The 101,825-nt window shown below is 36.3% G+C and overlaps 1 protein-coding gene across 1 annotated transcript; it reads right to left on the bottom strand.

Annotated features, from left to right (window-relative positions):
• Window positions 1-7,240: 7,240 nt before the first annotated feature.
• On the bottom strand, window positions 7,241-97,342 carry HSPC300 (hematopoietic stem/progenitor cell protein 300). Its single transcript, XM_090374768.1, has 4 exons — window positions 97,001-97,342; window positions 73,874-73,956; window positions 35,747-35,812; window positions 7,241-7,306 (listed from the first exon to the last, which is right to left on the bottom strand). The coding sequence occupies exons 1-4, from the start codon at window positions 97,119-97,121 to the stop codon at window positions 7,280-7,282; spliced, it is 297 nt and encodes a 98-aa protein (XP_090230894.1). The 5' UTR covers window positions 97,122-97,342; the 3' UTR covers window positions 7,241-7,279.
• Window positions 97,343-101,825: the final 4,483 nt, after the last annotated feature.

The following is a 101,825-nucleotide window of genomic DNA, read 5'->3' as shown; positions in this document are numbered from 1 at the left end:
GAATTTCCTTTTCCAAAACCAATTTTGCATGCATTGCATGTGTGGAATACACGTATTCAATGAAACTACATCAAAAGCCACTAAATATGTCCTCTTCACAACTGTCTAGGTTTTCATAAGTTGTTTGATTTCTGTATCCAAACTAATAAGTTTGGATATATTTTGTCTAATTTCTACATATGTGATCCAATGTATGCTATAATCGGATATAATGGAATGTTTGGTTTGTATACTATTGGTAACCTAAAAAATTTAGATAACTGGCATCCTAAAGCATGTAGCTTTCACTAAGTGTCCTTTGCAATGTTGCGTACAAAGAAAATTATTTAACACATCATGCCGTGCAATTTCCCAGCTGTAAGTGGAGGACATTAAAAATGTTAACTGCAATATAAAGAAAACTTCTTTAATCCTTTCTGAAAATATGGTAAATCCCTTAGGCCACACACCATGATGTGTGGTCTAAGGGATTTACCTTAGAACTGTAGAGTAAGCACCACACAAGCTCCAAATAAGTTTTTGTCATATACTGGGAGCGAGTCAGCTAGGACAATCACAGGTTAGTGATGATGCCTTGGAATGGTGGGATTTCAGGATGTTATTATAGGATTCTTAAGGTAAAAAACTGACAAATCTTTTGTTAATTACACTAAATTCAAACACTTTTAGTATTTTATGTCAAGAGATGGGTAATCTGTGATGCTCCTTGAGGATCACTTGGTTGAAATGTTCCTTAGTCTCATGTTAAAATTAACTGTCATGGCCTATAAAAAATACCAATTTTGCAAGCAACTTGCTTGTAGGCTACTCCTGAACAGATCATGAATGCAAGCAACTGAATCACTATTTTTTGAAGGGGTGGCTAGATTGAGGATCACCTTTAATGGATGAAAGGCTCTCCCTGAACTCTGCAAACCACAAAAAAGTTTTTGAATGACAGCACCTTCTTAAAAGCTGTCTTTAACATTTTGTGGGCTTCTTTGGTTGCAGTTTTCCCTAATTTGAAAAAATAATGGATCTAAATTCAATGCTTGGTAAAATCACTGATTTTAAAATGACTAAACAAATAAAACACATTCTATTCAATATGCTAATTCAGACTGATTGCAGATCTATCAGAAACAAGTTATTCATGTGTTCCTGCATCTAGAGAAGTCACTGAACATGTGACAGCAGGTTGCAACTTGCTATGCCACTACAATTTCAAAATACAGAGTCAATCCCTGAACCTTTTGATCAAACCTCAAATTACAACCCACAATTTTAAATTTTCACTAATTTGCAATACCCCTTCCCCCAACTCTATAAATTAACGATTTAAATCTGACTGAAAGCTGCTGGAGTGTTATGGGGCAGAAAAGTGCTGCTAAAAAGCCATCAAGCAAGATAACACTGCAAGAAACCATTATTCACGTCTACCGTGAACTAAGCAGTAGGGCTTACAATACCGAGATTCCAGGATCCTGGTCATTTTATTTAGGATTTGAAATTCCGGTATTGATATAAAAATACTGGTTTTTCGGTACTAATTTAAAAAAATAATTATCCCTGATTTATTCATATAAAGGTTATAAAATTGACAACAATAAATCATTAATACTGCTGAATTTGCAAATGAGGGATTGTTATAGGGGTTTGCACATAAGCTTGCGTATAAAAAAATAGTACATTGCAATTGTAACTTGCAATCAACTGAATAAATAAATAAACAAGAAGGAAATAAATAAGGTGCTCTTGCCAAAAGAGGGGTTTGTGGTTGTTGTTCAGAGGGGTTGCAGACTTGCAGTGGTAGTTTTGGGTTCAGCTTGGGTCATTCTGGGAGTGTCCAGCTATATAGTGAAGAGTTCCACTGGGCACGTTCTTGTGCTAGAAGTTAATCCGGAAGTTGAATAACAAGCCAGCCAGATAGTGCCCTGGCTTCTAATACTGCTGTGGTAATTTCCTTCAGTATTAACAAGGAACTGTTCCTGAAATAAGACAGTAATGGAAGAGCTATACAGCAGAGATGCAGAGTTCAACAAAGAAGAGAGAGAGACATCATCGTGGAAGGAATCCCACCATGAAAGAGAAGGAAGGTAAGTCCTCTGAACTGTGTTGTATTGGAAATGGTACTTAGATAAAGTGATAGATTGTTTTAGAGTAAAGCTGAAGTTGAAGAAATAAGGAAATGTTTAGTACTGAGTTGGTTTATTGGATGAAGTTGTAAAGAAAATTTATATTGCTAAGTTAAGAGAGATTACATGGAATTGTTAGTTGTTAAGTTGGCAACTTATGGATTGCTGTTGTGAAGAGAATTGATATTGCTGATGAAGAGAAAATGAGGAAGTGATTAAGATTGAATTAGTTTAGTGTTTGCAGCTGTAAAGAGTTGTTAATTGAGAAATTTTATGGAAATGATAGAATGTATTAACAGATTAAATGAGAAAAGTGAATAGATTAGATGTAAATAAATACGTTATGTATATACGTGTAAGTTGTTTTGTATGATAAATGACTTGTTTTATATTTGTGATTGCTCTTGAGAAACTGACAGCTCACATATAATGTATATACTTGCGTATGTGTTATTTATATGGGAGCATTAGTAAAGGCATATGATGCAAGAAAGCAAGCTTATGCAGCATCAACCAAAAAAAAAAAAAAAGAAATTCTCTTTTTTTAATGCAGTCAGGTAGCTTGTGGGCCTTAGTGCTTGAGGGGAGCTGCTGTATGAAAATCATAATGACCACTGATGGTAATACTAAGATACAGGGAAATAAAAATTAATAAATAAATAAATCCACCCCCCCCCCCCCCAACAACTCAGATTTGGTTTACTCACCAAGCTAAACATCAGTCCCTTTCTTTCGTTAATACAGATATAGTGCCATAAAATGCCAAAAAGAAATATTTTATTTTTGACAAAAAGGAAATAAGATTTTCTGGGTTTGTTTGTTATTTGGTTTTTAGGAGCATTAGCAACTAAGGCCACATTGCTCTGGGGATATGTGGTGGTCATTCCCTGACCTTTCCGCATCCTCCGTATTTGGTGGTCACGGGCTCGAACCCCGGTCTGATCAAGAAGCATGTGCTACACACTGCTGCTCCTGCCCACGGAGGCACCCTTTTTTTTTTTTTTTTTCCGGGTAAACTGCAATTCGTCTACAACTATCAGTACAAAGTACCAACCAGCACAGAATCAAAAGGATGTTTTTTGCCGCTAATTAAATATGTACCAAAATTAGATCCAGTTTAAATGATAATACTATTGATTGCTTATGTTTCTTAAGAGCTCACTTTATTCGGACAGGTAATGTGGATGCTTAGACATAACTGAATTTGCGGTTTCAATATGTATATTTTTTTGTTTTTATAATAATTGTATGTTTAATAATTTTTTGTTAGAATATTTATAATAAATTTATTATAAATATTAAATTAGGTTAGAATATTAAAAAACTATAAATAATATTTATTTATAGTTTTTTATAACTGTATGTTTAATAATTTTTGTTAGAATATTTATTATTGTAATAAAAGTTTGATTTAAAACATGAATTCGAGTAATTACTTGTTTTTTCCTTACTTTATTGCACCTAATTGTCGTAAAAATTTATTGCAAAAAATGTTTTTTTTTGGAATACTGGTATCCTGGTTTCATAAATTAAAAATACCGAAATACCGGTATTAAGATTTTAACACTGGTATTGTGAGCCCTACTAAGCAGTGATAATATCAAGAATTTGATACACTTCATGCTAGATAGGTGCAAGGCAGTAATTAAAGCTCATGGTGTGCCATAAAGATACTAATATCTCTTATAGAAGACAATGATAGCACAATCATATTTGTTTGTTGCTGGTATATTTTTTACATCTTATTACATAATGTTCAGAATGCTTTTTCATTGGTCACAATGAAAAGGCAGTCATATGGCCTGTAGTGTACTTATTTCTGTGATTATTTGTAAATCAATTGTCTAAATAGTTTTTTGTTTAATTTATTTTCTTATCAATTAAAATGCATAATCATTTTACATCAGTGAATAACAAATTTGTAACTACAGGAGCAATTATTTCAATTGAGGGAAAATTTACAGTGATGGAATTTATACAGCTGCCACTATATATATATTTTTTACTACATATAATAGGAGGTAGTAGTACAAGGGGAAAAAAAATTTCAAATAGCTAATGATTTCAAATTACCCATGCTATAGGTGAACAACAGAACACGTGTAAAAACATCTATACAACCCACACCATCGTATAAAAAGTGACGGGATACCCCAAATTAAAAGAAAATTGTGTGAAACTGCAAAATGTGCAAATATTTTGGCATAAAGGTGACCTTACCGATTGCAAAAAATTATGCACGACCACAGGACAAAATATTAGCATATTTATGATAACATTTTAGCCTATAAAGGTGATCTGTGATCCAAGGTTCATTGCAAATGTGTATGCTGAATAATGAGCATATGGAAAAAGCAAACAGTTTCAGAGGATGATAGATGCCACTTCAGGAAAGCTTCTGTGCATGCTCAGGAATCAAACTTTCCCATATCAACCATTGAAAATACTGAATAAATGTAAGTCCAGAGGTTATATCAGGTTCAAGACACATCAGGGAGGCAAACCTCGGTGAGAGGAGCTAATGTATCTTGAAACACTAAGTTACTTCATTCTGCCATAATACGCCTCAGATAACTTTTTTTTTTTGTAGAAGACCTGCTGTTGACTGGCGTCACATAAGGCACTCTGAATGTGGACTTTGGATCACAGAAATTAGTTCCATGGAGTGACAAGCCATGCTACATACTCCTCTAGTGTGGCGGACACATTTGAGTATAGAGCATCCAAGAAGAACACAGTGTGAAGATGGAAAAAGCCAGGTATAGGAGTGTTTCTCTGACAACAGAAATCATATTGGGTCCACTGGTTGCAGTGCATGGAACCACAAACAGTTCTGGACAAATAAATGTGTGCATCCTTACATTGTGACAATTTTATGAAGGCAACCCTTTACATTCCAACACAATGCAAGGACTGTTGTACAAACAACAAATGTCTCAACTTTTGTAGCTGAGACATAGTGATCCAGCTGTGCCACAAATTTCACTAAACTGTCAACCTCAACAAATAATGGTAAATACAAAATCTTTGTATTTACCATTAATTTACACCATTGTTTTTGTTCCTTTTTAAAAGGTTCAAACGATCTAACAACAAACAAAAATTCCGGGATCAAAATGATCCTCAATACAAGTGAAAATGGACAGAGGGTCAGTGTAAGTAAAAATTTACATTTTATATGGTTCAAAGATTTGCATTTCTTAATGTCTTACTTATAGACTAAAAAGCTTTGAAAGGCAAGAGCCACAAGCTATGTGGTTATGACTAACATATAGGTTACTGCAAATGCATCAGTTTTATTCGTAACCATCTACCAAAGTAGTTAAATTGGCATTGTTTTAATTATAATATATCGTGAATACCTTCACAATGAGTTGTCACGATATTGCATAACCTGAAATAAGTAATATTTCACCAATGGAGAAGACTAATGTTACTTATTCATCGTGGATACTATCACCCACACGGCACCGTTTTGAGGCTATTGCAACACCAGTGTACCTGTTGACTCACAGAAGAGTGATCAATAAGCCTCGAAATGGTGCCGTATGGGTAGTGGTATCTGCCGAGAATAAGTCTTTTCCATTGGTGAAGTGTTACTTATTTCAGTTAATGCAATATCATGACAACTTGTGAAGGTATTCACAATATGAGATATAATTAAAACGATGCCAATTTAACTACTTTGGTAGATGGCTACGAATAAATCTGATGCATTTGCACTGACCTATATGTTGTCTTACTTACTTCACTTTATGTTTAGTGCACTTTGCTCCTCAGGGTTCACTTTGATTTCATGGGAATCATTATTTCTTAGCTTATTTAACTAAACATTAAGAATGAAATAACAAGTACACTATGTTTCAATGCACCTAAATTCCAATATTAAATAACAGTGAAAGTTGTAGTATAGTACATTTCTCTAGCATAGTTGAACCTTTAAAATCCAGCAATCCATCATCTGCTACCAGCACCACCCATTTATTGGATATTTTCAGGAAAATGGGTAATTCCAATAAACCATTCTAGAATTATCAATTTAGTTCTTGGGTTGGGCCATTAATGCAATAAAAATGTTCAGAGCTGATTAAGCAGGGTGGAGATTTTTGAAAGCCACAAAAATTTTTACTGTCTTCCAACAACACAGGAAAATCTGTTAGAAGGAAATTTAAAGCTAAATTTATAATTGGCAACAGATTACCCAGAACTTCTGAGTATTATGATTTGTACATTTAACATTAGGCTGACTAAATGCATTCATCGAATACTAAATGGACAACTTTTTAGATTGTAGTCTTTGTAAACATTGACATAGCAACTTTCAATTATTATCCTTAAAAATGCTACCTAGAAGAAAAGTGGCTCAATGATGTAGTATTTTGAAATGCAAACACAGATAATCTATTGTGAAAAGATATTCTTAAAAAAAAAAAAACCTCTACACTGGGACTTCAGTGGAGCAATTGTGCAACTTTTTTTTTGCATTGCTTCATTAATCATGTATGGTATATTTTGAAAAGGAAATAATTTATTTTGTATTCTGTCGTATTGTAAATCATAATACGTTTCTATATACTATATGTTAACTTCTCTCTCTTTCTCCCTTTCAACATACAATTAAGTTGCATCACAAAAGAAGCAGCATCTCTCTCTCTCTCTCGATACAATCATATGACCACTTGAAATTCAGCAAGAATCAGGTCCTACTGTTGCCATATTAGGAAGTTTGACTATAATGCACAATTCAAACAGTGACAATTTGTCAGTGCATACTTCAGTAAGACAGAGGTATAACAACCAGTTTGCATGACCATTTTCATATAAATTCCACAGAAATGATTTTCTAAATATCCTGTATAATTTCTATCATTCTTCTGAACTGTTAACTGTACACTTTGCATAACAAAATTGCAAACCTTGATATTGTTAACGAAAATGACATGAAATGGTTATAAAAGAATGAGTTGCACAAAATATGCAAAACAAGTGGTATTATTAGTATTACATCTGTTAAGCAGTTCAACAAATGTATATTTTTATAGAAAAAATCAATGATATTGCTTTACAAATAAAACCTATCATAGTAACAAATATGCTTGACAGATATTAGAAATAAATAATGCTTCATGATATCTAGTCCATTAAATGAACTTTCCATATTACTGCTATGTCAGAGTTTCTCCTTTTGTTACCTATAAACAAAAAAGTTGAAATTATTAGTTTATGACATATAATTTGAAATAAAGAAAAAATAAACTATCATTTTTAAAATTAGATAAAAAAAAAATCTGTTAACGATTATAAATGATACTTTAATGTACGTTTGTTTCTCTATCTTGTGAAAGTTTAAAAAAAATTTCATGAGCAAGTTCCTATTTAGAAAAGTTCTAAAACTCAATCAGTAACTATATCTCTCAAAAATGCAGACCCTCTCAATCCTTGGGGATTGAGAGGGTCTGCATTTTTTGAGAATTTAATGAGTTTACTGTATACAGACTGTGTTAGGATCACTAACGGCCCACATACAATACATATTAAAATTTTTATTGGTTAAGGCTTGAATTTAATTCTGTGAGTATAGTAAATAAATCTGATGAATTTAAAGTACTGGTTGTTATCAAATGCAGACATTGTGAAGAATATCAGAAAATAGGTGAAATAGTAGATATAGAATTTAAATAATATAGAAATGACACGTATATATATATATATATATATATATTTTTTTTTTTTTTTTTTAATGAAAACAGCAAACACAAGAGGTACTAAGAACCTATAATACTTTGTACCGTGCTTGGATTGGAGGTTGCGAAGACGAAAGAAGATATCTGTTAACATTAGACTTGAACTTCTGTAGATTGCAATTTCAGAAAATACGTATGAAGGAAGGTTATTCCAGAAAATGGCAGTTGAATGAATAAACGAGGAAGATGAAAAGTTGAACAGTAAATGGCTGTTAGCAGCACATGTTCGGACTGTTTTGAAAGAGAGAGCGGGGAATTATAGAAGCCAATTCAGAAGAACATGGAAGTATCTGTAGAAAAGGCATGCAGCAGAAACAGTATGTCTATGACACTGCGAGTGAAGAGACTGTTAAAGATGAGTCATTAATTAGCCTAATTGCCCTATTCTGAATGGAATCTAGAAGCCTGAGAGAGGTTTTGGGGGGCACCACCGCAGATGTGGGAACAATATTCCATGGCAGGGCGGATTTGCAATTTGTACAGAGTGAACAGCTGTTTGAAAGAAAAGGAACGCTGAGAGCGAAAGACAAAACCAAGTTTTTTTAGATGCAGAGGAAGCAATATTTGTAATATGCTTGTGCCAAGAGAGATTAGAAGTCAGGGTAAACCCCAAAAGAGATATATCATTTTGCCTAGAAATCTTAGTGTCACCAAAGATAAGCATATGAGTAGAAGAATCCTTTTTGCGAGATATAAGACAAAACTCAGTTTTAGAAGGATTAAAATCAAGTAAGTTGTCTTTGCCCCAATAGAGAATTACCTAGAGATTGGCATTTAAGGAATTGGTAGCGGATATTTGAGAATTTGAAGCTGATTGAGCAGGGCAAGGTTTCTCAAAATGGAAAGTGGAATGCAATGTGCTATCATCGGCAAAACTATGGATAGGATTTCCAGTCAATGGAAGGTCATTAATATACAAGGGGAAAAGAACTGAACCTTGGGGTACACCAGCATTAGTGGAGAAGTTAGAAGACAGAGAGCCATGTGCCAACACCTTCAGTGAGTGATCAGAGAGAAAACTGGATAACCAATTACAAAAAACAGTTAGCAAACCATAAGATGGAAGCTTGTTTAGAAGACCTTTATGCCAAACACGATCAAAAGCCTTTGAGATGTCAAGAGCAACTGCTTGTTTCACCAAATTTTCCATTGAATTTGTCCATAAATGGGTAACATAAGCAGGAATGTCACACCAGTGGATCGACACTGACAGAATCCATACTGGCGATCGTTGATCAGACAGAAGGTTGTTTCTAGGTAGTTTAAGATTTGGGAGTTAATTGATTTCTCCACTACTTTAGAAAGAGTAGAAGTAATTGCAATGGGACGATAATTTGATGGGAGGGATTTGTCACCCTTAAAGGAACTGGCTGGATATGAGCAAATTTCCAAACAGAAGGAAAAACACCTTTAGAATAAGAAAGTGAAAAAGGCGGCAAAGAACAGGAGCACAGGTTTTCAGAACAAGTGGAGAATATCAGGACATGGAGCTTTCGTAGCATCAAGATTCGTCAAAATCCTTCTGACATCCTTTTGACGGAAGACCACAGGAGGCATTGAATGGAGCTTGCTAGGAATGGTGGGAGGAGTTTTAACATCTGGTTTTGACAGAGGTGGGAGCAGAGATGGGCAAAAATTGCATCCAATAGCTATGGCAAGAGACCAGAATGCTCGGCTACTATTAGGGCAAGAAGCAAGTTTTCTACTCTTAGCCTGTTCAAAATCTAGTTTGGACTGATTAATAACTGCTTTACAATTGTTGCTAACTTTGGTGTAGGCAGAAAATGAAACCGAAGAATTGGAAACAAGCCAATTAAGATATGTAACATTCTTCTCTTGAACAGCCTTTACACTGACTTCTAATCTCTGTTGGCATAAGCAAATTACAAACATTGCTTTCTCTGCATCCAAAAAACTTGGTTTTCTCTTTCGCTCTCAGCATTACTTTGTACAAATCACTCTGTACGCTGTTCACTCTGTACATATCACAAATCTGCCAAACCATGGAATATTTTTCTAATATCTGGGCAGTGCCCCCAAAACCTCTCTCAGACTTCTAGATTCCATTCAAAACAGGGCAGTTAGGTTAATTAATGACTCATCTCTAACAAAGTCTCTCCACTCTGTCTCATAGATGTTTTGTTTCTGCTGCATGCCTTTTCTATAGATACATCCATGGGCACTGTCTTCTGAATTGGCTTCTTTAATTCCTGCTTTCTCTTCCAAAGCATTCCGAACACATCCCATAACCAGTCAACATCCTTTTACTAATCAACTTCAACCTCACAGAACCAACTTTTTTTCTCCCTCATTTAATCATTCAACTTCTGTTTCCTTGAGCAACCTTCCTTCATATGTATTTCCTGAAAATTATAAGCTACAGAAATTTAAGTCTAATGTCAATAAGTATCTTCTTTCATGTTCCCAACCTTCAGCCTATGCACGGTTTTAAGTACTATAGGTTCTAATACCTGTCATGTTTGGTGTTTTCATTAAAAAAAAAAAAAAAACCATATACCTTTTTCCAGAAATTAAAAAGAAAGTTTACACCTGGCAGGTGCAAACTTTTTTTTTTTTGATATACACCTTATACATCAACAAGTTTGTAAATTAGGAGGTAATGCAGGTTTCTTGAGGAAGTGAATAATTTATACTATCTATATTTAAAAGAAAAAAAATTAGGTACGTTTTCCTAACTGAAATTAAATAAGGAAAAAGACTGGCTGGATAATAAGTTAACATATCATAACATTAATTTTCCTAACTAAAAGGTGGTAAACTTTCCATAGACTGTTCAGATAGGTTTTACGAAGGTTGAATGTTAGATGCAGCAACTTTAATTATTAATGTTTAGTATCATTAAGTACGTTAAAAAACACCACTGATGAGCAGAATAAAAAAGTAATGAAATGCCTGGTCAAACTTTTCTTATTTTATTTTTTCTAGGTGGAGTCAACAGTTTATGAGGTAAATTTCATAATAATACTTTTCTTCTGAATGCAGAAAAATATTGAAAATATTCTTATGTCAGTACTGAAGAGACTAGTTTATGCTGTGTGGCTTCTCAAGCTGGGTTCAATGTGATATGGATTGAAATTAACGAGTCCACATTAAATGTCGAAGATAAACATCTATGATTTTCTGTATTTTGCCTAAATACATACAGATTTGAACTTGTTATAGTTTTTGAATTTTTTTAGCATTAGCATTAGCATTAGTAGAGGCATATGATGCAAGAAAGCAAGCTTATTCAGCATCAGCCAAAAAAAAAGAAAAAAAAAAAAAAAAAAACAACCACTACTCCCATTTCACCCCTCAATTCGTTCGAAATACCTGTCTAGCTGAGCCTTAAATTTGTTTAGGCTATCAACTTCAACAACAAGCGATGGAAGTCTATTCCACAAACCAACTGCCCGCTGGCTAAAGGCGAATTTCCGCACATCTATCCGACATCCGTCCTTCCTCAATTTGAATTTATGCCCTCTCAGGTGATTATTCTGAGCAAGAGGAAGAATTCCATCGGCATTGAGCATGCTCAAGCCATTCAAAGCCTTGTACACCTCTATCAGATCACCTCGGCGATGCCTAGTCTCCAGGCTCTGTAATTTGCAAAACTTAAGCCTTTCTTCGTAAGAGCAACCCTTTGTTTCATTCACTAATCTTGTTGCCCTTCTCTGTACTCGTTCCAGCAGCTCTACATCCTTCTTGAAATGAGGCCTCCAGACCTGTATACAGTACTTAAGGTGTGGCCTGACCAATGCCTTATACAAGGGAATAATCACATCCCTGTCCCTGCTAGAAAAATTCCTGTATATCATTGACAAGACACCATGAGCTACTCTTGCAGCTCGTCTGCACTGCTCAGAGAACTTCATATCTGCCTGCACAATTACCCCCAGGTCCTTTTCATTCTCTACCACTGTCAGCGTAGTACCACAGAGTTGATACGTTGATCTGGGGTTACTGTTTCCCATATGTAATACTTTACATTTGTCAATGTTAAACTTCATTTGCCACCTCTCAGCCCATCTGCTCAACCTTTCCAGATCCTGTTGCAGCAGCATAGTATCAGTAGTGTCCTTAACAACCCTGCCAACCTTTGTATCGTCTGCAAACTTGGACATTAAGCCTGATACACCATCATCAATATCATTTATAAATACAGAAAACAACAATGGACCCAACACTGAACCCTGAGGAACTCCACTAATAACATTAGTCCACGTTGAGCAGTGTCCATTGATTACCACTCTCTGTCTTCTGCCACTCAACCATCCCTTTATCCATAGCAGCAATTTGCCTCGAATGCCACACTTCTCCAATTTGTGCAGCAGTCTTCCATGCACAACAGTATCAAAAGCCTTTCTAAGATCCAAGTATATAATATCAAAGTTATTCCCTGCATCCAGTTCTTTTGTGACTGCATCATAGTATCCAATCAAGTTGGTCAGGCAAGACTTCCCCTTAACAAAACCATGCTGTGTCTGAGCTATAACTGAATTCTTGTCCAGATGATCCTGCAGTGCTTCTTTAACCAGTGCCTCCATTAATTTTCCTGGAACCGAAGTTAAACTAACAGGTCTATAATTACTTGTGTCAGCCTTTGATCCTCCTTTGTGAATTGGGGTTACATTTGCACATCTCCAGTCCATGGGTACCTCCCCTGAGTCCAAAGAAGCTCTCATAATTATGGCTAGGGGTTTGCTTACTTCCTTTGCTGCCTCCTTTAATATAACTGGATAGATCCCATCCACCCCGGGTGCCTTTTTTATGTTTATCCTCAACAATTTCTCCTCCACTTTCCTCTCAGTTATTAGAAAATCATCTAGCTCACTGCCAATGTTTACTTCACCTACGACATTCCCCTTCCTGAATAACTCCTCATGTGTGAATGTAGATGCAAAATACTCGTTTAGATTGTTAGCCACCTGAGCTGGATCCTCAACTGTTGAACCATCAACATCCAGTGGACCAATCTGATTCATCCCTTTCCTTCTTGAGTTTAAATAGGTAAAGAACTCTTTTCTGTTTTTCTTTGCATCCTTTGCCAAGGATTTCTCATAATCTGCCTTTGCCTGCCTAATCTCCTTTGTGACTTGGTTACAGACCAACTTATATCTATCATAGGCTTCCACGTCACCCATTAATTTGTATGTATCCCATGCATTTTTCTTCTCTGCCATATGTCTCATTAGTTCATCTGACAACCATTTAGGCCTGAACCTTGAACAATATTTCTTGGTTGGTATGTAAAGCCTGGTAGCTTCCAAGATTAGTTCCTTGAATGCTTCCCATTTTGAATTTGCTGTTGGTAACATCATCAGTTGGTCCCACTGTATAGAATTTAAATACTGTCTCAGACCAGCATAGTCTCCTTTACGAAAGCAAAAACCCTTCCCTTTACCTCTGATGGTAGTTACCTCCTTGAGTAAATCCCACTTCAGCACACTGTGATCACTGCCACCCAGTGGTTCATTTATCTGCAGATTCCTAATGCATGAAGAATCACTACTGATAATCAGATCAAGAGTATTACTCCCTCTAGTTGCCTCCCGAACATGCTGGTGTAGAAAACAGTCATCCAATAAATCCACAAAAGTCTTGCTAGTGTGTGAGTGACCAACCCACAAATTCCAGTCAATATCTGGGAAATTAAAATCCCCCATTATAAGACTCTCTGATTTACTGGCCCACTCTATTTCCCTGTACAGTATCTTATTATACTCATCAGAGTCATTAGGCCTATAGCACACTCCTACTCTCAATTTTGATTTACCTATGCTTATGTCACACCAAACTGACTCAACACTGCACTGTCCAGCGATGTCAACTGGCTTCACTTCCTTGGATTTTATGTGTTTTTTAACTAATAGCATAACCCCTCCTCCCTTCCTATCCTGTCTATCCTTTCTGTAGACGTTGTACTCCCCAAATTCCAGTTCTGCATTCCTTATATCTGTGTGACACCACGTCTCTGATATCCCAACAATATCTGCCTTTGATGTTTTGAGTAATACCTCAAATTCATCAAATTTATTTACTAAACTCCTAGCATTAGTGTACACGCAAGTATACATGCACCTGTTTCTATTCTTAGCTACCCTAACACAACCCATGTGTTTACTTGTACCGCAATGACTTCCAGCAGTCTCTGAAATATCCTGCATCTTGTTTTTCAGGCTTCTGCTCATTCCAATAGAAGCAGTGCAAGAATCTCTTTCACCTCTGCCCGTGGCTACTGTTAATCCATTAGTCTTTGTCTCCCCCCAAGCTAGCAGTTTTCCGACCCACCTAACACTGCCTCGATAGCATCAGCAAATATTCTTGCACCCTTTCTATTTAAGTGTATCCCATCCCTGTAGAAGCAATCTCTCCTGTTAACAAGTACAGTCCAGGCTGAAAAAAATTCTACCCCTTCAGCCTTGCACAATCTTTCCAGGGCCGAATTGATCGACAAGGCTCTCATCATATACTCCCTCCTATCGTGTCTGGGCAGAATTGCAGACACTTTCAAATTCAACCCTACTTCACGGCTTTTTTTCAACAGTGACCTGTACTTGTTAAGTAATTCCGCTGGTCTCCTACTCTTAATATCATTAGTGCCAACGTGTACAACTATATCACCTTTTGTGCCCTTAAAAGATGATATCTGCTCTACAACGTCATCAACCTTTGCCCCTGGCAGACATACCCTGGTCCTGTTCCACCTATCCTTTTTACAAAGCATGTTCCCCGTTTCCCTGACAATTGAGTCACCAACAACTACTAGTTCCTGTTGGACCAGCGCATTCTGCCTTGGGGGCTGCCTCTGTGTTGCAAGATGACCAAGTCCAAGCTCTGGTGTTGATGTGGGCAGCTGAGAGCTTGATGGGCCCCTCAATTTATTTCCTTCGAGGGCATCCACCCTGTCCTTCAAGGTCTCATATAGGCCCATAACAACGCCGAGTTGTCGCCTAATTTCCTTGCACTCCTTGCATCGTGCACACACAAAGATATCCCCCATGGCAGTATCATGTCCCGTACCCGATTGCTCCGCAAACATCAAGCAAACAGTGCATCTTAAAAGGCCGTGATTCAGGGGGCAACCGCCCCCCTCAGTTCTCCCCTGAGTCACAGCACTCCCATTAGCTTGAGCCTTTTGCTTTGCTGCTCTGGTCAGAGTCATGATTTCGATTTAAATGTCAATAAAATTACAATTTCAGAACAAAATTAAAACCTTAAACTTGTATCTTAACACAGTTATAACGCTATATTTATTTTTCGGTATCGAGTGTTATCTACGAGTTCCCTTTATATAACTTCCGTATCAAGTATGTATTAATTATTTGCTACGTTTGTACTCTAAGTCGTTATATATATATAGTTAAAAGTACAATTTAATTGACAATGAAGTTTAACAAGATTAATAGATGTACTGATTAATTGACAATATTATATTATGCACTATACTATACAAAGCTAATGCTATCGAATTCCGGATATGCTGTATCGCGCTTCAGTAACGAATTTACTGAATTTTTATTGCTTTCCCTCATTTATAGCCCGAGTATGCCGAGAAGGTACACACACTCGCTATCATATCCAGGTATCATTGTAAGGGGGCATGCCTCTGTACACACCAATGGGGTTGTTATATTTTTAACGCATAGAATGGAAAACTGTCTGGTACTAATTCTGTGATTCTTGGGGTTAGGCATTTCTTTTCTATCACAATTATTTATAAAACTCTCATGTAACTATAGATATCAACAGTTTTAATCATCATAAATTATTTATTTTTGAATCATTCTTTTGATAATAATGATTTTTTTTTTTTTTTTTAATAATAAACCAAACACAGAAATTGATATTCACTTAGGACTAAAAATTAGCACAATGCATAATATTCAAACTGCATTGCCAAATTTGAAATAAATTTTTAAAGAATTTGAAAATATAAGTGTGTGTGTATATATATATATATATATATATATATATATATATATATATATATATATATATATGTTCTTAAATTTGTTTAAAACTATATGCATAACAAACAAAAATATATAAACATGCACATTCTAAATTTCAAAAGTTTGTTTTTTTAAACTGGAAAATGGAAGAGGCTAACAGCTTCATATTTATATTTTGTGTGTTTTTAATTTTCAGCAGAATTAATAAGTTGTTTTCTTTTTAAAGTGAAAGCCAAAAAACCATAGAATTTTTTAAAATAATTAATATTTTTAATAAAACTAAAAAAATACATAAAATATATTATTTTTGCAATGCATTAATTAATAGAAGTTCAAATATCAGTATATTCCAAGATGAATACAAGAAAAATTTTTTCCCCAAAATTTTGTTACCCCTAGGGGTTACACACACCTTGGGTGTTGCTTCGAAAATGGAAGATTTTCGTTTGCTTAGTTTCTAGTAAAATATTTATCAGCTAATTGCGAAATGTTACTGATTTTACCATGTGTATTTCTAATGCCCTAGAATTTATTGTGTTTTGAGAAAACTAAATCAAAACCAAACTTTCTGGCCTATCATAGTACCGAAGTGAAGTAATTCCTTCATAAATCACTTTTCGCTTAGTGTATATTTTGAATAGTTTAGCCCTTAATTGTTTTTGCTATCCTAAGTGTAACTTGTAGTCAATGAAAGGATGTCATGAGATGTTGTTTACAAAAATTTACTGCACTTAATGCAGCGTTTTCCAAACTGTGTTCAGCGAAACACTGGTGTTCTGTGAGATGTGACAAAACAAGTGTTTTGCAAAAAATCGTAATTAATAATTAAAAAATAATATGAAATAAATTTTGCATATTTGTAGTGTGCACCACTTTTGTATGATTATAATTTTTAACTTTTTTTTTTTTTCAGTTATTAATATATTGGCATACGCTAATAATCAAAAAGACCACGGAACACTTTATTTTGGCAGGCTTTTGCATAGAGAATAGTATGCGTGGAGGTAATGACATCTACGAAAAAGTAGCAATGTAGTGATCTAATATGCCATTCGTATGTGATTTAGCCTAGAGTACACAAGTTGAAGGAGAGGGAGAAGCGAACCTATCATAACTAAACTCACTTCCTTGTATAAATTTTTTTCGATAGTTATCAGTATTACCAGGGTTAAAATAAATGACCATGGATTTGTGGCTGAAAAAAAGAACTTTAAAATGAGAAGCAAGTACTCCTAATAGTGCAAACAAACACAATATTATCATACTTCAAAGTGAGGATGAACAATTGCAGCCTTTTGTTCCCCAAAAAATTCAAAGTGAAAAAACAGGAACAACTAATAAAAGACCAAAACGAAAGTATGATGACAGTTATTTGAATTTCAGCTTTCTGTTGGAAATAAAGATGCTCCTGATGCACACAGTGTGTCGTATGTAATAAAATATTATCAAACAGTTCTTTGGCTCCCGCTAAACTTTTGTTTCATAAGTGTTCCATAAATAAATTGTGAGATGAAATGTGTTCTGTGACTAAAAAAGTTTGGGAAATGCTGACTTAAAGAATGGTAGCAGTATTTCCCTTCAGAGGTAGCTGTTTGTAATTAGTGTTCCAATAAAATACTCTTTTTATCTCCAGCTGAAGGAAGAAATTGGGTGTTTACAGCAATTATTCACTCTTGAGTCCTGTTGTTTAAAAATTACTAGGCATCTGAATAGTGAATATATCGAAGCAAACATACAGCCAATTTTTAGCTATTTTCCCCCTCTTAGAAACACTGATGCACAGTAGATAGTATTTCCAGAAATGCTTTGTGTTGTGAGTTTGTGCTGGAGCGACCTGGTCGTTTTTCTGCATAACTATTTTTAATTTTTATTTCACATCATCCAATCATGGATAAATTGTTTAGTAACAGGAACAAAGAGAAAGTTAGATTCTATGGAGAGAGAACACCTCAATATGATAGACCAAGTGGCGAGTGTAATCATGACCATGCGAGAAGTCTGTCTGAGCTCCAGATAAAAAAAAAAAAAAAAAAAAAAAAAATCAAAATGAATATTTGAAATATGGCTTCTTTTATTGTGGTGATCAGCAGAATCAAATCCCTCTATGTTTAATATGTGAACAGAAACAAAGCAATAACTGTATGAAACCCTCTCTGTTGATGAGACATTTTAAAAGAAATTAGACTTGAAAAGGTGTTTATTTCGAAGAGAAAAGTAAGCTATCGCATTGCTTGTCAAGGAGATACCCACACTATAAGGACCAAACGAATCTGCAAAAATAAAAGGTGCTGTTCTGTACTGACACTGTAAAAAGAATAATTATACTTTGCCTGGCTGATCTTAATTAACTCACTTCCAGACTTAAGTTGTCACCTTATTTTACCTTGCAACTCAATGAGAGCACAGTCAGTAGCCTAGCTGTGCTGTTAGTATTTGTTCATTACCTGTATAATGGGGAGCTGTGTGAAGACATTTTTATCTGCAACAATTTGAAAACCATAACAATAGGAGCTGATATTTTCGAAAAATTGACAGCTTTTTTGGTGCTCATGAACTCGACTGGAAGTGTACTAACATCTGTATTGATAGTGCTAAGGCTATGCAGAGTCCCATTTCAGGTGTGTAATATGAGAATCAAGGCAGTAGCACACCTTGTTCAAGTAGTCACTACGTATCCGGCTTAAAAAACCTTCCTAAAAACTGAAAGATATTTTCAATATACTAATAGAAATCATCAATTATGTGAAATTAAGTGGCCTTAATTAAATACATGGCTTTTCTAGCAGATTTACGACAAAATGGGCAGCATGACTACGACTGTTTACTTTTTTATACTAAAGCACATTGGTTGAGTCGAGGTCAAGTGCTGATGAGATTCTCTGAATTATGCTCTGATCTTACTTTGTTACTGATCATAAAGCTGAAGACACAAGGAAAAACAACTCAAGATAAACTGAAGAGATTCACTGACTATGTATAATGATTATAATTCAAAAGGGGTTGCATACCTTGTCGATATATTTGATAAACTGATCGCACTGAATCTCTCACGGCAAGGTAAAAACACTTTTCATGGCTAGTGATAAAATCTCTGTATTCAAAGATAAAATTATTTTTTGGAGAAAGAGAGATGAAGCAAGATGACAAACCTTCAATACTTTTACTATGTCTTGTTGAAAAAAATATCTCTGCAGAGTCAGAAAATAATTGAAAAATATTTTACTTTCGATACAGACACTGAAAAATTACAGGTGGATAGCAAACCCTTTCTTGAAAAACCAAAACTCTTCTGTCCTATCCACAAAAGAAGAATTGATTTATATCTCTTGTGACATGCCAAGAAATGTTTTTTAGTGTTCCACTATCTTAGTTCTGGGGTAGTTTGTTGGATTCTGTCCCTAATATAGCAGACAAAGCAGTTGGTAAAATTTACCATTTGTAATGAATGAAGGTGGGTTTGCCAAATACTGTGACAGGAAATCAAAAAAAAAAAAAAAAAAAAAAAGAAGAAACTTGATGCTTCAGCAGACATTCACTGTCGCTTATCAGCTTTAACACCTAATTTCAGCAAGACTGCTGAAAATCTGTCACAGCAGGTCTCTCATTAGATTGAGATGAGTATGTCTATTGAACATACTCATGTATATTGAACTGAGTATGTCTATTTTTTTTTTAATTTGGAGTCTTGGCTACCTGAGGACCTTCCTGAACTTTCGGGGAGTATCTCAGCCAAGAAGATTAAGAACCACTGTCTTAGTTGATATAAAAAGCTTAGCAGCTTCTGCAATAACACCCCTGAATGCTTCCCATTCAGAATTTGCTGTTGGTAACTACATCAGTTAGTCTCACTGTAGTTACCTTTTTTAAATCAAAACTTTTCTTTTCCCCTTGACAGTAGATACATCTTTAAGTAAATTTCACATCAATACACTGTGATCACTGCCACCTATTGGTCCTTTTATCTACATGAAGGGTCAATGCTGATAATCAGATCAAAATACTGCTTTCTTTTGTTGCCTCTCTAACATGCTGGTATAGGAAACAATCATCCAATAAATCCACAAAAATCTTGCTACTGTGTGTGGCCAACCCACAAGGTCCAGTCAATATCTGGAAAGTTAAAATCCCTCATTATAAGACATTCTGATTTATTGGCCCACTCTGTATGTCTGTAAAGCTGTTCATCATACTCAACAGTCATTAAGTCTAAGACACTCCTACCTTAATTTTTGTTTTATGGTAGGACTTTTCTTATAAGCACTTTTCCCAATGCCTATGTCATAAAACTGACTTAATATTGCAGTGACATTCCATGCCCATGTTCACTGCCTTAGATTTTATGTGCTTCTTAACTAAGAGCATAATCCCTCCCACCTCCTGTCCTGTCTGTCCTTGTGTGTATGACAATGAATAAAAGATGATCAAAACTCACTTCAGCTGGCCTGGCAAATTTGAGATTTGTAACAAAGTATTGTGTGCCAACAGTGATATTTCCCTGTCCCATATTGGGCATTCTGACCCTATGACTTTACTCCCCTTAATACCCATATCTTTTCTCCACCTCCCCACCCAAACTTCTCACCTAGTGGACTTGAACCACCCTGAACCTTTTTCTGCTTTTAACAGACCCCCCCCCCTGCAGGTTAGGTTCCTCCCACAGGGGGGGGTCTCTCTCTCTCTCTCTCTCTCTCTCTCTCTCTCTCCCTTCAACTTCCAATTTTCAGGTGGAAAGACTTCCTATTATCACCTTCCTTGTCTTCACTCACCATTTTCCCCAACACTCAACTAGCTCCTTATCCAATAAAAGCTTGCAGTTTTTAGATAGGCTCTCCCCCTTGGGAGCGTATCTGGAAAGGTAAGGCAACATCCAGAGTTCGCCCCAGCCAATAACTTTACTTACCCTATACCCAGCCTGCCTCCTCATGGTGATGGATGAGCAACAGGGGTCCCACTAGAGGGCCCACGGCTAAATAGCCAGAGAAACAAAATGCCAACACTACACAACATAGACTATACTAACACTACCTCTAACCTTCTATTGAGAGCTTGTATTGCAACAGAAAGTACACTATGCAGTTGGGGAGGGGCCTCTGATGCTGCTTGGCAAGAAACACTCTACACTATCCTTTCTGTATGCATTTTACATTCCATATTCAAATTCTAGAATCCCTTATATCTGAGTGATACCATGTTTCTGACATCCCCCACAATGTCTGAATTTGATGAGTTAATCAGCACTTCAAATTTATCTACTATACTCCTGGCAGTAGAGTTCACACATATATACCAGCAACAGTTTTCACTCTTGGTAATCTGAACACAGCCCACATATTTGCTTGTTTTACAGGGACTTCCAGCCAGTGTTGCCAACTCTTAATAATATTTCCCGCTAGCCGCATACTCAAAATCCGCTATTTTTAGCACTTGACCCGCCAAATTTTTAAAATTTTCATTTGTTTTGAGCTTTGAGCGAAATGAAAGACCACGTGATATTGCACGTGCTACAGACCTAAATGAGGCAACGCCGAGAATTACAAAGAATGCGGAGAAAATAAAAACAACTTTCATAGCGGGAACAACTAAAAGTGTAATTTAATCCATTAGATTAAGACACAAAGAATTGGAAGAGATGGAACGGCTGTCATCTGTTTGGATATAAAATCAAACAAAAAACAAGTTTGCTTACGATAGAAGCAAAACTATTAGCAACATTTTATTACGACCTTTACGTAATAAAAAAATACGTAATAAACGTAATAAAATACTTACGTATTTTATTACGATTATTTATTGTGTTTGGTAATGTTTTGGTTACAAATGTGTGTTCAATCTTGGGTGGTCGGCACCTAACCCTATTTTTCCCATACGGCCTGTTGTTTATATTGCACGATTTTGCATTGCACGAGAGTTTCTAGGAATACAACTATCGTGCTATACGAGGACAGACTGTATTGAGGAAGTTGCTGTTCTAGAGCTGGGGTGGCTAACTTTTTCTTGCCGCGTGCCACGTATGATGCTGAAAATGCATAACAGGCCACTTAGGAAAGGTTCCAGAGGCTATACGAGGACTGACTATACTAAGATATTATTACACTGTGGTTATTAGAAATAATTATTACTTATTGCTCTGTGGTTATTAGAAATAATTATTACTTATTACTCTTATTACTTATTGCTCTGTGGTTATTAGAAACGTTGAAAGAGATGTCGGTAATTCGGATCGCATTTCTTGGAAGCCAAACAAATTCGAAGAAGAAAAATTATCCAATGCCATTCCTTCGCGGTTTCAAAAAAAAGGCGTCATTAGAATTTTTTCCACATTTTTAGATTCGATTCAACAATTTAAAGCTATGACCCAACGATCAGGTCGTTTGACCGCGAGCGTAACTACGTAAAATTGTTGGAGTTCTCCTCAGGGAAATCCAGAATAATATAGAACCGATTCTTCACTTTATAAAAAAAAACTATGAAATATGATATCCCTGCTATTTCAATTATGAATTATTTTTAGTGTTAATTAAATAATTGATTGAACAATTAATTTAATATTTCTTAAATTAATATTTCTCAATTTAAATGTTACATTGCCAAAATACATAAAATGCTAAACATTTATACTCTTCCCGCTAAAAAATCCGCTATCCGCTATTTCATATTTTTATCCGCTAAACCTGAAGCAATTCCGCTAAATCTAGCGGGAAAACCGCTAAAATGGCAACACTGCTTCCAGCAGGTCTTGAAATCCCCAAAACCTTGCTGCTTGTTCCAACAGAAGAAGTGCAAGAATCACTTTTGCCTATTTTAATCTATTAGTCTACATATCCCCAAGCTAGCATTTTCAACCTCTTCTATTTAAGTGTATCCCACTACTGAAAAAAGTAGTAGTAGTGGCATGTGATGCAAGAAAGCAATTGTATGAGCTTATGCAGCATCAGCCAAAAAAAAAAAAAAAAAAAAAAAACACACCATTCCCTCCAAATGCCTGTTCAGTTACTCCTTAAATTTATTCAACCTATCAACAGATGGAAGTTTGTTCCAGCAATTAACCACCCGCTGGCTAAAGGCAAATTTCCACACATCTATTCTACATATGTCTTTTCTTAATTTAAATTTATGCCCCCTTAGGTCCGTAATCTGAACAAGTGGAAGGATCCCATCAGAATTCAGCGTGCTCAACCCATTCAAGGCCTTATACACCTCAATCAGATCACTGCGCAGGTGCCTAGTCTCCAGCCACTGCAATTTGCAGAACTTAAGCCTCTCTTGGTAAGAAGATCCCTTCATTCCCCTCACCAATCTTGTTGCCCTTCTCTCTACACACTCAAGCAAATCAACATCCTTCCTAAAATGAGGGCTCCAGACCTGTATGCAGTACTCAAGGCGTGGCCTGACCATTGCCTTATACAGAGGGACAACCACCTCCTTTTCCCTGCTAGCAAAATTCCTATATATCACTGACAAAACCCCGTGACCTGCCTGGCAGCCTGTCTGCATTTCTCAGAAAACTTCATATCTGACTCCACAATTACTCCCAGGTCTTTTTCATTTTCTACCACCTTAAGTGTAGTACCACACAGTTGGTACTTTTCTCTCGGGTTACTTCTACCCATATGCAGTACTTTGCATTTGTCAAGGTTAAACTTAAGTTGCCACTTCTTAGCCCATCTGCCCAAATTATCTAGATCCTGTTGCAGTAGCACACTGCCATTACTGTCATTAACAACCCTGCCAACCTTTGTATCATCTGCAAACTTCGACACTAAGCCTTAAATACCTTCATCAATATCATTGATAAATATACAAAACAACAGTGGACCCAACACCGAACCCTGTGGGACTCCACTAATAACATTAGTCCACAAAGAGCAGCACCCATTGATTACCACCCTCTGTCTTCACCCACTTAACCATCCTTTTATCCATTGTAGCAACTTACCCTTAATACCATTCTGCTCCAATTTGTACAATAGTCTTCCATGCGCAACAGTGTAAAAAGCCTTCCTGAAATCCAAATATATGATATCAAAATTATTTTTTGCATCCAGTTCCTTTGTAACCACATCATAATAACCAATCAAATTTGTCAGACAAGACATTCCCTTAACAAACCCATGCTGTGTCTGAATTATTGCTGCAGCCTTGTCTAGATGATCCAGCAATGCATCTTTAACCAGTGACTCCATTATTTTACCCGGAACAGAAGTTTAACTGGTCCGTAATTACTCGTGTCACCCTTCGATCCCCCTTTGTGAATTGGGGATACATTTGCACATCTCCAGTCCGTGGGGACCTCCCCTGAGTCCAAGGATGCTCTCATAATTATGGTTAAGGATTTGCTTAGTTGCTTTGCTGCCTTCTTTAATATAACTGGATAGATCCCATCCACCCCAGGTGCTTTTCTTATGTTTAACTCCAACAATTTCTCCTCCACTTTGCTCTCAGTTATTACAAAATCATTAAGCACCCTACTACAACTTGATACCTTCTGCCATTTTCAAACCTTAATAATTCCTCACATGTGAATGTAGATGCAAAATACTCATTCGTTTGTTATCTGAGCAGGATCATCAACAGTTGAACCATCAATGTCAAGTGGACCAATCAGATTCATCCCTCTCCTTTTAGTTTATATAAGTAAAGAAATCCTTGATGTTTTTCTAAGCATCTTTTGCCAAAGATTTCTCGTAATCTGCCTTCGCCTGCCTAACCTCCTTTGTGACCTGATTACAGACTAGCTTATCTGCCATAGGCTTATGAGTCGCTTGATAATTTATATGCATGACATGCATTTTTCTTCTCTGTTACGAGTCTCATTAGTTCATTTGATAACCATTTAGGCCTAATCCTTGAACAATATTTCTTAATAGGTATGAAACTTTTAGTAGCATCCATGATTAATTCCTTGAATGCTTCCCACTTAGAATTTACTGTTGGTAACATTGTCAGTTGATCCCACTGTACAGAATTTAAAAACTGTCTGAGACCATTGTACTCACCTTTAGCAAAAACCCTTTCCTTTACCCCTGATGGTAATTAAATCTTTAAGTAAATCCCACATCAGCACACTGTGATCACTGCCACCTAGTGGTTCCTTTATCTGCAAATTCTTAATACACAAATGATCACTGCTGATAACCAGATCAAGAGTATTACTCTTTCTGGTTGCCTCTTGAACATGCTGCTGCAGAAAACAATCATCTAATAAATCCACAAAAGTCTGACCAGTGTGTGAGTGACCAACCCACAAGTTCCAGTTAATATCTGGGAAGTTAAAATCGCCCATTATAAGACATTCTGATTTACTAGCCCACTCTATTTCTTTGTAATTGTTCATTGTACTCATTCGAGTCATTAGGCTATAACACACTCCTACTCTTATTTTTGCTTTCGCAGTGCTTATGTCACACCAAACTGACTCAACAGTGCACTGTTCATCTATATCAACTGGGTGCACTTCTTTCGATTTTATGTTTTTCTTAATTAACAGCCTAACACCTCCTCCCTTCCTATCCTTTCTGTACACATTGTACTCTCCAAATTCCAGTTCTGCATTCCTTATATCTGGGTGACACCACGTCTCTGCTATCCCAACAATATCCGCCTTTGATGTCTTGACCAACACTTCAAATTCATCAAATTTATTTACTATACTTCTAGCATTGGTATACATGGAAGCATACATGCACTTATTCCTATTCTTAGTTACCCTAACACATCCCATATACTCACCTTTACGATGACTGCCATCCGTCCCTGAAACCCCCAACACCTCTCTCCCCAGATCGCTACTTATTCCAATAGAAGTTGTGCAAGAATCACTGTCACCTCTGCCTGCGGCTACTGTTAAATTATTAGTCTTTGTATCCCCCCCTCAAGCTAGCAGTTTTCCGACACACCTAACACTGCCTCGATAGCATCAGCAAATATTCTTGCACCCTTTCTATTTAAGCATATCCCATCCCTGTAGAAGCAGTCTCTCCTATTAACAAACACAGACCATGCTGTAAAAAATTCTACCCCATGAACCGTGTCTAGTCTCTCCAGGACTGCATTGATTGACAAGGCTCTCACATCGTGTATTCCCTCCTATCGTGTCTGTGCAGGATTGAAGAACTTTCAATTTCAATCCTAACTTGTGACTTATTCTCAACATTACTCTGTACCTTTGAATTAATTACCCAGACCTTCTACCCTTAAAGTTATTAGTACCAAAAGTGTACAACAATATCACTTTTTGTGCCTTTAAAATATGACAGATGCTCTACAACGTCATCTACTTTAGCCCTGGCAAGCATACCCAGCCTTATTTCATGTTTCCTCTTTGCAAAATATAATTCCTGTTTCCCTGACAATCAAGTCACCAACTATAGCTGCTTCCTGTGGTTTCAAGGATCTCTGGTGTGAAGGATGTCATTGTATTGTCTAAAGGAGGACAGTACAAACTATCCTCCTTTAGGTTACGCTGTATACTATGTGACAAATACACACTATAGTGTGCATATTACATGATAATTCAGACATTTTTATTGCTATAAATTTATAATTTATAGGGCTCCTCTGTTACTAATTGTTCTGTTACAAAACTACAAAGAAAAAACCTCTATGCCTATATCAATACTACAAAATGGCAACAGAATTTGAATATTATTATCGATACACTGCCTCGTTCAACGTTCAGATAATTCAGCAAAATCAACGTTCAGATAATTCTTATCAATACAACATAATGGCAGAAATTTATTTGGATTCTTAAGCAATTACAAAGACCAAGTAATGAACAAATTCACCAACTTAACAAGAGAATCACAAATAAGTACAGCACTAATTAAAATCAAAAGTTACAAAAAAAAAAAAAATTATTTTTAAGCGATGAAAAAAGTTCCACTTAGCGGCTCCCAAAAAAGCTGTGCATCCAGATAGCCTCATCAGCATGAGAATCAAATGGATGCAAGTTCTAATAATATGCTAAATATCCCCTTGTCATTTTATGTCTTATATTGGCGGTGGTAAAATACCTCGCAAGTTTTTAGGCTAGATTTGTTGAGGTTCTACGCCAAAACAGATGAACTAGGTGGAGATGGTCTTTTGCCTAGGAGCCACCCTTGACTCTGGGATACACGTATGAAGTGCACCAGGAGGTATAATGTCTTATATATGTGTAACGAGAATGTTAATGTATATAAAATTGTATATATATATATATATATATATTATATATATATCTCTTTTTGTAAATATTGTATATATATATATATATATATATATGTATGTAATAATTGTGTGTACAAATAAATGGGGAAAAAAAAAAAAAAAAAAAAAATGGAAAATGTCATTTTATGTAATATTACTTTATATAATATTACATACAGTAAAACAACTACAGATCTAACCACTTTGTGCTTAGGTTTCTTAAAACATTTACTTTTGGAAGAAAAAAAAAAAAAAAAAAAAAAAAGGGTAAACACGTGGAAAAATCAACTTCATCACAAATATTCTGTAACTGTTCAAGCAAACTGAATTTATAAGAAACCACAAACTCAGATTTAAAGCTAACCATATTAATACAAGTTTTAATTTATTATTTGCTTTTCTGTCAATGTCTTGCTATGAATTGTTTTTAAATCATTTTACTTCCAAATCTGACTTCTGTGAGCAATTTCAAAACACATGCAAGATACAGTTAGTTCTGCTATAATGCGGAACGTGTTCCTAAAAATCTCCGCACTATGGTATTTTGCACATTAAAAATAACAGGGCTTATGGGAAAAATAAGGATAGGGGCAGAGCACTCAAAAAAAAAAATGTACAGTCTGGTATGTAAAACACCAAAAAAAAAGTTAGAAACCCAATAAAACTGCTAACATGTGTTTAAACATCTTAATTTCTAATAAATATTACAGTCAATACAGCACTTTACTTTGACAAGATACGAAGTTTGCTTGATTGATATTTCTGTTCACTGACATTCTCTTTTTTTTTTGGATTGTAAAATTTTTAACAGTAAAAATGATAAGCAATCACTAACGACGAACATGGGATGCACAAGTGAGACAAGTTTATGAAGTTTAAAAAATAGGAATGAAGAGAAGATTCTGAAAATTTATTTTATGTTTTTTATATGATTGAAGATTTCGTGGAAGAGAAAACATATTTCACCATAATAATGTAAAAACTCAGAGAATTCCAGATTGGTATTATCGCAAATGCAGCAAGGTCAAGTTTACTATCCATTTATAATTAGATTGCACTAACAGAAAAGCCCAATAAACCAGGAACTGCAGATTGTTTTATGGTAGTGACCTCCACAAATGTACTCCTCTGCTCATGATATCATGCTTCACGAAATTTCTGTTTGAACAAAAAAATGTGAGCTGAAAACATGAATTTTCAGGAGCTCACAATATGCCTACAATATCATGTGTTATCTTGTGAATACAGAAAAATGACAACAGTGTGTCTCTGACCAATAAAACTACAGTAAATGGGAAATATAGCTCTCACACATTTGACATTTTTTAAGCTTCGTAAACTTGTATGTATGTGTTGCTGTGTAGGATGCTATGTTCAGCTTGGTACTGAGTTTTTTGTTCACTTGGCATTACTCGCAGATGAAATTGCGCATGAGCCAATGCAAAAATCACATTATACTTGCATTGTTCCCTAATATATCAGTCGCGTTGGAGCAACTTTGTGTTGCAAAAATGCACATTATAGCAAAACTGACTGTACAATGAAAGTCAATTACAGGCGACCCCCGTATAACACGGCACTTCTACAACACGGTTTTGCTCTAACATGATTGATAAATTGCTGCAAATCCTTGCACAATACGGTACTCATATAACACTGTTTCGCTCTAACACAGTTAGAGAATTGTGGAAAACCTCACATAATGCAGTATTTTTGAGCTTTTGTGTGGTAAAACCCAGCTTCTATTATGGATGTAATTTTTTAAAGTTACGTTCTTTTTTTGTGAATCCCCGCTGTTAACTCGCTAGTCATTATGCAAAAATATTGGGAAATCCCTGTATTTTATTTTGTTTCTGTGCTACTGAACTTGTGCTTGTTTGAGACCATAAAAAATTGTGACTTCAAAGCTTGCAGTTCGTGACTTTTACGGTTTCTGTAAGGTTATTTTGGTTTTTATTTGACTGTTTATAAATTTTTTCGAGTATGTATTTCTAAACTTTGTTCTTAAGAACCATACTGAAATAATTTCTTTGTTGTGAATTAAATTCCAGCCCTAAATTATGACTAAAGAAAGTAAAAGAGCACCACTCAAAAGAAACTTTTATTTTTCTAGAATCAAAGATACAAACTTTAGATCATTTTAAAAAAGGAGAAAAGATATCATACATTGCAAATTTAAATGAAGCAACAATCCGGATCATAAAGAAAAATTAACAGAAAATTAGAACTGCTTTTGCTGCAGGAGCTTTCATTTCTGCAAATATGACACGGAAATATTTGCTGAAATGAAAAGTTCCACAAATATTTCCATGTCTTCCCCGAGCATCCCCAATAATTTATAAAATGGAAAAAGCACTCGGAATTTGGACTGATGATAGCAGTAAAGAACGGATCACATTAGATGACAATGTAATTAAACAAAAGGCACTAAAAATTTAAGACTGTTTAAAAGAAAATGGAGAATCTACTGTTATTCCAGAGTTTGTTGCCAGTAAAGGTTGGTCTGAGTGATTTAAAAACCACTTCTCATTACAAACATAAGAATTCAAGGGGAAAGTGTATCGACTGATAATGAAGCTGCCAAAGTATGCAGAGGAATTTCAAAAAATTACTGAAGAGCATGGATACATACTACATCAAGTTTTCAATGCCAACGAGACAGATCTTTGGTGGAAAAAAATGCCAAACAAAATGTTTATTTCAAAAAAAGAGAACAATATCGTAAATGTTACTTATGTGCAGTAACGCATCAGGTGATAAAAGCTATGCTAGTTTATACATCCTCTAATGCTCATGCAATAAAAGGTGTAAATAAAAATGCATTGCCGGTATATTGAAAATAAAATAAAAAAGCTTGGGTAAATGCCGATTTGTTTAAAGAATGGTTTCTAAATATTTTTGTGCCAGCTGTGGAAAACTATTTTAAGTGGACAAATCTAGATTTCAAAGTTTTATTACTACTGGATAATGCGCAGGCCATCCAAACGTTGAAGTAATATTCCTATCACCTAATACAGCTTCTTTAATTCAGTCACAGGATCAAGGCATTATATCTACCTTTAAAACTCATTACATCAGAAAATCATTACAATGGATTTTGGAAAAAATTGATTCTGAACCTATTGAAGTGATGATGGAGGCATGGAAACATTTTTCAATTGTGGACTGTATCGCAATCATAGCTTTATTGCTCAAAGAAGTAAAACTGTCAACATTAAATGTGTTGGAAAAATGTATGTATGGCCAGAGTCACTTCATTCAGAAAATATAGTCGAACCAGCAGAAAAAGGAATCGGTGTGATAGAACTTGCTAAGTCGGTAGGTTTTGATGATATGACTACTGAAGATGTTCAAGGATTACTGGTAGGAAAATAGGCTGGCAAAGCGGATTTGGTGGAAATTGCATCGGAGACAAACCAAATCAATTCAGACTATGATAGTGCAGATGAAAATTCTGAAGTTACAAATTTTACACTAAAAAGCATGTGGGAAGGCATAAACTTAGCCTAGCAATTAGAATCTTACTTTTTTAATGCAGATCCTTTGACTGAAAGGAGCAACAAAGTTCAAAAATGTTTAGCTCCATACCATGAAATTTAAAAAGATCTATCAAGCAAAAGCAAACAAACCCAGATTACTGATTTTTTAAAGAGAGCAAAAGATACATAAAATCTAGATGCTACAGAAGAAAGTTCAGAAGGCAGAAGGAGAAGATATTCTGCAACAGAGAAAACTGTTCTCGTTTGATTATGCTTAGCAGCGGTCAAAAGGAAGAAAATTAAAGGAACGTACATTATCTGAAATATATGTATCATAGTTTGTAAGCCATTCATTCCGTTATTACTATTTTTAATAAAAATTAAGTTTACGATAGTTATATAAAAAAATGGTGTTATTTTTGTTAGCTTTTGGAACATACCCCCCCCCCCCCCACTTTATGTACTGGTTCTTAGTCCCACATAACACAGTTGACACTACGCAAGATTTTGTAGGAACCTAACTACCATGTTATAGGTTGTGTATTATGAATATGGCCTACAACATTCAGTTTGCTACAACAAATATTATTAAGGTACCAATGATTTAAATGTGTTAAATATAGAAATTTCATAGTAATAACAAGTGATACATGTAAAATAGAAACTTCTGCTGTAACTAAAACTTTAAATGACATCAATAATCTTAATTTTTTCTCACATGTTTCTGCATATACACATCTGTTGTTCACTGATATTACTTTCATAATACAATGTGTCAGTTTCTTCAATAGTTTGCTGCAAAGTGAACTATTCCAGTTAAAAGCACAGTACTGCTTAAAATTTTGTTGAAGTTACTTTCTATATTTTGCCCATGTAAGGTAAATTTTAAGACAGAATTTAGTGGTATTGGAAAAATAAATGGAAAGGTGTGCACTTTAAATTTAAAATATAACTGCACCAGAATACAGCGTTCGCAAAAATGAAACTGCCAAGAAATATGAGTAATCTTCATCATCAATTTTCACTATTTTTCGAGTATATTAAGAATATTAAGATACAATTAGATTCCATTCTCTAATGTAATACTTCAGTACAATCAATTAAGGTACCACATCAACTGTATTTCTTTATCCTATTATTCAACTGCAGTAACAATTACACTGGGTAACAAAATGAAACTTTTTTTTTTTTTTTTTTTTTTTTTTTTCATCAAAGATGTAAATAGACTTTACTATAAGCCAGTTTTGCATACTGATTCCAAATACATTCTCAATTTTTTTTCTAGCACATGTAGCTTTTGCAATACAACTGCTGATAATATCACGAGCAAGTTAATGAAGATGATTTCATTACAAAACACGAGACTGGTTGCAATTACATTTTTATCATTTTTAGAGTTTAAACCCAAGACACCAAAACACAGTTAAAATAATAAACTACCGTAAAATTGATATGCACAATTTAAAAATGTTGTGCAATTGATTTACTTTGGTATATTTTCTCCAGAATGTCACAGTACAAAATCCAAAAATTGGCCATACATTTCATTCAAGAAACCTTGGTGGCAATTTTCTACTGACCTTTCTAATGCCTTGATGTTATCATCCCCAACCACACATTTTTGAGAAAGTAGCCTAAATGCAAGGAATGAAGTTTCTTGTGACATAGAACATACAGGGGACCTGGGATTACCTAAATAGTTTCCGCAAAGCCATTTTAAAGCCTGCCATGCTTTTAGTTCTAATACATTGAGGCATATTTCAAAGCTTTCATCCTGCAGAAGCTCTTTAATTTAAGACCCACAAAGATTCCGTCTTTCAATTTCAAAGTGATCTCTGTAAATTTCTCACTGAAGTAATGAAATCCACTTTAATTCATCTTAACCACAAAACTCTTCATTAGGCCAAGTTTAGTATAGAAAGAAAATCTTCAACGGATCCATTATTGGAGCATACCGGATCCACTGAATATTTTCTCATTACTACTTGTTTCTGGCTCATATGCACTTCATTGAGGCTCATCATATTTGCTGTAATGTTCCATGATGGAATGGTTGTCCCACAGGCGTAAGGAACAGCAATATTTTGTGAACATTTCTTGCACATTCATTAACATATCAATAACTCTGAGATCACCAGAGATATTCCATTGATGAGTGTTGTAATTGAATTGCTTCAAGTAGTGTGTTCATATTACAGTATGTCTTCTTTACGTAAATAGAGTGGGCTATAGGGATGGATGGCTTTAAGTTACCATTATGCAAGAGAATGGCTTTCAAACTTTCTGTTAGTCGATGAAGAGGTGTCATTCGGATGTAATGCGGGCGCCTCTGTAGCCAGGTGGGAAGGAGCAGCAGTGCATGGCATGCGCTTCTTGATTAGACCAGTTCGAGCCCGTCACCACCAAATACGGAGGATGCAGAAAGGTCAGGGAATGACCACTGCGTATCACGGAGCAATATGGCCTTAGTTGCTAATGCTCCTAAAAAAACCAAATAACAAATAAATAACAAATCAGATGTAATGCATACTTGCAACAATTCCGAAAAATTGCAATGGTTATGATGGCAGCAGAAGAGTAGACCGTTTAATTGTAAATAATGTCACCAAAACTTGGTTTCTTTTTCAATGGTCAGACATTTTGACATTCTTCTTAAGTAATTCTGCTTTAGTCTTCAGCTTTATCTTTGGAGAGGTTTAGAGATATAATGAGGTCATTGAACTCATCTTGAATAAACAGCTCAGGCTCTGCAGTCTCTTCACCGGGCACATACTCATAATCAGTTGAAGTTCAAGTTTTTGCCAACTGCACCTTCACTGCATAATTGATAGCAGAATTGATATATTGTCATTGTGAGAGATTGGTCTCATCACTGAATCCATATTCAGACAAACAATCTTGTGCTTATTCTACACTGAGAATCCAGTTACATTCACATTATAAAAGTAACAATCGCTACTGTGGTTTTCTGTTCCTCTACATCACGGGTATTGCAAACTGCATCAACTTTTTCCTTTTGTTCAACCAGTCATAATCCATTCGAACGAGCAATACAAATAACATGGTGCCCAAGCTTACTGTTTCAAAACTTCTGATGTCAACATCTGCTCAGATCGTGTCAGTGAAATTATTCTTGTAGGAATGGAATCCTTTATTCCACACTCCACTTTAAAATCTCGTCCTTTATCTAAACCCTGGTTTTCCACTAAATGTGCTAAGGATTTTCAAGAGAAGAACGTTGCATATCATAATTGGCTTGTTTCCAATTCTTCAGTTTAATTTTCTGCCTACTCCAAAGCTCGCAATAATTGTAAAGCATTTATTAACCAGTTATTAACAAACTAGATTTTGAATAGGCTAATAGTAGAAAACTTGCTTTTGCCCTAATGGCAGCCAAGCATTCTGTTCTTTTGCCAAAGCTATTGGCCGCAACTTCTGCCCATCTCTGCTCCCACCTCTGTCAAAATCAGATGCTTCTGTTGTCACTTCAGCCAAGGATGAAGCTGACCTGCTAGCATCCCAATTTTCTTCCAACATGCTCCATTCAATGCCTCCTGTGGTCTTCTGTCAAAAGGATGTCAGAACGATACCGACAAATCTTGATGCTAAGAAAGCTCCAGGTCCTGATGGTATTTCTCCACTTGTTCTCAAAATCTGTGGTCCTGAATTTACTCCTGTTCTTTGCAGCCTTTTCCTTCTGCTTGGAAATTTGCTCATATCCAGCCAGTTCCCAAAAAGGGTTACAAATCTCTCCCATCCAATTGTTGTTCCATTGCAATTACTGCGACTCTTTCTAAAGTAATGGAGAAATCAATTAACTGCCAACTCTTAAACTACCTAGAAACCTTCCGTCTGATCAACGATCGCCAGTATGGATTCCATCAGTGTAGATCCACCGGTGATATTCTGGCTTATGTTACCCATTTACGGACAAATTCAATGGAAAAGTTCGATGAAACACAAGCAGTTTCTCTTGACATCTCAAAGATTTTCAATCGTGCTTGGCATAAAGGTCTTCTAAACTAGCTTCCATCTTATGGTTTACCAACTGTTTTTTGTAATTGGTTATCCAGTTTTCTCTCTGATCGCTCACTGAGGGTGATGGTAGATGGCTCTGTCTTCTAACTTCTCCACAAATGTTGGTGTCCCCCAAGGTTCAGTACTTCCCCCCCATTCTTTTCCTCTTGTATATTAATGACCTTCTTCCATTGACTGGAAATGCTATCCATAGTTTTGCCGATGATAGCACATTGCATTCCACTTTCCAATTTGAGAAACCTTGCCCTGCTCAATCAGCTTCAACTTCTCGAATATCTGCTACCAGTTCCTTAAATGCCAATCTCCAGGTAATTCTCCAGTGGGTCAAAGACAACTTAGTTGATTTCAATCCTTCTAAAATTCAGTCTTGTCTTATATCTCGCAAAAAGGATTCTTCTGCTCCTATGCTTATCTTTGGTGGTACTCTGATTTCTAGGCAAAATGATATCTATTTTGGGGATTACCCTGACTTCTAATCTCTCTTGGCACAAGCACATTACAAATATTGCTTCCTCTGCATCTAAAAAACTTGGTTTTCTCTTTCACTCTCGGCGTTACTTTTCTTCCAAACAGCTGTTCACTCTGTACAAATTGCAAATCTGCCCTACTATGGAATATTGTTCCCACATTTGGAGGTGGTGCCCCCAAAACCCCTCTGGCTTCTATATTTCATTCAGAAGAGGGCAATTAGCTAATTAATGACTTATCTCTAACAGAGTCTCCCCACTCGCTGTCTCATAGACGTACTGTTTCTGATGCATGCCGTTTCTACAGATACTTCCATGGGCACTGTTCTTCTGAATTGGCGTCTATAATTCCTGCTCTCTCTTTAAAAACAGTCCGACCGCATGCAGCCACCAACCAACATCCATTTACTGTCCAACTTCAAACTCACAGAACCAACTTTTCATCTTCCTCATTTATTTATTCAACTGCTGTTTTCTGGAACAACCTTCCTTCGTACATATTTCCTGAAAATTACAGTCTACAGAAGTTCAAGTCTAATGTCAACAAATATATTCTTTCGTCTTCTCAACTTCCAACCCAAGCACAGTACTAAGTACTATAGGTTCTAATATCTCTCGTGTTTGGGGTTTTCATAAAAAAGAAGGAAAAAAAAAAAGCTTCATGTGATCACCTAGAGGACAGCCAAAGTATAACTGTTAAATTTTCTGAATATTGTGATTGTATGCCATTGTGATTAATTAGGAAGGAGCAGCACATACAGCAAAATTTGTTGGGGTGCTTTTTACACTTTCAAGGCATGACAATGGATGTGTTGCAGATCTCACCTGAAATTATAAAATAACAAGGATATAAACATATTCAAACAATTACATAAATATGAATATTATATATTTATGAAAACATAAATATGAATATTATGTATTTATGAAAACATAAATATGAATATTATTTATTTATGAATTAGATAAATATAAACAATTTTATATTTATCTAATTCATAATTATAATTTAAATATTATACTATATTAGGGATGTAACCAGTCTCATTATGTTCAGATAAGTAGTCTTGTCACAAAAACTAGAAGTGCTGAAGGAAACCGAAAATAGATTTGAAATCAGTGTTCAGAGATAATTGACATTCAAAGATCTAGCTAGTCCACATTTTTTTCTGATGAAAAATTGCTTGTTGACCAATATTATTATTAAAATAGCTGAAGATAAAAAGTGAGTATGTGAAATTCTTAATTTCTTGAGTTTTCTTAGTATTAAACATCTTTTCTTCCATATAACATGAATCAATTATGAGTATTTTTGTTTTTTTCTCAGCTCTCATTATAGCTTTCACACTAATATTATGTCCTTCTGTTTTGTACAATAGCAGCTTTTTTAAAACTAGCTGTATTTTAAAATCTTGATATACATCTATCATAGGAAATGCATAGCTTTGAATTAATTTGAATTAATAATCTCTACAATACAGTTAAACTCAGTAAGTGTCATCAAGAAGGCCACAATAACCTTGATTCTGAGATTATTTTTAGTTTAATAGAAAAAGTAGTGTAATGGTGTCCTGTTATTACTCAAGAAAAACATGCCTGGGAAACAACTACTTAGTCTGAAGAAAACTAATGAATATTTAGCATAAATTGGTGGAACAGTATCCTGAGAAGCAAATTCATAAAATCATTAAATTAATGGCCAAATTTATCAGCTTTTCAAAAACGACAGTGTATAGCATGAGAAAAGAACTCAAGAGCAGGTGAATTGTCAATAATGCCTAGAAAGCTGCCAAAACAAAGAGGCATTACCAATCAGCTAACAAGGTAATCTTACATTACCTTGTTATTTCAAAAAATTAAGTGAAATTGTAAAGTAGTCATGCCTACTTTTTACATAATCAATACTCATAAGCTTGTTGATGACAATCTCAGTTTTGTAGGGTAGCATTAGTAGAGGTATATGATGCAAGAAAGCAAGCTTATATAGCATCAGCCAAAAAAAAAAAAAAAAAAAAACCCCTTCCCATTTCACCTATCCATTGACTCCAAATGCTTGTCTAGTTCTGCCTTGAACTTATTTAAGTTAAGTTGTCGACCTCCAATACAACAGATGGAAGTTTGTTCCAACTATCAACCACCTGGTTGCTAAACCCATATTTCCACCACACATCTATTCTACAATTGTCTCTACTCAATTTGAATTTATGTCCCCTCAGCTGAGAAAGAGGAAGAATCATATCAGCATTGAGCTTGCTCAAACAATCAAAGGCCTTATGCAATTTGCAGAACTTAAGCCTTTCTTGGTAACAGTAATCCTTTGTTCCATTCACCAATCTCACTGCTCTTCTCTGTACTCGTTCCAGCAGCTCTACATCCTTCCTAAAATGAGGTCTGACCATTGCCTTATACAAGGGGACAATCACCTCCTTATCCCTGCCAGAAAAGTTCCTGTGTATCATTAACAAGACCACATGGGCTACTCTTGCACCCTGTCGGCAATGCTCAGAAAACTTCATATCTGACTGCACAATTACCCGCAGGTGCTTTTCACTCTCCAATATCCAGGGCGTAGTACCACACAGTTCGTACATTACTCTGAAGGTTACTGCTACCCATATGCAATACTTTACATTTGTTAATAAGGCTTCAGCTGACACCTCTCAGCCCATCTGCCCAACTGTTCAAGATTCTGTTGCAGTAGCGTACCTACTAACGTACCTTCATATCACTGCAAACTTGGACATTAAGCCTGATATACCTTCATTAAAATCATTGATAAATATACAAAACAATAATGGTCCCAACACCAAACGCTGGGGACTCCACTAACATTAGTCCATAAAGAGCAGTGTCCATTGGTTACCACACTCTGCCTTCTCCCACTGAACCATCCATTTATATATAGCAGTAACTTGCCTCTATTGACATACTGCTCCAATTTGTACAGTAGTCTTCCATGTGCAACAGTATCAAAAGATTTCCTGAAATCAAGTATATCATATCAAAATTATTTTTTGCATCCAGTTCCTTTATGACCACATCATAGTATCCAAATAAATTTGTCAAACAAGAATTCCCCTTAACAAAACCCACACTGTGCCTGAACTATTACTGCAGTCTTGTCTAGATGATCCTGCAGTGCTGCTTTAACCAGTGACTCCATTATTTGAGTATCTGAGTACTCTATTCAAATAGTAAACTACCGTACACTGTACAATAGATTACTATTTAAAATGTAGCACTAATGGACAATGAATGAAATTAATGTTTTTCACTGCTAGACAGTTCACAGGAAGGTTTGATGTTATAGCTGAGATATTCAATTCCAAAATTAAAAAAAAAAAAAAAAAAAAAACCCTCAATCTATGGAAGTTTTTTTTTTTTTTTTTGTGGTGTAATTGCCAAGCTCTTGTTATTTCCAAGGTCACTTTAACTGAGTTAGCATTAGCATTAGTAGAGGCACATGATTCAAGAAAGGAAGCATCTGATCCTTGAGGTTGTCACAGACATTCTCTCAGATATGCCAGACAAGCTGTACTTGCTACCTGGGAGTCTAAAACACTGATGGAACTGTCATTCGGGTGACATTCAAGTGAAGAGGACCCAATTTTGGTGAAGTCTGGACAGTCTGTGACAGCCAAATCCTCTGCTTGTACCTTCACGATGGTGCGACTGTTAATAACCCTGGGTATAACCTCCATGCACATGCACACTGTGGGTGACCACCCAGATGTGAACCAATGTAAGCAGGGGTCGAGGTATGGTGCCCACACCACATGGAGGAATCTGTGTTACCAGGCAATACTAGGTGGTAGATGACTCTCATCAACCGGTGAAATACCACCACTTTGCTTATTGGAGGCTTGAAGTGGTGGAACCCATGTTTAGTCTCCAGAGCTAAGTTCCGGTCAACCCTTCACCATCTCTTCCATTATGCAGTATGACTGATGACTTTTGAGGTTATGATGAACATCATGGCAAGATCCAATCTTCTTTACATTTCGAGGGTACAGCTCTAAAACGGTATTTGCAGGCTGGCTGCTAGTTAGTACACCAGACCGAAGCTATTGGTAACTCTTTAGATTGTTTGTTGTTTGTTTATTTGGTTTTTAGGAGCATTAGCAACTAAGGCCATATTGCTCCGGGATATGTGGTGATCATTACCTGACCTTTTCGCATCCTCCGTATTTGGTGGTGACGGGCTCGAACCCCAGTCTAATCAAGAAGCGTGTGCTACACTGCTGCTCCTTCCCACCTGGCTATGGAGGCGCCTCAAAAAACTCTTTAGAAGGCTTCCGGATCAGCTACTGTATAATCTTGATACCTCTACTCTGCCAGATAGCGACTGGAGGGAGTCTGAGTAGTGTGTATGCAGGGGGGCATTGTCGAGGCCACGTTAAGTCAAGGATCTGGGTATATTCTTACCATGTGTATGCCATATCCAAAACTTTCATTACTCCATACAGCATGCCCCCCCCCACCTTTTCTTACTATCGAATACACCATGAATTGTCAAACTAATAGAGTAAGCTTACTTATCTGCGAAAAGATCTAAACCTTCCAAACACCTAATTCTTTTCACAAATATGTGGTCTCAATTCTATTCTCAACAATTTCCATTTCTACTTGCAGTCTGCCAAACCCCATGTACTTTTTCTGACAGAATCTCAGTTATCAGCTGATTTGACCCCTGCTCATCTCAGTTGCCCAAATTATTGGCAGTATAATTCCTTTTGCCTCAAAGGTGGTAATTGTGCATATGTTGGTTCCAACATTTCCTGTCAGAGACTTGGTAATTTGGAATCTCCTCATTCCGATCTTTTCTGGCTTAAAATCTCTCTACCTCATTGTGTCAAATTCATCTGTTGTCTCTACTGTTCTCCCAACTCCACTAATCACTTGGAGCTGTTTGAGCTCCTCTCTTTGCAAGTTGACTTTCTCAAGTCCAACTTTCCTAACAGTGAGGTAATTTTCCTTGGTGATTTTAATGTTCACAACTCCAGCTGGCTTCCATTTTCTATCCACACCGACCCAGCTGGTCGAGATTAGCTATATGGCATAAGGAAGCCTGAGGCTTATACTGTGCCAGCCAAAAAGAAAAATCCCAATTACAGAGAGAGAGAGAGAGAGAGAGAGAGAGAGAGAGAGAGAGAGAGAGAGAGAGAGAGAGAGAGAGAGAGAGAGAGAGAGAAGTAGAAGGGAATCACAAAGAAAGAGAAGAATGATGATATCCAGCTCATACTCACCAGATGTGAGCCCCCTGGGGTTATGCTGAGGCTTTTCCAATTACTAATGACCTTGCACAGATTGTTCATTTACCTACAAGAATACTGGACAATCCTAACCATGCAGCCAACATGCTTGATCTTTTTCTCACAAACAACTCTTCTAATTACACAGTCCTAGTGATTGCTCCTTTAAGACACCTCAGATCACAACTTGGTGATTGTCTCTTCTCCAATTGAGCCATTATTTCATGGCTAGTCACAACCTCATATTGTTTGGCATTACAAGTAATGCAAAATGGGATGACCTGTGAGATTTTTTTCCTTGGTCAGAATTACTGTTTCAAAACTTCTGATGTCAATGTTTGCTCAGATCGAGTAAGTGAAATTATTCTTGTAGGAATGGAATTCTTTATTCCACACTCCACTTTAAAATCTCGTCCTCTATCTTAATTGACTTGTTTCCAAATCTTCAGATTCATTTTCTGCCTACACCAAAGATCACAACAATTGTAAAGCAGTTATTATTCAGTCCAAATTAGATTTTGGACAGGCTAAGAGTAGAAAACTTGCTTCTTGCCCTAATGGTAGCCGAGCATTCTGGTCTCTTGCCAAAGCTACTGGCCGCAACTTTTGCCCTTTTCTCATCCCACCTCTGTCAAAACCAGATGGTTCTGTTGTCACTTCAGCCAAGGATAAAGCTGACCTGCTAGCATCCCATTTTTTCTTCCAACTCTTATATTAATGATCTTGGTAAAACACCTCCCACCATTTCCAACACTCTCCATTCAATGCCTCCTGTGGTCTTCCGTCAAAAGGATTTTGACGAATCTTGATGCTAAGAAAGGTCCAGGTATTTCTCCACTTGTTCTCAAAACCTGTTCTCTGCTGCCTTTTTTCACTTTCTTATTCCAAAGGTGTTTTTCCTTCTGCTTGGAAATTTCATATCCAGCCAGTTCCTAAAAAGGGTGCAAATCCCTCCCATCAAATTATCGTCCCATTGCAATTACTTCTACTCTCTCTAAAGTAATGGAGAAATCAATTAACCGCCAACTCTTCAACAACCTAGAAACCTTCCGTCTGATCAATGATCGTCAATATGGATTCTGTCAGGGTTGATCCACCGGTGATATTCTGGCTTATGTTACCCATTTATGGACAAATTCAATGGAAAAGTTCAGTGAAACACAAGCAGTTGCTCTTGACACATAAAAGGCTTGATCGTGTTTTGGCATAAAGGTCTCCTAAACAAGCTTCCATCTTATGGTTTGCCAACTGTTTTTTACAATTGATAGTAGGAGAAGTGGCATGTGATGCAAGAAAGCAAGTGTATGAGCTTATGCAGCTTCAGCAAAAAAAAAAAAATTCCAAAACAATCCCCTCTAAATGTTTGTCCAGTTCCTCCTTAAATTTATTTAACCTATCAACTTCCACAACAACAGATGGAAGCTTGTTCCAGCAATTAACCACCTGCTGGGTAAAGCGAAATTTCCACACATCTATTCTACATCTGTCTTTCAATTTCAATTTATGCCCCCTTAGGTTCGCAATCTGAACAAGTGGAAGAATCCCATCAGAATTCAGTGTGCTCAACCCATTCGAGGTATTATCCACCTCAATCAGATCACCTAGCAGGTGCCTAGTCTCCAGCTGCTACAATTTGCAGAACTGAAGCCTCTCCTGGTAAGAGAATCCCTTCACTCTCCTCACCAATCTTGTTGCCCTTCTCTCTCTCTACACGCTCAAGAAAATCTATATCCTTCCTAAAATGAGGCTTCCAGACCTGCACACAGCACTCAAGGCGTGGCCTGACCATTGCCTTACACAGAGGGACAATCACTTCCTTTTCCCTGCTAGCAAAATTCCTGTATATCATTGACAGCACCCCATGACCTGCCCTGGCAGCCTGTCCGCATTGCTCAGAAAACTTCACATCTGAATGCACAATTACTCCCAGGTCTTTTTCATTTTCTACCACCTTAAGCGTAGTACCACACAGTTGGTACGTTTCTCGGGGATTACTTCCCATATGCAGTACTTTGCATTTTTCAATGTTAAACTTCAGTTGCCACTTCTCAGCTCATCTGCCCAAATTTTCCAGATCCTGTTGCAGTAACACACTGGCATTACTATCATTAACAACCCTGCCAACCTTTGTATCATCTACAAACTTCGATACTAAGCCTGATATAACTTCATTAATATCATTGATAAATATACAAAACAACAGTGGACCCAACACCGAACGCTGTGGGACTTCACTAATAACATTAGTCCACGAAGACCAGCACCCATTAATTACCACCCTCTGTCTTCTCCCACTCAACCATCCTTTTATCCATTGTAGCAACTTACCCTTAATACCATTCTGCTCCAATTTGTACAGTAGTCTTCCATGCGCAACAGTGTCAAAAGCTTTCCTGAAATCCAAGTATATGATATCAAAATCATTTTTTGTATTCAGTTCCTTTGTAACCACAGGAACAAGACTTCCTCTTAACAAACCCGTGCTGTGTCTGAATTATTTCTGCAAACTTGTCTAGATGATCCTGCAATCCATCTTTAACCAGTGACTCCATTATTTTACATGGAACAGAAGTTAAACTAACTGGTCTGTAATTACTCGTGTCACCCTTCGATCCCCCTTTGTGAATTGCGGACACATTTTCATTACAGTTTCCCAAGTTTGGGAAACTGTAAGCCCCTGGCTTTATGGCCGTGAAGGGTAATAAAAGATTATCTCTCTCATTTGCACATCTCCAGTCCGTGGGGACCTCCCCTGAGTCCAATGATTCTCTCATAATTATGGCTAAGGGTTTGCTTACTTTCTTTTCTGCCTCATTTAATATAACTGGATAGATCCCATCCACCCCAGGTGCTTTTCTTATGTTTAACTTCAACAATTTCTCCTCCACTTTGCTCTCAGTTATTACAACATCATTAAGTACCGTACTACAATTTGATAACCTTCTGCCATTTTCAAACCTTAATAATTCCTCACGTGTGAATGTAGATGCAAAATACTCATTCAGTTTGTTTGCTATCTGAGCAGGATCATCAACAGTCAAACCATCGATATAAATTGGACCAATCAGACTCATCGCCTTCCTTTTAGAGTTTATATAAGTAAAGAAATCCTTGCTGTTTTTCTAAGCATCCTTTGCCAAAGATTTCTCTTAATCTGCCTTCGCCTGCCTAACCTCCTTTGTGACTTGATTACAGACTAGATTATATATATCATAGGCTTCTGTGTCGCCTGATAATTTATATGCATCCAATGCATATTTCTTCTCTGCCAAGAGTCTCATTAGTTCATTTGACAACCGTTTAGACCTGAACCTTGAACAATATTTCTTAATAGGTATGAAACGTTTAGTATCTTCCACTATTAATTCTTTGAATGCTTCCCACTTAGAATTTGCTGTTGGTAACATCATCAGTTGGTCCCACTATACAGAATTTAAAAACTATCTGAGACCACTGTAGTCACTTTTATGGAAGCAAAAATCCCTTCCTTTACCCCCAATGGTAATTATATCTTTAATGGTTCCTTTATCAGCAAATTCTTAATACATGAATGATTACTGCTGATAACCAGATCAAGAGTATTACCCTCTCTGATTGCCTCTCAAACATGCTGCTGCAGAAAAAAATAAATCCACAAAAGCCTTATTAGTGTGTGAGTGACCAACCCATAAGTTCCAGTCTATATCCGGGAAGTTAAAATCCCCCATTATAAGACATTCTGATTTACTAGCCAACTCTATTTCTCTGTACAATTGTTCACTGTACTCATTTGAGTCATTAGGCCTTTAACACACTCCTACTCTTATTTTTGCTTTCGCAGTGCTTATGTCACACCAAACTGACTCAACACTGCACTGTTCATCTATATCAACTGGATGCACTTCATTTGATTTTGTTTTTCTTAATTAACAGCATAACACCTCCTCCCTTCCTATCCTGTCTATCCTTTCTGTACACATTGTACTCCCCAAATTCCAGTTCTGTATTCCTTATATCTGTGTGACACCATGTCTCTGCTATCACAACAATATTCGCCTTTGATGTCTTGACTAACACTTGAGGAAAAACTGGTTATCCAGTTTTCTCTCTGTTCGCTCACTAAGGGTGATGGCAGATGGCTCTCTGTCTTCTAACTTTTCCACTAATGCTGGTGTCCCCAAAGGTTCAGTTCTTTCCCCCACTCTTTTGCTCTTGTATATTAATGACCTTCTTCCATTGACTAGAAATCCTATCCACAGTTTTGCCGATGATAGCACATTGCATTCCAGTTTCCATTTTGAGAAACCTGGCCTTGCTCAATCAGCTTCAACTTCTCGAATATCCGTACCAATTCCTTAATTTCCGATCTCCAGGTAATTCTTCACTGGGCAAAGACAACTTAGTTGATTTCAATCCTTCTAAAACTAAGTCTTGTCTTATATCTCACAATAAAGGATTCTTCTGCCTCTATGCTTATCTTTGGTGACACTCCGATTTCTAGGCAAAATGATATAGCTATTTTAGGGATTACCATGTCTTGTAATCTCTCTTGGCACAAGCGCATTACAAATATTGCTTCCTCTGCATCTAAATGACTTGGTTTTCTCTTTCGCTCTCAGCGTTACTTATCTTCCAAACAGCTGTTCAACTCTGAACAAATTGCAAATCCGCCCTACCATGGAATATTGTTGTTACCACATTTGGGGCGGCGCCCCCAAAACCTCTCTCAGGTTTCTAGATTCCATTGAGAAGAGGGCAGTTAGGTTAATCAATGACTCCTCTCTAACAGAGTATCTCCACTCGCTGTCTCAGACTACTATAATTCCAGCTTTCTTTCAAAACAGTCCGAACATGTGCCACCACCAGCCAACATCCATTTATTGTCCAACTTCAAAACTTACAGAACGAACTTTTCATTTTCCTAGTTTATTCATTCAACTGTTGTTTTCTGGAAAAACCTTCCTTCGTATGTATTTCCTGAAAGCTATAGTCTACAGAAGTTCAAGTCTAACGTCAACAAATATCTTCTTTCGTCTTCTGAACCTCCAACCCAAGCACGGTACTAAGCAGTACAGGTTATAATACCTCTCGTGTTTGGGGTTTTTATAAAAAAAAAAAAAAAAAAAAACCTTCCCATTTCACTGATCCATTCATTCCAGGCATTTCTCTAGTTCTGCCTTGAACTTATTTGAGCTATCAACTTCCACAACAACAGATGGAAATTTGTACCAGCAATCAACTATCCACTGGTTAAAGACAAAGTTCTGCACATCTATTCTACAACTGTCTTTTTTCAGTTCGAATCTATGCCCCGTCAGGTTTGTAATCGGGGCAAGAGAAAGAATCCTGTCAGCATTAAGCCTGCTCAATCCATTCAAGGCCTTATACACCTGAATCAGATTGCCCCGCAGGTGCCTAGTCTCCAGAAGCTGCAATCTGTAGAACTTAAGCCTTTCTTCCTACCAGCACGCCTTTGTTCCCTTCACCAGTCTTGTTCCCCTTCTCTGTACTCATTATAGCAACTCTACATCCTTCCTGAAATGAGGCTTCCAGACTTGTACGCAGTACTCAAGATATGGCCCGACCATTGCCTTATACAAGGGGATAATCACCTCCTTATCCCTGCTTGCAAAATTCCTGTATATCATTGACAATACCCCCATGACCTACTCTGGCAGCCTGTCTGCACTGCTCAGAAAACTTCATATCTGACTGCACAATCACCCCCAGGTCTCTTTCATTCTACACTATCCTGAGTGTAACGCCACCCAGTTCGTACATTTCTCTGGGGTTACTGCTACCCATATGCAGTACTTTGCATTTGTCAATGCTAAACTTCAGTTGCTACTTCTCAGCCCATCTACCCAACTTTTCCAGATCCTATTGCAGCAGCATACTGTCATTACTCTTATCAACAACCCTGCCAACCTTTGCATCATCTGCAAACTTTGACATTAAGCTTGATATACCTTAATCAATATCATTGAAAAATATACAAAACAATGGGTCCGACACCAAACCCCAAGGGACACTAATAACATTAGTCCACATAAAGCAGTATCCACTGATTGCCATTCTCTGTCTTCTCCCACTCAACCATCCTTTTATACATTGTAGCAACTTGCCCTTAACGCCATACTGCTCCAATTTGTACAGTAGTCTTGTACATGTAGAACAGTATCAAAAGCTTTCCTGAAATCCTAGTATATGAAATCAAAATTATTTTTTTTGCATCCAGGTCGTTTGTAACCACATCATAATAACCAATCAAATTTGTCAGACAAGCCTTTCCCTTAACAAACCCATGCTGTGTCTAAATTATTGCTGCAGTCTTGTCTAGATGATCCTGCAATCCATCTTTAACCAGTGACTCCATTATTTTCTCTGGAACAGAAGTCAAACTGACAGGTCTGTAATTACTCTTGTCGCCCTTTGACCCCCATGTGAACTTGAGATACATTTGCACATCTCCAATCCATGGAGACTTCCCTTGAGTCCAAGGATGCTCTCATAATTATGGCTAAGGGTTTGCTTACTTCCTTTGTCACCTCCTTTAATATAACTGGATAGATCCCATCTACCCCAGTGCCTTTCTTATGTTTAAATTCATCAATTTCTCCTCCACTTTGCTCTCAGTAATTACAAAATCATTTTTTTCCGTGTTAGATAAACATCTGGCCCTCTCCTCCTTGAATAACTCTTCGTGTGCAAATGTAGATGCAAAATACTCATTTAGTTCGACAGCTATCTGAGAATGATCATCAACAGTTAACCCACTGATCAAGTGGCCTAATGTGATTCAACCCTTTCCCTCTACTGAGATTATAAGCATAGAAATCTGTGCTGTTTTTATTTGCATTATTTGCCAAAGATTTCTCGTAATCTACCTTCGCTTGCCTAACCTCCTTTGTGACTTGATTACAGACTAGCTTGTATCTACCCTAGGCTTCTGTGTCACCTGACAATTTAAGTGCACCCCATGCCTTTTTCTTCTCTGCCATGAGTCTCATTAGTTCATTTGACATCCATTTGGGCCTAAACCTAGAACAGTATTTCTTAGTTAGAACAAAAAGTCTAGTAGAATTCAAAATTACTTCCTTGAATGCTTCCCATTTAGAATTTGCTGTTTGTAACATCATCAGTTGGTCCCACTGTATAGAACCTAAACAAACTCTGAGACCACTGTAGTCGCCTTTACGAAAGCAATAACCCTTCCCTTTATCCCTGACGGTAGTTACATTTTTAAGTAAATCCCACATCAGTAAATTGTTAATGCATGAATAATCACTGCTGATAATCAGATCAAGAGTGTTACTCCCTCTTGTTGCCTCTCTATTATGCTGCTGTAGAAAACAATCATCAAATAAATCCACAAAAGCCTTGCTAGTGTGCGGATGACCAACCCACAAGTTCCTGTCTATATCTGGGAAGTTAAAATCCCCCATTATAAGACACTCTGATTTATTGGCCCACTCTATTTCTCTGTATAATTGCTCATTACACTCATCAGAGTCATTAGGCCTATAATCAACCCCAGGGGATCACATCTGGTGAGTATGGGCTTAGTACACCCAGGATCCTGAGATGGATATCATCATTCTTCTCTTCCTTGGTGATTCAATTCCTTTCTCTCTCTCTGGGTAATTCAGGATTTTTTTTTTTTTTTTTTTTTTGGCTGGTGCAGCAAAAGCCTCAGGCTTCCTTATACCACACAGCTAATGATAATAATAAACTCCTACCCTCAATTTTGCTTTCCCAGTGCTTATGTCACACCAAACTGACTCAACATTGCACTGTCCATCTCTGTCAACTGGATGCACTTTCTCAGATTTTATGTGTTTCTTAACTAACAGCATAACCCCTCCTCCCTTTCTATTCTGTCTGTACAAATGTACTCCCCAAATTACAATTCTGCATCCTTATATCTGAGTGGCACCATGTCTCTGATATTCCAACAATATCTGCCTTGAATGTCTTAACCAGCACTTCAAATTTATTAAATTTATTTACTAAACTCCTAACATTTGTGTACATGCAAGTATACATGCACCTGTTCTTACTCTTAGTTACTCTAACACAGCCCATGCATTTACTTGTTTCATGACTCCCAGCAGTTCCTGAAATCCCCAGCAACTGGCTTTCTGGGCTGCTGCTCATTCCAACAGAAGTAGAGCAGGAATCATTTTCCATCTCTGCCTGCAGCTACTGTTAATCTATTAGTCTGTGAATTCCCCCAAGGTAGCAGTTTTCCTACACACCTAATATTGCCTTGATAGCATCAGCAAATATTCTTGCACCTCTTCTATTTAAGTGTATCCCATCCCTGTAAAAGCAATCTCTCCTGTTAACAAGCACAGACCACGCTGAGAAAAATTCTACCACATGAGCCCTGCACAATCTCTCCAGGGCCGAATTATCAACAGTTTTACTGTATATACAAAAATAATGAGAAAAACATATTACTAAAAGAACTTTCCAGATACAGAAACTTCTCTGAATTAAAACTGTTAGTGATCAATTTTAACTTGGAGAGTATTAGTTATTTCAAGTTATAGACTATAACACAAAACCTTTTACATATATAATAAACTGAAATGAAACTGTCTAAAAGGTTCTGTAATGTATATTTTACTATTATCTTTTATAAATCATTCTTTTGTGAAAATTTTTAATGGAGAGTATAAGTAGCATGGGCACAAACTGGTTATATATAACTATTAATTTCAGAAAAGAATGACAAATTTATTTATAATGATACAAGAAAAGTGGCAAAATAAAACATCCAAACAAAACAATTCCTTTGATTTGTAAAAGTTGAATTACAAGTTATTTGCATGGAATTCTTGTCAATTTGTGCAGTCATTCACATATAAAGTTAATAAAAAGAGTTTGGTGAATGATCTTATAATTCTTAAATGCAAAATGGCAGCTAAAATACTGTAAGTTGGTACATGTTTTGAGCATGCACACATCAAATTAATTTATTGTTATGCATCAGTCAAACAGAAAGGTGCTATGAGTAAACATTTGTTTTCCTCATTTGTCACATGTCGTGAAAATGACACTTGAAGAATGTGTTAACATTAAATTTTGTCGCAAACTTGAAAATTCAGCCCGGAAACATGAAATATACATATTAAAGCATGAAGAGATGATGCTATGATGAAAAAAAAAAAAAAAAAAAAAACTAAGTAGTTAGTGCTGACAATGATGCATGCTTATACGTCAGCTACCCCCACCAAAAAAAAAAACACCTGTCCATCCGCTCTAATAGTTTTTCTAGGTCCTCCTTGAATTAATTTAAACTACCCACTTCAATAACAGCAGATGGAAGTTTGTTCCAATAATCAACCACTTGCAGGCTAAAGGAAAATTTTCACACAAAATTTTCCTGCAACTATCCTTACTCAATTTGAATTTATGTGACCTCATCTGCATAGTCTGACCAAAAGGAAGGATTCTATTAGCACTGATGGAATCCTTCTTCATTGAGCTCACTCAATCCATTTAAACTTTAAACACCTCAATCAGATCTCCTTACAGGTGCTGCAGTTTGCAGAACTGAAGCCTTTCCTGGTAAGAGCATCCTTTTGTTCCTCTCACTAATCTTGCTGCTCTTCTCTGCACCCATTCCAACAGATCCACATTGTTCTGCAAATCAGGCTTCCAGACATGGCAAAGGTGAATATGCACGATATTTTTAAGTAGTGGTGCTAGTGGTCAAACTGGTATAAAAGCTTACTTAAAATAAAGAAAAACTGCACAGGAAAAACAACAAATTCTTCCCCCCAACACAAGATATTGAACAGGGTCCACCCTATGTTATGTTCTTTAACAATTTTGCTGAACCAAACATCCTCTGATTTTTGGGTGTGGTGACAGATTTGGTGGTATTGTAGTTTCATCACTGCAAAACTGCTACTTCAAACAGGACAATGCCAAGCCATAGCAATACCTGAATACAATCAGAAAATGCTGCTACTCACGATATGCAAAGTAACAGTAATATTTTGCTGCCCTAAGAAATGATGCCTAGAAGCAGTGTCCTGTATGTTAACATAGAGTGTGATTACATGGCCCTGTGTTCTGATTCTTCAAACCAATCACTTTATTCATTTATTTTATTTTTTTTTACCGAACAATGTTCCAATGAAGAATTAAAATTAAGTACTGCTGAGCTTTTCTCACCCATTTTCTTAACATTGCTGACAAGAAGAATGAGGTGGTGATGGCAGCAGCATAAGCAATAGTATATTGTCTGTAATAGCATGTATCCTTCAGTCAGTTTGCTGTCAGCTGGATGAAAAACCTGTTTCCAGGAGATAAAATCATTCAATCCTCACCCAAGAACTGACCAACTAACTTGGCCATGTTGTGGAAAAAGTTGATAAATTTCTTCAGTCAAGAGGGTATTGAAAACCAGGCTTTTTCCATGCCATGCTTTTTGACTTGAAGCTGAGCTTTTTTCTATTTTTAATTCCTTAACATCACACACATTAGAAATAATATTTTCTTTGAACATACAGTGGACAGAAGAGAAAAACTGAATGCAAATTTTTTTAGTGAAAGCAACTCTGCAAATAGTGATTAATTGCAAATCAATTTGTTTGCAATAATATTAGGGTGTTCTAGAAAATGTAGGAGGAAAAAAAAAAAAAAAAAATTTCATCATCCTGGCTTTTCCAGAATATATCTATGGGTCTTGGAAATGTCCTGATTTTTCTTCTTCAGAATTCATTTTGTCCTGATTTTCATTCCTGAAAATCTGATCATCCAAATCAAATGTCAAGGTATGCTAATTTCATTTTCTGGCAATGAGGATGGGTCTTATGTGACCCATCAAACCAGAAAACCAGAATTCACTCTGGGAGGTGTTATTGTAGTCTACTGTCAAGTTTTAAAATGGTTGCAAGATGTAATCCATTGTAAATCCCGGGGGGCCACATCTGGTGAGTATGGGCTTGGCACACCCAGGGTCCTGAGCTGGATATCATCATTCTTCCCTCTCTTGGTGATTCCTTTTTACTGCTGACTTGTTCTCTCTCTCAGGGTAAGTCAGAATTTTTTTTATTTTGGCTGGTGCAGCATAAGCCTCAGGCTTCCTTGCACAACCTGAAAAAATGATGAAATGATTGGCTTCTTCACTAAATCAATGAACTGCCATACATCACTCACCATGCAAGCATTTATCATTATATAAAATAAATTTTTTGCAACATTCACCAAACTTTTTGATCAAACCTGTTATTTTATATATTACAGTTTAGCTTGTGATGTGGACAAACTTCAAATCCCATACAAATTTAGCTTGTTTCACAATCATTTCAACACACTAAATACCCATTTTTATGTTTAAATAATAAACCAAATGTTTTTTAATTGCTCTCTCTCTCTCTCTCTCTCTCTCTCTCTCTCTCTCTCTCTCTCTCACTCACTCACACAGACAATCCATTTTGAATATTAACTTTTTTCCCCATGGATATGTTCCAATTATCATTCTTTAAGACATATTGAACATTAGTTAATGTAATATATAACAACAAATCTACCAGGCTACTGTAAAGTAAGGATTTTGCTAAGAAATGTGACAGCCCAAATTAAAGAAGAAATATATAAAAAGCATTAGGTACCTAATAAAAAAGTGATTTATTACCACATATGTCCTAATCATGTAGCGTCTGCACAGGACACCAATGGGAAAAAAAATGAAAATTTATTTAGAAAAATGTACTAAATATGAAATATATAGGTTACAAATTTTCAGATGAAACATATAAAGAGTAGCATGAAGTCATTTAAAGTGTAAACTTTAAATGTTAACAATAGTCTTATTCTATTAAACCATGCAAAATTATTCCTGTATGTGTGTGCATCTTACATGGAAAGTTTTACAAAGTTGAGGGAATTTGTTATGAATTGAATGAACAATTACAATCACTAAAAATTTTTGAAACAATAAAATATACACTGCTACGATCTGTTTCCTTAAATTGGAATATATGTAAGCTGAAATTTTACATTCTATCTGTTATTTAAAAAGTTAAATAGATATTTTAGAGTTTTAACTTGACACATTCCATTGATACACAGTAAAATCCCATTACAATGGACTACTCAGATATACACAAATCATTTCACAGCAATTTCATTCCAACAAATTTTGCCAGAAATTATTTCAAAAGAATCATTATTTCTTCAAATAAATTCTGTTGCATTTTTCTAATACAAAGAAGTAGTAAGTTGTAGTTTATTTTATTTAAATATTGACTTTAAAATCAATAACAAATAATTAAATAAAATGGTTAAATAAGTATACTATAAGAGCAAAGATATTTACAATAAGAGCAAAGATACAGGGAGTATCATTTTGAAATCATATTTTGTTCATAAAAAACACTATACATTCAAAAATACCATTCATTATACAACTTATTGTTAATGTTCATATATTAATAGGTTGATTTGTTTTTAATGTTTATCTTTCTTTCCCCACTGCATATTAACCCCTAACTACAGACCACTCATGTGTGAGACAAGTGTGATTTTTTTAATGCTTTCGCTCTTTACTGGCTAGTTTTTGAGCTAAATCCTTCTTAGTACCTTCAAATAGTATTGGGCTATCATTTCCAGTCACTTGTGAAGTAAGCAATGCAGGTTATATGAATGTCAGCTATAAAGTTCATTTAGCCTTTTGTATGAAGAGTTGTCTGTGTTTACATTAAGATTTATGTCTATTTTGAATCTCTATTTTTATGTTTTCATTGTTTTTTTTTTTTTTTTTTTTTAAGGAATAGATTCTCAACCAAGAGCACTGAACTGAAACACAATGCACCCAGTAATCCTGACTGCAATCAAAACATCTGCAGTGACTTATGCGCTAGCCCTAATAAGGACAAAACTGTAGAATAATTCAAAACAGCATATGTAGCACATATGTGCTGCACAAACATTGTGTGAATCTAGACTGATGGGCCTGAGATGCAGCATGTAACATGACATAATTAACTACGGGCATTTTTGTTGGGTCTGAGATGGATTTTATTCAGATCAGTTGTGTTTCAGAACTAGAAAATAAAAAATAAACTGCAAAAGAGAAATCATCACTGGTAGTCAAATCCAATACTTAGCAGCATTTTATATAAAATTCAAAAATATCCAGAAAAGATTATTTTCGTATGTCAAAACTTAGTTTTGATGTGTTTTTTGCATTTTTGGATGAGACAAATGTGAAAACAGATACATCATTGTTTTGTTTACTGTCTGCTGTAAGCATAATTCATTTTCACCCAATAAATCAATTCAAAAGCAATGATATTTACTGTGCAATTGTGTACTATGTCTGTACAAGTGCAACCTGAAAAACTCAAAACAACTCTGAGGGAAACCTTCCCCCCCCACCACCCACAGCAGAAATTGGTTAACAACAGCCTCAGTTGAAGAAGCCTTTAGAACCTCCTCCACTCCATGATGAAATTTGAACAGGACACCAAATGAGTGACAAGTGGCAAAACAACTACAGTAGAGCGTCGATAATCTAAACTCATTGGAACCAGGGGTAGTTTGAACTTCCGATTTGTTCAGATTTTTGAACTTATCAAAAATTCTAATCTGGAGACTAAAAAAAAAAAAAAAAAAAAGGTTTAGTAAGTTTAGAAATAAAAACAGTAAGTTGTACTTATGTATTTTCATTCATAGGTACAAATGGAACTTTTCAGATACAATAACATATGTGTATAGGCCAATAACAAAAATACTTTTAATTACTTATTTTTTTGCTGTACCATTTTCGTACTTAATTTCTTTGCTGCCAGATCTCTCAGTTTTCAGCAAGAGTAGATGTGTTGGATAGCATTCAGTTTATTGATCATTTTTCGATTCAGCATTGCTTGTTTGTCAATTTTCCAGTATAATTTAATTTTGTTAATTGGTAAGGTAATAAAAGTGTAAATTTGTGCTTTATATCTTCATTTTTATAGTCTGTGGATAATATTCCTCCAATTTCACTTATTAGAATCAAAATTCAATTCATGCAAAAGTGATCACAATAAACGGCACTTACTGTAATTATTTTATGGCACCAGCATGGAAAAAAAAAAAAAAAAAAATGCTAGCTCGTTTGGATTTTCGACGCTCTACTGTATTCTGTTATGAACAACAATGATTTTGTACTAATGCCTACTGCAAGTTCAACAAATACACATGTACTGCATTGTGATCATTGCAAAGGCAAAGTTTGTTGGTTCTCAACAGTTTAATATGTTCTAGGAAGGTCAGTTTATAACAATTATTAGTCTTAAAAAATAAATGCTCTGTAGTTGTCCATGTACTGGTATTAGTTGGCTATCCAGTTTCAGTTCGGGATCTGGCTATTGTGGGTGAAAAAACCACTGAATCAACTAAGCAGTTCAAATCCTCCTGGCCAAAAATATGAAAGGGAAAAGCACTTCTCACAACTTAATATAATTTCAGTAAGACAAAATATAATTAGCTATTTTATAATTCTGAAGCACTCAATTTTATATAGCTAATTCAAAAAAAAAAAATAAAATAAAGTAACTATACTTTATACCTTTATACTTTATATATTTTTATTTTATTGAATAAAATATCTTAAATAAATAATTAAATACAATTATTAAATAAATAGCATACAGAAAAGCAAAAAAAAAAAGTGTTGACGAAGCACCACTACTACTTAGTTAAGTAAGCATGATAAGCACTCATCTAGTTTCAAAAATATAAGTTTAAGTTTAAGTTTATAATATAAATAAGTTCTAAATAAGTTTAAGGCTCAGCTGGACAGGTATTTCGAACGAACAGAGGGGTGAAGTGGAAGTGGTTATTTTTTATTTATTTGTTTTTTTTTTTTTTTTTTTTTTGGCTGATACTGCATAAGCTTGCTTTCTTGCATCAAATGCCTCTACTAATGCTAATGCTAATATAATTAGCACATCCAAGCAGAATAACATGCAGTATTCTATCGGCACACGTTGCAATGAATGCTCCACCGCAATGTTTTCAATGTTCGTTTAGACTGCTACATAGAAATATATGTTGCACTCCAGCATGTAAAACTGTTACACACAGCATTTTGAACGCCTGTGTAGTACTGCACTAAATTGTCATTTTACGTATTTCATTTTACAAAAAAAATTAAATTTTTAAAAAAATAATCACAGTACTGGAGGTAATCAAATCTGTTAATATAATTTTGTGGTTGATATTTGATATTTTATTTAATAAAAATCTTATTTAAATCAAAGTTGCAGACTTTTGGTAATGATGCCATATTAACACTGGTTAATTAATTTTCTATTCCAAAAACCGTATTCTATTCAAAAGGTAGGTAGTAAACACAAATCACTAGTAAGACTCTCAATGTGTAAATAATAAAATATTAAAGCAAAAAATTCAGATAGTCTATGAGAGGAGTTGGTGTGCTAGTGTCACAAATCAGCAGTTAAGGGTTAACATGAAATTTCAACTTTAGTACAATCGAAAACAAAGATTCAGACTAAAGAAACTGAATTTGTTACTTATTGTTGAGTCAGTCTAGTGTGACATAAGTAATGGGAAAACAAAAATCAGAGTGACAGTGCATTATAGACTGAATAACTGTGACGAGTACAATGAACAAATGTACAGAGAAATAGAGTGGACCAGTACATCTGAATGTCTTATAATGGAGATTTTAAATTTCCAGATATTGACTGGAAGTTATGGGTTAGTCACTCACACACTAGCTTTTCTGGATTTATTGGATTACTGTTTTCTACAGCAGCATGTTAGAAAGGCAACAAGAGAAAGCAGTACTCTTGATCTTATTATCAGCATTGACCTTTCATGCATTAAGAATATGCAGATAAAAGGACCAATAAGTGGCAGTGATTAGTGTGCTGATGTGGAATTTCTTAAAGATGTAACTACTGTCAAGGGGAGAGGGACAGTCTTTTGATTTCAAAAAGGTGACTACAGCAGTCTCACACAGTTTTTAAATTATGTACAGTGAGATCAAATGATGAAGTTACCAAGAGCAAATTCTAAATGGGAAGCATTAGTGATGTAAAAGCTACTAGGCTTTTTTTTATCAAATAAGAAATACAGTTCAATGCTTACAGCTAAATGGATACTAGATGAACTGATGAGACACATGAAAATACTGCTGATAATCAATACTCTTGATCCGATTATCAGCAGCGATACTTAATGATTAAAAATCTGCACAGATTTTGTGCAGATTGATATACTATGATCACTGTGACAGTGATCACAGTGTATCAATGTGGAATTTACTTTTTTTTTTATGAAAACCCAAAACACGAGAGGTATTAGAACCTACAGTACTTAATACCGTGCATGGGTTGGAGGTTGAGAAGACAAAATGAGATATTTGTTGACATTAGACTTGAATTTCTGTAGACTGTAATTTTCAGAAAATACGTACGAAGGAAGATTGTTCCAGAAAACGGAAGTTGAATGAATAAACAAGGAAGATGAAAAGTTGGTTCTGTGAGTTTGAAGTTGGACAGTAAATGGATGTTGGCTGGTGGCGGCATGTGTTCAGACTGTTTTGAAAGAGAGAGCTGGAATTATAGAAGCCAATTCAGAAGAACAGTGCCCGTGGAAGTATCTGTAGAAAAGGCATGGAGCAGAAACAGTATGTCTATGAGACAGACAGTGGAGAGACTCTGTTAGAGATGAGTCATTAATTAACCTAACTGTCCTCTTCTGAATGGAATCTAGAAGCCTGAGAGAGGTTTTGGGAGCACCGTCCCAGATGCGGGAACAATATTCCATGGTAGGGCAGATTTGCAATTTGTACAAAGTGAACAGCTGTTTTGAAGAAAAGTAATGCTGAGAGCGAAAGAGAAAACCAAGTTTTTTTAGATACAGCGGAAGCAATATTTGTAATGTGCTTGTGCCAAGAGAGATTATAAGACAGGGTCATCCTCAAAAGAGATATATCATCTTGCCTAGAAATCGGAGTGTCACCAAAGATAAGCATAGGAGCAGAAGAATCCTTTTTGAGAGATATAAGACAAGACTGAGTTTTAGAAGGATTGAAATCAACGAAGTTGTTTTCAATCCTTCTAAAATGAGCAACTGAAATGAGCAGTGGTTGAATCAACTGATAACTGAGATTCAGTCAGAAAAAGTACACGGGGTTTGGCAGACTGTAAGCGGAAATGGACATCATTGAAATTAGGCAGCAGTGCGTAGCACAAGCTTCTTGATTAGACCGGGGTTCGAGCCCGTCACCACCAAATATGGAGGATGAGGAAAGGTCAGGGAGTGACCACCACATATCCCGTAGCAATATGGCCTTAGTTGCTAATGCTCCTAAAAACCAAATAACAAACATTGAGATTAGAACTGAGACCACATATATTTGTGAAATGAACTAGGAAGTGTTTGGGAGGTTTAGATCTTTTTGCAGATAAGTTTGCTCTATTAGTTTGACGATTCATGGTGTATTCAATAGTAAGAAAAAGTTGGGGGGGGGGTGACATGCTGTAAGAAGTAATGAAATTTTTGGATATGATGTACACACGTGCAGATTCTTGACGTAACATGGCCTCGACAATGCCCCCCCCCCAGGAATACACTACTCCGACTCCCTCCAGTCACTATCTAGCAGTGTAGAGTAGCAAGATTATACACTAGCTGATCCGGAAGCTTCCTAGAGAGTTACCAATAGGTTTGGCCTGGTGTACTTAAAGATGTAACTACTATAAAGGATACAGGAAAAGGTTTTGCTTTTGTAAAGGAGACTAGTGTTCTCAGACAGTTTTCAAATTATGTACAGTGGGACTAACCAATGACATTACCAACAACAAATTCTAAATGATAAGCATTCAGGGAAAAAAATTATAGAAGCTACTAGGTTTTTCATACAAAATAAGAAATAGAGTTCAAGTCTTAGAGCTAAATGGATATTAGATGAACTATTCAGACACACAGTAGAGAAGAAAATGCATGGGATGCATATAAATTATAATGTACCACAGAAGCCAAAGGTAGATATAAACTAGTTGGCAATCAAGTCACAAAGGAGGTTAGGAAAGTCAAATCATATTACAAGAAGGCTCTGGCAAAGAAAGCCAAGAAAAGCAGTAAAGGCTTCTTTACTTATATTAGCAGTATAAGGAAGGAGTAGAATCATGCTGGTCCACTTGATGTCTATGGTTTAACTGTTGATGAAACTGCTCAGATTGCTCACAGGCTCATGGACTGGAGGTGTGTGAATGTATCCACAATTCACAAAAGGTGGCATGAGTAATTGCAGACCCATCAGGTAAACTTCTGTTCCAGTGAAAATAATGGAGTTGCTGGTTAAACAGTTAAAGAAGTAATGTAGGACCATCTAGACAGGACTGTAATTATACTTCAGTGACAGAATGGGTGTGTTAAGGGGAAACCTTGCATGACCATTATGACTGGATATTATGATGCAGCAACAAAGGAACTAGATGCAAAAAATAATTCTAATATTATATACTTGGATTTCAGGAAAGTTTTTGATACTGTTGCAAATACTAGACTGCTGTACAAATTGGAGCAGTGTGACATTAAGAGTAAGTTACTGTTATGGATAAAGGGATGGTTAAGTGAGAGAAGACAGAGTCAGGGGTGGGCCATCCCAATGGAGAACTGCTTGTTTGTTTGTTATTTGGTTTTTAGGAGCATTAGCAACTAAGGCCATATTACTCAGGGAATATGCGGTGGTCATTACCTGACCGTTCCGCATCCTCCGTATTTGGTGGTCACGGGAAGGGTGCACTGCACCCGGGCACCAACGTTCATAGATCGCCAGAAAACCTGAAACTTATATACACATATGAAGAAAATTTTAAAGGGGTCATCAAATGTCAATTGTCACCCAGGTTCCAGATTGTGATTGGCACCCGGGTGCCACAAATCCTAGGAATGCGCCTGAACAGAGTTATCAATGGAATCTCCCCAGGATTGAGTGCAGGGTCACTGCTGTTTTTCTGTATTTATTAATGATACTGATTAAGGTATATATCAGGCTCAATATCTAGGTTTGCAGATAATACAAAGGTTGGCAGGGTGGTTAATATCAGTAATGAGTAATAATAGTATGCAACAAGATCTAGACAAATTAGTTGGTTGGGCTGAGAAATGGCAATTAGGTTTAACATTGACAAAGTACTGCACATGGGTAGCAGTAATCCCAGATTAATGTACCAACTCCATGGTACTACACTGAGGATAGTGGAAAACAAAAAAGACCTGGGGTAATTGTGTAGTCAGATATGCAATTCTCTGAACAATGCAGAAAGACTGTCAGGCTAGCACATGGGGTTTTGTCAATGATATAAAGGAACTTTGCTAGCAAGGATAAGGAGGTAATTATCTCTTTGTATAAGGCAATGGTCAAGCCACATCTTTAGTACTGTATACAGGTCTGGAGGCCTCAGTTTAGGAAGGATGAAGAGCTGCTGGAGCAGATACAGAGAAGGGCAATAAGAGGTGAGGGGAAAAAGAGATGATCCTACCAAAAAAAGGCTTCAGTTCTGCAAACTGCAGTCTGGAGACTAGTCAACTACAAGGCAATCTGACTGAGGTGTTTAATGCTTTGAATGGATTGTGCAAGCTCTATTCTGATGAGATCCTTCCTCTTGCTCAGAGTATGCACACACAACATAAAGTCAAATTGAGGAAGGATGGTTGCAGAATAGATGTGTGGAAGTTCGTTCTAGCAACCAACCACCCCTTTAGACAACAGGTGGTTGATTGCTGGAACAAATTTCTATCTGATGTGATGGAAGTGGACAGCTTGAATAAATTCAAAGAAGACCTAGACAAATTATTGGAAGAGATGGATAGGTGATATGGATTTTATTTTTTTTTTGGTTGATTCTATAAGCCTGCTAATACTTCTGCCAAATGAGTAAAAGGCTTACAGGAACATTTCTTGCTTTTTATTTCTTTTACAAAAAAAAAAAAAAAAAAAAAATGACTGGTACCAGATTTGTCATTATTCCACCTCCTTTTTTTGAACTGTGCCATATTAATATTAGCAATATGGCCAAATGGTACCAGGAAGCGTAGATTTTGTGAATCAATCATCCAAAAATAAATAAAGTAACAATAATAAAAATTCAAATAAGACAGAACATTCACACTATTCTCATTCTTGCAAGAAAATGAACCAATTCTGCTTCAAACTTAGATTATCTGCCTCTGCAATATTGGGAGGTAACTTATTCCAATGTCCAACAACCCACTACCCATAGATGAACTTCTGAACTTCCTGAGATCCAATCTTCTGTTATTCCCTAAGATTTTATATTTGTGTCCTCTGGTTTGTGTCTCATCCATAATGAAGAACAGACCATCCTCACTCATTTTACTCAACTCAATGCCTTCAGTGCTTTATCATTAGATTTACTCTTAGATATCTAGCTGACAAATTTTGCAGTATACCTTTAAACTGTTCTTCATATGCACATTGCTTTGCACTTGTCACCAATCTGGTTGTCTTTTTTTGCCTTCAACCTAAGTCTACTTTTAGCTCCTCTGCACCTAGCTTATACATGACTCCAAGATTTCAGCTCCCCAAATCACATTACATTTAAAAGCATTACACTCCATCTGCCATTTTTCAGACCATATATGCAAATTCCCCAAGGCTTTTTTTTTTGAAGCATTCTAGCCTGACTTGAATTCATGACAAACCTTCACACCCTGAAATCACCAAACTTCAACAGCTTCCTTTGGATACCACCATCAATATCATTTATGAAAATTAGAAACAGGAGGAGACCTAATAGTGATGCCACTTGTTATACTGGTCCAACTCTGAAGATTAACCATTTATGAGAACCCTCTGTGAATTATCTTTTAAGTAAGCATGTCACCCAGTGTAGGATCTTAACAGTAACTCCAAATTGTTCCACTTAATATAGCAGCCTTTCATGAGGTACTCTATAAAAAACTCTACTAAAGTCTAGATAAATAATGTCAAAATTGTAACTTGCACCCAATTATTTAATGAGTACATCATGGTAATTTACGATCAGCCTATGGCAGATATAAGCTAGTCTGTAATCAGGTCACACAGGAGGTTCGGCAAGCGAAAGCAGATTACGAGAAATCTTTGGCAAAAGATGCTAAGAAAAACAGCAAGGATTTCTTTACTTATATAAACTCTAAAAGGAAGGGGATGAATCTGATTGGTCCACTTGATATCAATGGTCCAACTGTTGATGATCCTGCTCAGATAGCAAACAAACTGAATGAGTATTTTGCATCTACATTCACACATGAGGAGTTATTAAGGTTGGAAAATGGCAGAAGGTTATCAAATTGTAGCCGGGTGCTTAATGATTTTGTAATAACTGAGAGCAAAGTGGAGGAGAAATTGTTGAAGTTAAACATAAGAAAGGCACCTGGGGTGGATGGGATCTATCCAGTTATATTAAAGGAGGCAGCAAAGCAACTAAGCAAACCTTAGCCATAATTATGAGAGCATCCTTGGACTTAGGGGAGGTCCCAGGACTGGAAATGTGCAAATGTATCCCCAAATCACAAAGGGGATCGAAGGGTGACACGAGTAATTACAGACCAATTAGTTTAACTTCTGTTCTAGGTAAAATAATGGAGTCACTGGTTAAAGATGCATTGCAGGATCATCTAGACAAGACTGCAGCAATAATTCAGACACAGCATGGGTTTGTTAAGGGAAAGTCTTGTCTGACAAATTTGATAGGATATTATGATGTGGTTACAAAGGAACTGGATGCAAAAAATAATTTTGATATCATATATTTGGATTTCAGGAAAGCTTTTGACACTGTTGTGCATGGAAGACTATTGTATAAATTGGAGCAGAATGGTATTAAGGGTAAGTTGCTACAACGGATAAAAGGATGGTTGAGTGGGAGAAGACAGAGGGTGGTAATTAATGGGTACTGCTCTTCGTGGACTAATGTTATTAGTGGAGTCCCACAGGGTTCAGTGTTGGGTCCTCTGTTGTTTTGTAGGTATATCAGGCTTAGTGTCGAAGTTTGCAGATGATACAAAGGTTAGCAGGGTTGTTAATGACAGTAATGGCAGTGTGCTACTGCAACAGGATCTAGATAATTTGGGCAGATGGGCTAAGAAGTGGCAACTGAAGTTTAACCTTGACAAATGCAAAGTACAGTCAGTCCTCGTATAACACGTGTTTACATTACACGAATTCGATCATACACGATTTATAAATAGGGGAACGATATCTTATATAACACAAACCGAATTCGCTTATGCACGATTCGCATTTGTGTTTACAAGAAATGGCAGTCGAACGCGGAATCACCCCAACCGAATGCAACACGATAGGAATGAAGAGAAGATTCCGAAAATGTATTTATGTGTTTTATATCAGTGAAGGGGAAACACATTTCACCATAATAATGTAAAAACCAACACAATTCCAATTATTGGTATAATCGCAAATGCAATTAGATCGAGTTTACTACCAGTTTATAACAGATTCCACTAGCAGAAACGCAACTGGAAATTGTTTTTATTGTTTTATGGTAGAAAAGAAAAAAATTAAGAAAAGACAGGTGTAGAATAGATGTGCGGAAATTTGCCTTTAGCCAGCGGGTTGTTAATTACTGGAACAAACTTCCATCTGCTGGAAGTTGATAGGTTAAATAAATTTAAGGAGGAACTGGACAGGCATTTGGAGGGAATGGTGTGATTTTTTTTTTTGGCTGATGCTGCATAAGCTCATACACCGACTTTCTTGCATCACATGCCACTACTACTACTACTACTACTACATCGTTTCCGTAGAAATGTGCTTTAGTAAAATGTGGGGTGTTAATAGTGGCCTTTACGGTGTTGTTTATTCAGTTGCTACACGTGCGCAGCTTTGTTTATGTGTATCAAGCGTGCCTCCTCGTTTTGTAATTGTGCTTTATTCCATAAAAATGAATAAAATACTTAAAAGGTGTGAAAAGGAAGCGTCCTGGTGAAGACACTGCAGATTCAGAGAGAAAAAGAAAAGCAATATCGATAAACAGAGGGGGACTGGATCAAAAATTCTTACCCAGGAAAATTTGTAGTGGCCTCATACTAGTGTTTATGGCCAAAATCATACCGGTCACCGGGGTTTCCTCGGTAAGGCTTATGGCCAGTCCGCCACTGTCGATAGTGAAAAAATATATACTTGTGAAACGCTTTGAGCGAAATGAAAGACCATGATATTGCACGTGCTACGGACCTAAATGAGGCAACGCCGAGAATTACAAAGAATGCAGAGAAAATAAAAACAAACTCTCATAGCAGTAACAACTCAAAATGTAATTAAAATTCATTAGATTAAGACACAAAGAATTGGAAGAGATGCAACGGCTGTCAACTGTTTGGATAGAAAATCAAACAAAAAACAAGTTTGCTTAAGATAGAAGCAAAAGCATTAGCAATATTTTATTACGATTATTTATTGTGTTTGGTAATGTTTTGGTTACAAATGTGTGTTCATTCGTGGGTGGTCGGCACCTAACCCCATTTTTCCCATAGGGCCTGTGGTTCATATTGCACAATTTTGCATTGCACGAGGGTTTCTAGGAACACAACTATCGTGCTATACGAGGACTGACTGTACTGCATATGGGTAGAAGTAACCCCAGAGAAACATACCAACTATGTGGAACTACACTTAAGGTTGTAGAAAAATGAAAAAGACCTGGGAGTAATTGTGCAGTCAGATATGAAGTTTTCTGAGCAATGCAGACAGGCGGCAAGGGCAGGTCATGGGGTTTTGTCAATGATATATACGAATTTTGCTAGCAGGGAAAAGGAGGTGATTGTCCCTCTGTATAAGGCAATGGTCAGGCCACGCCTTGAGTACTGTGTACAGGTCTGGAGGCCTCATTTTAGGAAGGATGTAGATTTGCTTGAGCGTGTACAGAGAAGGACAAGATTGGTGAGGGGAATGAAGGGATCCTCTTACCAAGAGAGGCTTAATTTCTGCAAATTGCAGTGGCTGGAGACTAGGCACCTGCGCGGTGATCTGATTGAGGTGTATAAAGTCTTGAATGGATTGAAGCACGCTGAATTTGAGCACGCTGAATTCTGATGGAATCTTTCCACTTGTTCAGATTACAAACATAAGGGGGCATACATTCAAATTAAGAAAAGACAGGTGTAGAATAGATGTGCGGAAATTTGCCTTTAGCCAGCGGGTTGTTAATTACTGGAACAAACTTCCATCTGCTGGAAGTTGATAGGTTAAATAAATTTAAGGAGGAACTGGACAGGCATTTGGAGGGAATGGTGTGATTTTTTTTTTGGCTGATGCTGCATAAGTTCATACACCGACTTTCTTGTATCACATGCCACTACTACTACTACTACATCATTTCCGTCATATCTCGTATTGTGATCATCCTTCACGAGTTACCATGTATTGCGCTACCTCGAATAAGTAACACTTCACTCAGTGGGCATCACCTCCACCCAAACAGCAGTTTCAAGGCTTGTTGGCCTTTCATCGGTGGGTGGGCAGGTACCCTGGTATTGTAATCATGATAACCCAGTTGCGAAGTTAATTTCACAATATGAGAGATGCTAAAAGATGTGATAATACTATAATAAATATAATTGCAACAAAGCATAATACTATAAGAGCTTAAAATTATACTACTAAATACTGGTAGATACACCATAGATAGCTCTTAAAAGAAAACTATATTCGTAGTGTAAAGGCATCATTTTAGTCATGTTTTGGCATCTCTCATATTGTAGAATTAACTTCACAACTGGGTTGTCATGATTACAATACCAGGGTACCTGCCCACCCACCAATGAAAGGCCAACAAGCCTTGACACAGTGTGGTCTGCGTGGTGGTGCTCACTGAGAATAAGTAACAATAGTCTTCTCTATTAGTGAAGCATTACTTATTCAAGGTAATGCAATACACGGTAACTTGTGAAGGATGACCACAATAGGAGATATGACTAAAGCGATGCCTTTACACTACGAATGTAGTTTTCATTTAAGAGCTACCTATGGTGTATCTACACCAATATTTAATAGTATAATTTTAAGTTCTGATAGTATTATGCATGCCTTGTTGCATTTATATTTATTATACATAGCTATATGTATGACCATCTTAAGTGTGTTGAGGGTGCAGTGCACAAAAATTCTGAACCCTCAAAACACTGCATAAAGGTAGCTAGGGTGTTACTGATATTTTTAAGAAGCTTTGGGTTAGCAGCACTATGTAGGGCACAAATAAAATCTTCATAATCTTACAGTCTCATACCTCCCCCCACCACCAATTTTTACCTTAACTGCCTCAACTGATCATGATTAGTCAAACTAACAGAACATATTTATTTGAAAAAAATATCTAACAAAATCTCAAAAACTATCATTTTCCTCAGCTATTATACATCTCATTTGTCTTAATTACTCAGTCCATGATTTCATCTGCTTTCACATAACCAGCAAGGAGTACCCCCCTAGGGCTGTGAAAATGTTAGTTTATTTATTTATTATTTTTTTTAGGTAAACAAAGGCTTTCAAAATTTTACTTTTTTGATGTGACTGCTCAACATTAAAGTGAAACCAAATCAGAATATTTTTTAAAAAATTGTAAAAAATCATTGTTACCCTCTTTTTTTTGTAATAATATTTCTACACCTATATATTTATCACTTGATTCTATTTCATCAACTTCTAGATCAATTCCAGATAATTTCTTCAATTTCAGTCCGAAATCAGACAACTGATGTTAAAAACTGATCTCCTCTTCTAAGCTATTTTTGTGCTGCCAATTTTTAAAACTAATTTAATATTAGTTGGAAGCACGGATAACAGATGGCTTTGTATACTACACATTGGAAGATTAAGACAATTTGTACATGGATGGACACATTATTTGAAACACTTAAAATTACCTTGAAAAACATAAATAATTTAAACCTTGCCTAAATGGACTACATGCAGGTAACACCTGTCTGTAATTCATGGAAGCACCATACTATGAAATAAAAAAAATTAAAAAATTACTGCACTACCTACTGGTGTGGAAATAGGAAAACTTGATATTTTGCTGTCATATAGTGGCAATGTAATCAACCTAAAGTTTACACTCTGAAGACCTATTAAGTACCCTTTGGATGTTCAGATGACTCCCTATGAACATTTGTTCTTCTCAGCATACTAGTGAAAGGTGATAGTGAGAAAAATTCTGGATTCCCAGCAGAGAAAGTGTTTCAGCTGATAATAAAATAACACAAGACTGAGATAGTTATACCACCAGATCACATACAGGTGAAAAGTGTGATTTGGTAGATGCTGTCTGTTATTTCCAAGAACTGCTAAGGTGAGGATTTACCATACATGTGTATATTCCAGAGAGCCTACACATGGAGAATGCAGACATATACTATTGAATGGGTTAAAGGTGGTACTTATGCACCTGTCCAATCTAATTTTTTTTAGAGATTGCCTAATCTTCAATCTCCTCTCTTTTATGTTCCCTGCCTCAAATTCGCTCACCAAATCTACAAATCATATGCTGCCTCTATTACCTTCCCAATTCTACAAATCACTTGGAACTTTCCTAACAGCCAAATCACTTTCCTTAGTGAATTTAGCTTTGTGACTTTCCTTGGAGACTTTTGAGTTTCTATTTTCTAGTTATACCGATGTAGTGATAGAGATGTTGAGGTGTTCTGTAATCACTATGGCCTTACATGATCTGTATATGTCTTGTATGTGAACTTAGTAACACAATGTAATCAGATCATCACGCAGGTGCTGACTCTTGGCATGCTACAATGTGCAGAACTGAAGCTTTTCTTGGTAGGAGAACCATTTCATTCTCTTCACTCTTGTTTCCATTCTCTGCACTCATTCCAGCAGCTGTACATCCCTTCTAAAATGAGACCTCCAGACCTGTATCAGTACTCAAGATGCAGCCTAACCATGACTTTGTACAAAGCAATAATCTCCTCCTTATCCCTGGTAGCAAAGTTCCTGAATATCATTGACAAAACCCCATGAGCTGTTCTGCCATCCTAACTGCACTGCTCAGAGAACTTCATATCTGACTGCACAATTACCCCCAGGTCTTTTTCATATTCCACTATACCGAGTGTAGTACCACACAGCTGATAATTTAATCTGGAATTACTACAACCATTATGCAGTACCTTGTATTTGTCAATGTCAAACTTCAACTACCATTTCTCAGCCATTCTACCTAATTTCTCTAGATCTTGTTGCAATGACTTCCTTGATAACTGTCATTAACTACCTTTGTATCATCTGCATACTCAGACATTAAGCCTGATATACCTTCATCAATATTATTAATAAATACAGAAGACAACAATGGGCCCAGCAGTATCCATTAATAAACACACTGCTTTTTTCCACTCAATCATCTCTTCATCCACAGCAGTATCCATTAATAAACACACTGCTTTTTTCCACTCAATCATCTCTTTATCCATAGCAGTATCCTGCCCTTAATGCCACGCTGCTCAAAATTGTACAGCAGGCTTTTACGTGCAACAGTATCAAAAGATTTCCTAAAATCCAAGTATATGATATCAAAAATATTTTTTGCATCCAGTTCCTTGGTTTTTCTGCATAATAATACCCATTGAGATTTGTCAGACATGATTTCCCCTAAGCAAATCCATGCTATAACTGCAGTATAATTGCATTCATGTCTAGACGGTCCTGCATTACTTCAACCACAGACTCCATTATTTTCCCTGGAACAGAAGTTAAGTTAAAAGGTCTGTAGTTACTCGTGTCATCTTTTGATCCTCTGTGAATTGGAGATACATTTGCACATATGGGGGATTTTAATTTCCCAGATATTGACTGGAATTTGGGGGCTGGTCACTCACAGACTAGCAATGCTTTTGTGGATTTATTGGATGATTGTTTTCTACATCAGCATGTTCGGGAGGCAACTAGAGGGAGTAATACTCTTGATTTGATTATCAGTAGTGATTCTTCATGCATTAAGAATCTGCAGATAAATGAACCACTAGGTGGTAGTGACCACAGTGTTCTGAAGTGGGATTTACTCAAAGAGGTAACTACCATTAGGGGTAAAGGGAAGGGGTATTGCTTTCGTAAAGGCGACTACGATGGACTGAGACAGTATTTAAATTCTATACAGTGGGATCAACTGATGATGTTACCAACAGCAAATTCAAAATGGGAAGCATTCAAAGAACTTGTCTTGGCAGCTACTAGGCTTTACATACCAACTAAGAAATATTGTTCAAGGTTTAGGCCTAAATGGATGTCAGATGAACTAATGAGGCATATGGCAGAGAAGAAAAATGCATGGGATACATACAAATTAACACGTGACACAGAAGCCTATGATAGATACAAGTTGATCTGTAACCAAGTTACAAAGGAGGTTAGGCAGGCAAAGGCAGATTACGAGAAATCCTTGGCAAGGGATGCGAAGAAAAACAGCAAAGAGTTCTTTACTTATGTAAACTCTAGAAGGAAGGGGATGAATCAGATTGGTCCACTTGATATCGATGGGTCAACTGTTGATGATCCTGCTCAGGTAGCTAACAAACTAAATGAATATTTTGCATCGACATTCACACATGAGGAGTTATTCAGCGAGGGGAATGCCAGAGGTGTATTCAACTCTGGCAGTAAGCTAGAGAATCTTGTAATAACTGAGAGTAAAGTGGAGGAGAAATTGTTGAAGATAAACACAAGAAAGGCACCTGGGGTGGATGGAATCTATCCAGTTATATTAAAGGAGGCAGCAAAGGAATTAAGCAAACCCTTAGCCATAATTATGAGAGCTTCCTTGGACTCAGGGGAGGTACCCATGGACTGGAGATGTGCAAATGTGACCCCAATTCACAAAGGAGGATCAAAGGCTGACACAAGTAATTATAGACCTATGAGTTTAACTTCTGTTCCCGGAAAATTAATGGAGGCACTGGATAAAGAAGCACTGCAGGATCATCTAGACAAGACTTCAGTTATAGCTCGGACACAGCATGGTTTTGTTAAGGGGAAGTCTTGCCTGACCAATTTGATTGGATACTATGATGCAGTCACAAAAGAACTGGATGCAGGGAATAACTTTGATATTATATACTTGGATCTTAGAAAGGCTTTTGATACTGTTGCACATGGAAGACTGCTGCACAAATTGGAGCAGTGTGGCATTGGAGGCAAATTGCTGCTATGGATAAAGGGGTGGTTGAGGGGGAGAAGACAGAGAGTGGTAATCAATGGACACTGCTCATCGTGGACTAATGTTATTAGTGGAGTCCCTCAGGGTTCAGTATTGGGTCCTTTATTGTTTTCTGTATTTATAAATGATATTGATGATGGTATATCAAGCTTAATGTCCAAGTTTGCAGACGATACAAAGGTTGGCAGGGTTGTCAAGGACACTACTGACACTATGCTGCTGCAACAGGATCTGGAAAGGTTGAGCAGATGGGCTGAGAGGTGGCAAATGAAGTTTAACATTGACAAATGTAAAGTACTACATATGGGAAACAGCAACCCCAGAGCAATGTATCAACTCTGTGGTACTACACTGACAGTGGTAGAGAATGAAAGGGACCTGGGGGTGGTTGTGGAGGCAGATATGAAGTTTTCTGAGCAGTGCAGGCGGGCTGCAAGAGTAGCTCATGGTGTATTGTCAATGATATATAGGAATTTTTCTAGCAGGGATAAGGAGGTGATTATTCCCTTGTATAAGGCAATGGTCAGGCCACACCTAGAGTACTGTATACAGGTCTGGAGGCCTCATTTCAAGAAGGATGTAGAGCTGCTGGAACGAGTACAGAGAAGGGCAACAAGATTAGTGAATGGAACAAAGGGGTGCTCTTACGAAGAAAGGCTTAAGTTTTGCGAATTACAGTGTCTGGAGACTAGGCACCAGCGAGGTGATCTGATAGAGGTGTACAAAGCCTTGAATGGTTTGAACATGCTCAATGCTGATGGGATTCTTCCTCTTGCTCAGAATAATCACCTGAGAGGGCATAAATTCAAATTGAGGAAAGACAGATATAGGATAGATGTGCAGAAATTTGCCTTTAGCCAGCGGGTGGTTGGTAGGTGGAACAGACTTCCATCCCTTGTCGTGGAAGTTGATAGCCTAAATAAGTTTAAGGCTCGGCTGGACAGGTATTTCGAACGAACAGAGGGGTGAAGTGGAAGTGGTTATTTTTTATTTATTTATTTTACTTTAATTTTTTTGGCTGATGCTGCATAAGCTTGCTTTCTTGCATCAAATGCCTCTACTAATGCTAATCTCCAGTCCATAGGGACCTTTCCTAAATCCAAAGATACTCTCATAATTATGGCTAAGGGCTTGCTTACCTCCTTTGCTGCTTCCCTTAATATAATTAGGTAAATGTCATCCACTACAGATGCTTTTTCATGTTAAGCTTCAACAGTTTCTTTTTTAGTTACCTCTCAGTTATCACAAAATCATTTAGCTCTACATTAGGTTGATGAACTTCTGGCATTCCCCCTCTCTAAAGAACTCCTCATGTGTGAACATAGATTCAAAATACTTATTCAATTTGTCAGCAACCTGAGCAGGTTCATCAACAGTTAAACCATCGACATCAAGGAGACCAATGTTATTCAAGCCCTCTACTGTTAATATAAGTAAAGAAGTCTTTGCTGCTTTTCTTTGCATTCTTTGCTAAAGACTTTGTGTAACCTTCCTTAGCTTGCCTAACCTCCTTCGTTATTTGATTACAGACTGTTTTATATCAACCATAAGCTTCTATATCACCTGATAATTTATATGTATCCCATACATTTTTTTTTCTTTGCCACAAGTCTCATCAGTTCACCTGACATTCATTTAGGGCTATGCCTTAAACAGTATTTCTTAAAATGCCTAGTAGCTTCTACAATCACCTCTCTGAATGCTTCCCATTTAAAATTTTCTGCTGGTAACATCCTCGGATGGTCCCACTGTATACAATTTAAAAACTGTCTGAGACCACTGTAGTCACCTTTACAAGAGCAAAAACCTTTACTCTTAATGTTAGTTACATCTTTAAATATATCCCATATCAATACACTGTGACTGCCACCTAGTGGTTCTTTTATCTGCTGATTCTTAAAATGTATGAATAATCAGTTATCCGATTCAATGCACAAAAATCTTACTAGCATGTGAGAGACCAACTCAAGTTCCAGTCAATATTCAGAAGGTTAAAATCCCACATTATAAGACATTCTGATTTACTGGCCCACTCATTAATTTTTACATACAGAATGGTTCTGTGCATTAACACAGAAAATAATTTCCTACATCACTTATCATTAAGAATGTGTACTCACACACACTAAATAAATTAGCATTAACAACTGTTTTCTGCTTTTTTGTACAAATGCAATTGAAGAGTATTCCAAAACAATGACAAATTTTAAGAACTAAAGGTGGGAAATATGTGGGAATTCTGATCCATTCATGATACTTCCTGAAGGATCTCAGGATTAGGCATGCCAAGTATGGTAGTGATTGGATTAGAAAATTATAATGTGAGGAATTAACGAATAGACAAAGATACCACAGGAGAGAGACACACATACACTTCTCCGACGTAAGCAGTAGAGCAATAGTATAAATTTTTAGCAGAGCCTTTGATTCCAAAGGCTCTGCTAAGAATTTCTACTATTTTTAGAATATATATTATACCCTACTGGTATAATACATATTCTCGCCCAAAATATACTGGACAATCATCTTTCAGTATCAGCCCAGATTCACTGTATAATTTAAAAAAATCACGTGTACAGACCATCCAGCAGCAAGTGACAAAAGTGCTTGGCCTGTCACCAGTAAATGACCTGTTATGGCCACTCATGTAACTTTACACCAAAAAAAAAAGTAATTTTCTCTCTTCTAAGTGATTTATGGCCTGGGGAAGTTTCTATAATTTCTAATGTCATTTCCATCTGTTTCTTATGAGAAATTGATAGCATTTTGATCATTTTTATTGCATCAGTAAAGGTTACAGGGAATTTAAAGAAGTTCAATATTTACTGCAATAGGAAACTCCAGTAATCAAACAATTTGAGAATAAACAGTTCAAAATTATAGATTTAATAATACTGGACTCATTCCTTCAGATTTGTCAGATAAGATTCTGTACATTTTCTCGTGAAGGTTTATATCAATGATGCCATGTACCCGACTGAATTAACCTGTTATCAATCAAGTAGAAATATTTTTTGACACTTGTTTTTTTTTTTAAATTTCTGTCACACTAGAACCACCTTGTCTACCAGCAGTAACTTACAACATCTTTCAAGATGTGTTTTCATAACAGTTTTTTAATTAAGTTTTGAGAAATTTAAAAATAATAATCAAAAAGGAGTAAAACTGACCAGATATAGCTAATCCACCTAATAACACAAAATATTTTGGTGAGGTTAAACAGAAAAAAAATGATTATGCCAAATCATTTCCTGAGAAAAGTCAAATACAGTAGACCCCCACTGTACGATATTAATCCATTCCAGAGACCATCGTATTGTGAAAATATCATAATACGAACCCAATAACACACTGTTTTTTGGTAATTCATTCCAAGACCTCGGAAACTGAAATTTTTGCTATATAACTAAGCTATTTATCTCTCTAAAAGGCGATTCTATAATGGAAATTGTACATATTGATTAAAACTAATATATTGATTAAAGCACAACACAAAAAAATCACTTCAACTAAAGGATGCAAAAACAAAACACGCGGCCAACACATTTACAAACACTGCTATTGACTGAGAAGAAGGACCATGTGGTTCAGTTGGAGATAATAATTAGCCAAGCCCATTGTAAAGTAAAATAAGTAAGTGTCAGTTAACATGATAACTGGTTAGTAGAATCAGCTGCTTTAATTTCAAAAAACCAATTCAAGTAATTCTGAATGTTCTCTTCATTCCTATTTTTTAAGCTTCGTAAACTTGTTACTCCGTATCTCACTTGCACGTATCGTGTTAGTTGCAATTTGTGAATGCTGTGTTTTTGCTAATGACTGACTGCTTATCTATTTTACTGTTTTAAATTTCAACCCCCCAAAAAAAGTCAGTGAACAGAAATATCAATTAGTTAGTATGTACATATTACAGTATTAAGCTATGTACATAAGAGTAAATTTATTTTTATTTTACTAACCTGTGGAAAATATTCTTCTAAATTTTCATATATCATTTAAGTTTGCTAATTGGTAATGTAATAAAGTACAAATTTGTGATTTTTACTTTTATAGCCTGTGGATAATATTCCTCCTATTTTTGCTTATTAGAATCGCTGTTTAATAGAATTAAAGTTCAAGTTCGCAAACATGATCACAATGACCAGTGCTTACCACATATCATATAGTAAATGGTATTTTATTATGGAGAGCCCATCGTAAAGTGATTTGATCATATAATGAACCAATCATAAAGCAGGGGTCCACTGTACTGTGTACATACAAACACACCAGAAATATACTAAAAGCTAAATAACACAGGTGCTTTTTAGTTAAATTATGATTGTTTATTAATCAAGATGATGCCTTATAAAAATAAATTGTTGTGCTTAAAGGCAGCATCTAAATGTTAATTGCTATACTTTCACTGCAATAATGCTTAAACTTACCCTTGCTTCCAAATATTCAATCTTTCTCTCAAGTGATGTTAATTTTTCATTCAAAGTTGCTAATCGTGCTCTACATGACATATCTATAAAACATAAAATACAGCTTTAATCCAAACTGCCAAACTATTCTGATAAATAGCTTGAATACATAAAAGTATAATCACATTCAGTTGTAGTCTTTAATAATTCTTACAATCAAATTAATAGTCCAAAAATTAATAAAGTTATAGCTGGTTACTGTATTTCAATTTATGGTTACTATAATTTTTTTTAGTACCTGCTTTTAGTTTTGTTGAGTTAAGATAATAAATGGCATATACCTACACTAGATAAAATAGTGGAGGTTAAGAATGTTGTTCAACAGCAGGAATTAGGGACACTATGGCCCAGAATAGAGTATACTGAAATGAATTATCTGAAGAACACATCACATCACATTACAAATTTGTGACAAATACACGTTGCAAATGTACATAGTTATGATCTAGGCATGTTATACAGCAGGCCCCCTGTATAATGTGGTTCGCTTTACGCTGATTCGCTATAACACTGTTCTTATATTATAATCCGTATCTGACTATAATGCTGTCACAGATCACTATAACGCTCTTTTACAGATTGCATTTTTGGATGCAATCCATCAAATGAAACAATTTTAACAAAATTGTTTCATTTGATGGAGTCAATAGCTTGAAAATGAATAGCAAAACAGAATTAAAATGTTTCCCACGCTCAGTGAAATTTTCTCACACGCTAATTTATTGCAGTACAGTGACTTGCTACGTAGTTCCGAGATCAACATTTTAAAAAATGATCAAGTATATTGCTTGTAATATTTCCGTTATATGCATTTATCCGAAGTCTAGTCATCACTCAGAACAATATTAGACATTGTGCGTAACGGATAGTTTACTTGAACATTGTATCATAATTAATGCAACCAACGCAGTTACATTTTCGAAGAGCTAATAATTACCGATGGGAATGAAAAAGCAAGAAAGTCTGGGCACAGTACGAAGACTATAAATGTAAGAAAAAGACTGAATTTGAAAATTAAATTAGATGTTTTGAAGCGAATTGATTCTGGTCAAAGACATGCGGATGTGTGCCATAATTTAGGACTTGCAAGTTTAACTGTAAGAACAATTATAAAAAAAAAAAATAATAAAGAATTAATTTTAGCAGTGGGAAAGATAGCTGTTCCACTGCAAGCAACTAGAGTTAGGACGGCTATTAGGATTGAAATGGAAAGACTTTAATTATCTAAAAAAAAAAAAAAAATTGGAATCATTTAAAACTAGTAAGGGCTGGTTGAATAGATTTAAAATCCAGGGAGAAGCCGCAAGTGCAGATCAAGGAGCCGAAACTTTCAAAAAAGAACTTGTTAAAATTATTGAAGAGGGGTATTGAGTGTTATACTTCTCAACAAGTTTATAACATAGATGAAGCAGGACTTTTGTGGAAACAAATGCCTAAAAGAAGTTTCATATTGAAAGAAGAAAAAAACATGGCATGTTTCAAAGCAGCAAAGGATCGGTTGACTTTATTGTTGGGTGGTAATTAAACTGCGGGGGATTTAAAATTAATACTCTTTTTAGTTTATTTGGAAGAGTTAAACCCAAAATCGACACATTTTTCATAAATTAAATTCTTGATTTTAATTGGAATTTTAAGTTTAATTTTGATACGCAAGTAGTTACCACATAATTATATGCGTATGTAATGCAGACGTATGTATTTTATATGTACAAATATTTGAATATTAAATATTTTGACCGACATTTGTGCATCTTTTCACTACCGTTTATTATTGATTAGGAAATATCCTATGGCACCGACCGCAACTCACAAATACATGTTACCTTATGGAAATGTGGCGCTTGCTTAGCGCGGATTCACTTAGCGCTCTGTTTTTCCGGAACGAATTATCAGCGTTAAGCGGGGGTCACCTGTAATATCAATTTTGGAGGTTACACACATTTTCATAAAGTCCTTTGAAAGTGAGTAGAACACATGTCCAATGTTGTATTTCAACTGCATAAATGTTACAGGAAACTGAATCTCTGTTCCTTCAATATTCCCTAAAAATAGGCATCAGTGGGTGTGAATGCTCAACAAATGGAAATAGACTACCTATTTCTCTAATTCTGAAGTGACAGAATTTCTCTGGCTTTATTTATTTTTTTATTTTTTGCCAAGCAGTATGTAGATGTAGACAGTTTAATAATATCTAGAAAGTATAAACTGTAATCAAAAATTAGTCTTGAGAGTGTGGTTTGATCACAGTAGAACAAGTGGGTAATTGTAGCTGAAGTTCACATATACTGCACTTGTACATGATATAGGAGTAAATGAGAATCTTTTGCATGCATTTTTAACACAACTTTGGAAGGTCTGAACAAAGGAACTCAATTATTATTATTATTATTATTATTATTATTATTATTATTATTATTAGCCATATGGTGCAAGGAAGCCTGAGGCTTATGCTGCATCAGCCAAAAAAAATTTCTGAGTTACCCAGAGAGATAAAGAGAGAGAAAAGTAGAAAGGATCAGAAGTATCCATATGCCTCATATGCCTTTCCATAGTGTCCCACAAGTGCTTTATGGGATTGTTATCGCAGGAGTTCAGAGGCCAATCGATATGCTTGAAGTCAGAACTGTGTTCTTCAAACCATTCCTGCACATCAAGTGCATGATGGCTCGGTGCACTGTCATCTTAGAAGACACCATTGTCATTCGGGAAAAAGTAACATAAAAGAGTGCACAGTCAGCAAGCAGTTGATGATAGCAGAGACCAGTGATATGTTGTTCCACATGCACCAGGAGTCCAATTTCCTGCCAGTAAAACATGCCCCACACCATACAACCGCCTCCACCGGCTTGCACTTTTGATACCACGCATGATGGATGAAGAGCCTCATGTTGATGCCAGATCTGTACATGACCATCCATGGTGTGGAGTAAATAACGTGACTCATTCGACCAGCACACCTTCCAGTCTTCTAACATCCAACTTGCATGCTCTTTGCACCAGTCAAGTCTTTTACACCGATGAACCTTGGTTAGGAGAGGATGCCATAGAGGTCGTCTGCTGGTATAGCCCAACATCATGCCAGATATTGTTCCAGGTTGTATTGGGTAGTCAACTCTTCAACAGTGCTGCGCCTGTACGAGTCATCGGACCTGGCACTCACCTCTAACCTCAACCTTTCGCCAGCCTTTGCAGTTTTGCCATCGGGTCGTTGTTTGACCATTTTGACGGCAATCCTGGTATACTTTAACAACAGTGGCTCTTGAACACTCCACCAGTTCAGCCATTTGGGAAATCGAGGTACCAGCTCGTTGAGCTCCCACAATCTGTCCTTTATCAAAGTCCGATAAATCCTTCCTTTTACCCATCACGCACGAAATTTTACTACTTACTGAACCACTGACACCTATCTTATAAACTTCTTTTATTGCTGCTAAGTACAGTACAGGTACTAGAAACAATAATTCTCATCACAGCTACATGGCCAGGAGTTTTACATTAAGGAATGAATTAAATTGGTAAAAATTACAGGTACATGGGAAATTATGAGTTACACGAAATTAAACATGTAAAAAAAAAAAAAAAATGAAATTATAATAATAGGAAAATATAAAGAGGAACTGAATGTTGTAACCCAGTTTGGAAGAATTTATCCCAGTTCAACAGATGCAATCCACTTGAGGAGCATGTGACAGTATTTGTAGTCGGTAGCCATTTTCTGTAGGTTGACTCCAAGACGGAGCAGTGCCTGAATTTTTGGTAGTGCCTGGGCAGGTAGGAAATGACTATGCAGTTTCAACCGGTTGTATTTGAGGATTAGTGTGGGGTGTGACCTCAAGGATGGCAGAGGAGTGTACCACTGACAGAAATCCCAGATGTTTGGGGTGTTTATCACTCCTGTGTATATTTTTACTGTAGTCTTTAAACACCTGCTCTCAATTAACTTAGGGAATCTGGGTACATTTAGCTGCATAGCCATGTCAGTTGTTTTCAATTGAAGGAGCTGGCTATGTTTTATTTGTGGGCCATTTCAGAGTCCAGTACTCACACGAGAACACCAGTTTTTGAAGTGAGGGCAACGCAGATGCCCAATTTTCAGCAGCATATAAAATAACCGGATAAACAGTGGTTCGAAGATATCTGGTAGTGGTTATGGCATCGTCGGAATGAAGTAATTGTTGCTTCGCTCTCCAGCACAGGGTGTTAAATCGCTTCCGGAGGTGTTCTGTGTGAACATTAAATTTCAGCTTCGGATCAAAATAAACACCAAGGTCCTTATGACAGGTAACCACTGGGATGAGAGTACCAAAAACTGATGGTTGAATTACTGTTGGTTACTTTTTCAATGAGTAAATCATTATTGCAGATTTTTAAGGATTAAGTTTTAATCCAAACATCTTCAAGTAAGTCGAAAGAGCGGTCAAGTTCTCTGTGATTGAAGAAGTAATTGCGTTGGGTTTGCAGACGGTGGGATTAATGTAAGAAACTTTATATCATTGGCATATATTAGAGCATCATCATGGGGATGCATGAAAGGAATTAGAATGGCTGAGAAATGCTACATAGGTTGACTAACTGTGCACTCTTGTACCTCACATGGTCAATGGGTTGCATTCAGTTTTCATAGGCGTGGTCATAATTCAATGATCACTCAGTGTATGTCTGATAATATGTATGCCACTATCAAGTTTATTATACAAACATGTGTCTACATGGAAGTTCATTAGGAAACTCAAGAAATCTCAGTAATTGTTTTCAATATTCACTGGGTAATTTTTAACACGATACATGTGTTCCCATGTTAAAATACACAATTGCAAGCAAAAAAAAAAAAAAAAAAAGCCATTTTTTTTAATGGAAGTTCAAAATATTTTTGGGGGGGGGGGGAGTTCAATGGTTCAGAAAGTTTTTTTTGCCTACTAATCAACTGCTTTTTTTCAATGGGAAAGTTGTTTGCTCTCCCCACTTTAGTCCAAAAATCTCATCAATATACTTCTTCAAATGAGAGTAAACCAATTTGAAAAAAATAATAATAAAAATATAATAGATGAGAGTGAGAGGACAAGACAGCCAGTTGCACAACAGATAAACAGCTAATGTTCACAACTCCAGCTGGCTTCCGTTTTCTGCTCAAACCGACCAAGCTGGTCTAGATGCTGAGGCTTTTGCAATTACTAATGACCTTGCACAGATTGTTCATTTACCTACAAGAATACCGGACAATCCTAACCATACAGCCAGCACACTTGATCTTTTTCTCACAAACAACCCTTCTAAGTACACGGTTGAAGTGAGTGGTCCTTTTGACACTTCAGATCACAACTTGCTGATTGTCTCTTCTCCAATGGAGTCTTTATCTCATGGCTATTCCCAACCGCTTTTCGTTTGGCATTAAAAGAATGCAAAATGTGATGACCTGTGAGATTTCTTCTCTTCTTTTCCTTGTTCGGATTACTGTTTCAAAACTTCTGATGAAACGTTTGCTCAGATTGTGTCAGTGAAATTATTCTTGTAGGAATGAAATCCTTTATTCCACACTCCACTTTAAAATCTTGTCCTTTATCTAAACCTTGGTTTTCCAATAAATGTGCTAAGGCTGTTCAAGAGAAAAACTTTGCATATTACAATTGGCTTGTTTCCAATTCTTCAGTTTCATTTTCTGCCTACACCAAAGCTTGCAACAATTGTAAAGCAGTTATTAATCAGTCCAAACCAGATTTTGAACAGGCTAAGAGTAGAAAACTTGCTTCTTGCCCTAATGGTAGCAGAGCATTCTGGTCTCTTGCCAAAGCTATTAGCTACAACTTTTGGCCATCTCTGCTTCCAACTCTGTCAAAACCAGATGGTTCTGTTGTCACTTCAGCCAAGGATAAAGCTGACCTGTTGCATCACATTTTTCTTCCAACTCAGGTATTAATGATTTGGTAAAACACCTCCCACCATGCTCCATTTAATGCCTCCTGTGGTCTTCCGTCAAAAGGAAGTCAGAAGGATTTAGACGAATCTTGATGCTAAGAAAGCTCCAGGTCCTGATGGTATTTCTCCACTTGTTCTCAGAACCTGTGCTCCTGAACTTACTCCTGTTCTTTGCAGCCTTTTTTCACTTTCTTATTCCAAAAAGTGTTTTTCCTTCTGCTTGGAACTTTGCTCATATCCAGCCAATTCCTAAAAAGGATGACAAATCCCTCCCATCCAATTATCGTCCGACTGTAATTACTTCTATTCTTTCTAAAGTAATGCAGAAATCAATTAACCACCAACTCTTAAACTACCTAGAAACCTTCTGTCTGATCAACGATTGCCAGTATGGATTTCGTCAGTGTTGATCCACTGGTGATATTCTGGCTTATGTTACCCATTTATGGACAAATTCAATGGAAAAGTTCAGTGAAACATAAGCAGTTGCTCTTGACATCTCGAAGGCTTTCGATCATGTTTGGCATAAAGGCCTTCTAAACAAGCTTCCATCTTATGGTTTGCAAAATGTTTTTTTTTTTGGTTATCCAGTTTTCTCTCTGATCACGCACTGAGGGTGATGGTAGATAGCTCTCAGTCTTTAACTTCTCCACTAATGCTGGTGTGCCCAAAAGTTTCAGTTCTTTCCCCAACTCTTTTCCTTTTGTATATTAATGACCTTCTTCCATTGGCTACAAATCCTATCCATAGTTTTGCCGATGATAGCACATTGCATTCCACTTTCCATTTTGAGAAACCTTGCCCTGCTCAATCAGCTTCAACTTCTCAAATATCCGCTACCACTTCCTTAAATGCCGATCTCCAGGTAATTCTCCATTGGGAAAAGACCAATGTTGTTGATTTTTGACTTTGTTGATTTCAATCCTTCTAAAACTCAGTCTTGTCTTATATCTCACATAAAAGGATTCTTCTGCTCCTATGTTTATCTTTGATGACACCGATTTCTAGGCAAAATGATATAGCTCTTTTAGGAATTACCATGATTTCTAATCTCTCTTGCCACAAGCATATTACAAATATTGTTTCCTCTGCATCTAAAAAATTTGGTTTTCTTTTTCGCTGTTACTTTTCTTCCAAATGTTCACTCTGTACAAATCGCAAATCTGCCCTACCATGGAATATTGTTCCACATCTGGGGCGGTGCTCTCAAAACCTCTTTCAGGCTTCTAGATTCCATTCAGAAGAGGGTGGTTAGGTTAATTAATGACTCATCTGTAACAGAGTCTCTCCACTCGCTGTCTCATCGACGTTCTGTTTCTGCTTCATGCCTTTTCTACAGATACTTCCATGGGCACTGTTCTTCTGAATTGGCTTCTATAATTCTTGCTCTCTCTTTAAAAACAGTCTGAACACGTGCTGCCACAAGCCAACATCCATTTACTGTACAACTTCAAACTCACAGAATCAACTTTTCATCCTCGTTTATTCCTTCAACTGCCGTTTTCTGGAACAACCTTCCTTCATACATATTTCCTGAAAATTACAGTCTACAGAAATTCAAGTCTAAATGTCAAGAATATCTTCTTTCATCTTCTCAACCTCCTACCCAAGCACGGTACCAAGTACTATAGGTTCTAATACCTGTCTTGTTTGGGTCTTTCATAAAAAAAAAAAAAAAAAAAACACCAGTACAGTCAGTTCTGCTATAATGCACATTTTCACAATGTGAATTTGTTCTAACACGATTGATGTATTAGGGAACAATGCGAGTATAACGCGATTTCTGTGTCGGCTCATGCATAGGGCTGCCATCTCTCTAACCTTAAAAAATGAGGGCATTTGGGCAGAAAAATCCAAACTTTTGAGGACACCTTTCCCTATTCTACCAAAACACAGCTTACATTCTCTTACAGTCTTTTCAAAAATGCCTAAGCCTTTAATAACTGTTTATTATGATAGTAGGGTAATAATACAATCACTTGCAAAGTAATAACATGTTAAATATTTTAACTGAATACCTCAAATCCCTTAACTTAACAGAATTCACACTTACCATTCTTATGCGGATTGCTTAATTCGTAAAAAATGATACACAAAAAATTTAATTATGGTATGAATGAAAAAAACACTTTTTTTTTTTTTTCTCTCAGCCTAATTTATTTGCTGTTCTCTACATTTCTTTTATATTTTTGGACTGATGCAATTTTTCTCTGTAAATCTATGTTTTTGGATAAATATGAATGGAAATCTTTACACAGCATGTCACTGAAATTGAATTTTCTAAGCATTACTCCCTTAATTGAATCCACAGTAAACGAATTTCTATCCTTAGACCACTGCATCTCCATCATTGAAAACAGTCTTTCAATAAATGCATTATGTGGTGGTATGGAAAAGAAAAATTGAGCAATTATTAACAGCTCTGTGAAAAACTTCTCACAGTGGCTAAAATAATTAGCCCATCTTACATTACAAGAAACATAAACATCAGTATCCTTAATTTCCGCAACGAATTTTTTTTTTAAATTACAAAACTGATCAAAAGCACTTCACACACACACACACACACACACACACACACACAGACACAGACACACACACACACACACACACACACACACACACACACACACACACACACACACACACACACACACACACCTTTTGTACAAAGGTACCTAACTGTTGAAACCACACTATCCCATTCAAGTGGCTCTCTTAAAGACGTCCACCTGAATGAAGAAACTTCTTCCAGTAGTTTCAACCACATGTCCAAGTATTCAGTGCATGATGAATATAAGTTCTGGATATTTTTTCTGAAAACTGCACATTTCTCTGTATATCCTTCTTGCCTCTTCTCCAACACTTCCTTCATTTTGAGGGAAATTAACTGACATTTACTTCCTTCTGAGAGAATATCCCTTACGGAAGCAAGAGCTTCAATAACTTCTATCAATGAATTGTCATTCCTTTTTATGCTCATTATATGTGAAAGCTGACATTACAGTTCAGCAATGAACAAGAGAAGTTTCACTAAACTCATCTTCAAAGAAAGTTTTAAAATCTTGGAGGGATTTCTTGAGACAAAAAGAAAGACCCCAGGGCTGGCTGGATAAATACTTATAATCCTTTCAACTGCAGGTAATAGATAAAACCAGTGTGTTCTGCTATGATACAGAAGTTTTTTTATAGGTAACCTCTGTAAATTTGCATAATTTTTTTAGGTTTTCAACACGTACAGTGTAGACACTGAAATAATCAAAAACCTTAAGAACAATGGAGTCAACATCTACATCAATTGCATCTGCTCCATGCTGGATACAGTTATGCCACAATAGGAGTGGGCAAGGTAGCCCACTCCTATTAGCGATCGACCAAATAATCTTTGTAAATTTGAAAATACATTATTCCCATTGTATCTCCGCACTCCTCCAAACATGGCGTTACAATTATCTCCACCAAATGCAATATTTTTCTTATCTAGGCCACTTTTACACAAGCTATCATAAACATAGCCAGAAACAGTAGCTGCGGTCTCATCTGACTAGCTATTTAATTCTGTTAGCTTAACCTTTGAGGAACCATTTATCCAGTCAAAACGATGCACAAGAATAGGAAAAATTTTCAGAAATCCATGATTAGTGACATCAGTGGAAACTCCAAAAAACTGTACATTCTGCAAGGACTTAACTTCTTCAAATGGACTGCTAAGACAGAATTAATTATTCAATCTTTGTTTTTGCACAAGATGACCTCCTAGCAATATCTGAATCAGAGCATATCAACTTTAATAATTCTGCTGTACAAGATATCGATTTATAGCTGTGGTGATGCACCACTGTATGAAAGGCAAGGGTTCCTCAGCAACAAACAAACTCTTGCATCAAGCTTTTTAGGGGTGTTTACTGAAAAGTCTGTTACCTTGCTGCAACGTTTTTCGAATCTAATGTTCTTCTTATGTTTCTCTAAATTCATGTGGATATTCAAATCACCTCAACCCTTGTTAGCAAGAGAGATGTAGCTTTCTGGACTGCAAATGAAGCATTCCGCCTCCTCATCTACTCCTCCCTTTCAAAAACCTGGATATTTCATCCTCAAGTCGTCTGTAAACTGCAATTCCTTTTCGGCATAATGGGTATTCCTGAATTTATGTAAATTAAGGAATTATTTTAATTTAAATAGCAGAAATAAAAAATTATTTGAAGTGACTGATTACTTCAACTGATAATTAAGAAATATTGCATACAAAAACTATTCTTACTTGTAAGCAATGCTTTTTTTTTTTTTTTGTAAAAAAATAGGTGCCGGTACTCATTCTTTGCTATCAGGAAAAATTTAAAATTAAAAGGATATGAAAAGTACTCTAATTTTTCCCCCCTGATATTGTTACTTTAGTAGTAATGTTTTTAGAATAAGAACAACAAATTAAGTATATTAACACAGTTTATTAAGCATAAATTTATTATTAAAGTATATAAAAAAAATAAGTAAACTGTGAGTAAAATAAGTAAAAATAATTTCATAATGAAGTTTTTGTAGAATATTCCAAATATTTACTGCCTGCTTAATATTCCAAAGTGGCTGCTTAATATTCCAAATATTAAGCAGCCACGAATCAACATATTTTGCTGGAACTAAGGGGGTCACTGGTGGGTCTACAGTTTTAAGAAACAGTAGTGAAAACAAAAACATTTTCTAATTAAATGTTTTGTTCAGTAAATGTAATTGTGTATTGTACTTAATAAGTCTGCTCGGGTAGCACAGTGGTATCGTCACCGTCCTCCCACACCGAGTGGAAAATACCCGGGTTCGAATCCCGTCGATGACGCAAGGAACTTTAATGGGCTTTTTTCACTCCATGGCTGAGTTAGTCGGTCTCAGGCATAGATAGCAAGGTTTTCCCCCAGAAACTGGGGTTTTTTTCATCCAGCAAAACAACCAAATTGACCAGAAAACACACGCAATTTACAGACAAAATACATATATGGGTGTATATTAGAAACAAGGGGCGACACTAATATAATAATTTGATTTGATTTGAATTTTTACTTAATAAAATTTTTGAATATTTTCAATTTCTTTTACATGCAACAAGATATCGAAAATGTAACACACTAAAGAAATCTTAACTTTTTTTTGAATATGGCCCCTGTATGGGAAAAGGTTGGACACCACTGCAGAAGAAGGTGGGCCAGAGCCCATTGGGAATACACATTAATCTGCTCACTCTTGACCAACGTGACTTCTCCGTATGTGGGGCAGATGGTCGGATAGGTTTTAACAGGTACCACTAAGTTGCAGAATGCCTTTAGCTCTCTTAATTTGCCTAGCAGCACTAATTGCCTGAAGGCGAAAAGCGAAATGGGCGTACCGAGTTAATTCTTTCCTAATCCGTTTGCTATATGAAAATTTCTTCGCTCAACAGAAACTATTATAAATGTAACTTCAAAGGGGAATTCAAAATAATTAAACAGAGGTCCAACTGAGTAATTTAGAATTATAAAAATGGCTATACAGTTTTATATAGAAAAAAATCTTAATAGACAGTAAAAAATGCAAATTTAGTTAAATCATTTTAGGCTTATTTGAATAGTAGGTAAACATGTGAAAAAAAATTTACAGAATATTACAAATTTCGAAGTGTACAGAATCCAAATGTCACACATCACTGTTAATAAAGGTGTCAGTACGCCGTACCATCCCAAAAAAAGCACTGCTTGTAAGTAAACACGACTAATTGAAGCTGGACGAATCAAATCATTGTTTATACACAGATAAACAATAATTTGAAGAAAAAGTGAGATCTCTTAATTAAAAAAACATGGAATCATTATTTTAATTTAGAAAAAATTCACTTAATTAGAATGAATTTCAGGTAAAATAAATAACGAGAGAAAATTTATTTTGAATTGTCTACTCACCAAGAATGTAAAAGAGAATAAAAATGGAGTGAAAAAGTCAAACTGCATGAACAAAATGTCATCAACTCCAAACGCATGATAAACTCCTCAATGTTAAATGATAAACTACTCAATCTGTGCTGTTTACAGTCGGAAGTGGAGTTCTTGGAATTACTTCCGCAAAACTGATTAGTGCACGCCTTACTAATTTTACCAATGATAAGAATCAGGAGATTTTCAAATTTCAAGAGCCAAAATTCTGGATATTTTTCAAAATTTTAGAAATTCCTCCCAGACAGTCCATGATAAATAAAAATTGAGGACGGATGGCAGCCCTACTCATGTATGATTTCATCTGCGAGTAACACCAGGTGAATGCAAAACGCAGCCCCAAGCTTGAACGTAGTGAACTGCGCACCAATGCATACAAGGTTATAAAGCTTAAAAAATGTTAAACGTCAAACGTGTGACAACCATATTTCCCAGTTGTATTGGTCGGGAAGACAATACAACTACAGTAAATACAACTACCCATCATTCACTGTATTCACAAGATAACAGGTGACATTGTAGGCCAACTCATGGTCTCAGGAACTCATATTTTTCTGTTCAAACAGAAATTCTGTGAGGCGGGACAGCGTAAGCAGAGGAGCACATTTCTGGAGGTCAGGTCACTACCATAAAACAGTAAAAACAATTTGCAGTCCCCAGTTCATTGGGCTTTTCTGTTAGTGCAATCTGATTATAAATGGGTAGTAAACTCGATCTTACTGCATTTGCGATAATACTGGTAGCTGGAATTCTGTGGGTTTTTACATTATTATGGTGAAATGTGTTTCCCCTTCCATGAAATCTCCAATCATATTAAAAAACTAAATAAACTAAATAAATTTTCAGAATCTTCTCTTCATTCCAATTTTTTAAGCTTCGTAAACTTTGTCACTCCATATCTCACTTGTGCAGTTTGTGTGCCATGTTCGTCATTATTGATTGCTTATCTTTTTTACTGTTTTAAATTTGCAGTAAAAAAAAAAAAAAAAAAATCAGTGACCAAAAATATCAATTAGTATGCATATATTACACTATTAAGCTATGTAGGTAAGCGTACGTAGTCTCCAACCAATACAAGGTATTTTGTCAAGATTTACTATATTTACTGTAATATTTATTTATTTATTAGAAATTTAAGATGTTTAAACCTGTATTAGCAATTTTATTGGGTTAACTTTTTTTTTTACTGTTTTACTTACCAAACTGAACCTTTTTTTTTTTTTTTTTTGAGTGCTCTGCCCCTATTCCTATTTTTCCCATAAGCCCTGTTGTTTTTAATGGGTGAAATGCTATTATGTGGAGATTTTTAGGAACGCATGTACCATTAAAGCAGAACTGACTATACTAAAGAACAAACGTTGCATATGAATTGGTTTCATTTTTTTCTTAAAATAAAATCATTTCACATTCATTTCAGATGTACACAAATGATGTTTCTAGACTAGCCTAAACCAAGGATGGGGAATAACTACCCAACTAAGGGAAAAAAAAAAAAAATCAGTCAATCAGGCAAATTTAGAAATGGCAAAATCTAAGCAGTGATACACAGTCCAAATTCAATATCACACAAGATTTTATCAACTTATTTCATTATTTTATTAGCTGTTGTTATATTGTTGTTATTTGGTTTTTAGGAGCATTAGCAACTAAGGCCATATTGCTCCAGGGATATGCGGTGGTCATTTCCTGACCTCTCCGCATCCTCCGTATTTGGTGGTCACGGGCTCGAACCCCTGTCTGATCAAGAAGCATGTGCTACGCACTGCTGCTCCTGCCTACCTGGCTACGGAGGCACCAATTTTATTAGCACTAGAGCTTTTTGCTCATACTCGTTTTGCATATTTCTCTGTAGAAGTGTGTGTGTGTGTGTGTGTGTGTGTGTGTGTGTGTGTGTGTGTGTGTGTGTGTGTGTTCAATTTGCATATTTAGGATAAAAAAAAAAGCCGAAATAACACAGGAAAACCCTGCTCCATCTCAATATGACTAACTACAACATCAATGAAAGAGGACTTTGGCAATTGCTCCAATCAGTGGGATGAACACAATCTCAATATAGGAGCGAGACAGCAATATAAAGTGTCAACTTTACTGGCACTAAAGACTGATCCACTATGCAGGGATACTCAAACAGAAGCTCAGACATCCGTAGTGTATAATGTTGTCAATTGCATGTGTTCTCTGGTCAGTTTTCTTGTTTGCTGAACAAAAAATAAAACCTAGGTTCCAAGGAGGGAAAAACTATGCTGTTCCTGTTGATACTGATTAAACTCACCCACAGTGTTAAAAAGCAATTAGGGTTTTTTCACTTCAATTATCCAGACCATTTTGGCCTGTATGTGATTATGACCACTCTGCTTCAGCAAGGGAACCTGACTGTTGATATAAAAATTCTGTAATCCACACACCATCCAGCCATATTTTACCCTATCCTCCTTAGCCCCATCCACGTATCTGTTCTTCCTACCTTCCCACCCACTATTTATATGTGGTGTCTTTTAATTGAAGTGCCCTGTACATAATTTTATATAAGTGTTTATAAGTGCATATTTTTTTTATATAAGTGTTTAACTTGTCAATAATCCAAAAAACATCATATATGAGGTTTGACACTCTGGGAAATAACAAGGGTGATTTATTGATGGAAAAGCTAGATGCAGTGGAGGCAAAAATCAGCTTAAAGAATTGTATAATTGACAGGTGCTCATCTTACTTTTTATTTTCTTTATATAATTTTTCGTAAGGTAATACAGTAGCTTTGGATTTTTCAGCCCACAAAACATGTAAATCGGTGTGTGAATACACTTGCTCTGATATACAGTGGAATCTCTCGTTAATACAAAGTTCAAGGGAACTAAATTTTTAAGTTTTGTAATAACAAGGTTTGTGGTAACGAGGTCCCTCAAAAGTGTCAAAATTTTACAGTTTTCTTTTTTTTTTTTGGTACATATTGTATATCTAAGAATAATAATAACTAATAATAATATCAAAAATAAATTAATAAAATAGAATAAAATGAAAACAAAAGCCTTGTCTAACAATACAGTAATAGGAATAACATATTTTTTAAAGATTTTATTTTATTTGTAAGATAAACTAAGAGAAAAGCAATATTAATGGAAATGAAAATATTACAGTATATATTTTGATATATACAATATTTTAGTGTCACAGTAAAAAGAATTACAATCTTTAATATAAAAGGAGACATACAAACCATTAACTTTTTAATAAATTAATCTAATTTAAAGAAAGAAACCAATGTTTTTGATCAGTTTTTGTCCTATATGCATTTTTAACTACAGCACAGATGTTATCAAATGCAATAGTTGTTTCTTTATCAACGTTACTGCAGGCCAACACATACTCTATTATGTTCAATGCATTTTGGGCATCTTTTTTAAAATGGCAGTACGCATGCTTCTTCACTTTCGCTGTCAACAAAAACATCATTTTGTTTGGTACCCAGCAGCTCTTCTGCTGTTGGCATTGCAATGGTAGCAACTTCATCATCCACCTTCACAAACTCTTCAAATTTGCTTACAAAATCCATATACTCCTTCAAGTTCCTCCATTCCTCACTGTTGCTATCACATTTGTCTGCTGGACCATGTTTTTCAATGATGTTCTCTCCGAAGCCACTCTTTCTGAAGCAGTTGATTATTACACTTTATGTAATACTTTCCCAAGCAATAACAAGATATGGATAGCATCCAAGACATTCCAATTTGGCTGCAAATTGTTCCCTCCTTCTATGTTGCTGATCAAGTACCTTATCAAGTGGGCTCTATATGCTCTCTTGAGGTTATAAATAATGCTTTGATCCAGTGGTTGCATTAAACTGGTGGTATGGGGGGGGGTAAAAACAACAGCCATATATTTGTCAACTTGTCTCGGCAGAATGTGCTGTATAACGGTCTAGAATCATCAAAATGTTCCTGAATTTTTTTCTGAAGCCATTTTCTGTCCAATTTTGATAACCAAGACTGAAAAATTCTGACCACAAGCCAAGCAGTTCTATTGGCCTCATAATCACAGGGATGTTGGTTAACTGTTTTAAAACATCTTGGCTTGGAAAACATACCAATCACAAGTGGGCATAGTTTTGTACTGCCATCTGAATTGTAACATAACAGAACAGTGAGTCTTTGTTTACTTAATTTTCCACCATGACAAGACTCTCCTTGAACAGCAAATGTTTTGTTTGGCAGCAAATTATAAATTAAACCTGTCTCATCAAGATTAAAAAGGCTACAGACACAACCAGTCTGTAGCCTTTTCTTTGTCGACTAATCCAGACTCACCGCAACATTTCATAAAACCAAGTTATTCCTTTCTTTAAATCTTTGGAACCAGACACTGCTGCATTTGAAGTTGCTAATCCCATGTTGCTGAGCTAGATAATTTCCCATTTCTTGCAAAATTGGACCTGATATTGGCAAATTAGATGTTGGTACCACTTAAAGTTTTGTTTCAAGCTCCTTGTGTTTTGAACCACAAATTTGTTTCCTGTTTTTCATTGCTGCTCCAGTGTCACCAGTTCAAGTCTTATTCCGTTTTTCAGTATTGTAAGTAAAGTAGGTAAAGGGATGTTGTATTCGTTTGCAATATCCATTTTGCTTCTTTCCATCCTATCAGCCTCTTGTATAATTTTCAGTTTAATTTAGTTTAATTTACAGGCTTAATTCTGTCCGTCTATGTTTTGTCGCCATAACACTGCTAGATAAAATTTAATATAAACAAATTTTAAATTACTTTAAAGACACAACTTCTGAAAAAGACATGAGCTCAGATAAAATGGCACAAAAAACAGATTGCTGTATACGATAGCAAAAGACTCTTTGAAGTGGGGTAACAATTGCAACTGACCTTATTCCCATGGAGAGCGAGGGAGTGCATGTAAACAACTTAGAAAAACTTTTTATTCTTTTGTTAATTTAACAACACATCCTTCAGAAAGATGTTTTTCAGAGTGCACTTGACATTGTAGCTACCATAAATTGCTTTTGTTTACACAAAACTAATTTCTAAAAAGTCAGTGCCATCCTTCAGTAAGTAGGGAGCCAGGTGGCCGGGGACAATAATCGGATCACTCTGCCAAGATTTGTATTAAACATACAAAATGACAATATTTATTTCTCACGGGATGAAAAAGAACTTTGTAATATGTATTAACCGAATTTTGTAATAAACAAATATATTTACATAGAAAAGCCTATCTTTTCACAGGGGAATGGTATGTGCTTCATATAAACGAGTACTTTGTATAAACCGAGTTTGTATTTACGAGATTTTACTGTAATACACATTAAAACCACATATGATCGATACAGAAAATATTCCCAAAACAAGAACACAATAAACATATCTTTTTTTTTTTTTCCTAGCATTTTTTTCGCAAAGTTAGGAATACGGTAATATTAAGTTGAAAATTTGTACAAGTATATATTCAATAGATATTACTGCATGCGGCCGGTGGGGTGGGGTGGGGTGGGGTGATTGCTGAATTTGCAGAGGTTTGTAATAAACTGTGTATATTAGAATTAACTACTTTATTTGTGTCACTGTATTTTAAGTTGATGGCTACCAATGTATGTGTAATCAATAGTGCCTATGAAACAGTAAAAATACAATTAATTAATATTTTTAAAGATTCATATTAATTTGGCCAATATCTGCTCGTTGACTCATCATTATAAATGGGGGCCCCACTTCATGGGTTTGTTTATGTTTACAGCACGTACACACACTACATATTGTGTGTGTATATGTACACTAGGACCTCTGAGAGGAATTTTATCAGGGGGTACAAAGTTTCTTTTGGGCCCCCTTCCCTTCACCATTAGTCAACCTGTTTTTATCCACTACGGTTTTATGCCATGAGCTGTAGCCTGCAAGGCTAAAAAGGGTATGGAAGATGAGATGAGGTGGAATGGAACGCTCTGTTGATTTTCTGCATTTGGGGCCTTATGCTCCTATACTCCCTCCATGATAAATATAAATAAAATTAAATTACATTAAAGAGGATCAGAGAGAAGAAAGCACATTTGATTTGAACATCTTTGTTTATGCTACGATATAGATAAGGAGAAAGAATTCACATTGAAACATCCTTTTATATTGCAATGCAGATCAGATCATCAGATGACATAATTATCAGGAAAAAGTAAAAAAGTAGATAGGCTTAGTATTTACTTTTAAAAAAGAGCTTTCCTGACCTTTTTTTGTGAAAAATTTTGAATCACAGCAAGAAAATTAATTGTTCTGGCAATGTTTGATTCAATACTTAGCCTGGCCAAATCCACAAGACGTTGCTGAAACATTGTAGACTTTAAATAATTCTTAATCAGCTTGTGTTTACTAAATGACCTCTCTGCAGAAGCTACTGTTGCTAGAATTGTTAATAGTATTCTTAAGCTAACACAAACATTTGGAAACAGGTCACCAAGTCTGTACTCTGTTAACAAATTCAACAGATCTAATGGCTTTAACTGTGCATTTACAAAATTTGCTTTTTGTACTCAGGGTAAATGTTGTGTTTCTTTTACAAAATCATCACCGTTAAGGTCAGCAGGATATTGCTCTGATAAGGATAAAGCTTTTCTCTCCACATCACTCTCAAACATTGTGAGATATTCCCACAAGAAATCAAATTTTTTTGCCAGCTATTTAACAGCACTGAAGCAGACAGTTAATCCTGCTAAAACATTGTCTACCAAAACGTAAAACACACTTTCTGAAGTAGGCCTTTTCTGACGTATAATCTGTATCATTCATTTCCTCCAAGTTAGCATCAGGTGTGCTGTCATCATGTGGCCTTGCCCTCTTGCACCTAACTCCATCACATCTACAGGAGAGTTTTATTTCTATCTTTAGGTTTGACACGACCAATTTGGCTTCATTTCACATGCATTTCCAGTTGTTTCGAAGTTTTTTCAGATCTGTGAGGAGAGTTTCTGTTTGCTACTTCAATATCCAGTGTGGCATCTCTAGCTTGGATGACAAGATCATCCAAGCTAGAGATGCCACACAGCTGACATTAACACACAGGCAAAAGATGTCACATATAATAAAACTCCATGGACTTCATTTCTTGTTTTGGCTGTCAAATTTAGTTCTAGGAGGTCTTCCAGTGCTAATTTAATGCCAGGCAAGTAAGCTGCAAAAGGCTTTACACATTCAACACGATCTGACCATCTTGTTTCAGACATACCATGAAGAGAACCACCAATATGGTTTCGTAGTGATTCCCACTGCTTAGGACTGGAACTGAACAGGTGGTACACAGTTTGAATTGTTCCAAAAAAGGTTATTGCTTCAGGTGTGCATTCAGCAGCATCATTTCCACATAAGTTGAGTGTGTGACAACAGCAAGGTGAAAAAATTGCTGTTGAGCATTGTTCTTGTATTTTTGCTTGTGTGCCATTGTATTTTCCAGCCATATTTGTCCCATTATCATAGGTTTGAGCTCTACAATCACTGAGAGGTACATGTTCTTTCAATGTATCAGTTATCAACTGAGCAATTTCTTCCCCTCTTTTGCTACAATCTGCAAACTTGAGAAATCTTTCTTGAATCTCATACTGTGTTTCTTTTAAAAGTACGTATCTCAAAAGAAACGTTGTTTGTTCAATATGGTAGGAATCTGGGGTGGCATCTACTATTATTGCAAAGTACTTTGCAGATTGCCTCTCCAGAAAAATGTGCTGACCACAAGATTTGAGCATTCTGCAATAAATTCCTTTTGTGAGTCAGGGAACAGATAATGAACTTGAAGCCACTCACTCCTTTTCTGTAACTCCTCTACACTTAGCACATGTTCCCGATTGTTTGTGTTTGTTTGTTATTTGGTTTTTAGGAGCATTAGCAACTAAGGCCATATTGCTCCGGGGATATGCGGTGGTCATTCCCTGACCTTTCCGCATCATCCGTATTTGGTGGTCACGGGCTCGAACCCCGGTCTAATCAAGAAGCGTGTGCTATGCAATGCTGCTCCTGTCCACCTGGCTACGAAGGTGCCACATGTTCCTGAAGGATGGAGTCCCACCTGGAGAGCAGTTCAATGAGTCCTAAAAAGTGTCCATTGTTTGAATCACCAATTCGATGGGATGAACCAGTAAATGCCAGACCACATTTTCCCAAGAAGAGTACAACATCGATGATGCGCTTTAAAAGATTGTACCATTTCACAGCTTCAGTTTCGATTGATGCTTCTAAAATGGTGTCAACTGCTGTCCCAGACAGCAGGTGCCTTTCTAGTTCTCACCAAGCTAGGTAACATTCTCTGTAACTATTGCCTTTTCCATGTTTTGGGATCCTGTAAGAAAGTTTCCGCCACTTCTCATTAAAATCCCAGCCTTCAGCAGATACAAGTGCAGATTTAGACGCAGAAGTACTAGTGTTTGAGACTTTTGACTGCCTTGTGCCAAAATAATCGACATGGAAGACAATATAATACTTCTTTCTGTTGACGTCAGAAAAGCCAGTTTCTTACATGTAGTTCTTCATTGGTGCTTTTGAAATTTCAGTATGCTTTCTGGGAAAACTTGATTGCAGGTATCTTTTGGGAATGTTTTAGGCAGAGGGATGTGACCATTCGTAACATACTTTTCTATTTCCTTTTGAGATGGAAACTCGGTTGTGATACATCCAATATCAAAGCTTACATTATGATTATTCCTCTTGTTTTCCAAATTCGCTTCCACATGCATCTGTATGTCTGTTTCTCTCAGTTTTCCATTTTCATCAAAATCCCGTACATGATTACCCAAATCAACTGCTCCTTGTTTGGGGATGAGGTTTCCAACAGTTTCTTCTTGTAAAATTCTATAAGTGAGTTGAATGAAAAATTTTTTGAAGCAACACTTAGTCCAAATTTAAAGAGCGTTTGTTGACCCCTTTTTTCATTATTCTCTCATTCTTTCTCATCTTTTCTTTTCTGGGCTCCTGATTTGTGAGAATACATTTTAGAGAGATGATTTAGAATTTATACTTTTAAATCTGAAAAAAGGAAAAAAAATTGACAAGACAAAAAATATTATACACTAATAATTTAGTAGCAGTAGTAGAAGTAGTGGTAGCAGCAGACTAGTATTAATAGTAGTACTAATAGTAATACTGCTATAATTAACATTATGTACATTGTCATTTAAGAGAACATGCTATTACAGCTAAGTTCAAGCAATGTCAACATCCACTAGCCAACGATAAAAGCCATTCCGATTTTTAATATATACAATATACACTTCACCTTTTCATGATTCATGTACAAATTGCATACCTACTTAACTTTCTTTGTAGCATAAAATCATTGGCTTATCAGAACGTACAATATGTGATGCCTGATCTTTTGAATAGGCTTAGCCAAGCTGGCGATCATAGTTATCATTAGGCAACAAAAGTTCTATAGATAAGCTAAGAACTGTTGCAATACCATGTAATATTGGTTACAGCTAATACTTTGGCTCCCTGGCCCAGGTACGACATACTCCCTGCACCCCCTATCATAGGCCCTGATGTACACACACACATTATGTAGTGTCTTTTGTATTGCATTGTTATTCTCCATTTGCACAACTTCATACCTACACAAATAAGACTGTTGTTGCCTAAGTCTAGGGTTACCAGATGTCCTCGTTTCCGAGGGCATGTCCTAGTTTTTAGGGTGTCTTCAGACATCCTTCCAGATTTTCCACTTGCATCCTAATTTTTTGTAATTTAAAAAATCACCTCATCATAAAATGAATTTCCATTAAATATTCTGTGCGTCACACCTTCGGTCAATACAACAGAATAAATAAAAACAATGTGCTGGTTACATTGAGTGGACTGTATTATCCCAAAATTACACAAGTGGACTGCATCATCATCATTTGTCTAATTGAAAATCGATAATAATAGATTGTAATCTGCTGTCAATTTATAACAGTAGATTAAATCTACTGTTATAAATTTGTCAAATAATTATTTTACAAATTTATGAATTTTACAGAATTTGTTTCTGAGAAAAAGAAAGATGATAATTGGCAAAACTTATTAGCCCATAGAAGTGGGCTGAATATATGCCAGAGTCCCGAGGTATGTTCCAAGCTTTTAAACACTGTTCAATATACATTTTATATTTTTGTCCACAACGGGAACCAAAGCATGCATTTTCGTTAATTAGCAATCAATGAGCAACATTATAAAATAAAATGGAAACAAATACTGTGAATAGTATCTTGTTGGTTACTTATAATTTGAAAATGTATTGTAAAATTTATTACTCCTTACTGAAAATGATTGGCAGTAACGATAAATATGTATTGTATTTTTTAATAATAAAAATAATTTTTAAAATGTCCTCATTTTTAAAACTAAAAATGTCCTAGTTTTTTCCTATTTTGTCCTAGCTTTTGAATTCTAGATCTAGTAACCCAACCTAAGCCCAATGTCTCCTAGGAATTTTTTTTTTTTTTAACTCAATTAATCCACACAGCAATGTCAGATTTAAATAGTCTAGGGCTCTAGGCACAGCTAAGAAACTGTCATGCAGTTTCAAGGTGGTAGATGACTTTCATCAACCGGTGAAATACCACCACTTTGCTTATTGGAGGCTTGAAGTGGTGAAACCCATGTTTAGTCTCTAGAGCAAAGTTTCCGGCACCCCCCTCCCCTATACTTCTCCTTCAACCCATGCACGGTACTAAGTACTATAGGTTTTATACCTTTCGTGCTTGGGGTTTTCATAAAAAAAAAAAAAGCTAGATCAGTAATTTTGAGGTCGAAAGCTGGGTTTGTATAAATTTTATCGAGCGCTGAACTGTTCACTAATCTCATTTATTTTAAAGATGACCTGGGTAAATCCAACCTTACTACTGAATGGATTTTCACTAATGGCGATTTTTCTGAATTAGTTTGATTTGATTTCTGTTTTTACGGCACAAGGGCGACTAAGGCCTCTGAATTAGTATGGCAGTTCTCATGATACTGCGCTTCACTTGAAAATTCTCGAGTCAACAACTAGGCTAGCACCTGCAAATGTGTTTTATCTCCCAAAGTCCTTCCCGCCTCTCATACGGATATTTAGTCTACGTTCAGCAAATGCATAAACTCACTCCTAAATTCGCATTTTCAACTATAACATCGGGGCACGTCTGCAGGCCAAAACATTTCCTTGTTATACCCCCAATCAAGATTGATAGGTACTAGAAATTAAAAATAAAATTGTTACTTATCTTTCTCTTACCAAATGAATTTAAGAAGTCTGCTATCTTCTTTATACTTGCTGTTATGATTTCTATATATTCTCTATTGGCCCAATCCTGTTGAATTTGTTTTTGAATGGCCTCTCTCTCGGTAGACGCCATTTTAAATTTATAACTAAGCCGCAGCAGAATACAAAATAAAAAAATAAAAAAAAATATTTTCTTTACAAATTATAGGTAAGACTGATAAAAAGTTCGCAGAGACTCGTGGATTTGGACTTTACACATCATGTCAGTTGTTTGGTCACCACTTACAACCACGATTTACTCCTACAAGACCAAAAACGCAGCCACCTTTAAATTACGTAACGAGTCAGACCAAACGAAATATCATGGCGGAATTTGCAACAGCCGTCAGAAACCTCAAAAATCTCAATTTAGACTTATTTAGGAAGGAACTTACAACCGTTAATTGAAAAAGAAATAAAAATACACTAATTTCCAAACTTAATAATAAAATAAACCTTTATCCTACAAAAACGATATGGATTATAAGACAATATACATATCAATTAGGATCAATGGTCAGAGAGGACAAGAGCTTCCGAGAACGCTGATCGGGTTGGTCACACACCTTGGTAATGTATGTTGTATATATTATCGCAGATTAGTAAGAATTTTTCACAGATTAGTAAGAATCAGTGGCGTAGCTACCATGTAGGCAGGCAAGGCAATTTCCTCCGGGCCCGGCGTCTTTGGCTGTCTCCTCTTTTTGTAATTTTCATTAATTAAGTAGTGGTCCGAACATGTTCTTTGCCCGAAAAAGGGTAGCTATGCTACTGGTAAGAATTCCTACTAATATGTGGCAATGCACATAATTGACTATTAAAAATAAAATGTTATTAACGAGTGTTCCATTTGTAAAATTCCAAATTCAACCTGTCCCCTAAATTAAAACACATAACAGACAAGAATTATAAACAGCACTTAAAGAATTATAGAACCGAATAATATATATATATTAGGGCCACCCATCCATAAAAAGAGGTAACTGTCTGAATAGTCAGGCTATAATGGAATACTCCATACAGGTTTGGACACCTGTATGGAGTATTCCATACAGGTTTGGACACCATTTTAGGAAGGATATAGATCTTTTAGAAAGGGTGCACAAACGAATAACAAAAATTAGTTGGAAGCACAATAGAATATTCTTATCAAGGTAGACTGAAGTTCTATAAATTACAGTATCTGGAAACTAGGGATATGGGACGACCCAAATGAAGCTTTAAAGGCTATAAATAAACTGAATAAACTTCCACCTAGCATTGTGAAGTTGAGTAGTTCGAATAAATTTAAGGAAGATTTGGAGAAATTATTGGAAGCATGGGCAAATATGTTTTATTTGTTTTGTCTGGAACTCATTAAGCCTTGCATAAAAGTAGTAATACTAAGAGATTAAATATGAGAAGGTTTTGGCTGGAGGTTGAAAAGGTTGTTATTGTTAGAAGATAATGAAAAGAGTCGGTCAGCTGAATATGGCTTCATTGAGGACAGATCTTCTATATGTAGTATTGTGCATTTGTCATAAATGATTATATAAGTGATTAAATAGATAGAAACTGTACTATCGAACTTAAAACTTTTGCTTTTGCTGGTGCCTGGTGAAATACTTGGAAGCAGGCTCTCATTTCACTATGGGGTGGTTGACCAGGCAGGTTAAGAAGAGCCTTGGCTATTGATTAACAGTCTAAAGTGACTGTGGATTGGACAGAAGTGGAGACTTGCAATTCCCGGCCCTCAAGTTGAAATTTTATCTCAAGTTTCTGTGTTGCATTCTGTTTTTGTGCTATATTTTTGGACTCGTGCAGCGAGCACCATGTTAGTACAGTTGAATTTCATTGAATCTAACTATTTATATTGTGAGTTTAAAGTTTAATCTATTAAATTATTAATATTGTTGATAATATTGAGTTCATTAACATTGTTTTTGAAGTATAATTATAATGAGTTTAGTGCCCTATTTCAGGTCCATAGCTACGCACTCAAGAAGAAAGGGTGCATATGGCAGACATGGAGGTTGATGATGCAGATAGGAAGCTAGTGGTGTACACGACGCCTCCAAATATGAAATCTCTTTCTGTAAGAGTATAAAGATTAAAGCAGACAGAAGAAGGAGAAGAAGCAAGTTTATCTTGCTTCTTCTCCTTCAAGAAGAGGATGAAGAGAGCAAGATGAATATAGAGTGGCACAGCATGGACAGAACTGTCACGCTGCCGTGGTGATCTGCAATTCAAAACTCTCAGTTCCACAAATGCAAGGTCTTACGTTCTCGCATGGTGTATATATTGAAATTGTGGGTCAAATCGGTAGCGTGTATGTTGTAAGTATATACTATCAATTTAGAGAAGAGCCACAGTATCTGCGGTACATTGATAAACTCTGCTAAGTATTGAAAGGGGGAAGGATTATAATTGGAATTGACACCAACGCAAACTCTGTATTGTGGAGCAGTAACAACAGATGCCAGGGGACAGCAATTCGAAGAATGCACCTTGGCTAATACGCTTGAAATTGTTAATACACCCAAACAGTTAAGCACTTTTCTGCAGTGCTTGGAGAGTCCAACATTGGCGTGCCATTGTGTTCGTCGTAAAAAGCTGATAAAATAAAGAATTGAAATATTGGTCTACGAGCGACCATCATGTGACTGGATACAGTTTAGTTAAATGAAATGAAACAGAGTATTGTGAGACTGCAGATAGACTTGTTAGGGGCTTGTTAGACAGTAATAAATTTAATAGTATTATTCGTAGTAGTCTGACAGATGAGTTTTTGCAGAGATGGTGCAGTGGTTTGGCTGAGGGCAGAGTACAGTTGCTTATTCTCTTGCTTAAACCGGCCTCAAGCGGTTCAATGTTAAGAAGGAAGAAAATTAATAAGTCCGTGCCGTGGAGGCACAGTGGATTAAACAGAATGAGAAGAAGGTTTCAGCGAGAAGGAATGCGTACGAGCCATAAAGAATGGGTATGAGGGGGTAGAATCTCAAAGAAGGCAGTACCAAGGGTTAAAATTGAGGTATAGAAAAGAGATTAGAAGAAGCAAGAGGCAATCATGGAATGATTTTGGGTCGAGAGACGATTAGTCGCGACCCATGACGACTGCCATATAAAATAGTCAGGGACAAGTTGAAAATAGATTCTATTAACTTTTACATTTATTCTGGTTCCGACGAAACCTTAACTTGGGAGAGCTCAGTATCTGCAATTTTGGACCGGTCGTTAAAGATGAAGTAAGTGAAGAAACTTTAAAGCAACAGAAAATTAGGCATGGAAATTTGGCATGGGAGTGAATCATAGAAAACGAATTTCAAATAAATGAAATGAAGGATGCTTTGAAATTGACTAAGAATAAGAAGGTTCCAGGAATGGATGAGATATATGTTGAAGTTGTTAAGATTTTTGCTGAGGTTTTGCTGGATATCCTGTTAATCATTTGCAATACATGGGAGTTGCTTTCCCCTTTGTTGGAGGCAGGCCATAATAAGGATCTTAGTGATCCTTATTACGGATGTACTGTACCTTCTTTTAGGTATATCCGTAATTTGTGCTAGACAGAACCACAGTGGGCTCGAAGTATCATCGGTGACTAAGGACATATTGGTCCATGTATATTGTCTATAAATTGCGTGTGTTCTGATGTCGATTTTCTGTTTGCTGGACGAAAAACCCGAGTTTCCGGAGGAAAAAATCATGATATCCCCGCTTGAGACCGATTAACTCAGCCACGTTGTGAAAAAGCACCATAAAAATTCCTCTCGTAATCGACGGCACTCAAACTCAGGTCATTTCCATCCGGTGTAAGGAAGACTGCGATTCTACTAACCGTGCTACTTACGAGGGCCGACGTCAATGATCATTTGTGCTTTGCATCCTTTGCTTGCATTCCTTTCATTCCAATTGTTCTTTCTGGTGCAAAAGTATAGTACCACTTTCTCCTTTGCTGCTGCATTTCTCCTTCACTGCTCCCTACAGCTTCTCTTCCCCTTGCTAATCTAGATACACCCTTCTCATCCAGGTGTGATTTAAGTGCAAACCTTGGCACAATCCAAACTCAGGTCTCTCCCGAGTCGGATCTGCTGACGACGAACTGTCTCTTGTTGGATTTATATGCTGTCACGCCATACCCTTCTGGGGAAAGGATTGATACCTGCCATATGGGTTTCATATGGTGCTCCCAAACCACATTCTAACCCACCTTTCTTCGCTATTTCCTTACTCACTCCTTCCGAAATTTTAATATTTTTGGTCTCTGTCAGAAAGGTCAGGCGATCCTGGCACAAGCCAGCCAGAGTATAATGGGCAGCCTGGTTCATCGCCCAGTGGTAGTGGCAGGCAACGCAAGGTCCCACTGAGGGTCCTGCGACCAAGTAGCAAGAGACACAACAGAACATAACACTACTCTGATACAAACCAAATTATTCAGAGGTTTGTTTTTTTGGTTTATACCAAATTATTATATTGATTACATGTACCCATGAGGAACTCCCCGACTTACGGATTATTGGACTTTACGTAAGTTTTTGCCTGCCGGTGTAAAGTTAAAAAATTCGTGGAAACGTATTTCGCATCCCGTAGGAATAAATGGAGGTATAGTGAAAATCGTAATGTGAATTAATAACAGTTTTTTTTTTTGTAATTCGTTCCAAGTCCTTGGAAGTTGAAAATTTCGCTATATTACTAGGTTCCCGTTATAAGAATCAATTTTGAACGCCTTTGTGATATTTTTCTAAAGCACGTTTCTGGAGGTCACGACTAAAAAACATTAAAAACAATTTGCACTTTCCGATTTATTGGGCTTTTCTGT

The sequence above is a fragment of the Mastigoproctus giganteus genome, chromosome 1 (assembly GCF_048544385.1).
Source record: "Mastigoproctus giganteus isolate SK-2022 chromosome 1, ASM4854438v1, whole genome shotgun sequence".
NCBI classification, from domain to species: domain Eukaryota; kingdom Metazoa; phylum Arthropoda; class Arachnida; order Uropygi; family Thelyphonidae; genus Mastigoproctus; species Mastigoproctus giganteus.
The sequence above is the reverse complement of the archived record's forward strand: the minus strand, read 5'-3'. Positions and strand labels throughout refer to the sequence as shown.

Excerpts from the sequence above, each read along its gene's own strand:
- HSPC300 (XM_090374768.1), bottom strand. The coding sequence starts at position 97,121 with ATGGCGTCTACCGAGAGAGAGGCCATTCAAAAACAAATTCAACAGGAT. Across the intron at positions 35,813-73,873 it reads TTGAATATTTGGAAGCAAGG|GTGAGATCTGCAACACATCC; the intron begins GTAAGTTTAAGC and ends TTATAATTTCAG. Across the intron at positions 7,307-35,746 it reads GCACCCCAACAAATTTTGCT|GTAACAAAAGGAGAAACTCT; the intron begins GTATGTGCTGCT and ends TTTTGTTTATAG.